We start from the raw sequence: 144179 nt of genomic DNA on the forward strand, positions 1-144179 counted from the left end.
TGGAAGCTTCTGCTAGTTTTTGTGAGCCCATGAGCTAAGTGGCTATTCCGCTCTTATTGTGCCGGATTAGCATTGGAAGCATTGGAACTGATGTGTCCAAGCAACAAGACCTATCTTAATTTATCAGACATTATTTCATTTAATTTCAATTCACAGCTATTTCAGTGGCATGACTAGCTTCCGTCCTACCAGTCCTGAACAGAAACAAGTCAGCCTCGCACCTAAGCCAGGCTGGACCTGGCCTGGTTCTCTGCTAAAAGCATTTGTGCAGCTAAAACTGTATGCATTGTCAGTCATTTTTAAACAAATTTCACCAAAATATTTGACAATAAACCCAAAACAAGGATGTGTGATTTTTTTCAAAATGTTATCTCCAACATTTTGATTGTTATAATGATTTTAATTTTAAAAAGAGAAATAACCCAGTTTTGTACACGTAATATCATTACCTCAAGTTTGTGCTGTGTGTAAACCCTGTGCTCTCGGTGGCGCAGTGGTAATTCACCTTCTCTGCAGATTCAGAGGTTAACAGTTCAAATCCCCAGGTTGCCACAACCCATTCCAAAGCGCTTGGTCCCAAATCATTGCCGCTTGCAGCTATTTTGCACTGTATTTTGTAGTTGCACTGTTTATTGTATTGCATTTGCACTGTCATGTCTTTGCACTGTCCTGTCCTGCACCCTGTCCTATGCCGTCTTCATCAGCGTATTACCCCAGTCAAATTCCTAGTACTGTATGTGTATACCATAGTGAATAAACGGAATAATCTTGAAACTAAATCGAGAGAGACTCAATCAATGGCATGTCCAAACAAATGAATTGCAATGGCCTATAATTCAAGACAACAAACAAACATCAATAACATCCACATATGTCTGTGCTTTACAAAGTATTAAAACCTGAATGTTTAGGCTTGACTCACTACTGGAAATGTCATACTACTGACTTAGTCACAGAAAGGTAATAGTTATTATATAGGGACACATAAGACATTGTCTGAGCAGGACTTTGTTTCAACATAAAAGGGAAAATGTAAGAGGATTTTTATGAACATTCAATTTATTTCTGACTTTGTGTGGAATGACTCAAAGCAAGTTATGATACAGTACATTCCTTCCCCTGCCTAAAAAAGATTGGATCTCCAGTTCATTTAACAGGCAGAAAATGTGGGAATGTCATTTTGGCTGGTAATGAGTAATCTGCCCCATGTCCTGCCTCAGGAAGTGGAATCACTATGACGGTGTACAGAGGTTAATTCAAGCACCTCTACAGGTGTTGGAGAAAACCATAGCTCTGCCGCTGTAATACAATAGTTACTTTCCTCATATCAGACACATCTGCTGGGAGATTGGATGCACAGCCTCCTCCTCTTCAATAGACTGACACCTAACCATGCTTGGTGCAATTGCCGTGCCTATTATTAATGCATGAGAAGCTGTGCCCATTCAAAGTGCAGGGTGACCACTCAAATGCTGTGCCCATTCTAATCACACAGGCTGGGTGACCATTCAAACCCAAAGAGGTAGCAACAATTTCCCCCTGGGGATCAATAAAGTATCTTATCTATCTATCTATCTATCTATCTATCTATCTATCTATCTATCTATCTATCTATCTATCTATCTATCTATCTATCTATCTATCTATCTATCTATCTATCTATCTATCTATCTATCTATCTATCTATCTATCTATCTATGTTTGTGGCCGGGGAACACAGCTATTATATCTATCTTAGTCTGTGGGCGGGGTACAGCTATTACGTAGGCTATATATGTAGTCAGATTGATTTCCAACCAACAGTCATGTCCAGATATGGCTAGACACACGCAGACAGTTGTGGGTCTACAACCCAGAGCTTCTGAAATTAATAACACTAAATATTAGGGGTGTAACGATACACTAATCTCACGGCGATACGATACACTAAGGGCAGGTGTGAAGCGTTGCAGTAGTGCTGCTGTTCACACCAATAGTGCATTTCTCCACATTTCTACTCCACTACACTTTGTGAATTTAGAGCTTAACTGTTGTAATATCATGGATAGGCCTAGACAAAAGACATGTTTGTTACCAGCGTTGTGTAGCCAGCATTCACTGATATACAATAAACATATCACGATATTGTTTTCACCTTGACGATACGTATTGTGACATTTCTGTATCGCGATATATTGTAGCACGATATATTGTTACACCCCTACTAAATATGCATTTTAAAAAAATGGGTAGAAAGAAAAATACAGGGCATACAATATCATATTGGATTGCATTGTAACAATAGTATGCAGTTCTATAGCATTCAGTATAAGACATGTTTAAGAAGTACAATGAAACTACATTACAGTCATTTAGCAGACGCTTTTATCCAAAGTGACTAACTAATTGCATTTAACGTAGGAAACGCCAATGTAGCCTACTACTACTTGCCAGAACTCACAAGTGCATCTTCTTTCTAAAACAAGCGACTAGAGCATAATCTAGTGCTGAAGGCAAAGTGCAAGAATAGCAATCTAAAGTAGGCCTACAGTGCAAAACAATACAATAAGTGCTTAGGAGGGATGATTGTTGTAGTACTTCTTAAAGAGATGAATTTTGAGCCTGCGACGAAAGATGGGCAGCGACTCTGCTGTCCTGACATCAGTGGGCAGTTCATTCCACAACTGCGGGGCCAGGACAAAGAAGAGCCGTGACCGTGTCGATCGACCGCAGGGGCCTCGGAGTGACGGGGCAACCAGTCGCCCCGAGGTAGCAGAGCGTAGCGGTCGGGAGGGGGTGTAGGGTTAGACCATGGCCTGGAGGTAGGAGGGGGCTGTTCGTTTCATTGCCCTGTAGGTTAGCGCTAGAGTTTTAAACTGGATGCGAGCTGCTTACAAAGAGATCCCTGTATTGGACATATTTTAGTTATGTTTTGGTGTCAATAGGTTTGTATAAGATAGGCTACGCACAGATCTCATAATTTGTTCAACGGTGTGTGAACTATACATTGCCCCTCTCGTAGCAGCCTAATGATGCGCATAATCACATATACAAACAATATTCATCAACAAGTTGAGACTTAAAATGGCGGCAATTTACTTCCTGTTGTTGACTTTTTCGTGAGTGATGAGGTGATTTGGGAAAAACAAGGTCAGCCTGAGTCTGGAGCATGCCTTGCACAGAGCACTGCAGAGCAGACGGAGAGGATACACATTGATCATTAGCATTATTTTACTAATGCCACAAGATATAATTAACATTTTAGCAGATTTGGAGCACAGCTCTGTCACAAGGTTCATCGCTCATAACCTGACTGGCAGCCAACAGGCTGTAAGAAATGTCTTGGGCAAGAGCCAAGATCTGCCAGCCTTCTCTTGGCCCGGACAAGTGAAGCCATTATCAGGGAATTGTCAGAGGGTGTTTAGTGACCAGACAGAGTCAGGGGCATCATGGTAGCCTCATAGAGATGCAACTCTCTAATGTCACTTGACTGGTTCACACATACACATACTACTTAATGTCTACAGCATCCTAGCACTCCGATAATGTAAATAATGCAATTAATGTGTCTATAATCCTTTTACTTAAGCGAAAAAATGACATAAATTCATAATACATAACTCACCATTCATCACCATTGAGTTCACCGTGAACATGTGCTGATCAGTTTGTGATGTCATGAAGCAAATAAAAATCCTTGCCCGACACAAAGTAGAGTAGGCCAACATGGGAGTTTTGCAAAACATTATTTTTCCAGCTTTACTGTCAGTTAATTTTCGAATATCCTACTCTTGTTTGGAATATACATAGGCCTATGTATGTTCCAACACTAGTCATCTACTTTATGACAGCGTTAGATCGCCCTCATGTGGATATTCGGTGCAGTTCCATGTCAATAAATAAGGCCAGGAGAAGCATTTTATTTTGACATGACGTTATTTTGTTGACTATAGTCGTGTCTAACTGTCGTGTCACACTTTTGAATTCGGACGGCTTCCTTCTCTCTTATAAATAATTTCTTATTAAATTTAAGTTCCCTGTCACTCCTAGAGAGTATGCGATGGTTTTTGATGCTATTCCGTCAGGTGCTTTAATGTTATTAAAAGGAGCCTCTCCTGTGGTACAGGTTCCTTCTATGAATCCTGCTCTATCTTCCATGGGGAAGATTTGTTTTTCACTGCTTCCTAAGAATAATAGAGCAGTTCGCTCCTTATTTCAGAGAGATACTGTTTCGATACCATCTGTTTGCTCTTACTGGAATAATTTAATCTCTGATAGTTGCTGGTCTGAAGTTTCGTCTCTCCCGCATAGATTTCTACTAACCAATAAGGTTAGAGAAGTATCTTACCGTATTATTCATATATATTATCCGACTAACTGCTATCTGAGTAAATTTGTTCCTGACATTGATGTTAACTGTTCGTTTTGTAAAGATCAACCAGAAAATGTTCTCCATTTGTTTTGGTATTGTCCCCATACAAACATGCTGTGGAAGGACCTCTCTAGATACATAATTGATCATATCTATAGCAACTTTTCACTCTTATTTGAAAATGTTTTGTTTGGCTTCATGGTCATAGATTTTAACTATAAAAGTGAATTCTATATTATTAATCTTATTCTTCTCCTTGCAAAATTTCATATTCACAAATGTAAGTTCACTGGAAGAACTTTTTCTTGTGTTTATAAAAGAAGTGTCCTTGTACTTTGATTCGATTGAATTCTCCATGAACAAAAAGTCCTTGTATCTCCGTAATGCTTTTGAGGTCTTTATGTAATGAGCTTTTCCCCTGGTGTATTGTGTTTTGTTCATGTGTATGTATGTAGGCTATGTATGTATGTGTATGTATATATATATATATATATATTGTTATATTTTGTATACATTGCTTTGTATATTTCTGCATCTTTGAATTAAAAAAAAAAAATGTGTCACGTGCTGCCTAGATGTTGTACCATCATGGTTTGTAATCTAGTACCGAAGTTTTTTAAATGGGAAAATTCGCGTAGGCTAGCCTACTGTAGTGTCACATTTGGCTTTTGTTTTAATAACACTGACTCAAATCAAATCAAACTTTTTTTATTTCGCGCATTTCATACGGCAATGCGCTTCACAGAAAGGGGGAATACATATTAGACCTACTGAACCAAGACATAAAAAACTAAAGCAAAGTACATCCATCATTTTTTGTTTGAACAACACTACAACAGATAAGCCTAAAATCAAATCGTAGGTAAGAAGAGCTCTATCTGTGCAAACTAAGCAATGGTTTACAAGGTGCGTACTGTAACATAATGTCGAACACAGAATTGCCAAATGCAAAAATAGAGAAGACAAAGGAAGGTATTTTTTTCACCATGCCAACAAACAAGATACAGCTCTGGTGGTGAAGGATACATTTTTGAGCCATGCCTTGCTGTAGTAGGTCTGGTGGAAAAGGCTCATTCTATGTGATGCTACAGTTGCAATGTAACAGTATACCTTTCACTATACAAACCCAAATACATGTACCCTCTGATGACGGCAGGCATTTGATTTCACTTCACTGCGGTATGATAAAACCACTCACACCCGGAGCTGTATAAAACAACCATCTAAACATCTTGAGACACACAGTAGCATGTTCAATTTCAAAGTGCATTAAACGATTGCAAAAAGAGTATTACAAAATGTCTTAAAAAATTAGAGAAGCCACTCACTTCCACAAGTAACAACAGCAATTGAATTTTTTGTTTCCCATGTTTGTGATTAATACTGCTTTTTTAAAATGTTTGACCAAATCTTTGCTTGATCTGAGACCTCGATGCAGGATTCCGATGGAAGCTTGATTACGCAAGCATTTCTCCAGCTTAACTGAGCCAGGTGAGGGCTTTGCAACTTTCATGATAGCTTCAGGCTCTGGATTTCTTTTCTTTGCGTCCTGCTTCTGAGGATGCGTCTGCTTTCCTTTTATGAGCCTGAGAAAAAAAATAAAAAATAAACATTCTTAAATGCAAGACTGTCAGAGTTAACATTCTGATATCAGAAGAAGTCAGAATCTGTTCCCCAGTAAGAACCAAGACCAAGGCAAAGAGGAATAAAGAACATTCATCCTTCTAGATCACTGTTTCAAAAATGGAACGATTAATTACTGTTTGGCTTTTTGGAGCTCTCTTCTTCTTCTCGGCACGTTCCTTCTCCTCAATCTCCATGTTCTCTTTCTCAATGAGAGAGATGAGAGTGTTACAGCGCCGCTGGAGTTCCTGAGAGACGCCAGAACATTTAGAAAAACAGACGATATCTATATCACTTTTTGTATATTCATCCATATATTATCAAACAGTCATCAGTTGCATGTTATACCATGGCTGTTCGGGACTTGATGAACCAGTCAAATCTGAACTGGGGAGCGTTTCTGACACACTGGCGCAGTTCCTCGTAAACGTTCTCCTTGTCGAAGCCCATCTTGTGGAGCATGCATATGAGGAAGCGGTCCTCCTCCTCCGTGTAGTTCTTCCCCTTGTTGGTCCCGTACTGAATCCTCAGCTGGTGAAACGGAGCCTTATATCTCCCGATCTGGAATCACACCACAACACCTGTCACTTGATCTAACTAACCAGCACAGCAAACACAGAACAGTCTACGGATCCTAAAGACCGGAACTCCACGTCAAGTGCAGTCGGGGAACCTTGGCGTCCAACGCCTTCTTGATGCTGATCCTCCTCTGGATACGGGCTTCGCCGCGCTCGATCTGAGCCATGATCTTCTCAATGTCCTGGAGTTCATTGCACCGCTCCCAGAAAATGGCTGGAATGTAAAACATCGTATGCAAAGACTGGCACGGTGTGTTTTCATCAATAGTGTTGTTTAAAATAGTAAGAAACTGAAGAAAAAACGTATTCTCTGAAATGGATGATGATGATTTAATTCTTACCAGAGTATTCGATGACCTCTTCAGGGCTTTTACCCTCGACCTCACGTGCTATGTTATCGATGTCATCTCGGCCATATTTCTCATTTGCTTTGATGAACTGATTGAAATCTCGCTTGTTCCAGCTTGTGAAGCCCTGAAAAACAAGAATTTACAAAACAGAATGCTTACAAAATGTGGCTCGTAGATAAAACTATCCTCTGCCTTAAAGGAGAATACACCAACATGCTGCTTCTACAGGGGTCTTTATAGAGTGATAAAAAAAACAACTTTATTTCCTTATCAAGTTTCAACACAGTGTAACTTCAAAAACCAAACAATGTGGAGGGGTTCGGGCGTGTCCTCCTGTACCTGTGTGAGCAGCTTCTCCTTCTCCTCCGTCTCCTCAGGAGTCAGGGGGTCTGCCTCGTCTATCTTTCTCTGCTCCTCCTTCTGCACCTGGGCAGAGTTGGGAATGTCAGGGCTCCTGGGCACCTGAGGACACAAAGACACCCTGGTGAGCACCCACAGACGCACACCCACAGACGCACACCCACAGACGCACACCCACAGACGCACACCCACAGACGCACCCCCACAGACGCACACCCACAGACGCACACCCACAGACGCACACTCACAGACACACACTCACAGACGGGACACCCACAGACGCACACCCACAGACGCACACCCACAGACGCACACCCACAGACGCACACCCACAGACGCACGCACACCCACAGACGCACTCCCACAGACGCACACTCACAGACGCACTCACAGACGCACACCCACAGACGCACACTCACAGACGCACACCCACAGACGCACACCCACAGACGCACCCCCACAGACGCACACCCACAGACACACACTCACAGACGCACACACAGACGCACACCCACAGACACCCACAGACACACACCCACAGACGCACTCACAGACGCACACCCACAGACGCACTCACACAGACGCACACTCACAGACGCACACCCACAGACGCACACTCACAGACGCACCCCACAGACGCACACCCATAGGCGCACACCCACAGACGCACTCACAGACACACACTCACAGACGCACACCCACAGACGCACTCACAGACACACACTCACAGACGCACACCCACAGACGCACCCCCACATACGCACACCCACAGACACACACTCACAGACGCACACCCACAGACGCACACCCACAGACGCACACCCATAGACACACACTCACAGACGCACACCCACAGACGCACACCCACAGACGCACACCCACAGACGCACACCCACAGACGCACACCCACAGACACACACTCACAGACACACACTCAGACGCACACCCACAGACGCACCCACAGACGCACACCGACAGACGCACACCCACAGACGCACACCCAGACGCACACCCACAGACGCACACCCACAGACACACACTCACAGACGCACACCCACAGACGCACACCCATAGGCGCACACCCACAGACGCACACTCACAGACGCACACCCACAGACACACACTCACAGACACACACTCACAGACGCACCCCCACAGACGCACACCCACAGACACACACTCACAGACGCACTCACAGACGCACACCCACAGACGCACACCCACAGACGCACACCCACAGACGCACACCCACAGACACACACTCACAGACGCACACCCACAGACACACACTCACAGACGCACACCCACAGACGCACACCCACAGACGCACACCCACAGACACACACTCACAGACGCACACCCACAGACGCACACTCACAGACGCACACCCACAGACGCACCCCCACAGACGCACACCCACAGACACACACTCACAGACGCACACCCACAGACGCACCCCCACAGACGCACACTCACAGACGCACACCCACAGACGCACACCCACAGACGCACTCACAGACGCACACTCACAGACGCACACTCACAGACGCACACCCACAGACACCCACCCGCAGACGCACACCCACAGACGCACTCACAGACACACCCCCACAGACGCACACCCACAGACGCACCCCACAGACGCACACCCACAGACGCACACCCACAGACGCACACTCACAGACGCACCCCACAGACGCACACCCATAGGCGCACACCCGCAGACGCACACCCACAGACGCACACCCACAGACGCACACTCACAGACACCCACCCACAGACGCACACTCACAGACGCACCCCACAGACGCACACCCACAGACGCACACTCACAGACGCACTCCCACAGACGCACACTCACAGACGCACTCACAGACGCACACCCACAGACGCACACTCACAGACGCACTCCCACAGACGCACACTCACAGACACACTCACAGACGCACACCCACAGACGCACACTCACAGACGCACTCCCACAGACGCACACTCACAGACACACTCACAGACGCACACCCACAGACGCACACTCACAGACGCACTCCCACAGACGCACACTCACAGACACACTCACAGACGCACACCCACAGACGCACACTCACAGACGCACACCCATAGACGCACCCCACAGACGCACACCCACAGACGCACACCCACAGACGCACTCACAGACGCACACCCACAGACGCACACCCACAGACGCACTCACAGACGCACACCCACAGACGCACTTACAGACGCACACTCACAGACGCACACCCACAGACGCGAACCCACAGACGCACACTCACAGACGCACACTCACAGACGCACACCCACAGGCGCACACCCACAGACGCACACTCACACAGCCTCTCTCTGAGAAGGAGTGCTAGGAGACAGGTGGGGATCCAGGCTGATCGTAAAGCCCTGCAGATGTACACTGGGCTGGGATCAGATGGCATGGAGGGGGAATGTGTGTGTGTGTGTGTGTGTGTGTGGCCTTGGCACCGTAACACAAGCTCCAATCTGTCACAGTTCAGTTGTCTGCTTTGGCAGCTGCTGTTTTGGCACGGTGGAGAACTTGGGATGAGCACAAATGTCAGCCGAGACACGCTTCCATGGACTCCACCGTCTCACCGACAAGTAATGAGCTTCAGTTAAAGCCAAAGCCGATTCAAAATGTCGTTTTTAAATATTCCATTTCTCTAATACTGTGGCCTTCTTAAATACCACATGCAAGCAGTGACATAACAGCACGTGCAATACCAAGTTTTCAAACCACCATTATTCATCTGAGGATGAATGACATAAATCCCACCTTGTAGCCGATTGTTTTCCTGTAGTGAAGGATCTCCATTTCCAGGAGCTCAAACAGGCGAGGGGGGAAGAACTGGAAGTCCTGGATATTGGGCTGCTTTGGGGGGCGCGGCGCCTGAAATCCAGTCACTACTCATCAATCATGACCGTGTGGGCAAGATGAACATTTTCACCAGGTCAGTGAACATCATTTGAACTTCCTGACCTTACTCACCGGCATCGTGCTTAGAAAAACAATGAATAAGACAAATCACTGCCCCCCCCCCCTGAACATGTAGGCAGCAGTCGAATAGCAAAGCCATCTTCTCTTAAACATGGATGCTGGGTAAGGCCGGCCCTTCCAATTTCTGGGTGATGGATCTGTGATGGGTGTTACCTTGGGGGCCCTGGGTTCACTGACTCGTAAGGCTTCTCTGAAGTAGGCGTCCACGGCGTAGTTGGCTTTCCTCTCTCTCTTAGGAGGCTCGATCCACTCCATCATACTCATCTGTAAGGAGGCCACCGCGTCACCACCTGAGCAGCAGGCTGAAGGCAACTCACATCCTAATATGCGCCTGTGTCAGAACTCTGTGGTTTCAAATAGGGCTGCACGATTACGACAAAATATAATAATTGCGATTATTTGCTTCAAAATGGCCATTGCGATTAATAATTGCGATTAATATTTCAAAGTAATAGCTTTAGCTCTGCACAGTTTGCATATGACCTGCTGGGCTTGAGCGACATTATCTTTTTCGTAACCAAAATGCTCCCAAATCACGGACGTTGATCCCTTTCTTGCTACTAACTCACTGACCTCGTTTTCGCTCATTTTGTCACTACTCACGGCTGCAGGTACTCTTGTGACACTTGTCTTGACCTACTGCTATCTGTCTTCTCAGTGAAATTGCTGCGCACAGCGCACTCAGCGGGAACGCATGTGATTGGTCAGACAGCATAAGCGCCTGTGATTCGTCCGTGTAGTCCTAGCACACTCAATTCAAAGCAAAATTATTAATCACATTAATTGCGGCCTTTTGCGATTAGTTAATTGCGGAGGTCATAATCACGATTTCGATTAATTCACGATTAATTGTGCAGCCCTAGTTTCAAAATGGCTAAGGAACGGAAATATAACAATAAATAGGAAGCATAAATTTCACAAGCTTAAACAATGTCAGATATCGGGTGAGTGGTCCTAAATACAGAGTTCATGACTGGGAGCATGGCCGGGTGAACGACAGTTGGTTTCAAAATACTTTTTGCTTTTCTCTGTAGTCCTCCCCTTCAAAGTTGTAGAGGCTGGTCTCAGCTGCTCCCGTGTCCACAGTGAAGTTCCTCAGGGAGCCCTCTCCCAGTTTCTCCATCCTCTCGTTCATCTCAGCTGTCTAAGATCAAAAAATCAGACTGGTTAGACAGGGTGGGTACCAAGCAAAACACCTGCAACAGACTAAAGCCAGGTCCACATACAGCAGCCATGAGGAGAGGCTAGTTTTAGGACGTCCGTCTTGTGAGCCTTTCCATAACATTTTATAGGAAGTTTTACTTTCAACGTTCTAAACTGGCAGCCACAAACGATGACATTTGGTTCCGACACTGCTTAAACCCAGCGAGTGAATCCCACTTAAGGCGCCGCTCCTTCACGTTAGCCCCTTCAGCCCATCCTGATCTCACAAGCTCACATTCTGTTTCTCTCGCAAATCAGTCTGGATACTCTCCATGGAGATCCATTTGTGCCAGACCGGAAAACGATCAAGCCAATCAGCGTTCTAAGGGGAAATACAAACAGCTACAGACGTGTGACGATAGCGAGGAGCGGTTGAAGTAAGCGAGCGATAGACCGTAATAGACAGATGGTTCATCCAATCACCTTCCAAGTATTTTTCGAAAGTGCCCGCCCTTTTCCAAACAGTTTCCAACGGAGAGTTCCCAGATGGCTGCGGGACGCAAACCGTCAGGTAACCTTCCTGTGGCCCTCACCTTCTTGGCCCCCCTCTCCAGGAGGGTGTTGATGTCTTCATCGGTGAGCTCGCTGTCTTTGGAGGCGAACACATGGGTGGCCCCATGCCTGATCATCTGCAGCATCTCGTCCTTCCCCAATTTGGTGGACTGCTGGTCAATCAACCTCCCTAGGAAGGGACGCGATGTCATGAGCAGCTTTAAGAGTAAATATCGTACAAACAGTCCGATTGTGACTCAATTCCCGACAAGTCCTTTCTTGCCTGGCCGAGGGTTTTTAAGAGAGAGAATGTTAACGCAGAGTCTGCAGTTTGCATTATTTTCTTGGGTTGTATGTAATTAAACTCAAAGGTTTCAAAAAATAATATTGTTCGTGAAATATTTATAATCGAAAGCCATGCAGAATACCTTGTTGAATAACAATGGAGTCTAGCCTCAACTTCATCTCAGCTCTCTCTACAATCCTCTCTTCGACTGTGTTATCAGTGATGAGGCGAAACACGCGCACTGGTTTCTTCTGACCGATTCTATGGGCCCTGTCCTAGAGAGTCAAAAACAAAGACATTGATTGCCTTTTTCAGAGTCTGCATTTAGAGAAAAAGAAAAGATATATACAGTGTTTTTTGTTTTTTTTTCAACCATGCAGTATAGATCAGTTTCATCTGTCATTTTATGTGTCATTTTAAGTGGCTGAAATAAGTCTGGTGAGTACAGATTTCATACTTGAGACAAACTAGTAATATCCATTATTTGACATATATGTAACATAAACAGGACTGGAGGGTTTCTAACCATGGCTTGCAGGTCTACTTGAGGGTTCCAGTCAGAGTCATACAGAATGACCACGTCTGCAGTAGCCAGGTTTATGCCCAGACCGCCGGCTCTGGTGCTCAACATGAAAATGAACTTGCTACTGTTTGGTGCATTGTAGGCATCTATGGCTTGCTGTAAACACATTCATGAAGGAGACAAAAAAAAAACATGACGTGTGATATCTATGTAGGACATCATTTTCATAGTTAAATACAGAAAATGGTCACTGAACCTGTAACTTTGATACGCTCTGACGAAGGCTGATTTCCGAAACGCGCTAGCGATTCTTTGTGTGATGTGAGCCAAGAATAAACATGTGTAAAGTGAGTATTTTGTCCTCTATGAATTGAATAACTGAGATGTGCTAACATTGCAATGTTTGCAAGCTTTTTTCAATCATATTACGAGTTTGGTTTTAGCACTCTAACTTGAAGAGCTATTTTGTTGAAGCGCAACCTCTTTTTGGAAACAGAAAGCCCTTTGTTAATCAGAGAGGAGCTCTGTGTAGCTAGATTGGGCGGCCTGAGGGGCGGTACCTCTCGGGCTTCGTGTGGAGTGTTTCCGTCCAGACGACAGTACTCGTAGCCTCTCCACATGCAGTAGTCCTCCAGAATGTCCAGGACTCTGGTCATCTGGCTGAAGATGAGGACTCGAGACCCTGCCGGACAATGAGACACAAAGCAGTCACGCTGTTCAGGAGCGGGAGACACTGTCAGGTCAGTAGGTTACGATTCGATGGCTCGGTTTTCATAGAGAGGGGAGAAAAAACAATTTATTCATGAGGCTCCTTGCAAGGCAGGAAGGGTTGATTAATGTCATTTCAAATGAGCAGTGCTGATTTGACCGGCAAATTAACTTCCCGCATGAAAAAAAAACCCTCCCTCAGCAAATGACAAATTCAACATAAATTAATCATGATATTTTTAACAGTATGCAACCACTGGAGCCTTACTTCTTCCATATTCCCCAGGTTATTATCAATAAGCATACCGGCTGGCACAGACAATACCTCTTCAGAATTCTATCAACTCCAAATGTAATTTTTCCAATTACTAACACGCAGAAGAAAAGAGGTACTCATGGGTAAACACCTTGCTCCTGGACTTTGGGCAGTAGCTTGTCCAGGGCCACCATCTTGCCACTGTTGGTGACCAGGTGCATGTCGGTGGTGTAGGGTGGCCCTGGCTCCGCCCCGTCGAACAGGTACGGGTGGTTGCAGCACTTCCTCAACTGCATGAGGATGTTCAACAGACGCATCTTGTCCATCTTCCCCGCAGAGTTCAGGATGTCAATGTCCTTCATCAGGATCCGAGTGTACCTAGCACACATGACGGGGTGACAAAACACATGCTATAGGGACCACCGGGTTGGATAAATACCTACATTGAAAAAAAAGAGTCATTAATTAATCAAATAAATGAGCAAAGTCTCAAAAGCAAATGCGTACCATTCTCTCTGCATCTTACTCAGCCCAAGGTAAATCTTCACCTCTTTCTTTGGAGGCAAGCTTTTTTCCACCTCAGCTTTTATGCGACGTAGAAGGAAAGGCCGCAGCACCTGAGCAAACATCACACCACGGCGCAACAGCACTATATATACAGCCCACCATAGGACTCCAACATTTTCAACGTGCATTCAGTTCATTGCAAGCAGTATACTGTTATAAAGTCTGGTACAAACTAACTAGCTAAAGTGAATAGGAGGTGAGTTTTAGAGTGAACTCTGTGAGGATGGTGAATCTGTAAACGCCAAACTTACCGCATGTAGGCGCTCCACCAGTTTCTGGTCCCCAAGACAGTTGTTTGTGTCGAACCAAGAATCAAAGTCCTGTGAATGAAAAAGAAACTTTGCTTTGCTCTCAAGACTTCCATTAACGTGATCAGTTTTCAGAAAACGAGCGACTGATCCTGCTGTGGAATCAGAGAGGCAGAGAGGAGTGGTTTTGAGGAGGAGAGACGCCCTCGGGGGTACAGGCAGCGATACAGAGATGTGCTCGGGGCGAGCTTCCCCTATCTGACACTTCCTCGAAAAGGTAAGAGGCTTGTCACATGGCGCTGAGATGTTCAGTGATTGACTGAGACTCAGTGAGTCTGGGTACTGTATGATCACAGAACAGAAAAAAATAGGGTATTTCAACACAAAACTAGAAATGGTGTTCAGAGAGCACAGACCTCCACCCACGAATACATTTGGTGGCTCTGTGTGCGAGCACGTGCATGTGAGCAGGATAAGTTTGATATTGCTGCATTCGTTAGGCCGAGAACTTTATGCCCCGCCATGTTTGTGCAGCTCGTGGACCCACCCCGTGATTCGGATCTACTCCAAAATTTAATGGGTTCTAAATTGGACCATGCTACACCCCTCCACCGAGTTTCATGAAATGCAGCCAGGTAGTTTTTGCGTAATCCTAGTCCAAAAAACGAATGGAGGTCATCAAATATCAAGGGCATCAAATATTAGTGTTAATCTCTAAGACAGGCGTAGTATCACCATAGAAACAGAGAGAGGAAAAAATGGTAAATGGACTGCACTTATATAGCGCTTTTCCACCTTAGCGGCACTCAAAGCGCTTTCCAATGGCCTCTCATTCACCCATTCACACACACATTCACACACCAATGGCGGTAGCTGCCATGCAGGGTGCTAACCTGCTCATTGGGAGCAATTTGGGGTTAGGTGTCTTGCTCAAGGACACTTCGACATGTGGACAGTCGGAGCTGGGATTCGAACCACTGACCCTTCGATCACTGAACGACCCGCTCTACCAACTGAGCTACAGCCGCCCCGAGGAGACGACTCACGTTGGCAGAGTTGAAGACGTCTGGTAGGAGGAAGTTGAGCAGTGACCACAGCTCGTGAAGGTTGTTCTGCAGGGGCGTGCCGGTCAGCAGGAGCCGGTTGGTGGTTTTAAACTCCCGAACGATCTCCGAGAGCTGAGCAGGACACACGGAAGAAAACAGTTTGAAATTATTCTGCTGAATGAATCCCATTAGAATGTCAAAATACTGTACTGATGAAAATACACATGGCAGGCACCAACGAGAAATCAATTGCATTTTTTTCAATTACTTTGGATTTCTCGTTTTTGATCCTGTGAGCTTCATCAATGACAAGGTATCGCCAGTTGAACTTCTTGAAGACAGATTTCTCCCTGATGACCATTTCATAGGATGTAACACAGACGTCCCATTCTCCTGGCATCATGACATCACGGACGAACGCCGCCTGGACAAGCAGGAATACATTGTGGGGGTCCTTTCTCATTTGTAGTTTTTGGTACTCATAAATAAATGTGTCATGAGAGGAAACGGTTCAAGATGTGCAGACCTCAATAGAATGACTAGCATTTTCTTACTCTTGCATCCTTATCACCAATAAGGCAGACAGCCTTCAGGGTTGGGACCCATCTCTTGAACTCATTCATCCAGTTGTGTAGTGTTGACTTGGGAACTAGCACCATGTGAGGGCCTGGGATGTTCCTGTAGTGCTTCAGGTATCCCAACAAGGCAATAGTCTGGAGGGTCTTCCCCAACCCCTGGGGTTAGAACATACAAATTCATTATCAGCTGTGACAATCTCCTATGGTACATTATACAGGGCGTAAGGATAACACACTTTAAGGTGCTACGGGTAATATTTGGTAAATTTGCAGGGTTGGCAAGTGAATACACCAGTAAAAATACATACATACACATGTATACGAAATCCCACCTTTAACCAAAAATCAGTCGCTATGTTTTAAGTTAAATGGTATGTTTTTATGTTAATTATCATAAATTATTCATCCTTAATTGTTGTAATGTTTTAGTACCATTTCATCTGCCAGAATTCCGTTGATGCCATTCTCATAGAGAGAGATCATCCAGTTCAGTCCTCTGACTTGGTAGTCTCTCAGGGTTCCATTCTTCACATCTGAAAACAAATAAATAATACAGGCACGTTATGTTAAAAGTCAACTCCAGTGATTCGGATGTGTGGAATCTGAGCGAAAGCCAGAGCATGTGCAGAGGCGGTGAAAACATCATACAGGAAGGGGACTCCTCAAACCGAACCAAGACATTGGCAGCCTTCCTGCTCTCCGACAACAACTCCTCATCCTCTTCTTGTTCTGTCCTTCGATGGCGGTTACTGAAATAGATCCGTAGTTGAGAGTAAGAAGAGTGCATGTTTTTGATTATATCATGTATGGAAACAGTCACAAAATAGACTGCATTGGGGCGAGGTGCCAACTTGCGCCTTATAGCTGCCGACTAAGTACTATTTTGTTGAGAAAACAAACATGTGGGTGTAGGTAAAAGGTCAAAGGTGAACAGTTGGAAGCATTAATAACTCCTATACACTCATAGCAAATGAGAAAAATAATTTGTGGATCCGCTCCCAAATCTAATCAGCTCCAGGGCGGAATATATGTACAGTACCGGGTATGAACGTCATAGGGTTATTTGTTTTCAAGTTATGGTGTGAACATATATACCCACACACCCATCCACCCACATGACCCACAGACAGCAGCAGCGGTGCAAGTAATAAGGTTTACTTGGCTGTCTCTTACTTATGGGTTATTCACAGGGCTGAAAATTAACTTTTTGGCTCACCTGCCAAGGGGACTGGTAGATGAAAAAATCCACCGGCCAAGTATATTTTTTACCGGCCAAAATAATAAATTGCCTTTTTTGTCACATTACATCTGTTTCAGTACTTTTCATTCAGATAATAGTATTATGTTGAATACATGCTTAAGGAAGAGGCCAAAGTAAAATTTCAAATAAATTAGTTTAATTCGATGCCTAGAAACATTGCAATTCATAGAAATTCAATTATTAATTTCCATTCACTTCCACGGTGTAGAATTATCCATAACCTACCTAACCCTACACAAATATGAGATATAAATGATCCAAGCCTTAACCTCATGGTCTTTATGTGTTTATGAACAAAATACATATACTGTAACATATTCATAGCCTGTCATGATGTAAAGTTAAACCTGAGCTGGATGACCAGTGAAGTCAGTCAAGGAGGAAGCAGTACCGTCTTCAGAGCTTATAAGCTACATGACAAGCGATCAAAGACATCCCTTCTGAGAAACAGTGGCTTGGTATGCTATGGAAGCCCAGAGACAGGATGGTACACATCTACTGTAGGTGTCGACTGTAGTAGCGCGCGTCTTCTGAGGTAAATGGGAACGATTTTCTGTGCGTGAGTAGCCTCGCGTCACCAGTCTCTCCTAGTGCGCGAGGCTCCACAACAGTCATGTGACTGAAAACTTTATTTGGTGCAGCGGGGGAGCTATTTAAGTGCATAATTTATTACATGACTCTATTGGTACAAACATTTACCCGCCAGCATGGCGGATAGCCTCCGAAATTTAGTCGCCAAATGGAAATTTTACCCACCATTGGCGGGTGGCGGGTGTTAATTTTCAGCCCTGGTTATTCATCATACAGCACAATCATTTAAAGAAAAACCAGGACTCGGGAGACATGAGAACTTACTCTCCAACAGAGAGAAGGTTTTGTTTCTCATCCTGTTTGATGCGCGGCCGTCCAAGCTTCACTTTCAGAGGTGAAGTGGGCGATTTCTGGGACGTGGGTTGGATGAAATGAGCAAATAGTTCTGTTTGCTTCAACAGGAACTCAAACCGATTCGCCCTGTCTGTTTTCTATTCAAGAAAACAGAAAAAAAGGACATAGACACATTAATATTTTGTTAGGTTCATTTCATTTAGGTCAGGTAAGGTTAATTGTTTCTGCTGTGCTTTTAATCACTCTCTCCCTATTGTATGTAGGCCTACATCACAGTCCATGACATTCTGCACTACCCCAGTACCAACACTAGGTGGGGACAATGGCAGTAACCTACTGAAGTTGTTTTTCTCAGTCTGACTGACAGTTGCTATCACAGTTATTCCATAATGTAATGCTGTAACAATAAATGCAAAATATATCTTTGATATAGTATCTATATAATGCTATTTTGCAATCTTGGGGTGCTGTCCTGGTATTCATCTGGTATTATTTAGGAAATCATGCTGAAGCCTATTATAAATTACTAGCCTAGTTCTTAAAATAACTCAGCTAGAGACCGACCGTTCAAGTCCCACAAAGTAAGTGCCAGGTCTGATATCTGTAACATGAAAACAACCCAATTATGATGAGTCAAAAATCCCTCACTCGTTTCTCCTCGTACTCTGGGTCCACATCTCCCTCCACTCTGGATGCTGCCTTCGGGGGAGGCTTCAGCAGGAATGGGGGGTCCTTCTCGGCCTGCATACAATGAAGTAGGTTTGGGTTATACTCAACGTTTACATTTTAGTCATTTAGCACACAGGTTTACAATAAATACATCCGTCTAGATTAACTGTACATCCTTGTCATCCTCAGTAATGCCTTCAATAAGAACAAGCGAGTGCCAGTAGTCACACACAGATACAGTGTTAGAGAAAGGAAGTCTTCAACACTGCCAACATTCATTAGCACATTCTGGAAGTTTTGTCCAAAATGGAATGCAAAATAAATGGGAAACATGGCAACTGTTTTTGAAAATATGCCAAGTAACGTTAAGGTTAAGTCCTTATGCCAGCAGTCATTGCCATTGTCAGATATTGTAATTGATTCCTAGCTGGCTAGATCAAATGAGCTTAGGGCTGTATCCAAAAAGTGGACTGCAATCAAAAATCTGTCTATAACTTGTTAATTAAATTAGCTACGTCTACGTGGTGGTGCATTTGTGTAATATTTAATATCGTATTATGCTACAGCTAACGTTAGCTACCCCTTGATCAAATACATACCGTCTATATCTGACAGTAACGTTACCCAGTGCGCAACAAGCAGACAGTTCATCCAACATGCTTCGGGCGGGCTGTTCATGCACAGACTGACCAAGCGAGCCCTGCCTGAGCCCTGCCTGCCTTCTGTCTAGACTAGACACGACACTGACAGTAACGTAGTTGTGGGACTGTCTGGGAGGCACTGGCACGCTATATCTGGTAGCTTTGAAAGTCCACATGGCTGTAAATTATTACAGAGCTATACATTAATGTCGACAAGCACAGCAATGCATATTGGCCTGCTTGCATGGGGGCCAAGAAGCTAGCTAGCTAGCTAACATCTGTAAGGCTTGCTACCGTTAGCTGCAGACTGGGCAGATGTGCAAAGCCTTCGCGCCATGTTCCCCCCAACCCCGGCTCCCCCAAATGAACAATACAGCAAACTTCTACACTGTATCTCAAATGGCTGCAACATGACATGTCCGTCCACATAGCTACCCACCTCTTCCGCTTCTGGTCCAGGCTCTTTGGAAGTTGACGGAATCTCTTCATCTGACATTGTGTCGAACTGTTATTTATTATCTGTTAGCTATTTTATTTCAGGCACTGTAAGTTCGACATGGCTAAAAAACCACCTACGTCACTGTGCAGGCAGCTAGCGTACACAGATGGCACACGCCCCCTTGTTGCCAACATCTCGCGAATGAAATACCGCGATAGTATAGTCTAATGACAAGGGACTAATATGAATTTAGAAATAAATAGCTCTTCATAAAAGAGTAATGCAAAACCCCGAGACGCCGCCTGGCAAGCTTTTCTAAACCAAGATTTTTGGGTAACTTCCTTTGACGTAATCTTCATGTTTGTAAACGTATGATGAAGCGCCACAAGAGGGCGATCAGTGATAGTTTACCTCTGTCTCCAAGCAAGCCTGCAGGCAACTGTATTCATGATTCGTCCATCATGCACAAAGGCCTACTACGTTTAGCCTCTGAGAGACAGCCTTGTCCACCAGCTATAGGCTACCAATCTCCTACAAATCATATCTTTAATGAAAATGCTTTCAAACATTTTCCAAGTCCCAATTTTCATTTAAAGCCATCACCCTGAGCCAAAATGATTGAAATAGGCTATACTGACTTTGTTCAATCACACTGAGATCAAATTATATCGGCTCAAATGCTATCTTCTAATGCTATCTAGCTATATATAATCTTAGTGTCACCTGCAGGGAGTAGGCCTGTTTCTCTTAGTCCTTGGGCCAAAGGTAATTTGTCTTGCATACAGCAAGTAGCATCAAAACATACATACAGGTAGCAGCAGCGTGTAACATATAACATGACAATATGTGAGTTTATAAATATCATAAAACAAATTGCACAATTCAATTTAAATTTTTATTTGAATTGATAGTAGTCCATACAGCAGGCTATTATTAAACTGCCAACAAAAATGTCCAAAAAGGTCTATCGCATTAAAAGATCATCTAGGGATGTATAGAAATTAATTACTGGCTTCATCCAATCTGTGGACCAATGCAAATTAATAATATAACATATGCAAATTAATAATATTTTATGTATATGATGCATTATTTGCATATTTAAACATAACATTTCTGAAAACTTTTTATACAAAACATAATTGTCTCAATGTGAGTAATCAATTGGGGAAGTTTCGTGGAGGTATCTATTAGGTAAAATGTTTAAGTCTGTTCAACTTTTCTGGTGGAGCGAAAAAAGGCACCTGCTATATTTTGCTCCCCTTCGCGTAATTCGCTCATAGTTCGGGCTGAGGTTGTGATAGAGACATGATCGTGGATGGGTTTTAATGAGCTGAGTCTCCCGAACACGTAGAGACAACCACCGAGTCGATCAGAGCTCCCTACGCTGAGCTGTGGTAACTTTCGCGCACCTACCGCACAATACCTCCGGAAAACCGCAAAAATTAGGCATTCACTGTTAGAGGGTAGGTTCGGAAAAGTGACAATAACTCAGCGGAGGAAGGTCTGATCGATTCGCGGTTGATCTCTCCGTGTTCAGGAGACGCGGGCGCATCAAAACGCTATAGGGATCATGTCTCTAGCATTCCCACAGCCCGATCTGCGAGTGAATCTTGCGAAGGGGAGCAAAATATGGCAAGAGACTTATTTTGCGAAAACTCCGGTTTTTAACAAAAGCACTCCATACCTTTAGGAGGTGATAACCACTAACAAGCTACTAAACCAAAAGGTCTATCATATCAAAACATAATGTAGGGATGTATAGGTATAAAAAACACATCTAGAATTTGCCCATCCGGATGGTACCAACTCGTCCAATTATGGGGTTTGGCCCAAGGACTATCTCTTCCTATGCTGTAGGGAATAAATGTAGTTACATGGCATTAAGCGTCCCCAGCAGGACGTTTCAAGACAGCTTATCTACTACTCATCCATTTGCCTGCTATCATGTTTATAATATAATATTAGTTATAGTTGTTGTAAAAGTGTAGTGCTGGTTCACTCCTTCTGTAGGCTACACCCCTCTCTCTCTCTCTCTCTCTCTCTCTCTCTCTCTCTCTCTCTCTCCAAGCATCCCCTTATATTCCCTCACCATATGAAAATCAATGATACACGTCTCTCTCTCGCTCTCTCTCGTTCTCTCGCTCTGTATTTGGCACTCATGCTTACTCACCCTTACTCACACTGCCCCCCCCCCTCTCTCTCTCTCTCACACTCACTCACTCACTCACTCTGTCAGGCACACACGCTTACTCACACAGCCCCCCCCCCCCCTCTCTCTCTCTCTCTCTCTCTCTCTCTCTCTCTCTCTCTCTCTCTCACTCTCACTCTCTCTCCTTGTCTGTCAGTGTGATCAATGGCTTGACTTCCTCCTTCTGTAGGCTGTATACAAGAACACAGGATTCGCCTGGTGCTGCTCTCAGTACAGCAGCAGTAGCGGTGCCTGGAGACAATTCTACCTAGAAAACACAACAGATTCCCTGTGCAGTCAAGATGAGTGCAGGCGATGTGGTCTTCACCGGCTGGCTCATCAAATCCCCCCCAGAGAAGAAACTAAAGAGATTCGTGAGTAGGGGAGCGGGTGGGTGTTTTAAGTGCCATTGTGATGCTATGCATTCTACTCATGCAATAGCGGCACCAGTTCCTGCTGCAGAGCAGGGTGTGTGTGTGTGTGTGTGTGTGTGTGTGTGTGTGTGTGTGTGTGTGTGTGTGTGTGTGTGTGTGTGTGTGTGTGTGTGTGAGAGAGAGAGAGTGTGTGTGAGATTCCCATCAACACCACAGCACAGCTAGTTACTGTAATACGATATTGTTCAGATGATGCTTGCTGTGACATGTAGAATCAAGACTAGTGAATGGTTTTCTTTCTGCAACCTGTTCTGTGTCATCTTCCTTATATTTATGGCAGTGGCTTTGGACCTGCTGTTGTTAGTGCTGTGATGCTGACAAGCATCGTTGCTGCATTGTAAAAACAACATGTAGATGTCCTCTCGGCAGATATAGCTCATCTTCGTCTTGAGCACCTGTCAGCAAACCATTATGTCTATTTGTTTTTAAAATAATTCACATTTGGAAGCTGGGTCTGTCTATTTCAAGAACACTGTATTACGGTTATGGGAGTGTTTGATGAGCCTGTGTTTCTGTTGGGGTCATGTGAGAGTGTTGTTGTGTAGGGAGGAAAAGGCAAGGCCACCCATTACAGGCTGAGAGTTGAGAGTGTTGGCCTCTCGTTCTGTGAAATTTGGGTGTGTATTGCGAAACATGGGAAGTACTGTCTCAGCCAAGCACTTCAAAATGACCCGACAGGCAGAAATGACCAGGCGTTAAGATGGCTGTTTGCACTTCCTCTACAGGAGCAAGATGAAAACTAGCACAGAGAAAGGGGGCCAGAGGTAATTCACTTGAGGGAGAGTAACTTCAGAGATAGTTTTTGGTGGAAAATAGTTCAAGGGCTCTGTGGAGAACACAGACAAACAGGAAGGAGGTGGTTTCCCATTGTAAGGACAGGCCATACACAATGCTAATGTGTGGGCACAGCACTATGAAAGTTCAGTTCACCCAACACCCAGAAACAGTTACAATAGACAGACAACACAGAGAGAGAGATCAAGACAACGGATCCATATTAATGAGTGTCTGTTCTCTACAAGGTAGAGACAACAATAGAGTATTGCAGCCAAAGTGCAGTGGTTGTAACCAACATCAAAGCACAAAGTCATACCATCGTGAGACTCTTGTGTGACTCTTATTTATATAAGAGTTAACAAAATTAAATAAAAATATTACGTTTATATAATTCTGAATGCAATATAACATTTGCATAGAGCTACTGTGAAAAAATAATATTTTGCGACAATGTTTGCATGCACTGGAATCATTGATTTACATCTTCATCCTTCATCTGTACAATATCACAAAATCTATGGTTTGTTTTTCTATTGAATCAAAGTTAGATTATGGTGAGAAAAAATATCAGTATACAGTGTCAAGAGACTTGACAGGGTCACAAGGAAGTGATATAATGCATGGGCCTAGGAAAAAATTCTGATATGACCTTCTCATAAGTGGACAGCTTTATGTTAATTTCTCTCTCTCGCTATGCAGACAGAGTGGTTTGACATACATGACATACAGACAGCACAACCCAGACTCAAAGTTATCTCCGCTCACCTGTGCAATGATGCAGCTGTGGATGTAGGAGTTTGCCGGTGTTTATGGTAGGTCTGAAAGGGAATCTGGGCACAACAAGGCAAAGTTTTGGTTTGAAACAAAGACAATTAACAAGATCACGTTCACAACATTCAAGACACCACTGCCAAGTGCTGTAAGACTTCCTGAGACAAGCAGCTGGCAGAGTAGCAGGCCAGGCTGTCAAGTCTACACAGATGGGATTACAATAACATTGACCTCACAGGGTTGTTGACCATATCTTACACCTTTCGTATTTTCAAACTCAACTACCTGGCAGCTGTTTTCTTGCCTCAATAAATCTTCTGAAATCCTTGTCAGCTTGTTTTTAAGAATACCTACTGTTTTTAAAAGAAATCATGCCACCCAGAATGCCATGCTTACAGTCTCTTGACAGGATAAATAATACATGACTCACCTGAATCCTGAATTTATGGGGCAGTGGTACAAAAATATACTGTACAGCCCCAAATGTAGCCTACCATTAGAAATGGCACTAAATAATATATTATTGAATTTTAAAAACACAGAAGGAATGAAGGTCATTCATGCATTATTGACTGGGGCATTTACTCTAATGTTAATATTAGTCAGTGACTGTTCTATATGACCACAAAGTCATCACAACCAAAATAGTGATGTATCTAACTACATTTGAATCAGTTCACCTGTTTACATGTTTCAAAATCAAGACCAAGTCAAGAGTTAAAGAACAAGACTGACAGTTAATTCTGCCAATACACAATAATATTGTAATGCACTTGTCCTGGTGTTCAAATAGGAGATTGAAAGGAATGTTACTAATAATTGGCTTTTTTGGTTTTGTTAAAATGTTTTGTTAGATTATTTTACTGAATCACCCAAAAACCCCAGTCATATGAACATTTTCTAATATGGTGGTGATCAAAGCCTACAAATAGCTTTTTGTTCATGACAGACATTCTCTTTTACACAGAATGAACTTCCCCTTCTTAGCACTTCTGGGAAACGTTGCTCTTAGTTCCTCACAACAACCATAGAAAAGCCAGAGTTTTTTCTATACTTGAGGTATTGTAAATTAAGATGAGGTTGCTAAATTTGCCATTGGACATGGTCAAAGAAACTGTGTGATACTTTTTCCATGACTAAGTCTGTCTGCTCCATGATGAATTACATTTGAAAGAAACGGACACAGGTCACAACGTAGGGAGAGGACAGCAAGAGAATGATACAAACCATTACAATGATCTCCAGTCACTGTCAGCTGTTACACAGAAAGGGATTAGAAAATAATACATTTTGTGGGATGATATTTCAACTATACAACATACAACATGTGTTTTGATAAAACTCAATTTTCTGACAAATGAGCTGAGGCCTGAAATCACCCTGAAAAAGCAAACCAAACCAAATTGCTGTCCCAACCTCTAAAACTAAACCTAACCAATATTGTTACCACAAATGTTACCACATTCACAAACAGCATATGTGCATTATTAAATTACAATTAAATAGTTCCATTATATATGTCTCTATGCCACATAGCCAAGCTGCCCGTGGCTGGTCGTAAAGCATGAGACTCACAACTAAGCATTTCAGACATCAAATCAAATCAAATCAAATCAAACTGTATTTGTATAGCGCATTTCATACAAAAAGGCAACACAATGCGCTTTACAGAGAGCAATGGGGGGCATAGGTCCCACCCCTACATATTCCAGAGGGAAGCAAAAAAACAGTTTCACCTGGGGGCCAGAAAAGTGAGCTGTAAAAATTATTCCCTGACCTCTCTCAACGAGACGATCGAGCAAGCTCCTGGGAAATGTTTGTCTATTGGCTAAGAACATATACAGAGCAGTAAACATGGGCTAAATACTTCATAAGAGAGACATGACTAACAGTAGAGTGCACAAATAGTTACAGAGAAGTTGCCTACATGATAATATGCAAGCTGTATTGTTCCCCCTGTTCCTCAGGCCTGGAGGAAGCGCTGGTTTGTGCTTCGAAGAGGACGCATGTGCGGGAACCCTGATGTGCTGGAGTACTACAGGAACAAGACCTCCAAGAAGCCCATCCGCACCATCGACCTGAAGGAGAGCGAGGTCCAGATGCAGACGGAGCAGCGGCTGGTCAAGCGTGAGTTTCAGAACCAGCATCTCTTCGTGGTGAAGACCTCGTCTCGCGTTTTCTACCTGGTGGCCAAGACTGAGGAGGAGATGAACACATGGGTGTACAGCATCAGTCAGATCTGCCACTTTGCGTCTCTGGATGATGGAACAGGTAGGAACTCACCAATCCAACTGACACAGAGCAGAATTATATAACAGGTCTCACTGCTAAAGTGGCAATCCAAGTGTATGGAAACCAATTACTTGGTCAACTATCTAAATAACTTTTCCTTCTCTGTGTGTATGCTCCTGTGTGTGTGTGTGTGTGTTTGTGTGTGTGTGTGTGTGTGTGTGTGTGTGTGTGTGTGTGTGTGTGTGTGTTTGTGTGTGAGTGTGGAGGGCATATTATGGAGTTGACAAATTTCTCAAGAACTGATACAATGGTAGGCTTAAGCTACTTCCTTCAACTCGCAGACCCTTGGGTCCTTTAGCTTGAATGTATTTCTGATGAACTATAATGACGTTCCTATTGTGGTAACAAGATGAATCTCCAGTAAGGCATTTGAAGCCACACAAAACTAAACCTGTGTTCTATAATCTTAACGGGGAAATTTAACACATGATTTTCCAGTGCACATTCACTTTATTTGAAGTATATACGGTGCTTTTAATTGAAAGCATTTGAAAAGTACAAGGTCTTTTCAAAACGTGCAGTTGTCTTCGGTGCTGCAGTGAAAGGGTGCATGCTTTTTTTCAGTCAATGCAGTCAGCATATTATTCCTTTCACCTCGTGTTCCAGCCCACCAGAGACACACAAATTCAGCTCGGCTGGTTCCACTACTACAACGCTCACACAACACACTCCGTTGCCCTCACATCTTGTGTGTGGCAGGACAGGGGCTCTCGATAAGAGTTGGTAGTTGGAACATTTAGTAAAACATTATCATCTGTATGGAGCTGATAGAGGACGAAAGTGAGGAGATCCAACACAGGAACAGCTCTACGTTTCAGGCTTACACATTACTGGAAAAGATAACACCGTGTGAGTGAATGAAACATCCAGCCCTCCCTGGGTGACTCCCCAACACAACAGAAATCACATCAGTAGAAAAAGACATAGAATCCATGATAGTCCAATTCTATCTTTTTTTAGATTATACTGTAACTTCATTGAGGTTTAATCTACATTTATTTTATTTAATAATTAATCATGTAAATGGTAAATGGACTGCACTTATATTGTACTTTTATCCAAAGCGCTTTACAATGGCCTCTCATTCACCCATTCACACACACATTCACACACCAATGGCGGCAGCTTCCATGCAAGGTGCTAGCCTGCCACAGCTCATTAGGAGCAATTTGAGTCTTGCCCAAAGACACTTTTCCGTGTGGACAGGAGGAGGTGGGATTCAAACCGCCGACCCTGCGGTCACTGGACGACCCGCTCTACCTCCTGAGCCACAGCCACCCCACAGGGCATGGCCCTGTCCGGTACAGAGGGCCCATAGTCCCTGTCCTGTACAGAGGGCCCATAGTCCCTGTCCTGTACAGAGGGCCCATAGTCCCTGTCCTGTACAGAGGGCCCATAGTCCCTGTCCTGTACAGAAGGCCCATAGTCCCTGTCCTGTACAGAGGGCCCATAGTCCCTGTCCTGTACAGAAGGCCCATAGTCCCTGTCCTGTACAGAGGGCCCATAGTCCCTGTCCTGTACAGAGGGCCCATAGTCCCTGTCCTGTACAGAGGGCCCATAGTCCCTGTCCTGTACAGAGGGCCCATAGTCCCTGTCCTGTCCTGAGGGCCCATAGTCCCTGTCCTGTACAGAAGGCCCATATTCGAGAGATGTCTGAGTCTTATTACAGCATCATTCATGGATTACATGGCTTTGGAATGATTGGAAAACACCTAGAATCTCCAGAGTCACACTACATGGTCATTTCGACACACTACAAATCACACATTCATTTTCAGTGGCAAGATCATGTTTATAGTATGCTGCACATGTATGTTTATGCAACATGGAACTTGTTTATACAACACATGTAGTGGATATGCTGTGCCATACTGTACTGCATGTTTTGTTTGGCAGATTTCAGGATTTTCAGTTTAGATAGCTGTTTTAAGTAGCTTAGCTTCAAGGTAAGGGCTTAGTTTGAGGTGAGCTCACACCCACTGCCCCCTACTGGGCATCTCCTACTATTAAGTTTCTGACACGTTACTGGTCCGAAATGTTGCCTCGCTCCAGCCTGATGCCCCTCAATAACCTCAACGCTACATCACTCAGAGCTTCTAATCATCTTTCTTTCTCTCCCCCCCCCCCCCCCCCTCTTCTCCCTCTCTCCCCCCATCTCTCTCTCTTCATGAATCAGAGGAGCAGCTCTCTAACACCCCTGCCTCTGAGCAACCCTCACCTGCTTTGTCCTTCACCAGCAGCCATGACAGGGTAGGGATGCAGAGCCAATCAGAGAGCTTCCATCCTCCAGACTACCTCTTCCTGTCACAGTGTGAAACAGGAGAGAGAGTGAGCATCAGCCGGTACGTCTTCCTCTTAATGCTTAGGATGTATATGGACCAATAAGAAACACATAATGTTGTTCAGGATATGATCAACATATAGTGTGCTTTGATTTTTGCAGATGTGACAGTTTTTCGAACTCGGAAAGATCGCTCGAGCAGAACTACTCAGACAACACGATAGACTCCTTCTCTTCGCCCCTGTGCACCGATCTCTCTACGTCTCCCTTCGCCCATACGGGACCCTGCCCCTCCCCCTTCCCCCATATGAGAGTGACGGACCCCCCTTTCAGCGCCCCGTGCGCACCCACCTCCTTTGAAAGACCGTGCGATTTCTCGTCGTCTTCCTCCTCTCCACGAATTCTCCATCGCACGCCGGACGTTTTTCAGTTTGACAAACCGTACCCCTCCGCTGATGGACTGACACCCCCTCCACTGCCCCCCAAGCCTGGTCACCTCTCAGAGCAGCTGGCTGAGGAGGGGCCCCTGGGGGCCCTGGCGCTAGGGGGCCAACCTGCCCTGTTTCCCCGGCGGATATCCGTGTCAAGCCTGGACCATTTTAGAAGAGGTACAGTGTATCAGCAGCACAGTCCCTCAGTGTGGACACGTAGCATAACAGTACAATACTTCAACTGGAATAGTTGTCCACTTTGTTTTCATGTAACATTTAGATATGTTTGTTACATAAAAACAAATACAAGGTGATTTTTAGACGATTATTTCAGTTTGTGATTTGCGTGACCCGCACAGATAGGCAATTGGCTGGCACCTGGAGAGATAGGCAACTGGCTGGCATATGGCAACTGACAAACACATTTATCAGTGATATATGTTTTGTTTTTAGGAGATGTTGAGGGCTGTGCAGTGAGGACCTGGAACAAAAGGCTAAGTCTTAATTTGGTGAGAAAAAGTTATTTACACACAATGAACTGATTGTCATTTTGTCAGACTAACTTTTATCAGGGCTCTCGCCAGACGCTGTTTCCACCTTGCACGTCTAACAGCACTTATGATGTGTTTGGAGGCCGAGGTCTATTCTGCGTACCCCTACTGTATGTTGTCCTGATCTTGTTGCACACTGTCCTTGTCCAGACTACTGTCATAGCCATTCCAAGCCCGAACATCCAGGAGGACTCCTACGTACCCATGGCCTCCCCTTCTCTCTCTGCGGGAGACGATGTGTCAGATGGCTACATCCCCATGAGCCCTACCTGCATCGCCTTCCCCGGCTCCGGCAGTAGTACAGAGCCCCACCCACCCCTAGGACTGCCCGGAGAGCTGGCCCCGCCCCCCGTTAACCGGAGTCTCAAGCCTCGCAGGAGGAGTAAGGACCAGGCCTTGAAAAGGCCTTCCTATTCATGCCAAAACAATACATATTTCAAGACTGGGAAATCAATAGGGGAAGCATTAAAAGTTGCTTTTGTAAGCATTTATTTTTCAGATAGGCTTTTCACGTCGTATTGAATCTTGTGACACCCACGGGACTCGATATAGCACACAGCTATGCTGGAAAAGGCCTCTGTTTTCCCACAAGTACTTCCTGACTCATCATTTGCTGGCGTGGTTTTTAACAAATGCACATGCTGTTTGTTTGGGGAGACTTCAACCTGGTTGTCTTTGAACTGTGAGTTCCAGTGTGAGATGAGCCCCAGGTCCAGTCGGTTGAACCGCATGTGTTTTTCTGGTCCTCAGCGCGGCCCCCGCCCCTCGACCTGAGAGAGCTGTCCACAATCAGAGAATACCCCACACACCAGCCTCTGAACAGGACAATGACAGAGCCAAGGTAAGGAGAAACTTCAAAACCATGATTTAAATATGAAAAATGAACACTACTTATAAACATTTTTGTTTTCTCCATTACCTACAAAGACGGTTTCCTGTACTGGACAATCAGTCAGTTGCTTTGTCTCATGTGATGTAATGATCATGTGATTATGTATTACCTACTATAATATCTATCATGTTTTTCATCACATTTCATTGTTGTGCTGAGCTCATATCTCTGTTTGTGTTTATGTTTGTTTGTGTTGTTCCTAGCAATTCAATAGGTTTCCTTCTGGAAAGAAGACAAGGGAAAGGGGGAAATAAAGACCAAGAAGCCAGCAGCATCCCAATAGTAATGTTCCCTCACTCAGACTGAAAATGCAAATAGTTTAACAGAACAAATACCCACATCGCTGCATAGACACAGACTGTAGCATTTGAATACTTCACAACTTCTCTCAACTAGAGGCTTTTAAAACCTGGAACCAAAACAAGCGAGTAGTAATTATGGGTGATTATGGGTGAATCTTCCTAAATGTACTCTAAGCATCCTCTTGCTGGTTTGAGCACCAGACATGACTTAGGGCTTCATTTTAATGGAAACAAGAGACGAGTGGCCTTCGGACCCCACAATCTCAGGCTATAATGGGTTTGATGGGAAATCATGAAGTACTTCTCACAGTAATTGAATTTCCTTTCACAGCAGGAGTCAAGACTGTTCTTCCCTACCACTGAGGGAGCAGCCCAGCCCTGGGCAAGGAGATCGAACCTTGACTACCTTTCACTGGATTTCAATTCTGCGTCTCCCTCTCCTGTGCAGAAGGTAAGCTTGATGAAAGAGGCAGAGGTCACATGATGTGAATGGACTGTGTCCACCCTCTGACAGGAAATCAATTCAACCTCTTAGCAGCAAGGCCTGCCCATCCATTTGATCAAACAATTCCAGCTGTAAGGACATCTATTGGAAATGACACAGTAATACTTGTCGACTGCCACTCCCGTACCCTTCCATTCACCTCTGTGATTCCAAGACCAGGTTATCATTAGTCTGTCTGCTGGGAAATCCCCACAAAGTCAATAAGCACTTTTCCTTCGCATGTGATTTGAAAACATGGTAGCATAACAATTTTATAGTACTCCTACTCATTTGCACTTTGTACTCCTCCAACCAATCTCTAGAAAGCATCTTCTCTCTTATTTGCATTATTCAATCTCCAACTGAATCTTCAATTCTGCTGTATCTAGGCAACAAGTCCTTGAGTGTCCATAGGCAGCTGTATTCTCTAGCATGTTCTTGAAGTACAGTAGTAGTCTACATATGCTATTTCTCCTGTGGGGTGTATGGAGGTATTAATAGAATAGGGTGAACCGAGCTCCCTTATTGACACATCTAACAACAGGATGTCATCTAAACCAGATGTCATCTGAACAGGAAGGCTTACTTGTGTGGTTGTTCACCGTGTGCTTGAACCTACACTTCAAGCTAAATTGCACTGTTCTAAAATACCTGGATTTGCTTTAAAAAAAGAAAGAAAAAGAAATTGTGTTTGTAGGGTGTAGATTTGGCCATCTCCATGGTAATAAGTCAGTGACTCACTGTTTTTGTGACACCGGCAGATGAAGTACAGAGTGCAGAGAATACTAATGCTCTCTCACAGGCAGAGCCATGGGGAGATATGAGAAGCATCTGTATTAGAATGAGTTGCACCCTCCCAGTAACTGAACCTGACAAGCAGCAGTCGTCCCTGTAGAGTCCTCTGCTGGACTGTTTTGGGCTGTAGGTTTTAGACTGAGCAGGATCTGTAGCCCATTTGTTCACCAGCTCTCCCCCTTCTGTCTCCCAGAAGCCCCTGCTGGCTGATGAGCACAGGGTGGACTATGTGAAGGTGGATGAGAAGAAGACCCAGGCCTTACAGAACACTAAGATGGAGTGGAAGGATGTCAGGCAGTCCAAAGTGTAAATCACGCAGTACGGTGGGGAAGAGTGGCCAATCCTAACAGCACACTGAGAGATCAACGTCTCCTCCCCAGATCAAGAGCACTGTCATTGTCCCATGAAGAAATGCACTTTTAAAACATCCGTTCAAATATAAACTATCAGGATGGAAAGCAGCATTGTTAAAGAGAATACCTCGTCTGTTCATAAATCACTGTAAACAAAGAAAAGAAAAAAGAGAGACATAAAAAAGACATAAAGGATATCACTGTGAATGTCATCTCACCATGCACTGTGTCTCAAAGCATTTTTGTATATAATTCTTTTACTTGGTGAGAAGGACACTGCAAGGCTTCGGTTCATTCTTAACTGAAATGTGTTTTATGGATTGTAAATGAAGGAATGCTGGAGATTATATCTAGATTAACAATCTACGTATAGCGACTGAAACCAAATGTACTAAAGTCTACATATGAGTAGAACCGAGCTCCTGTCAACAAAGATGCATTAATAGTTCTACACAGAACATTGCAGGTTTTTATGTTTTGAGGCTATGGTGCCATGGTTTGGCAGCAAGCTGGAACACGGCCATGCACAGGGCTGTATGTAATGGTACAATACTGAGGGCAAATAAACGCCCACTAATCTGAAAGACAGACCTGTTACTGTGTTACCCAGTCCCTCCACAATATTGTGTATCATCTTGGTGGATGAATGTACCGTATATAGAGAAGCACACCTCATTCAGCATGCCTGTCCACATCTATTGAGATGAAGAATGGATGAATGAATGAACAGTCTGATAATGCCAGAAAAGCCATAGTCATTAAGTAAATGATTCAAGAGATTATATGGAAATATCTTAGCACAAGCATTACTGTCTTCAGGCTCTCCTGTTAATTTCTACAAATGAATACTTGTTATGTATGCTAAAATTCACATCCGAGAATGTTTTCATGCTTCAATAAACCACTTTGAGAGACACTGAATCTGTTTACTTAGCCACCCACGGCATCTGAATGCTGCAGTCAGTTTTTTTTATTTTTATCCAGTGTCTATTACTCTCCTCATTGGCCTAATGGGGGCGCTGTGGTGCAGTCGTATACTGTAACTCCATGTTATTTAGAGCCTAATGAAAATGTGATGAGATTCCATTAACAGAGGAAATCTGCAAGAACAGAATGAAACAAGCAAGGTGATGAATTTAAATTTATTCCAAGCCATAGTCACAGAATAAATAATAGATCATCCATAATAACTGAGAAAACAAAACAAAAATAATAAATAAACAACTTAACAATTCCGATACAGTACTTAAGCATTTATTTCCATTGTTACAATGCATTTATTATAAATTAACGAAGTTCATACATCAGTTCAAGATACTTTTACTTAATAATCAAAGCTCTTTGTCCTTCAATATTACTGCACACATTCATTCTGCACTTCCACAGTCTATCCAGTGCAATCTAATATCTTATATCATGTTTGAGGCGGCATATAAATATCCTTTTAAAAATCATTTCCCACTTGAATATAAATATAGATAACAGTAACCAGCTTGTTGCTCTTCAACTGCATTTTCCATGTGAAATTCTGTTAAAACCTTGAAATAGTCGGCCTTATGTCTAGCATACAGGAGTCTCCCTTCAACCCTCACATGTCCCTTCATCATTTCAACCCTGTGGCGAACGTCAAGGTGAAGGCCTTAACCTGCTATGACAGGCATAATATCAGTAATGTCATAACATTTAGCTGGCACTATATCAGCGATCCCTGGAAAAGGACAACTGAAATGTCGTACTTTTTTTGTTAATTTTATTTTTTTGAATAAAAGTATTTGTTTTTTATGATTACCAACGACACACTTTCAAGATTGGATGAATTTCACATAAAAATATAGCTCCTAGACAATGAGCTTGTTCGACCATTTAGGCCCATTATACATTTTAATCATTTTTTCCACGCAACCCTTAAAACATAAGTATCTGTGTTGAATGACATACTGGATGGCTTGAGTGTATTATAGCCATATAGTCCCCCTATGAAACCAGAGGAGCAGAAGTGCAACTATATCCACATGACTGTGAGAAGCCAACAAAAAGGACAAAGAGGTTTTTTTTCCTGACCATGGATGTGACCAGGAAAATCTCTTGGCCAATAGTCATGAAAGCAATATGTCATTTCTGGAAGATGGATGAATAATGTTTACACAAACTGCAGAAACTATCTCTATTGTCTTGGTGATGTGATCCATGAGGGTCAGACGGTGTTTCCATCAGACTGAAATCGTTGCATGTCATCAAAATATACACTACAACATGAATACCCTGTCAACAGTATAAGATGTATGAATGAGTATATTTGTAGTCGAAGATGCTGATTCTCTTTCCTTTGACCCGTAAGAATACAATAGCACAAAGAATACCAGCAATGGACTTTGTCATGCATTGTAAATAAAAAGCTGATTCCGGAAAGGAAAAAAAAAGTAATATTTACAGAAACAATATGAAAATGATGAATCTGACCAGCATTTTCCATGCTAACCTCTACAAGAAAAATTCAAATCAAAGATAACTAAAAAAAAGAAAATGCCCATTAAGGTCACAGTGTACTGTAAGGACAAAACCAGTTTTGGCATAACGATCAGTGTATGATGAGTGCTTCCTCATTTTTACATGTGGACACTAATGTTCTGTATTCCTTCTTGAAACAACACTCTTCCCCATTCACTTCCAATGGAGAGACGTCACTCCCAGAACTCGCAGAACAGGACGGTGTTTTGGTTTCTGTCAGTTTCCAAAGGTTCGATCGTTGCGGTAGTCTTTACTTGCAGTCATATGGATAAAGTGAGCAAAACAGTACAGTCATCAACGAGATGTTCACAAGCTAAATATTTGACAATCCAGATGCTTCCGGTCCATCCTTTTGTCTTCGGTTTCAATTACAATGGTACAATGGTACTTCTTAAAAATAAGGTGCTCGTGCTAAAACGTCTCTATTTCCTAAAGGGGGTTAACCTGCTGAAGTTTTGCCAGAAGGGGGACTGGCTCCTTTTGGGTTCATTGAATTCAAAGACATCTGATTGTGCCATGCCGTCTGCTACCAGGTACTGTCCAGGGTTCATTGGGTCCATGGGTGGGGGGTAGGCAGGGGGCACCGATCTCTGGCCTACGAAGGGGAGAGATCCAGCCAGAAAGAGATTGTGAGAGATATAATGCGGGCGCACTGAAGATAGACAACAAGAGCATACCAATGAGCTGGTTAAGACATGGGTTTACCTTTCTGCTTTGTCATTCTTCGCACTGTCATGGCAGCCTGCTTCTTCTGATACTGCGAGATCTCAAACCCTGAGGGAGCAGACAGAAACACAGTTCGCGAAAAAACACTGACAGAATCAAACATGCATTGTTTCGATGTTGACCGACACGTTTCTTTGACAGGAAAGACATTTATACATCTACATGTGATTCCACAATGACATTTCTTTCACAAGCACACCTATTTTCTCATCCTCGTGCACCATTTTGCGTTCCTCGTGGAAGGCTCTGAGCCAGCGGACTTTCTCCTCCAGCTTCTTGGCCAGGAAGATGTGGATCTCGTCCGAGTCCTTATTACTCAGCTTGAAGGCGTTCTTCACGCTCACGTTGAAGTCGTCGTCTCGCCCGTCAATGGCGTCAACCACATTGTATCTGTCCATGTCTATACGACCTTTGTAGTACAAAATGTCTCTTCGTATCAAATCCTGAGGGACAAGAAGAAAGGTGGGAGTTACGTTTACAGGGAGCGCTCAGAGAGACAGAGGGGAACAGACTCTAATGATCAAATGCGTCCACGCTTTGGATGTTGGAAAGGTAGTGTAAAACACAAGTATGACGGGCAAGTGAAGAAATAACTAGAACCAAGTGCATTTGGCTAATTGTGGCCTTGTGACAGGGGTCCATGCAACTAGCCCTGCAGTATGAATATTGCACTTTGCTGTCAGCAGCTGCTCCAGATTCCTGCCGTCCCCATTAATACGGCCTACAGAATCCGCTCTCCCTCCGCGGGCCACACGTGGCCCAGCTGCTAGAGGTACATTCACGACAGACAGAGAGAGAGAGAGAGAAAGAGAGAGAGAGAGAGAGAGAGAGAAAGAGAGCGAGAGAGAGAGAGAGAGAGAGAAAGAGAGAGAGAGAGAGAGAGAGTGAGAGAGAGAGAGAGAGAGAGAGAGAGAGAGGGAGAGAGAGAGAGAGAGAGAGAGAGAGAAAGAGAGACTGCTGCACTGTGCTCACAGGTCCCCTCAGACATAACAGCTCTTATATAACATTGCTGTAGTCATCCACCTCAGGAGCAGAAATCAAGCACAGGGCTCAGACCTCACAGATACAGGGTGGTACAGTAGGCCACATCATCACTATCAAATCCAGGGCAAATAACACTCTCTCTGTTGGTCTGCATTAAGAGATGGTGTCAATAAGGGATTGGGGGGGTGGGGCAGTGATATTGAATTAACGAACTCGCTGTTCTCTCTTTCACTCTTTAAAGAGACAAGTTAAATTGTCGCTAGTAATTCAAAATAACAACCCAATCATTAGTTACATTTTAATGTGACAAACCTACTGTATTAGACAAAAATGAAAATTCTAACAGATTAAAAAAAAACTAAACTAAGCAAACTCTTAATGCCATGTTTTAATGGCAATAGGCAGAGCTACGGTATCAGTCTGGCTCTTGTTTGATGGTAAAAAAGCAGCCAGTCTTCCCATCTGAAAAGCCTCTGCCACTCTGCCACACTGCTGAGGCTCGCTGTTTTCTCCTGCATCCCTGTGACTTTGTGTTAAGCACAATAAATCATTAGCTGGATTCAGGCCCTCCGGCAAGCTGAGCTGTAGACGTGACTTTGTTTCTCACTGTTGACCTTCATTTGTCTCGATCCAGGGAGAGTAACTAGCACCTCCTCATTTTGCTGCCATGTTTTTTATGAGCTACAACCAATTTATCATGTACAAGAACGTTCACGACACCCACAAAAGTGTGGACTGCGTCAGAAGGGGGGAGGGGGGGGGGGAGTAGCAGCTATACTTAGGTTTACAAATACAGGTTGGCACCGTGAAATAGGACAGTGTGTGTGACGCAGATGTCCTCACCTTTTTACACATGACCATCTGATGGTCAAACAGGAAGAACACCCTGGACTGACTCCTCCCATAGGGCTGGTAGATCCACGACAGCTCCCCTGTGCACACCAGCTCTGAGCTCCTGTCTAAGATGTCCTCTCCCTACACAGAGAAACACAAGAACGCCATTGTACATATACCAGTGTCTTATGAAACACCTTGGATCTTGAACAACAGAGCTCCCACGACCGAATCAGCATCCGGCATCTTATCAGCATGACCCCATTTCAGATAATGACATTTTAGATGATGCAGAAAAGTTATTTGTGGGGAGGGGAGGGGGGGCTGGGCCTTCAGTCTGGTGGTGGACCACATACACCCGGTCCAATCAGCACTACAAGGTGAATCCACTGCAGACAGTAGATGATAGATGGCAAAGAAATGAAAGTGGATGCGGAAAGAAATTGGAAAAAAAAACTCTCTTGAACTGGGTCAGAGTGACCTGCTAATGCTTTCCTCACTTTGGAATCAGATACAGCCCCTCGCAGCACAGATCATTTCAGAATTCGTTTGTGAGTAGCTTTATCTTGATGAAACGGGGAGCTTCAAAAAGCACTTCCACTGCCAGTCTGTTTCTCATTTGAACAAAGGGCAGTTGCTGAGAAAGAAAGGCTATTGATATATTTTCCCTTTGGAAGGGGAAGAAAAACATAGCAACTTTCCTCTTACTCTTTTCAAAGGCGTGCGTGACAGCTTATCAACCATGCAAAAAAATCTAAGTGTTTGGTCCATGTTTCCCAGCAGCTGTTGTTTGGTGTTCTGTGGTGTCACCCTATCAGAGCCTTACCTCCCAGTCAAGCACAGACGCCTGCCACTGTGCTATCTTGTCGATGTTCTCCAGACGGCGCTTCCTCTCGTTAATCTGCTGTGTGACATTCCGCATGACAGCGAGCGCAGCAGCCACGTAACGGTAGTCACTACGAGAGAGGGCGGGAGGGGATGAGGGATGCGACATATACCACAGTACAGCTGTGCATCAGCACTACGCCCGACGTAACGGCGCTCTCGTCCGAGTTGTGTTTCTGGTTTGACCCATGTTAAGGGATTGTCCAGGGCGGGACGCCAACCTGCAACCTTGCGCTTGCCGGTCAGATGTGCCAACAACTATGCCAAGAGAGATGTCCCCATCGGCAGGGTCTTTGGCACTAGGGGAGTGAGTTTCACCCACTACTCGCTACCACAACCTCGGAGGACACACTCACTCCACCAGGGTTTACGAGGACTCGCCATTCACTCGGTTACACTGACACCAACTGAAATATTGAAATTGTCTAACAGTTAGACAAGCCTGAGAGAAAATCTACAGAATATATCACTAGAAACATGCAGGGACGTGCTGGGACGAAAAAACGGCCCTGGAGTCTGAGGCGGCCGATTCAGTATATATAATATATATAAGTATATATAAATGTTTTCATTTTGTTGACGGGGGGGGTCCTAGCAGCCCACCTGGTGGCCGACGGCCATTCTGTGATTCTCCAGAACCTACAGATGGCCAGCACGGCCCTGGAAACATGTGGCTCTAACCTGTGCTCCTGGACCGTGTACTTTAGCAGCTCGGCCAGCTGCAGCGGGTACTTGCAGATCTTCTGGACAGGGGTGAGCAGGAAGCCGTCGATGGCGATGTCGATCATCTGCTGCACCAGACGACAGGCCTCGAAGAAGTGCTGGTAGCGTCCGTCTCTCATCAGGCGAGTCAGCTCCATGCAGGCGTCCACGTGGTTGTTGCAGTACTCTGAGTAGATCCAGAAGCCATCTTGCTGTAAGACAAACACAGATGTGTAAAAAAACTGCAATGACCAGTCTGTCCCCAATCACAAAATCTGTCCCCAATCACGTCAGAGGGATATGACAAATATGACAGTGTGGGAATTGAACTGAATCTTAAGTGCAGCTTTTAAAGGCTTCATTAAGTCTTCATGAAAGCTATATACACACCACAATATGTGCAAAACATCTACAGATGCATGTTTTATAAATGCTTCAAGGTTGATCTCACATTCAATGTTGCGTCACATTTGACACTGGTAGTTATGTCACATATTTATAAACCTTTTACAAAGCCTGACATATAGTTTGGATGCTTTGTGGCACATTTATGTAGTGCTTATGGAGGCTTTATGGAGTGTAATGAAGCCTTTATGAGCAGCACTTCATCTACAGTAGAACCCAATCTTATTTCCAGTAGAACACATGACAGTAGAACCCAATCTTATTTCCAGTAGAACACATGACAGTAGAACCCAATCTTATTTCCAGTAGAACACATGACAGTAGAACCCAATCTTATTTCCAGTAGAACACATGCAGCTTACATGTTCCAGGAAGCAGGGACCAATTTCACTGAGGTGAGGTTCTTCAGTGTTGTACTGTTTCTCCAGATCTCTAACAAACCCAATTTGAAATCTGTAGATATCCTCAATATTCCCAAATATGACTTTCAACTGGTCATCATTGAACATGTCTCTTCTTTTCTTGCATTGCCGTAAGTAACCCTGGAAGAACAAAGGGACAGAGAGTAGGGTGAGAGAAAGGGGGTTAGTTTTCCAACAAATTGAAATTTAAGGTTTAATGATGCCTTTGTGAACCGTTTAAAATGCAAATATTAATTTACATTTCTATATATATTGAATATATTTCACTTAATATAAGGCCCAATCCCAATACCCCCCCTTAGCCCTACCCCTACATTTTGCACGTTCACACGTAGGGTAGTGTGTCCCATTCCTTTTAGCTTCTAGGGCTAGAGGGTATATAGTGGGCTAGTGGACGTTCAAAGCAGCCCTCCAAAATGAGGGTTTTCAGATGCTCCAGATGAAAACTCACACAATGCTTTGCGAACCGAGGCAGTGATATGAACCATAGCTGCCGGTGCCATGAAAAAACATGGGGAAAAAGCCCAACATCTTCGCAAATAATCATTCAAAATTTGTAAAATACGTGGAAAAGCTTAGTTTAATGTACATGCAAAGGAACAAACAAGGAAAAAAATAGCTATTTACGATGTCAACGGCATTTCATTGCGTTTTGATGTTCCAGTAAGTTACTTGTAGGCTACGGTGCAATGTTGAATCTAATCTAATCAATAGAACTTTGTGTAAACAACGATTTTTGAGTGACAGTTGATTCCATGTCCTGTGTACAGTATGAAGTCCGAAAAATAATCCAGTAGGCTATGATTTTTCTGCACTTCCCTGCTCATCTGATATCAGTGCATTTCTATGGGCAGGACTAACGTTAACAGCCGATGTGTAAACATGCTTCCTGGCTGAGCAAGTGATTAATCTGTCTTGTTCTGTCCTGAAATTTGGTCAGATGTGTCACTATAATAATAGTAATCATACTGTAACATCCCAGGGACTCTACAGAAAATCAGGCAACTAATAAAATTCCGACTGAAGACGTAGCGAGTGGTGTCCCATTTCTTAGGTAAAGATTTCAACCCCTACCCCTTGTGGCTCCGTTCTGAAGGGCCACTACCCAGTCGAGGGCACTCCAAAACTAGGGGCTAGGGCTAAGGGGGGGGGGGGGGGGGGGGTATGGGATGTCCCCCAAATTTAGACCTGCCAGAGGATACTTTACAAAACCACAGGATTGTAAGGACATTCCTATCCATGGGAGCGACAACAGCTTGATATGCAAGAGTTGCCCTTACATAACAGCCCATTGCCTAATGTGAGCTCAACTCTACGACAACATTTGAAGTCATTCATGAAAAATCGTATCCTTTCACACTTAAGAGACCAGTTATGCTCCATTTACCATTCATTTCCAGTCACCTAGACATTATGAGCCCTAATTTGAACAAATAATGGCCTTGCTACTGTAAGTGCAATGTCAACATAATTTCAAATAGACAGGCAAACACACATTAATTCCAAAAATAAACAAACAAAAAATAAATTGAATAATAATAATTCTAAACAATTTCTGAATTCTACTTGTCCTGGGTACATCGTACATAGAGCATCATATACTCACATCACAACTTTGCTCTTTGTCTGAGACTCAGGAAATCTCACCCTATCATTTGCTGTGACTTATACATGTGATTATGTAATATCTCTGTGATAAAAGAAAAGCTGATAGAAGAAAGTTATAGATTGGGATAAGAGCTTTCTGAGTACTTTTTCATGTCCTCTCTTGGGTGTGTTGTTTGCCGGAGACCGGCGGAGCGTGAGGAGAGCTTGTTACTATATCTGTGTTGGGGAGAGTGCAGTGAGATGGGAAGGCTGCAATTGCTGCATGGAGCCTCAGTCAGCACTCATGGGTCAGTGTTCATTGGTTCTCAACTCTCAGTAGGACACCGTAGCTGTGTCACTTCTGTTTAGAACAACACTGATTGAAGTTTGCCTTTAAGGGACACATTCTTGTCTTGGTTCGTGAGCTAGTGTGGTTTTGCGCAGTCCCTGCTGTGAGCAAGCATGGCCGATAAGTACAACAGCAGATCTTGGAATAGAAGCAAAAGAAAAAATGCAGCAGAACTGTCTCATTTTTCTGTGATCTTGTGTTGTCTGATCATCTCTGGGCATACCATAAATAATGCCTGGATGATCACCTGATATACATAGCATGATCCTGAGTACAGTACATAGATTTTTACACACATCAACTGTGGCCTAGTGGTTAGATTATTTACATTCTTGCATTATGTATATATCCCTTTAGTGGTCATCAAACATACTGCATGTCCTGTGACAGACACTGTAACATACCTCACACATGTCCTGTAACATGCCTCACACATGTCCTGTAACATGCCTCACACATGTCCTGTAACATACCTCACACATGTCCTGTAACATGCCTCACACATGTCCTGTAACATACCTCACACATGTCCTGTAACATGCCTCACACATGTCCTGTAACATACCTCACACATGTCCTGTAACATACCTCACACATGTCCTGTAACATGCCTCACACATGTCCTGTAACATACCTCACACATGTCCTGTAACATACCTCACACATGTCCTGTAACTTACCTCACATATGTCCTTCAGGTGTTTGATGTAGTGGCGTTCTGTGCTCATGATCTCGTTGATGACGTTGGCCCTCATCTGGTCCCGGTTCTGGATCGGCTGGCCCAGGCACAGGCAGTCACTGCTGGGGCTGGCCTCCACATGACCATTCTGGACCTCACTGGGCCCTTCTATGGGCTCCACCGACGTGCTGTCCTCCTGGTTCACCCACAGCTGAGAAGAGGAGACCAGCCAGTAAGTCTGGGCACATACAGTACAGCAGCTAGAACCGCAGTTGAGTTGAATGACAATGTTAATAAGAATTATGAATACGCAAATTCTAAAATGTATAATCAATGTGAATTGTGTTGTCTTGCATCAACCACTGTGTATGATAAACAGAATGATTATTGTTGCAAAGTAACAGGATTTAGGAACACTTTATCTGTGTAGTAACACTGCCATTATTATGGTAACATTGTATTACTGTATGTAACGGTAACGGTGTACTGACAATTCTGGAATCGGGCAGCTAATAAAAAAAGTAGTCCCAGGAGACACCACACACAGGACTAAAAGACTGACTATCTAGACATCTTTTCCATAAAATATTATTAGTTATATGGTTGTGCATGTGCATTTGTGTGACTGTTTTAGGTTGCCAGCCAGAGGAGAATTCCCAACATTTGAACACTAAGGACAATCTAATTTAATATAACATAACATACTGTATGGAACTTGTAGCAGTTCTCCCCACTCACTCTACCACTGGGTTAACACTGCTCTGCAACCACAAAGCTCTTACTTTGTCATTTTGTAACAAGTACAATTACAGCCTTATAGGACAATAGAGAACTGAATGTGTAACATAGCATAGGGATCTCCTCTACTGCATCTGCAAAAGAACATGCTCTGTTAGACACCCGTGAAAATGTTACCAATCATATGAATTCTAATAAACACATTACAGTACACTTGTCTTGAGGTAAAGTAGGTTGTGCTATAGATGATGAGTATTTTAAATTATGTAGTTCAGCATCAGCAATAAACAAGCATGAAATTGAGGTTAGACAGAGTAAATCACTGCAAAATAAATATTGAAGCATGAGTGGTCACGGGATGTGAGGCAGAGACAAGGGGACCCCTGAGCAGTCAGGATGATCAGTAGAACAGTAGACCATGGATGGAGGCGCTGCGCATCCTTGTGCGTTCAAACAGGGGCTCACGAGTGGCTCCCAAGACGCCACTGACCATTAGATCATATTGTAAAAATGGACAAGAAGGTTCTCATTTCAACCCCAACAACATGAGGACTGCAGCCTGCCCTACAAAGCCAAAGTGCAGTATCTGCAAAAATGTCAAACTGAAAAAAAAACAGCTTTTTGTGTTTTTCTTTTGCCAAGTGTAAGCACCAAATTATAATTGATTGTCAAGTGTATGATTGATTCAATGAAAGTTAAGTGAATTTCGTGCATATGTAGGTTTTACCTTCAGGCTCACCTTGGTAGCTTTACAGCAGATTCCCGCACCTGGCTTTTGTTTTACTGCAGTATAGTTATATGGCCACACATGCAGTAAGTGAGCATTTGTAGGAGCAATTTCACTTAAGCCTTGGATACACGAGAAGACTTTCACAATCTTATCAGATTATGAAATGACGGAGTATACACTAGACGACTGGCTTCTGATGATTTTTGTATGACAACTGAAAAACTGGGTATCGCACATTTAACGACTGGACTGGGTGGTGACGAGTTTACACTACACGATTGCGTCCAGAATCTGCTCAAAAATATCAAACATGTTTGTTTGATATGCTCCAACTCGCTCCGACTCGGATCGGGATAAGTCTGTTCTCATCATACACCGATTTAAATCTGTACCGCTCATACACTTACTGATTTTTGTGCCAAATTGCCACTCCGACTACCCCCAACTAGTGCAGACTGCTGCCGACTAGGAGAGACTCGGCAGGATTGTGAATCATGTATAAAATCAGGCATCATATCTTGTAGTATATCCTCAGCTTTAGCCAGACCACCAGTCTCTACAGCATGACAGCCTGTATAGAGGTCATCAGGATAAGGTCTGCGGCCCCCTTCTGGTGAGAAACTGAACTGTATACATAGTTTTTGGGCAGTAGCGCAAAGGCAATGTTTTCTGCCTAACAGAAATACAAGCCACATATCAATGTCTACTTATAATTAACACTTTAAACAACAAACATTTGTTGCTTAATGTATTTATTTGTGGAATTATTCAACATCTTATATAATTTCTCTCTCACAGTTATGTCTCTCTCGCAGTTACACTTGTATATATCCCACGGTTTTATGCAAGTTCTACTAACTTTCAGTCACAGGAAAGTGCCAAATTTGAGAAATGTTCATGTATTCAGAGATTTTCAGCATCAATGAATGACTGCATTAAGATGCAGTAACTACTGAAGCAGCCCCGTTTTCAAAGTTGGTCCTAAGGCAAAGGCAAACTGCAGTATCTGACATTCTCTGTGATGAAACCAAGGCAAACTGCATAAGTGCAGATACTGCACTCAGTTACTGCACTTTGCCTTGGTTTCACCGTGTACTTTTGAGATACTGCAAAATAAAATAAAAACTGACAACTCCGGGACATGCAGCAGTACAACGAAACTCTAACAGATTGAAGAGAATATAATTGCACTTTTGATTGGTGCAAAAAAGTGCATTTAGCACCAAAAAAATGCATACGGCACTTTTTTTACTGACTTTGCAGTGCAGGTCAGTGAGCAGTGTGCACGCATCCACATACTGCACCTATGGGAAACTGGGCCATTTCAGTATCAGGAGCCATCATAATGATGTAAGCAAAAATCTGACAGAACGAATCGACCATATTGGATTTCAAGCTGACAGTGGTTCAGCTGCGCATTGCTGCATATCTGCCCATGGCCATTATGTAAAGCATAAAATATGTCTTCCTGCTTTTTGTTGTCATAATCTGTTATCCTGGTTGGAGGAGTTTCAGGAGTTGTGAGCACATTAGCACACTGCCTGCTAGAAGGCATCTCGAGGAATGAACTGTCACTTTAGTTAATCCTCAAAGGGAACCAATTTTAGAATTTTTGCCTGAGGACACTGAGCAGGTACAGTAGCTGACAACTAACCTAATACAAATCCACCGGAATCATGTTTTTCAGGAAAACACACATTAAAAAGCCGGCAATGCTGCAACTTCCATTGTTAATTGGTAAATTCCACGCTAGGACATGATAAAACCATGTAACTAGAGACGTATCTGATCATGTCGTCCCTCGCAGTCGGCTATAAAGACAAGACATGCATGATGGTCACCATGTAAACTGAGATGATGAAGAGATAAGGTGCCTGGGGAAGTGTACGGTGAAGCATTCACTCTAGACAGTGTGAGTTCATTGACACACCTGAGTTCCTATCTGCAGACTGGTGTATAATGACTAGTACCATGACTCCCAAAGAGACGGCGGTATGGAGTGGGACACTCCTAAAGCAAACGCAAACCCAATACTGACCCCCATCGCACAGGGAAGCACATTCTCATTTGTTCATCCACAGAGAGTTGCCAAGCACCTATGGCTTATCTAACATTGGAACCAAAATAATATGTGCGACTTCTGAGTTAGATTTAAAATATGCATTTGTCCATATGGGAAACATGAGAGCTCTTCAGACATCTGGGCGGCGTCCTGGATGGCCCTCTGTTACTGAATCTCAGCCTGTGTCACCTCAGCCACGCATGTCTATTTAGGGCCCACTTTCCGCTGCTGTGGTTCACTGGACAAAAGCTATATGGCAAATTCATTGGCTACTACAAAAAAGCTCTTAAGGTTTTAGAGAACGTATAAAACCTCAAATGTCTTTTAACCAACAAATGCTGTTACGTAAAAGTACCATTTATAGCTTTTCTAAATGCTCTTCCTTTCTTTTAGCTCTGTATGAATCCCCATCATTTTGGGTGCACCTGTTTGATATGCTCCGTGCTTTGCTAAAAGAGTAGCCATACATGTTTCATTGTTGATGACGTAAATCAGTGCCTTAGTAGTCCTTGTTGAGTGAGTGGAAGAGTGTGAGTTATTACAGCACAGCAGAGAACACACCCACTCTGAGCAAACAACATTGGACAACTGAGATGACTTTCTATAGTACAGTGATATTCATCATTAGTTCAGAGAAAGCAAATTACTTACAGCATGTCAAAAACAATCTTTTAAAAATGCTTCTTGTTCCATGGAAACTCAAGCGAGCCTATTGCATTTACAAGTGATAACAGATATTACAGAATTCCTAAATCACACCCCTGTAGGACTTTTGGACTCGATGAAATGTAAACAACTTCACATATATCATTGCAATTTCAACAACTACACACATATCAAAACAATATTTCTGAATATCTTGTTAAATCCAAATTTGAATTATGAGCCGGAATGCCATACCAGTATACTCAATAATAGATTTACAAATATGACTTTGTCTGGTGGGCAAATCCTGTGGTAATACTGACATGATATCAAATCAAATTAAGTTTAAATCAACACGCTATTAGAAATGTTGATTCCATACTTGTGAATTTGGTGAACTTCGAAGAGTCCTACAGTGGAAACGGTTTGCTTTCCCCCATGTGAGCATGACCTTCGACCTCCACACCGTTCCTACGGTATACTAATACTAATACACTTGTAGTGGCCACAGAAAATTAGTCCCTAATCAAGTAATCATGTCAGCGAGGGAAGAGACAGAGCGAGTGAGGTAGATTATGTTTCCCTACAAGGATTTGGGGGAGTACAATGCTGAATTCCTCACAGGCTCTGGAACTGCAACATGGTGATGTCAGTCAATGGAAGCAGCTGCATACAAGCGACAGGATGTCAGATATGGGGTGGTCCAATGTGGAGTGAGATGCTAATTCAACAGTTGCGTTTTATTGTTGTTGTTGTTGTTTATTTAGAAACGCTATTAGACGCACCTTGGTAGTTGTGTTTTGGAACCTCGAAGCTGCTATAGGGTTGATATAGAAAACCTGTTTTCTTTGAGGTTGGGGTGGGTGGGATTCAACCTTCGAAAAGAAACACATGACATACAGTACCTGGTTCACATTCTGTCAAGCACTTCAATCTTACGGGCACCATATAGAGATAACTACCAATGAGACCCCTGATTTTCTCACTTCCAGCTTCTTTGTTTTTAATAGGACATACATGTGTCTTTTAACCAATCAACTGTCGATGTTATCAATATGAAGAGTATCCCATTGATATCATTCAGGTTAACATTGCCATACAGTATCATTCCAGCCATTTTATGCCTCTACGAAAATATAACACGATTTTTTTAAGTACCATTATTTAAAGCAATACATAGCGTTTTCTCCGGTTTTCTCGGAACTGCGCCCCCACAGGCTCTGCGAGTAAGTGCACTGTCGTACTGTCGTAACGTTATCAGATTGTCTTTTTCTTTTTCTGGCTTCCTCCGTGATGTTTCACTTCGGTTTTCTCACCTCCGCCATCACTGAGCTAAAAAAACCGCATGATATCCATAGACGCCGGAATAGTTAGCTACTACTGTGTTGTTTAAGCACAACGTTGCGCATGCGCACTTCGACTGAATGCTGCGTCTCGGGGGGTTTTAAAAGGTAGGCTAATAAATGTCAATGTATTATCTTTCTGAGTAGACTGTTTGGACGATTCAGCTTACTTTTAGTACATCTAATTGGAGAATTAGCACCAGACATGTTTGTAAAGGTCCAAATATCGCAATGTATTGCTTTAAAGTACCATTTTCAATAAACATGTGCTATTTCACTGTAGAGAACAAAACTACAAGAAATGTCAATTTAGTCAACCAAATTTAAAACCATGACAAATAATAATCAGTGATCACTGAGATATTGCTACAGTAAACCTCTAGGCCTTTTAGGGGCAAGAGATGCAACAAGGAGTGAGAAATCATCCATCTTACCCTCACAAAGCTGGCTGGAAACCAGCCCTCCTCATCCTCAATCTGTCCCCACCACCAGTCTTTATTGGAGGCATCGAGGACCTTGATGACATCTCCAGCCTTAAATGCCAACTCCCTGTCGGCCATGGTGACATGATCCCATACTGCCTCTGCACTGACGATGGATCCTCCACTGATCAACTGTTGGGAAAGAGAGGGGAGAGGAGAGAGGGGAGGAGAGAGGGGTGAGGAGAGAGGGGAGAGGGGAGGAGAGAGGGGTGAGGAGAGAGCGGTGAGGAGAGAGGGGAGGAGAGAGGGGTGAGGAGAGAGGGGAGAGGAGAGAGGGGAGGAGAGAGGGGAGAGTGGAGGAGAGGGGGGAGGAGAGAGGGGAGGAGAGAGGTGAAGAGAGAGGGGAAGAGAGAGGGGAGAGAGAGGGGGGAGGAGTGAGGGGAGGATAGAGAAGTGAGGAGAGAGGGGAAAGGAGAGAGGAGAGAGGGGGAGAGAGGGGTGAGGAGAGAGAGGAGAGGAGAGAGGGGGGAGAGAGGGGTGAGGAGAGGAGAGAGGGGAGAGGAGAGACGGGAGGAGAGAGGGGAGAGGAGAGAGGTGAGGAGAGAGGGGAGGAGAGAGGGGTGAGGAGAGAATGGAGGATAGAGGAGAGAGGTGAGGAGAGAGGGGAGGAGAGAGGGGTGAGGAGAGAAGGTAGGATAGAGGGGTGAGGAGAGAGGGGGGCGAGAGGGGTGAGGAGTGAGGGGTGAAGGGAGAGGAGAGAGGTGAGAGGGGAGGAGAGAGAAGGGAGAGGGGTGAGAAAAGAGAGGTGAAGGGAAAGGAGAAATGGATAATGGTGAGGGGTGAAGAGAGAAGGCAGAGAGAGAAGGAAGAGGGGTGAGGAGAAATGGAGAGAGAGGAGGAAGAGGGGTGAGGGGAGATGAAGAGAGGTGAGGGGTGAGGAGAGAGGGAGAGAGAGAAGGAATAGGGGTGAAGAGAGAGGGAGAGAGAGAAGGAATAGGGGTGAAGAGAGAGGGAGAGAGAAGGAATAGGGGTGAAGAGAGAGGGAGAGGTGAGAGAGAAGACAGGAAGTGATAAGAGTTAAATGGGAAAGAGCAAATTCAGAAATCAGAATCTCATTCAGAAATCAGAATCTCATTTCTGGCTTAAAGAAAGTGGCGTCAAACTGATAACTTAAAGGACTAGTAAAGGGAAAATGCATGTTTAGCCCTGTTTTAAGGTTACTTATGATCATATACAATGGTTCAGATAAAAACGTTGACAAAGCTAGCATTTTCGAGAAAGTTGATAATTGCTATACCACCGTTTTGGCCATACAATGGATGTGGATGGGCATCTTGAAAAATCATTCAAAAACATGTTAAACTCTCGATTTCAAAGACAAGAAGCTTTGTATATGATCATAAGTAACCTTAAACTAAACCTAACCTACTAACCTAAAACTCCTTTAACTTTCATATAGCACGTCACAGCTATTTGGAACGACCGTGGGTGGACAGAAAATGTCAGCGGAGACACCTGTGCCAGGAGCCGTGGATAACGATGTCCCATGGGCAGAGAGGGCAGAGACCTACTTCTGATCAGACTCATCACTCAGCCTCACAGCTCTCCCCATCACAGACAGGTCAAACTAAATGGGTTCACAGCTTCACAACCCTATTTATTGCATCTTCCACTGGGACTTAAGTATTTCATAGCACCTGTGCTACTTTCTTCCCTACTCTTCCCTCTCACCAAACTGCCCTAGGCCACAATCAGTAATTGACCTTATTCTGTCTGTTGATGGAGATTCATCATTATACACAAAACACTTTCCTCCTAGAATGTTATGTAAGATGATGAAGAGTTCACACGGTAGTAAGAGATGCAGCTAATGTAACGAATGTCATTTTCTCAGCACGCTTGTTGGGGTCTTCTTAGGCGTATTCTCAGGCCATTGATAAAACATACAAACATTTTTGGGGGGTTGAAAATAGTGCAGAGCAGACAGGTAATTAGTTCATCTAAAACATCCATCCAAACAGCTGGTTGTGACAGTTTACAAACATGTTCAGTTTGAGCTAATGTACCCCTACTGTATGTGAACAGAGGATATGAAGGCAATATTCAGGAGCCTACATACAGTACATGGTCAACCCATGAGAAATCAAACACGGATATCCTGATAAGAAAAAAGGTTTGATAACAGCACAGTGGGGGTAAAATGAATGGCATTATAGCTCATACATGTATAATAATAGCTATCAAAGGATAACCAGAGATGTACAAGCTAAATCAAAGAAGTCAATAACAAATATGTGTCGAAGTTCAAACCTGGCTATAACTCTCTGGCTGAAGAACAGAGAGAAGTATTTTTAGCTCCACATGCATCTCCATGTGAATGCATCTTGACTGTATTAAATATGCACATTCCTGTCTTCAGCCTGTTATTAGCATTTTTTTCACAACTTCCCTCACGAATGTGTGCCTCTTAAGATAATTTACACTTTACCAAAGCTGTGCTGCTAATCATGCGATCATACCCCTCAAGCGTTTTGTTTGCAACACCTACCTCTTTGCTGGAACTCTATATGGCACTTAAAACGACCTGCTCTGGGACTACATCCTAACAAGCAATTTAGGCAACTGGAACCCCGCAAATACAGCAGGCCTACCCTACACTAGCCAAGCACTGACGTCCACCAGGTTGGGCCATAAATACCCAGATGAAATCAAAACTCCAAATTAAACCTAACCTTATCAATGCTGATTATCTACCCTTGTTCAAACCAGTGACACGTCTCGCTTTGGTATAATTAGTTTTAGTCCTTTTTTACATTATGAGAAAACGCGTATCGCCACATCGGTCATAGCTTCAAGATTTATTATCAACAAATTATGCTTACACAGGCTATTGCTCAATCGCGTTTAAGGCTATCATCCTCCGGCCCGTCGCATCCTTCGCCTGAAACATGCGACAAGGACGCATTTTCTCTACACCACTGTGAAACGTATGAAATGCTAAAAAAATATTGGTTCAATGCAATTTCACAATATGCTCTAGCCCACATCACGCCGATAAAATAGAACGCAGGTCTGAGAAAAGCCATAGGCCCATTCCTTCAAATCCTAACGCAGTCTCGAGTAGCCTAACTGTCAGCCGTATGTATTGATGGTCGACATAGATTAGGCTATTGCAGACGAAGAGTTAAACCACAACAAAATCGCAATAGGTGAGACGGGATAATACCAGCGCCATTCACAACGCGACGATCGGCCTTCAGTGTCCCTCCAATGAACGCGCATTCGCTTCCACTCGCATCGCCTCCCCTCAGCTCCGCCGTGCGTATGCACTTGAGTGCGAACTATAAAATCCAGATTGCGCGCAATGATGCAGGCTACACAACATAAGCAAACACACATATCAACTTGCCAGCACTGTCTTATTTTCAATTGAAGGTCGTAGCCAAATGGTCTGGAGGCGGTTGCAAAAATGTATGATACAATTTATTGCTTCTGATTTCTGCAGCGCATGCCTAAGAATGATTACAGAATCATCTCACCATCATCATCCTCATCATCGTCAGGGTCTAAAACGTTAGATCCCCTTCCACTCCGGCACCTCACGGTAATCTCCTGAATTGCCGAACCGAGAGCAGTTCTGTTTGCCGTTAAGCGCATACACTATATGTGATGATAACCTAGCACTGTAAAATGATGCTGCAACTCTCTGTGCCTAGCGGAGAGGCAAACCTGGGCGGTGCTTCTTCCCCAGGATTCAAACTCAGGCAAGCAATGCATGGCCAATGCCTCACCTCATGATGCTGGTGATTAATAATAGGCTAAGATGCACAATCAAAATCAACTACGTTTTCATGGACGTGGGGACATTTTATCAGCAGATGGGCTCTTTCGATATTGGACAATAATTGCACCTTTCTTCACAAATAAAGCAATGAATAAAGCAAGCCCAGGTGTGTGAAATAACCTATTCACTAACAATATGTAACCATAATGTTATCTTTCTCATATAACCTTTTTAGTTTGACCAGATTGTACATGCTGAGAACATAAGAACCACAGGCTTAAGCGTAATCTATATATAGAAAAATACAATTAGATCAGAGAAGACCTACTGTGAGCTTGTGTATTGGATACCCTAAAAACTTCCTATATTTACTATCATGATCTTATGCCTCAAGACAAACATACTGACACAAGCAGTCATCAGATTTAAAGGTAAGAGAGTATACGCCCAATACATTTAAAGCATTCCAAGGAACTTTCAAATTAGAGAAACTCATTATCTGGAACCAGAAACTAGATTGTTTTCAATGACCACATATAAATACTAATCTTACTGCCCCAAAACACACAAAACATACAGTTTGAATATTTAAACTTTCAATTAAACATAACAGGACGGTTTGGAAATAGGCTACTGTGGGAATCCTGTGAAATCTCACAGGGAGACTGCAGCACATGAGCAGGCTGAAGCACTGCGGTGGAAAATCTACATACTTCTACAGTGCAACTCTGTAGATCCACTGCGCTGCAGTGACCCAGTCTGGGCCCTCCACTCCACTCCTCACCTCTGAACGTCTAATGCAGCGTTTCATTTCATTCACTTCGTGTGGATCCTTCAAATGTTGTATCCAAGTATTGCATTGTTTATAGCAAAGAAAGATAGAGGATATACAGTGAGGAGATTACAACTGCATATTACAGGAAACATTGCATATTACATCTCCATAACAGGAGAGCAGGTACGAACAGTTCATTGCTGTGCTGCAAACACTGAAGACTGGAAGAGTATACACATAGTGGTTGTTGGTTTAAAAAAGAAAAAAAAAAGAAAAAGAGAAAAGGTTTAGGATGAAGGTCAGGTTCCCTTTTGAGCAGCATTTCCTCTCATCTCAATGCCTTTACAGTTCAGGGAGCAGGGAGAATTACATAACTTGGTAAATTGCTCTTTAGTCTTGCCTCATATACTGTTGAGACTAGAGGTGTGATAGAATAGATGAAGTCAGTCCCTAGTACTCCCTACTGAAAATCAAAGCATCAAGGGTACTGTTTATGTTAGTGTTCAAGCACTTCGCCAATCCATCTAGTTAAATTCATTACAGACAAATACCTATTGTAAATCCCCCAAACACCCATTGTGCTAAAATGTGTTCAATGCCACGAGTCAATTTGCCCTCTCACACTGCAGCTGCTGTATGGAATAATGCCACTGTACATAATCCAGCCTGTAGGCTTCCAGGGCCATTAGAGGGCTCCCCCACCTGACCACAGATCAGGTTGATTTCACGCTGCTCTGTTTCAGCTGGTTTCAGTAGTGGCCGGCTACAAAACAAATATGAGCTCATGGTCAAGAGTGCCATGGTCCAACATTGCATGACCATGGATTGCAAATCTCACAGTCATGACTCCTTTGACCACTGTCTGTTTCACCGAGTGCAAGTTGAAACTGAAGCGATGGGGACCCAATATAAAACCTCCATGTGGACAGATGCATACAGAGCATGGTTGAAACAGTTTGGCCTGGTTTGTCCCTGACGGTCTAGGATCGGGGACCGTAATCACAAAACATCTCAGAGTAGGAAGGCTGGTCCAGGATCAGGTTCACCTTTCTATCCTCATTGGGATTTAAAAAGCAAAACTGATCATAGAGCATCACTTCCATTCTGAGATGCTTTGGGAATTCACTGCAATCTCTGAAATACAGCAGACATCTTTTTGCTCCTATTCTAAATGTTAAATACATTTCTCTTGTTGCATGTTTGTTTGCTTATTTTGGATCTCATTTACCCCAGTATTTAAGATAATCTTTCAGCTTGAACTATTCTTTCACACACAAATAGTTGTGGTAGAGTGTAAACTATATGAATAGGTACAGTAAGCCTAAACACCCAAGTATATTTTACAATGTGACAAAAGATAAATGGAATAACTATTTTATTATTCAAAGAATAACAACACTTCCTTGGCTTTTTGATGACATTCCATAGACAGATACTCAAGAAGTTATTCTTAGGCTAAATATTGCTGGGCACAGATAAAATTCCATATGTACTCTTTGTCATATTCCCATTACCGTTATACCAAGTGTGGAAACTGAACACTGAACTGGGCTCCACATAATTCCGTACCAAATTATAGTTGAATAGCAGTAGCAAAACTGAAACATATAACTAAAACAACCCTCTTAAGAATAATAGTCACGTTATACAGTTTAATAGTTACATCTGTAGCTGTGTGCTGCTTGAATAACGCATGGGTGATGCCAAAGTGTAACACAGCAGAGCCAATCGCCTTTCTCCAAAGGCCAAATAAAACCCCAGAAGCAGATGAGTTTAGTCTATTCATTACAGAAGTGGCTAAAGATTACTGCAGTACCACTGCTGTCAATGATTACAGTGGAACAATAAGGAGTAGACTGAAGTATATGATTGTTTCACTGACTGATCTCAGAAAAATTGAGTCTCTGAAAAATAAATCAAGTCTCCTAATAGCCATTCCATTAGTCTACAAAGAAAACCATTTTATTTATGTTTCATGACAAACATCTGATGGTATATCCCGTAACGCCAGCACATATGAACATTACAAAACATAACCTACAAACTTTGATGTCATTTTGATAAAACATGATGCATTCACAGATAATTCACTGCTTGTGAATACACTGCAAATTCAATTACACTTTCAAAGAATATAGTACTACTAGCAGTATACACATCTAAAGTACAAAAGCATGGCCTTAAAATAGACAAGCAGGTCTAAAATTCCATATGAATGATAATCTGACAGGACAGTCACGTGAAATGATGGAAGATTAACTTGATTCCAAGTGTAAACACTAGGCCAAAGCCTATATTGAAACATACAGGCAGGCTCAGAAAGAGAGCCTTTATGAGCCTGAAGCATGCTCTTCTTAACAAGAGATGGTATCTCAAAACCCATCTGATCAAGTTGCACAGCCATCAAGATCTTTACATTGTGGCTACATTTTACAAATGCATTAGTGTCCTGAAATCAAAAGACAGCATGTGTCTATAATGAAACTAAAAAGACAAATAGTTACTTTTTAAAAATACAAACGTTTACAGGGTGATATTGGGCCCTGTATCTCGACAGGTATGTAACAATCTTTGCCTAAATGCAAGGCGACATGAGGGCCACCTCCTCGGTGTGAAAGATAGCAAGGGAGAGCCTGTATTGAGACAATAGTGTTCAGAAAAAAGCATGGTATTACAGCTCAGGCTTCCTAATTCTCTACAGCAAGATCCACTCTAAGGCGTGTGCATCACAGTGAAAGACAATAGCTTATACTGTAAATGAAAAGTAAAATGTAAAAGTAAATTTGCAACATGATAAAAATGTAACAATCATTCTATTTTCGGTGAAATAAACACACTAGATGGTGTCTTTGGTGGCACATAGTATGCAAATGTCGGCGGTAGGCCTACATTAAGTATTATGTAGAGGCATCAGCCTATAGGTCAGATTAGGGGTTTGCCCCGGCTGTGTGTTTGAGAGGAGGGTACACTGTGTCCACTGGTTTTCGCACTCTACCGATGAAACCCATATCCCCCTCTGAGACGCCTGGGTTTGAAAGGGCGCCAGAGTGAGGCATCCCCTGAGTGATCCCAACAGGTCTCATCTTGCAGCACTGGCTGTAAGACTGGGAGTTAACTGATGTAGAGTAAAAAAGGCCCTCACCCCCACCATCTGATGCCAAATCTGATCTCATGAACGAGTCTTCCCTTTTAACTCCGGAAAAAGCGCAGGGGACTTGGGGCACACTAGCCTCTGACTGCAAGGGAAGATGGCACGGCCTATTCATAAGCCCTGTATTCTGAGAGTTAAAATGACAGGACATTCTCTCCGCCATCATGTTTGCCGTGAGCTGCTGTGCTTTACAACTAGAAGGTTGACTAACAGCCTGACTGGACGGTGATGTGTGCCTGATTTGGGTTTGACAGAGACCGTGTGCTTTGTCTGTTCTTTTCCCATCAGACAGAGCAGGAATCGGGGTCCTCTCTGCATCCTGTTGCCATGACAGACACATGAAGCCGGTACTGTCTTTCATATCTGAAGTAGTGGATGTGTGTCCATTCTTCTTGCGGTGTAGTGAAGACACTCTGTTTGAGCCCCTTTCAGTTCTATGGTAAGACAGCGGTGTAGCCCCACCACCCACGTATATATCAGTAATATCTAACTCTAGGCTGTCTGTATCCAGCGATCTGCTCCTCCTGTTTAAAGCCAAAGGACTAGGCATTGACTGATTCACTCGTGTAAGGCTCAGGTGACGTGGGAGACTAGCGATAGCCCAGGTGTTACATAAGAGACTCTGTTCATAGAGGTCAAACATTCGATCGTCACATTCAGCAAACGCATCCTTCTGCAGGTAGCTTTCTTCAAATACTTCATAAGGCGACGTGATGTCCTCCTCTTCAATTGTCACATCAATTTGCTGGTCATATTCCCCTTCATTGTCCATGTCCACGACGTCAAATGTGACAATAGCAGGGAGGGCCTGCATATTTTGGGCAAAGGGAGAACTTGACTCCGAGCCTCCCATACCTTCTGTAGAATGTTTTGTAAAGTCAACAAGGGCTTGAGAGAAGCAAACTGTCAGGTCATCCTCAAGGTCATGTGTTGTTTCTTTTGAAATGTCTTTGTTGTTTTTTGATTGTGAGACCATCAGCTTGTTTTTCTTTGGGTGATGTTCTTGTGATTGACTAAACGTGGTGTTACCAAACTTGCCACTGTTACTGTGTTTTAAACTTTTCTCGTTGAAGGCGTGGGATGCGTGTGGCATATTTCCTTTTTGACTGAAAGCTTCTGCAGTAAGCAGGTCATCGTTAACAGAGGCGTGGGTTTTAGAATTCAGCAAAGACATGCTTTCATCCAAGCCTTGATTGTGGAGGCCTTTGGTGAACAAAGACAGCTCTTTGGATTCTTGACACATGCTTTGTTTAGTTAAACCGGCCTTTTCAAGCTCTAATAATGATTCGGCTTCGTGACCAAACGCAGGACACTCTTTTACATCAACTGGCACGTCTAAAAATCGATGTGCATCAGGGCTGGACAGCTTAAATTGGTTTTCAAAAGCTGGACTGATTAGACTGTCATCAGGCCCAAACAGCTCATACAACGCATCGCCACTGTAGCTGTCCCTCGGTAGTCTGTCTCTCTTCATTCTGTAAGACTTGTCATGTCCTTCTTCATCTGGTCCGGGGGTGGTCGAGTCATAGTAGCCCTCGTCACTGTTGGGAACTGACTCCTGATGGTCACTCTGAGGACTCAGGAGATCTCCAGACGTAACGGTGTTCTCGGTGAGTCCGAGCGCGCCGATACTGTTGCTGCTGATGTCCGTGCGGTGAGAGCTTGACGGCTCCTCGGGTGTCAGCCTTAGACTGTCGGTGTGTTCCGCGAAGCTTTGATTTTGGTCGTGGGTGAAGTCGTCTGCGGCCTCGCTTTCCCAGAGGTCTTGGAGATAGTCCCTGTCCACCTCATCAGGGGTAGCCATATCTTCACCTCCGCCCTGGTAAGTAACATAACATGAACTCCTCTTGCCTGCATTCCTGCTCCTTTCCCCTGAAACTGTGCTGTCTGCAATACTGTCGTCGTCTTGATCTGCAATGATGTCGCCACAGCCTGTGAGTGAGTCAAAGCTCTTCAGAGAGGCCACGTCTCCGAAAATCATGCTGATTTGATCTGATGAGCCGACAGACGGCTGGCTGTTCACTGCAACGGTGGCCTCAGTGTCCATGTTAGGGAGACAGGCTAACTTTGCAACTGGATTCCGGTCAGACCTAGTTGGGTTAGTAGTCTTCGCCAGCCTATCTCCTTCCTCCATTTCACCCTCGGATCCTGATTTCAGACTCTGTTTTGTCATGTCGTTTTCAGACACTATCACGGCAACATCAATACATTCCGGAGCAGTTGTCACACCGCCTTCTGCATTTGTTGAGTCAGGCACATAGGGTTCAGATACACTGCCCAGGCACTCTGTGATATTTTGGTGAATTTTAACATGGGCAACAGGCACCTCTTTGTTTTCAACATAATACATAGGAACCATTTCATTCTTTTTTTCGCTCTTTTTATGACGCCTTATACTGCTAAATAGTCCCCTTAAACCTTTTTTCTGCCGGGGGAGGGACAGCGACTTCTGATCACCGACAGGATGACCAAATTCACTAGAACAGCTGTTAGGTGTCTTTACAGTAGTGTCTTTCTGGCCGTGGTACTCAAAGTCTCCAGCTGGTACATATACACTTCCGGGACTGTCTTCCCAGCTTGCCTTGCTAAGTCCATCATGTGTTTTGCTCTTGCTGACTCCCTTTTTAGAAGACCACTTGTTCTGATTTTTGCTCCTCCCACCAAAAAAGCTTGGCAGAACACAAATGCTTTTCCTTCCTCCAAAAAATCGAAGGGCAGTCCTCCTTAGTTTCCCCGATGGTGGTGGCTCAAGGGGCACCTCATCTACTGAATCAGATGGCAGCTTCACAACAGCGTTGGCACATGACTGCTCACTGTCAGCAGACAAAGGCTTTGACTCACTTTGTTGCTCATTTCCCCTGTGTGTCTCCATAGCATACCAATCTAGAGAAGGCTTGAGTAAACAGATACCATGATGAGTATGCTGTCAGGTCGAGAGAATGTTGCTGCCAAGCGGTCCTCCAAAAGCATCTACTGCCATCTGAAAATCAAAATAAACAAATCATTAGAGTTCATCCACCCAGCTTGCTGTTTCGAGATTTGTTAAAATATCAATACATCTGTTATTCTGACAGATGTATTGATAATGAAACATATCAAAATTGTTAACATTAGCAAATTGGCTGGATTGACAAGTGAAGCTTGTTGCTGTGAATGTGAAGGCTGTCTTTGTTTAGCTAGGCTAGTTAACGTTAGCCACATAAAATGCTAGCATGCATTTGCAAGCAAGCTAGCGAAATCGACTAAATGAAGAAGAGTTAGCTAGCCAACTACGCTAGCTTTAATGGTTAGACAAACCCACCAATGCGTCTCGCATGATACCAAGTTAACAATTGTTGGTGGTGAATGTAACGCTAATAACATAGCAAGCTACAGGTAGCTAGCACAAATGCTTTAGCGAGTACATCGTACAGCTACTGGCTAACGCTAGCTAGCTAGCAAGCCGAATACAATGTCATCGTCACAACGTTACGCTCTGCTAATATTCTCACGCGTTCCAATACCATCAATGTACTTTTGATTTGTCGGTTAATACATAAACTTACGGATTTTACCGCAGTTCCAGTTCTCCCTGGCTAACTATATAACGTTAGCGTGCTAGCGTTCATCCCAGAATAATAAACAAGTCCAGGCTGTAGACAGGAAGGTGGCGTGGAGATCCATCCTCAGCAGCGAAGCGGTACCTCTAGCTGCGATTGGTCCGTTGGTTGTGTTACCATGGTACCCGGTAGACGCTGTCTGGCGTGCAGAGGACAGGGGGGCCTCATCAGGGCGTGCAGAGGACAGGGTCTCATCAGGGGCGTGCAGAGGACAGGGTCTCATCAGGGCGTGCAGAGGACAGGGTCTCATCAGGGGCGTGCAGAGGACAGGGGGGCCTCATCAGGGGCGTGCAGAGGACAGGGCCTCATCAGGGCGTGCAGAGGACAGGGCCTCATCAGGGCGTGCAGAGGACAGGGCATGGAGGTATAAGGGACAGGGCCTCATCAGGGCCCGGTTTCAGAACAGGAGTTTTTCCTTGACCGAGAAAATGATATAGGCCAAGTGAAGGCTCTTCGTCCAGAGAACAGCCGACGACCGCACCTTTCCGTGCAAGGCAAGCAAGCAAGCGTGTCGTCCTCTGGATTGATGGGAGTTGTCGGAGTCAGCAGCAGTAATAATTTATTTGGCTTCCTATTATTAGACAGCTTGGCCTTTTAATTTGTCAGTTGGTTAATGAAGCAACAACTCACTAGAGGCCGGGTGTGGTAGCCTATATCCAACTACTCGTTGTACTGTATATGGCAGTTTAAACAAAATCATATGCATGGACAGACACAAGGGCATTATTTTTAATTAGGTAAGTACGCCTAAACATGATATTTCATTAACCTCTGTGTGTTAAAACAGTTAACATGCTTTTTAAACCATTAAGTGAAGAAAATAAGGTAGCCTACTGCATCTCTATGATGGTATGATTTCAAAGTTTTGTGATCAGAGTTGCATAGTAGTTGGTTTGTATTGCAAGAAGTGAATCAGTCTAGCTGGCATTTCCAGGTCCTCAATGGAATGGATTTTGTTGATCTTCTTGAGGTGCCCTCGGATGGCAAGTCGGCACTGAGATAAGAGAGGTTTGGGACATCCTTGAAGAAAGAAAAAAAAACAGACATTCAGACAAAATCTCAATGAGGCATTTTAGAAATCAACATAACATCGCTAATACCATTATACCTAAGACAATCATTGGTAAAAGGCCAGGTATATTTGCATTGTGACTTATTCATCACCTCTTTCTTGTAGAAGGAGCTCCACAGCTTCATTCTGCTTTGTGGATTTCTCTATGATGAGTGTTGGGAGGTAAACGTTTGCACCAAAGTCAATCAAGAGCTGGATGTATTCCACCCTACAACCATGACGGAGGCACATTTCAAGCACCGTTTTAGGCTGTTTGATTTTACTAAGAAGCTTCATGTCTGTGCAGTTATAATTTGGATCGGCCCCATAGAGAAGCAAGACTCTGAAGCAGTCCAGATGTCCATACACTGCAGAGAGATAGAGAGGGCCACTTGAAACACTTGCAGTAGAGGTCCACAGCAAGACTTTAGATCTGGAATTCACCTCTGCACCGTGCTTTAGTAGTTCTTTAAGGATATCAACATTCCCTTCTCTGGCTGCAGTAAGGACAGGTGAGCAGTTGTTGTACAAGCTGCCATTTGGGTTAGCACCAGCTCTGAGGAGTGCCAAAACACAGTTCAAGTATTTCCCACAGACTGCAGTGAAGAGCGGAGTCTGAGCTTTTACGTCAAGGCAGTCGACCTCAGCTCCATGGGTCAGCAGGACCTGCAGACACTCGAGATGACCTCGGGATGCAGCCATCCGTAACGGTGTGCCTGGGATTCCCCAACCACTTCGACAGTTGATGAACTTCTTATATTCTTCTTGCGAGAGTAGCTCATCAAGGTGTTTATCATCATTGTTTGACACGGCTTGATTGAGTAGTTGACTTTCAACGCTATACGCAACTTCGTCTCCAACAGCTTTTAAATGGAGCATAGAAATCTGTTTCAAAATCAAAGGAAATGAGGAAATCAAGGAAAGGACAAACAAGGAAATGAGCAGTCAGTGTCTGGAAGTGATCGATCAAGCTATATTTACTAGCCAACGTATCGCATATTGATTTCATCTGATCCTGTTTGTTGGCTTGCTCTTATAGCTAAGCTAGCGAATATTAGTTATTAGCTAGCTAGTTCTTTAACTTAGTCGTACTGCAAACAGTGACTGGGAACTCGGCATTCTAACGTAGATAGCGTAACGTTACAGTAAAGTTATACTTGAAAACACAACATAAGGAGCATTATTATTCTAGCTAACGTTAGCTTCTGCTAGGGAAGACCACTGATCAAGCTTCCTCGGCTTCAAAGCTGTTGCCCGTTAGCTAACGTTAGCTACATGGATCGATATTACTACGAGCTAATTCTATCATCTCAAACAATTCTGAGTGAATCTACAACCATAAAGGGGCCCGCACGTCGCAAGTATTATTTTTACCTATGTATGATGATTCTTTAAGCTTGCCTACCTCCTTAGTTCAACATTGATGTTTTGGTGGAGCCGTGCGATTACGTCAGCGACGACAGCTCAACGCATGCGCGAATGTACATTTCCAGAGAATTTCCTCCCCCCAACTTCTCGTCCAAATGAATGAATACATTAATCTCAAGGTTCAGTACTGAATCTCTTTATTTGAAAAGTTTAAAAATAAAAAAGGCTGCAGTTAATCATTGATTGCATTACGAAGGAAGGATATTACAATAGGCCAGCTTTGAACCTTAGACAATACTGCTCAGAGCAGATTTTGGAGTTGTCTTTTTGCTAACACTATAATACATCCTTTATTAGCCATTTATAAAACATTTGTAGATAATGGTTTGTTAACAGGTATGTACATTATTACTAAGTGATCAGAAAACATACACAGAACCAATGTATGAGGTTCAGGTAGAAACCAAACCCACAACTGGGGCCCGAGTATTAGAGATACATAATATAGAGAGTTTTGGGATTGATTCTACCATCAACCTAATTTGCCTACTAATCCTCTACTTATCATGTACAGCTGTTTACAAACCATTTGTAAATAGTTAATAAACTATCAAGTATAAATAGCGTATAAGTTTGATTCAAAAAAGGGCCTTATGGAAATATGTGGCACTGTCTGTGCTATACTTTGTAAATAAACTTTTACAGACACAAGTTCCCTTTCACAAATACATCTTAAGTAAATTACAGTATATAATTCACAGAAAAGTGTTCTCTCAAACTATGATAGGTCATTTAGATCTAGCGAGGTAACGTAGCATATTATTAATGGCAGTGTAAAAAAGACAATGATAGTAATATCTACAATATAAATGTCAACATTTGGTCTATGGACCGTGCATTCCCTTTGTGGCAGGACAGTCGTTTTTCAGCTGCCTGAGTTCATCAAGACACTCAAATCACTGTTCTGTCATCAATTCATGCCATGTCAATCAATCCCCTATGCATTATTCTTTGGTTAATTTTCTAATCAGTCCTAAATAGATCTAGATCTTTTTTTAATATATATATATCATATCCCTTTGTTTTTCCTGATGCACAATATCTCAAGATGATCTACAGTAGGCAGCATCAAGAAAAAGGTCTGCCAAGTTGGATTTGAACTCGTCAGTGAGTGACATGCTAGTTAAACATCTAAATTATATCTTAATTATATCCCTTTTTAGAAATGCAGCAACAAGGTCAACTGCTATTGTATGCCGCCTCTGAGAACACCTTAGAGGAACCTTATACATCCTCTTTGTCATCTTGGTTCTCCATCGCAACACCATCTTCTGCAACACTAACACTATCTTCTATAGATGATGGTCCCTCCGTCATTGGTTCTGCATGTTTAGGTGCGTTGGCGTTGCAAGTGGATTCTGGAGATTGAGGGCTCTGTTCATCTGATGTGCCCGTTGGACTGGCCTGATCTGACAAAACCCCATCAATGACTGCCAACTGCTTCAGTGAAAAACAACATGGAAAAGTTAATAGTCACCCCAGACAGCTGCATTTATCATTAAAGGCACAATCCTTAATTTCACTTGACAGCCCCATATTTGTATTTGGGTAGGCAGGAGGATGGGGTAACTGCACTACAACATCTCAGCCATGAATGTTCACCAACTTCAAAACTACAAACATATATAATACTGTAAAAACCAATCAGTTGTGTTGACTGTTGAGACTAAGGATTGGGCCCTTGACAACGATCTATATCCACTTACTCTCTGGAGATCCGTCATCTTCTTCTCTTCCTCAACCTTTTTCTCTGCTATGTCTAGCAGGTAGCTCAGGATGGATTGCTTTGGTTGCATGCCCTTATCATACTGATTATACATGGCACACCAGAACCTGCAAAATTATAGATGTTGAGCTACACAACTGAAGAAAACGTCCTTTGGGCTTGGAGTGATATTGCTGATGAGCCGCAAAAATAGTGAACAGTGACCAGTGACCACTTACTTGAAATTCAGTGGCAGTGTGTTTGGCCTGAGAACATCTCTCCGTGGGGAGCGCTTGTACAGAGGGTTTCGGTACTGCTGACCGTTCTCCCAAAGAAAGGGCCAAACAGAGAAGGTCCTCTCCTGCAGTCTGAAAATTAAAGGAAAAAACTTTCAGTCCCCTTTATGCAAAGCTGTCTCACGTCTGATGAAACTCTTTAAAATCAACTGGAACTCTCAATGAGGGAGCACACAAGAGGAATGAAGTGCATACGGAATAAGGGCCGCCTACCGCATGTCCTCGCGCTCTTTCTGGCAGTTGCCAATGAAGTTTCCAAACTGGCAGGAGTACACATGGTTGTGGATTTCAAGGATGTACCTCTCGTTGTACTCAAAAGAACAAGGATATTGCTCCATGAGATGCCAAAGGCTCTCAATAAACTGGGTAAACACCGGTGACACCTCCTTGGGATCGCCTTCCACAAGTCCACACCTGAAGAGAATAAAACATTTTTGCATAACCATAGCCATGAAGATCAATTAGGAAATAATTAACCCTGGTACAGCTAAAAACTGGAAAACAGAACTTTGTTTGAGAAAGGACATACTGTACCCACACACACCCATGCCATGTTTTCCACAGTTTACTTTAAAGCAGTATGAATATTTTTTGGCTTATCTTATTAAGACACAGATCATTGCTGGTCCAATTGAGTACAGTAGGCAATTATCTCCGAGATTAAATTTTAAGTGGAACAAACTGGACATTGATTGAGTCTTACAACTTCAAAAGAATAACTTGTTAATGATGTTAATACCTTTGTGTGAATTTATGACCCATAGATATCCATTCCCTTTCGATCAGAACCTTAGAAAAAACAGGTGCTGTAAGTGCAATGTATTTCACACTGTGAAAATAAAAATCACTGTAAACCATAAAGCCATAACCCATTTGCAACCTCTTTTACGGGTAATAAAAAGCAGTAGTTGACATGACACTGTTCTCACCATAAGTCCCTTGATGGTTCGATAGTAGGGGTCCAGCAGAATTCCAGCCAGAGAGCAGACTTGGGCGGTGCGATCCCAGCCATCTGAGCAGTGAACCAGCACACTCGCCTTCTCCTCGGCTACAGCCTGGACAGAAGAAATGGACCCTTCAGAACTAGATCAGCACACAATAACTACACATATAGAGAGCAAGCTGTGCAGGCTAATGTCAGTTTTCAAAGTAAAAACAAAAAAAATGCACACATGAAACTATAATCATTGAGTAATCATAGCATGTGTTTTGTGTGCCTTTTAACATTGGGGAGGGTTAAATATAATACTAGGAACCTTGGCCAGAAACAGTCCAGCATCCATCACAGACTTGATGTGTCGAAGCCATCCTGAATTCTCAAGCCCCGTCAAATAGTCGCTCATTGTAGGAGACTTCATGGTGCACACTGGAAAGATGACAGATTAACAGTATAAAGAGTAAAAATGTAAATGGTAATGGTACCATTTACCATAAAAATGTTTGAGATGGTTCGATGTTGCCATCTGCTTGCATTTTTATTGAGCATGAACTTTGTCTTGCATTCATTCCAGCAACATTTACACACAAGTTATTTATGATCACTACCCCCCAGGATCATCTTTTTCTGAGTGAGAGCAATGACACTGACCTTCCACAAGCTTCTGCAAACTATTCCTCATGACATGGATGTTCTCGATCCCCACAAACTGGAAACGAATGTTGGAGTAATTGTCTTCATTCTCATAGCCCTTCCCTGCAGCTCTGTTAGCCATGGCGTTCAACTGTTTGTAAACCAAGAGAAAAACTATTCAGATTTGGGAGGAGTGAATGCATCACTCAGATCCAAGTACAGTACATAGGAAATTTGCAAATAATTGAAGTTAAGGTTTACCTTAGGTCTGGTATCCACTACATACATGAAAGGGCTGTTGGGATTGGCCTGACTGATTGCTTGAAGCATATGTTCATCTTCCACACTTCGTGCACTAAGTCCAGATAGAGGCTGGCTACAACGGCAAATTGCAGCCTGACCGGTAAAGGAAGGATAAAACAATGCTGAAAGAATAATGTCATCAAACAAGTTTATACATTTCCACAGGAAAAACATTCAGCAAGGACTTACATTTGTTTCCTTGTGAAAGTAGGAGAGAGTTGGAATTCGTCCCCTGCTCCTAAATTTTGCACTCCCAAAGACAGTATCCTTGCTTGCAGTTTTCGGAATACCAAGTTCTTTAGGATATGTGCTACAAATCTGAAGGAGAAAAAGCATAGAGTATGCAGTACACACACACACACACACACACACACACACACACACACACGGGATGTTACACATACAGTATCCTATTTTACACAAATAATGTTCAATTTGCACAGGAGCTATATAGCATGAAATATTGTGTTGGTAAACACAAACAAGACTTCACTGGTATAAACCATGACTGTCAAACTATAGACTAACTGACCTCGTAGTTTTGATTGAAGTCTGTAACTTCCCAAAAATCATTGGGCAATCCCATTCTTTTGAAATCCATGGCCATGGTGACCATGCTCCAGCCAGTTCTTCTGTCCTCCTCCAGTTGTTTTGGATTGTAAAGAAAGGCATAAAGCTCCTCTACTGTCTCTGTATAAGAGTGTAGAAGTGTATAGATTGAAAATGTATATGCTTGTTGAAATCAAGTTAATCAGTCAGATTTTTGTTTTTATAATTAGTTGTTTTCTATCTGTGACTCAATCCATGCACAATCCACATCTTGTCCTGAGAAATATGTCCTTTAGACGACCCTTATCTGCCTTTTGATAACTGCAGTAAACCTGTGACACTTGTTTGTGCAACTGTATTGATGTAATCTGAAGGGGAAAAGCTCTTCACAGAGATTTAGCATTGACTCATGCATTGTCTATCTCCATGCTGCATGCAAAAAAAATACCTGAAGCCACAAAGAGTGAAGACTGAGTTTTCTTCCACAAGAGATAAGCATTAGTCTGTGAAGCAGTGTGTACCCATGTCACTCCTGAATGGCTTACCATAACCACATTTTGCTGATACCTAAAAGGATATGTTTAACTTTTCACACAGGGAAAGCTCAAATAAGTACTACTACTTACTACTAAGGGTTTCAAATGCATGACTGTAGGGCACTGATGAAGGATCCATTCCATACCTGGTTGGGAAAGTCGGAACAGCGACTGATACACATCCTGACAGTCCCTCTCACTGGGAATCACAAAATGAAGCACTTGGAAGTTCTTGCAGTGAATGAGGAGGGGGCATCCTGTAGCTGTGAGAGGGAGCTTCTCTACTGTTGCAATGAGATGATGAACAAGCTGGTGGAAGAGATGAAAGAAGAGTTACTAAACTAATTGAATTGCTGTCTTGATTTTGGCCATCCACACAGGGTACATTAATCATACTGTATATATAATCTATCTCCTCTTCTTCTTGCAGTAGACTCCAGATTGCCAACATATAAATGCCTAAAGTTATTCAATGTATTCGGGTGTTTTGTATAGCCTCCAGCTCCTACCCATGTTTCCTTGCGAGTGTTGGAAGATGTGTCAACATAGATTAAATGAGTTGCTGTCAGATAGAGAGTGCCCACACTTGGCTTCTTGGCTGTGTGCCTGTCCAACAATTTAACTTGTTCCACCTGTCATGAGATGATGGAACAAATAAGTCAACACAGGTCAGCAACATACTGGAATCTCATAGGTGGCCATCATGCAGTTGCATTTATTTTGTAATAAAAATGTTTACACATTTCTTGACAACAAATCATTATCAATACAAAAACTAGCCAGTACAAATGGATTTTCTTCCAATGACACAAGAAGAATTACTATAAGGATCTTGATAATAGCTAAGGCATGAGTGGCAGTATCTAACTTGCTAGGGAAGTTAGCTGGTGTCTCCAGCATTTCTTTCCTGCACATTTACTTACCTTCGGTGTTAAAATGTGCTCCATTGTCCAATCTCAAGAAATGTATACTGTCTAGCTACCAAGTCCGAATCATCTTGTTCCAATGACAGTTTTTACACTAGTTTCTTGCCATTTCCAAAGGAAACTAATTTGCACATTGTGCAGATTTACCTTCCTTCCTAGCTAGCTGAGGGTTGCCAGGTTCTTGAAGTATCCCCCCTTAAGGTGCCTACGAGACCTTTTTCACCGATAATACCTTATGTGTCACACTATTAATGAGCCTGCAATAGTCCAGGCTCATTTTGTCGTCATCCTATAAAATTCTAGACCAGTGGTCAATGTATCCACTGAATGAAGAATGAAGATCAACATTAAATGCTGACCTGATTCCTCATCTGTAACACCATTAACTGAGTGAATCAATCCACTTCATATAACTTCGTCCATCAAAAAACTTTCAACAAAAAATGACATGGATGCTATCGCCAACCAATCCTTTCCTCCATCACTCCTGATTCACTTAAAAAAAAAACATGTAAATGTTTTCTCCAACCTGGCAACTACAGGATCTGGTCCACCAGACCTAAGGTCAACCAGCAATTTGACTACATAGACATTTTTATATGAAAAACTATGGGCAAAATGATTACCTCTGCATTTTCAGTTGTGTTAAAGCCTCTATATTTCTATAAATGTCAATAATGATTAACATGCTGTTTCTCCAATCTCTGCCATGACACAAATGCCATGGATACTTACCCTGTTGACAATAGGTTACACTGTTGTACCAATATTAAGCGATAATTATTATTGAATTATCCTATAGCCTAATTTATTTGATTGGTGCCTTTCAAGACACTCAAAGTTGGCCTTAGATCAGTGGATAACAATAAATGTTTTAATTCAAGCCATTTTAAATAAAGGGCACTGTCATATTGGGAAGAGAGCACAATCAGACAGACTTGCTTTAAAAACTAAGGTAGACGAGGGGTTTCCTGAAAGCAGATAGGGTGCCAGAAAGTCTGGTGTGTTAATGAATGGATGTGGTTGATTCATTAGGTTATCTTAGACCTTCAGACCTGTTTGAAAGGTTTCTACAAAGTTCAGCAGTGGTTATTTGTGTCACTCATTTTCCAAATGATCATGATAATATTGATGGGCGACAAAATGCCTGTTACCCTAAGTTTTTGTGTGTGACAGTTTTGGTAACATTTGTTTGTGTGCTGCAGAAAGACCATATTCACTGTAGTCATCGAAGAAATGGTCCAAGGCACTCTTCCAAAATATAAAAAGCTTTAATCTACAGGATAGTTCATCTCAGAACAACAGATAAATAACATGTTTCAGCCAGCAGTGGCCTTCATCAGGTCATATCCAAAGAGTACCTTCCTTTGACCTGCTTCACTAGCCAAGAACGCTCTAGCCCTCCTATCCTTTTACACTGTAGTCTACTCAACTCTGTGTGCTGTTAAAATGTGTTACTCTTATCATGTGCAGTACATAATGGAATGGAAAATTATTAAGTCATTTAGGTGTCATGGATTTTAAACAAGGCTACTCAAAACTGAAAACCATCAAAACCTTTTCACTGGTATCAAGACTTTGGGATGAGGGACTGGAGGCCATGCAGCCCATGAAGATTTGCCTAATTACCTGGGAGGACCCCTGCTGATAACCTAATTCTCATGTGAAAGACTCTTATTTACCAACCCATTTAAAATCTGATAACAGAGAAAATGCAATTCCTTAGCGAAGAACCTGTTTAATTCCACAGACCCTCTGTAGATGTGTTGTTGCATGTCACCAGATAAAGCCTAACTGGCTAAGTAGGCCTTCCAACCTCAGTGCTAGTGGTGGTGGGTTTCACCCTACCCATTTGTCTAATGTAAAATAGCTTCAGATAAGATATTTAAACAACATAATTCCTTTGAACACAGTTTTTCCACAATCATTATGTTTCCTGTATTCACCAGTTTACATGTATCATAATTACCTAGTCCTAATACTCTTAGCCTGACCAGCAGGAGTTGTCTGGTCATGTCATCATGGCATTTGCATAGATTAGGCACAGCACAAAGAGAGTAAACTGCCATTGTCTGAAGCCCCTTACATTAGCATTCAGCAAACAATGCCAGACAGCATAACATCTGTCATGTTAATTGTGTGCTTGCTACAGCAAAAAAGAGATGTTTCTCAATTTCTTCTTATCCCTGTGCTTGCTTCAGCCAGAGCCTTCATTATAACTAGGCTATTTGTCAGTATTATCCCTATGTGCACTGTGCTTACTAGGCTATCCCTTCTTGACTGTATCTTAAAATATATTATGATTGTTTGTTGATTATTGTTTTAGAGGATTTCATGGATGTTACGTGTCTGTCCTGTTTTTAAGACATCAGGGACCATGTTGGAAACACGTGTCTACTCTTTTACATGTTATCCCTTGGATTTTTAATGTCTGCATGTCTATAAAATCAATAAATAAATCAAACAATCAATCAATCAATTACCAAATAGAACAAACAGTACATTGATGATTTCGTGTCAAATTTGCTCTAAATACTATTTTCACCCATCACCCTCAGTGGGCCTGGACCTCAGGTGGCAATGCTAATTAGGCCTTATAGCCTTGTCAGTATGTCCACACCAGCCCCACACCCCTCCCACCTAGATCACTGTCGGGGGCAGAGAATAAATAGCCGCCCAATAGCCGCCCTCGTCGAAAGTTTGAGTGGCCTGATTAACTTGAGAGAGAAACAACTCTTCACTCGATCTTTACAGTGAGAGGGGCTGTCTGTTTCACCATTGGTACTATGGAGTCACATAAGCTGTATAAAATGCGTTTTTTGGTTGGGTTGTATTTTTTAACTTTCATGCACGGATATGTGGACGGCTCTGGGGAGTATTGCCATGGATGGACAGATTCACATAACATTTGGCACATCGGTTTTCAGTGCCCGGAGCAGTACGACGGTCACGACGCAAAGTATTGCTGTGGTACTTGTGAGCTTCGGTACTGCTGCACGGCAGCTGAGGCGAGATTGGACCAGAGCTCCTGTGTCCAAGAAAACGTTTTTGAACTAGAAAATAATGATCACATCGACAACATTGCACCAACAGGTAAGAAATGCTGCAACATATTTTAGCTGTTACAGATGGCAAGCCGATCTGGGCCATATATGGCCCAGATCGGTTGCAGGCACAGGATTTTACTGTACGATATTTCAATATTTAACATGTACAAGTCTTTATTGGAATTAATTGTTTTAATCTGACTAATTGTGTTTCACGTTTTGTTTTCTTTCAGTGCCTACATATCTCCCCTTTGTGATAGTTGTGGGCACATTTTTATCCTTTGTGCTAATTGGCATCATCGTATCCCTATGTTGCTGCCATTGTCTGAAGCCAAAGGAACAAAATCATCAGCATGGTTCGCCACCTTTCCAGACCAGCCTGTTGGACTCTGCCAGACTGTCCCCGGAGAGCATGACTCCATCCCGAGAGTCCAGTTCTAGCTCCAGCTCAACTGCTAGGTCTACCACGATGCCAAGACAACCCTGCACATTTGGCACTGAGGTCAACATGAATATGTTTGGGCCTTTGAGTGATGGATACCATGCCACAGGCTCAACATCTCAATATGTGCCTCATTCACAGCTGCATGGTCCATTTTATCAGCCATACCTGAACTATGGGATTCCTCCAGAGCACACAGTGCTGATGGCTCCAACATTTGTAGATCAGCCGGGGTATGGACCGTCACTAATCTGCCCCATTCCTCAGCCCCCTATGCACACAGAACAGTTACACTGCGGTGTGACAATATGAAGCGATCCCCCTGCTGCTGCCACTATGGACACTACCTCACCACTAAATAGAAGCAGTGGATAGTGGATATCATGTTGATATAATGCCCAACTTATGTGCTTGCTCTGAACAGGCCATCTTTTAAAATGTGCCTACTCTTAGTACGTTTATTAACATTTTTGTAAAATGTTTATGACCACTGATTTGTATATTTTAAGAGGGAAAATAAACATATTTTCCACATTGTACTGAGAACCTTACTTGTCATATATTTAAAATCGGATTGAAAAGTGCAGCATGACAAGCAGGCATCAACATCTTTAGTCCAAAGCACATTATTTTGAAGGTGGTTGCTAATAGGACACAAAAGATATACAAGTCGATTTCATCCAATGCCACTGCACCAAATCAAGAACAATAGAATGTTTTGTGCTGCAAACTAGCTGTCCTCAGTGTGGCCAGGAGATCTGGATATGAAGTCCTTTGTGATGTATTGTACTGTAGATGCTTACAAAAGAGAAACATTACTAGAGCAAGAGGGAGCCAGCAGGTGAAGAGAACAATAGAGGGTAGTTGAAATCTTTTCACACTTGCAGGAAGTGTTGAATAAACCCAGGTAGAGAGAGAGGATTGTGCTAATCTCTTGAAAATTAGTTTTGGATAGGGGCGGGGGGTGGGTAAGTAAGTGCACAGCTGGGTAGCCAACAAGGGGTTGTAATTGTTACAGCTACAATAGTCTAAATGAGTAGATAGATAGATAGGCCAAGATAGATCGACAGACAGACATGATCCTGTGTTGACTAGGTTTGGTTTGTGTTAGCCTTGGGGGGCGGCTGTGGCTCAAAAGCTAGAGCGGTTTGTCCAAGGGTCGGCGGTTCGACTCATGGCCCCTCCTGTCTACATGTCTTTGGGAAAGACACTAAACCCCAAATTGCTCCAAACAGCCAAACAGGCTGGCACATTGAATATGAGTGTAAATGAGAGGCCATCATAAAACGCTTTGGATAAAAGTGCTATATAAGTGCAGGCCATTTACATTATTTGTGCAAATGTAATTGGATGTATTTGTTCTTTGAAATAATTCAAATTTGTAACATGTAGCTTCTACAACTCCAGCATCCGCAAAGACAACAGTTAGTTGAACATTTGTATGGATTCTAGAGAAATAAACTTCCCAGTGTCTTTTGATTTACCACTTGCTATTTGAATAGCCTATAATAGTACTGATTAATAGGCTATCTTTAATTTAGACGTATCAGCCATCATCACAGGGTAGGGCTGTGCTCTGGCTAGATAGGATCTAGACTCTTTGGTTCCTTCCCACGTTCACTGCCAACGGTCTGCGACAGAGGGCGTCCTACTTGTTGCTAAGAGACAGCCTGTGGGAGGCAGTCAGAGATGATGAAGGGAGGGGATGATGAGTGATATTATCGCTAGCTAGCTAGCTGTTTGTTTGTTATAATGTACGCGATCATCATAGTAGCTACCATAAATGTATTCTTTTTCCACAGTAGTCCTTTGACTTGGCAAGATATATACGAAGCAAATAAGTTGAGTGTGCGTTGTATTCGTGGGTCGTTGATTCACTAAAATAAATGGTTTTGGAGCTCACAGTGCCCGCTAGTGCAGGCCCTTTGCTTCACTGCTACATTTCGTACATTGAGCGTGTTTTCCGGGTGAGGGTTAACCACAGATCCGCTGAGTCAAGCTGCGACAGCGCAAATGCTAACACCAGCAACATCTTAGTCCGTGTCGAAGAGGGCGAGGAACATGACTGCACCAAGGCAAAGGTAACAACGACAGCTACGAGCTAGTTAGTTACCTATTTAATATGAAGTCATCTGTTGGCTGGCTAACGACCGGTCCATAGCAAGCCTGCCTAACGAACTACAGCTAACGTTGGCATAGTGGCTAGCTAGGACGTGATCTAGCTAGCCAGCTAGCGTTAGCCGGTTTGGCTAGCCTAATGTTAGCTAACTTGTAGCTAGCATCTTGCTAGTGTTGCTATGGTGTTAACCTTAGCATCACGTATTATCCAATAGCTTAGTTAGCTAACGTTATAGCTAGCTGGATGTGCTAATCTCACTTAGGTTGAAGTGAGGTAAGTTAGCTCACGTTACCTATATTAGCCAGTTAACCAAAAACGAACCTTCCAAATTCACCTTGGAAGAAAGTGTCTGGATACCCACATTAGTTAACTTAAATACCTTTCTGTGCCTTATTTGAGCTAACGTTAGCTAGCCATAGAGGCGATGCTAACAATAGTGATGTAACGTTATCCAAGTTAAGGGATAGTGACAATGAACGAACGTTATCTAGCGGAGTAGAAGTAAGTTAACGTTAGCTAACAGCGTATGCAAAATGTGTGGACAGCTAGCTCTTGTCTTTAGCTAGCACGAATCACTTTTTTTGTGTTAATTTCCAACACGAAGCACTCTTTCAAAGTTGACATTAGACAACAAGGTGTTACTTTCATTGTAACAGTTGGCTTGCTAACATTGTAAGTGGAATGACAAACCAAGACAGTAATAAGTAATCTAGCTAAAAAGTTGTGTAACGTTACTTGGTTGCCACAGTAGTACACTGTGTTCCCTTCTGTCACATCTAGCCATAGAGTGGAGCTCCTAGTTTGCAGGCTCGCTGTTTTAGGGCATCTGTTCGGTGAGACACGGCTTCTAAACAACATGCTGCACTTGTTGCTATGAAACAGAGCTGTAAAAGCCTGCATGTGTAGTCTGTTGGCCTTGGTGTGTCTGTATGATGTGGAGGTGGAGAGAAAAGGGAAAGGATGGAGCTCCTCTACTGCTGTAGGCTCCTGTTCTTCGACATTACTATGTAATGGACATCAGTAGTCTATTTTCTATTGGGTACTAGGTTAAGCCCCTCTGAGTTTAGATGTTGAAAGGCAACATGAATAGAGACATTGGGAGTTTTATTCCATTGTCTTACATATGAGTCATCACTAACCTTATTTGTGTTTATGTGGTGTATTGTTCAATTATTCCTAACTCAATTATTTGTAAAGGTTGAAAATTATCAAATTGTTGCTCTCTATGATTAAATGACATAATTGGAGTAAGAAGGATTGGAAATTGTGTAGGACATGTTAAATAACCTTTTTGGATAATTTGTCTATCATGGTATGGATGATGGCCTTTTTTTGATCAGAACATGGTATTTCATGGTAGACATGTTTGTGTTTTACATGTGCAGTGTTTTCCAGTCTGCCTGGAGAAAGAGGGGCTGTGTTTCGTGTTAGTCGTGACTGCTAAAAACCAGTTAGCTGATGACACGGCTGCGTTGCTAGGCAACATATGTCATGGGCAGAGCCTCTCCAGGCTACAATGGCAGCATCTTACTGTTTGGAAGACCTGGGGAAGCCATGTCTTTTATGTACGTGTATTGAATTATGCATCAACCTTCCTATTGGTAAAAAGCACCTGCTGTTTTTTCTATGCTACTATGAACTACTATTTGATGTACTACTATGAATTTATTTGATGAGTAGCCACATTTTAAAATCCAAGCGACAATATATCTTTGCCACAAGGCTTGGCAGGAGGTCATCTCAAACAACAACTGATTTAAACGATTCCTTGACTATTAGCACAATCTAAATGTATATTTATTCGTTTTAATCAAGTGTTATTGTAATTAACGATGATAAGCCTACTCAAGACTTAAGCCCGTACGCATAGTTAAAAGCAAGCATGTGTCTCCTGCGTGGCACCACACATGTCCTGCGTGCCTTTGGAGTGTTGGCTGCGGTTGTCTTTGCAGGTCCTCGGAAATGAACACACCAAAAAATATGTGCATGTCTATGCATACACATCATTAAATTAAGTTATAAACCACGAGAGGCTGTGGGTTACAGTGATTTTAGAACAGCTAGGGGGCGTTGTTAGGCACAACTTCAGTCTGGGACAGTTGAAAGTAGAATTCGGGACAGTTGGGAGACACGGGAAAAAGTCTGCAACTGCAATGCTGCACTGCTTCGACTAAACATTATTTATGCGGAGTGACAGAAGACAGCATTACCATGAGTGAGGAGGTGGGGCTCTGTGGCCACTGCAGTGTGTTCGTTTAGCTCGTATCGATAGTGAAAAGGAGTATTGAATTGATTGGTTTCGAATTTGAACATCTAACAATTAAAAGGATTCCATGATGCTTAAACGTAATAATTTCATTTGTAACGACAGGCTTCTCTAATGTCCCAGAATTGTCCCAGGCACTATATCTTTGTGTCCCAGGTGCTATTTTTACTGTCCCCGGGACAACAGAACATCCTTAACTTTGAGTGCTGGATGTAATGAGATTTTTTTCATTTATTTTTTTTAAATATAACAAAGTGCTACTCAGTCAAACTGCATACGGAACCTTTAACGTGGGTGTAACTCTGTTGTTTTGGAGCCTCTTAATGTTTATAAGAGGGGAACCAATGAGTTAAAAAAATAAATAATTAAATCCTGTGTTCTGTTTTAGGATTACATAGTATCTCTGACTACACCGGCTTACAGCAAGAGGGAGCATCTGTCATTGGCGCTACGCGAACAGCTGCTGCCGCTTAAGTCAGCCATTGAATATGACTCGCAGGCTGTGGTGGAGGTGAAGGAGCATGTGGTGGATATCTCAGGCGGAGAGGCTAACGTGATGACGGCGTGGTCCATGGTGGAGAGGCTCAAAATGGAGAGATGCTCATGCAGCACGGAGGCCGGCGAGGCCCAGCATGCCAGCGGCGAGTCGGGGGAGGGCAGCAGCTCAGAGAGCGAGTCAGAGCAGCAGCAACTGCAGGTGAACAGCGGCGGCTGTAAGAGGAGGGAGCCCTTCATCGCTAATAAGCCTCACCGGCAGCTCTGCCGCTCTCCCTGCCTGGACCGGCCCAGCTTCTCCCAGAGCAGCACTCTGCAGGAACCCCGCGCTGACGACGCCAAGGCAGGAGCGGTGTTGAAGCACGCCAGTGACCGGGAGTACCAAACCAAGATGGAATTTGCCTTGAAGCTGGGATACGCAGGAGAACAGGTGGAGACGGTATTGAACAAGTTGGGCGCTGCCGCCCTCATCAATGATGTTTTGGCTGAGCTGGTCAGGCTTGGTAATAAAGGAGAGCAGGAGATTCAAGTCAGCAGCAGTACAACCACGTCAGTATCTCGGGGAGGCCCCAGCGCCAAAGAGGCCGTTAGTCCTGAGGTGTCGCTAGAAGAGGAGTCAGTGGACACTTATGATAATCTCAGACCCATCGTCATAGATGGCTCGAATGTGGCAATGAGGTAAGCAAGTAACAAACATTGTCAAACCAGATCCATTTGTATAATATAATGTCATGTAGAACAGAATGTTCTAAACCATTTGCCTTTAATGCATTTAAGTGTCACAGGTTTCACTGCGTCGCTCGTCAGTACTGCTTCAACCCTTAGTTGCCCGTGCTGGGTTTGATCCCGTTGTGTCCTTTATGAGAGGTGGTCCAACACATGACCACCTCTCATAAACACCGCTTTAGCCAGCGATTCGATGGTGCGGATGGGCGGCATTTATACCGAGGAGTGAGTTTAACCAGTTCAATACTAGCACGCCTTATTTACAAGATGGCGTTGTTTTGTTTTGCAGCCATGGCAACAAAGAGGTTTTCTCTTGCCTCGGCATCCATTTGGCTGTTGAATGGTTCCTGGAGAAAGGACACAAAGACATCACCGTGTTTGTTCCAGCCTGGAGGAAAGAGCAGTCGAGGCCCGATGCCCCCATTACAGGTATTGAAGCTGTAAGCTGTAAGTGAGTGACACACGGGTGTCTAACCTATATGGTTTTAATATTTGTGTGAATGTGTTTTGGAAAATGATAAAACAAAAGCTTTTCTTTATTAAAGGCAATGCAATTTCAGTAGCTGTCTATGTTCAATTTACTGTTTGAGCTATTACCTCAGAGCAGTTCACAGTTAGAAAGACCATAAGAGGATAAATGATTCAGATCAACTATTGTACTGTATAATTATCATATACAGATTATGAAATTGAAAAAAAAGAGGACTTGAAGCGCCAAACTCTAAAGACTTCTTGAAGTAGCATATTGGGATAGGCCTGGGACTTAACTAGTCTTGAATGTTTTGGGGTTTCTTTCCTAGATCAAGAAATTTTGCGGAAGCTGGAGAAAGAGAAGATCCTGGTGTTCACTCCGTCGCGGCGCGTCCAGGGAAGAAGAGTGGTGTGCTACGACGATCGCTTCATAGTGAAGCTGGCCTGCGACTCGGATGGAATCATCGTGTCGAACGACAACTACAGGGACTTGCAGAACGAGAAGCCAGAGTGGAAGAAGTTCATAGAGGAGCGGCTGCTGATGTACTCGTTTGTCAACGATAAGTAAGTCCTCCGGAAGCGTCACAATGATGACGTGAGCTGTGGGAAGCATTAGCCGCACCATTATCTAACGGATAACATGATTATTTCCTGTTTTGTTAAGATTCATGCCACCCGATGATCCGTTGGGAAGGCATGGTCCAAGTTTAGAGAATTTCCTCCGAAAGCGTCCTGTTGTACCAGAGCACAAAAAGCAACCCTGCCCATATGGTAGGTTATCTTCATATCATATATCTTCATATAATATCACTGCGCATCCTACTTTAACCTTTATTTAATGAGGCTTGACTGAGAAGGTGTTCTCTTTTGCAGAAAATGCTCATATCATCTGTGTTCTGACACCCAATTTATTCAAACAGGGAAAAAATGCACTTATGGACATAAGTGCAAGTACTACCACCCAGAGCGTGCAAACCAGCCCCTGCGGTCAGTGGCTGATGAACTGAGGGCATTTGCTAAGCTGTCTGCCGTTAAGACGATGAGCGAAGGGGCCCTAGCCAAGTGTGGCACTGGCCCTGCCGCGGCTAAGGGGGACAGTGGCTTCGAGGCCAAACGCGTGGCCCCCAAACGCCAGTCGGACCCCAGCATCCGTTTGGTGGCCTGCGAACCAGACGAGAGGCTCTCCGCTGTCCGTAAGCCCGAGGCGAACTCCGTGCCTTCTCTCGTGTCTGCCCTCAGCGTGCCCACGATGCCTGCCAAGAGCCACGCGGCCGGCGCCTTGAACACCCGATCAGCCAGCAGCCCAGTGCCAGGCTCGCTCCAGTTCACCCACAGCTCCCTGGAGCACATGTCCAGCGTACACTACCCCCCCATCCTAGTCACCAACAGCCACGGCGCCTCTGTCACCTACAGTGAACAGTTTCCCAAGTATGACTCTGTGAGCGACCACGGCTACTACTCTATGCTTAGTGATTTTTCTACCATGAGCATGAGCAGCATGCACAACGTCGATAGCTTCTGTAGCATGGAGCACGAGCACGGGGTGTTCCAGAGGAACCCCAGCCATCGCCCCGAGGCCTGCCTCAGTCAGTCCAACAGCGACTCCTTCTCCTCCTACGGGGACCCGTACATGAGCTCGATGGACAGCAGCCTTGACGAGAGCATGAAGGGGCAGCAGCAGTCCCCCGCACAGAGCCGACTCCAGGCCTTCTCCCACGGGTTCCACCACGAGGCCCTGACCAGGGTGCAGAGCTACGGGCCCGAGGAGCCCAAGCAGGGCCCCCGGAAGCAGTCGGTGTCTCACCTGGTGCCCCATATCCAGCACCCCGTGGTAGGAGCCAGGTCCAGCTGCCCGGGGGACTACCCCTTACCTCAGAACGTCCTCCCGTCCTCCCCGGCGCAGCCCAGCCGGTCCCTGGGCATGACGCGCATGGACAGCATCTCCGACTCCAGGCTGTACGAGAGCAACCCCATGAGGCAGAGGAGGCCCCCGCTGTGCCGCGAGCAGCACGCCAGCTGGGACCCCCTGCCCTGCGGTGGCGAATCCTACGGGTACCACTCGTACCCCCTGAGCAACAGCCTGATGCAGCCGTGCTGCGAGAGGGTCATGGTCCGTAGTATGCCCGACAAAATGGAGCAGATCTGGCGGTCGCCGTGGGAGGCCCCGTCCGCCCACGAGCACCAGGAGCGGCGCGTCATCCCCGAGCATCAGTACCAAACATACCGCAACCTCTGTAACATCTTCCCTGCTTACGTGGTTCTCGCCGTCATGGAGAAGAACCCCCATTTGACAGACCCCCAGCAGCTTGCCGCCATCATTGTCACTAAGCTGAGGTCTTGCCATTGAGTGTTTGGTTTCAGATCGTTTCAATAGCGTTTTAATCTACTGTAACAGGAGTCGACAAGTAAGGAATCTGATAGCCCATTTAAATAATCTGCCATTATTAAAGACAGGAACCCTATTTCAAGGTTGTAGGGCATCACAAAAGTAAGTGAAAGCTGGCTTATTTCCTACAGAACATGGTGTGTTGGATACAGAGAGGAACAATTTCACTATGTGCAAGTAGTTCATTTTCTGTATGTCCGCCACTTTTGTAAATATCACATGGCTTTGTTGGGTCTATTGTGCAATGATTTGTGGGGTTTGACAGTGGGAGGTGAGTGCAGCATACCTCAGAGCATGAACTTTGACATTGAATTGCCTTATATCTGAATGACCTCACTGCTTGTTTTAACGGGTTTCAATGAATCTTGATGTGGTTGAGGTCTCCTTCGCTTATAAGATGTAAAGCACTAAGTATTTAGAATGATATACATATATATTTTCTCAATCTCACTTTGCAAAGCTATTTTGGTGCAAGCAAACTACTACAAAAAAATATTTGACTTAAAACACCTGTGCACACATTTATGTAGTATATATAACACATGGAAAGCCATCTCAGACACTTTTAAGCTGCTGAAATAATGCCAAAAAAGAGAATTTACCTTTTGTCATTATTAAAGTAATTGACTAGTTTTGATGCAGACAATATATCGGATTGAGGGAGAAATGAAGATCAGTGTTTTGAGTATATTCTTATGGTATATTGTATAGCTGAGTGACTGCTGATAAGATTGATTCTAATGCAAGTGTTATTTTCACATGATATTGGAAAACTTTGTGTGTGTGTGTGTGTGTGTGTATGTGTGTGTGTGTGTGTATGTGTATATATATATGTATATATATATACATGTATATATGTATGTATATATATATATGTATATATATATATATATATATATGTGTATGTATATATATATGTATATATATGTATATGTATATATATGTATATATATATATATATATATATATATATATATATATCCTTGTCTTGCACCTTGGGACCTGGCACATGATTTAATGGCGCACAGGACAGCACTTCCAGTGCGTTAAATGTGACTTATTATTACTTATGAACTCATCAGCAAAATGCTTAAAAAAAATAAAATAAGAAGAAGCATAGATTTCCTTATTAATGCTGAGAGAACTCCAATGTAAATGAACACGTAAAGAAATACTGTATCTTTGAATGTGATTTGCCCAAATAAATTTCGGGCTTTGTTGATGACTTTGTTTTTTCATGAAATAAGAGAAGGCCATGTTGGGCCTCTTGTCTCTTCATGAGAAGGTGTGATAAACCGCCTAAATGTTTCTTCCTGTGAAACACTCAGAATGCGAGGCAGCCGTCAGGGTTATTTCTGGCATTTGGCTTAAGAGTTTGCGTGCCAACCTTTTTAGAACTACTCTCCCTCAACTTTGAAAGGCTTCATAAAGTAGAATTATGATATATTTTAATAATGCAGGAAAAGTAAAATACAGTAGAAGCTCGCAGGTATGAGAGAGAGCAGTAATGAGTCCCCTCTCTACCCTTTGAAGTGCCGCAAACGACAAAGCCACAAATGTCTAGAAATGACCTTTGTTTGTTGATACAAATTGTATCTATTTCTTGATTGTAAAATATATTTATGAAATGTATAGTATCATCAAAAGGTTTTATTCAAAGAAAAAAAAATACAATGCCATAATGTTTGTGACACTGTGTGTCACTGGGAGTAGCCCATTGGTATGTACTATTTCTTGCTGGGAACAGTAGTTTACTGACAGGGACTTTTACGTGCTACATGAAAGTGCACAGATACCCTGTGTACAACTGTAAGCATTGTGTCCTCACTGTACATAGACTGTATGTGTGTGTACACTGAAAGTTATCTTTAAAATGAAAAGTTACAGTGCATTATCAGAATTGTTGCATTGTATATTTATTGCCCATACAGTATGCCAACATTTGAGAGGTTGTTAGACAATTGCTTGGGTTACAAGAGGATTATTTATCTTATAAAATATTAATGTCCTAACAGAGACACAAACAACTATCGCCTACACAATTTTTAGGATGTATCATTTGGTCAGTACATTTCTGTGGCACAGAAGCTATTTGGTTACACTTCTGATTGCACATTTTGTATCTATGGAAATAGTTTATTTGATTAACCCTCTTGTCATCAGTTGATATTTCTGATGAATGATTTACCTATTAGAGTGGTTTTCATTCAGTATCAACTGGAAATATTAGTCAGTTTGTGGGTTTGAGCATTTGTAATGTATTCCTGTACATGTTTTTGTGATGAACAATTTCAGTGATATTTTAAAGAACTCTTCATTAACCTGTTAAAGGTGAAGCCTTCTTTAAGTAATCCTATACCAGCAAAGCTTGTGGTTGATTTTGTTGTTGGAATCCACAACTGATGAACAGGTAGATCAGCGAACTAGCTATTTTCATTATGTAGTACAATATCATGTATATGCCAGCTTACATTAACTTCACTGAAATTCTCTCACACACTCAAACTAGCCACTCTCAGGTACTATGAGATGTATTACAGATTTCAACTTAACAGACAATATTCTTAATATTTACTATTATAAAATGATCAATGCGCTTACAAAGTCAGATGTGAATTAGTGCTGGTCTCATGTCCAAAATGATAAGTTGAACTGTCTTGTATTGTGATTTTTGCAACATTAAAGCGTTATAAGAGTGAGGTGATTTAGGTTGTGTCGTTATGAGCTGCAGTAATGTTAGTCGATAGTAATCCATGTTGAATGCAAAGCATTGCTTTTAAATTGTTTTAAGTGACGAAACAAGAACCAAAAGACAAAAAACAACCTATGATCTATTTGGGTCTGTTGACTCAAAGAAAATGTAAGTCTTAATGACAAAATGTGTTTGTTCCCTCCAGTGGTGTAGTGGTGACTGAAGAAGTGGGTATACTATAACAGCAAATATTGTGAAATGGTTCAGTTCTTACATAGGAATGGGTATACTGTGTGTCTGTGGATAAAGAAGTGGATATACTGTGTGTCTGTGGATAAAGAAGTGGATATACTGTGTCTGAAGAAGTGGGTATACTGTGTGTCTGTGGATAAAGAAGTGGGTATACTGTGTGTCTGTGGATAAAGAAGTGGATATACTGTGTGGATAAAGAAGTGGATATACTGTGTCTGAAGAAGTGGGTATACTGTGTGTCTGTGGATAAAGAAGTGGGTATACTGTGTGTCTGGATAAAGAAGTGGGTATACTGTGTGTCTGTGGATAAAGAAGTGGATATACTGTCTGTGGATAAAGAAAGCTGGTAAACTCTGTATACCCTCAACTACACTACTGGTTCCCTCTAATAAAGCTGTACTATGTTGATTATTTAGTGTTTTTTCTTCCATTTTGTTTCACATTCCAGTTGTTACTGGTTGCTTACATGAGGCGTCATGGTGGGAGCATCATTGTCATTGCTTTGTGGACATGTTTTTAAAGTTAGCTTATCTTATTGATCTTGCTCTTTGAATTAACTTGATTGATCATGTGGAGGATATTTATTTTGCCTGTCAGTGTCCTATGTGAAGAGAGGGGGTTTCCTAGTCCTCTGCTGAAGGTTGTCTGGAAGGTTCCTACAGCAGAAGATCATTTGACACTGATGTCACACAACCATTATGTTTGAGGCAGGTGATGTTTAAGTTACTACAAGAGTAATGTGTTTAATAACAGACTAGTCTAGGAATGGGATAAAGGCCCAAACAAAGTTTTTTGTGGAATTCAAGGTTTAATAAAAACAAACTTTGATACAATGTCTCCCATAGTGCCTTTAATTAACAAATGAATTGCGTAAAATGACTGTACAATGGCAAAACAACAGGACTGCAGACGAAGATGAAGGACAGGAGGTCTTCGTTTTACAGTACAGACATATTGGTCTAAAACAGTTGCAGTCCAGTTTTCAGTTTAGTGACCTCGCTGTGTGTCCACATGGGCCCGCCAGCAGCCGCTCTGAGGGAGACTCTAGATGAGTAAACAAACAAACATTACATTAAATAACATTGCATACTTTCTATTTTAATGGCATCAAGAGATTTTTTAAAAATCAACTGTATTCAAGTAATAATAAAAGACTAAATACTAAAAGAAAAAAACAAAACACAATTAATTCATATAATTAGACTTGGACCCCTAACAAAATGAGACCATGCATGGATGTATAACCCAAAAGTTAAGCTTCATGTCCTTCCTTACCCTGCGTGCACATTGTGATGAGAAGCGTTCTCCATCTCCACCTGCTGGTCAAACACTGTCATGGTGGAGTAGTTCTCTACCATGAGGCAGGAGGGATCCTCTGACTGCCCTGGGACCTTTCCAAGAGGGTAATTCTTCCACTGGACCTTGTCTAAACAGGTGAGATATCAAAACCACGCTTTGTTAAGAGGCTTTACACTGAGTGACCGCATTATGACAATGATTCTGTTCAGAATCAGATGTATTTAGCCAGGTAAGTTTTCACCAAGAATTTGTTTTGGACTGTTGATGCATGACACTAAATAAGCAACAACAAGGTGAAAGTGTGACGGTACTTCATTAAGCTCAGTGTTGTGTTTTCTGCGTCACTCGTTCGTTCAACCCATGTCAAGGGATTGTCCAGGGTGGGACCATCCTTGACGCGAACATGTGACGTTGCGCTTGCAAGTTGGATGTGTTAACAACTATGCCAAGAGAGATATCCCTATCGGCAGGGTCGTTAGCATGTCCTTTACACTAGGGGAGTGACTTTCACTACTCGACGACTGCTCTACTTTAGCCTCCTTGTTACACTAGAACAAGACAGGTTGGTGCAAAAAATATATATAATAACGCAAGAATGGGGTAAGTACAATATGATCCTATACACGCAAAGTAGTCCTATATACAATACAATCAATTCCTTAACGTGCAGAATTCACATGTTACTTGAAAGTAATGATGGCAGGATGTGTGTACAACAATGGTGGATGAAATTCAGCATATTGAATGACTGATAGAACGTGGTATAATAAGCCTGGTTTATGGGCACAAACTTGGCTGCCATGAACTCCTCACCTGTGCAAACCTGCCAGGGAGACCCTCGGAGATCCCGTGCCCTTTCGGCCAGCACATCTGCATCCAGGTGCTCCTGGAAGTCCTCCATCCTCCTCTCTGCGCTCAGCAGGTCAGGTGCTGTCCCCGGACGCAGGGCGGGCCCCGGGTGTCTGGACAGCAGCAGCCTCTCGTGTAAACTCTCCAGGGTGTAGATGGGCTGTCCCGTGCGCCCGAGGGAGGGGTCGCACCCAGAGTCAGCCCCCTGCGTGTAGATAGAGCACAGCCTCAGTAGCTTCTGCTGGGTGTCCAAAGGCAATGGATGCTCCATGTCCTCCAGGATCCTAAAACACCAAAATGTAACATTGGTTAAGTGTCAAACAGAAAATGAATGGCTTTCAAGTTATTTTTTACACACATCACAATCCAGCATTATATTTTCCTCTCAATTTAAGAATCTCTACTTTTTGATTGAGTGGGTGGACTGGTGCGTCCGAGGCTGCTTACTTCTTAAGCAGGTGAGGTGAGGCTGTGCAGGGTGCCTCCAGACAGGCAGAGAGAAGCTGCTGCCATTTCAGCTGGATTCGATTCATAAAAATTCTGTCCTTTATTCTACTTTTTGATTCAAAATGGTATTCACTTTCTGTGGAAAGGATGACAAAATGTTTTAACAGTTGTGGTATAGCATTAGGAAAGAGAACAAGCTCACATACAATGTCGCGTGCGTGTGTGTGTGTGTGTGGTGGAGGGAGGGGGGGGGTGAGAAAGTTTAAGCATGCAATGATATCTGTATGGACAGGCAGACTTCTAATGGAACAAAGATTTGATAACTTTAGTAGTAGTAAAAACACAAAAAAGATAGTAACGACCGTCGTACTTTTGATATTGCAGAGGATGACCTCAGAGATCCAGGCAGCCACATAGAAGGATCTATGCTTGCTGGCCTCTCCAGAGAGCTGCTGCAACTCTGCAAAAAGCTTCTCCAGGAGGAGGTGCATGATGAGTGGAGAGGTGAGCATCTTCAGGAGGGGCAGCCAGAAACGCAGGAAGACTCGAGGGAGGCAGGGAGAGGTGGGGTTTCCATCTTGTAAAATTAAATAGACACCCTGATTACTGTCAATCTGCTCGACCTTAGCTTTACTATTAGCAAGGTGGAACCAGCCTTGATTTGGGTAGTAGTATGTTACACAATGATCCTTCCTGGATACTTTATTGCAGGCATCTCCCATAACAAATGATTTATGCTAAATGCTGATTATGCTCAACTCCAAGATTACCTGAAGGATCAACATCTAGTGATTCCAGCTGTTCAATAGTTGGAACCAAAAATCCGTCTTCCATCAACACATCTATTAGTGTTTCACTGTTGGGGGGACACAAAAACAATAACCACCAGATGCTGTCTATTTTAACAAATTCAATGCTATACAATAAATGTTAGATATTCACCGACCTCGACTCGAGGGCAAAGTGCTTGATTTGAGCGAGGACCCAGCTTAGGTCTTCAGTGGGTGATGGCCACACGCTCTTCTGCTTGTCTTCCTCTGGGAATCTTTCAAATGTCTATACAACAAAAATAGGCAGTGTTAACTCTGACAAGTCAAGATTGTGTTGACTGTAGACAGTGCGATTGACAGAAAATGGCAATGTATTCATAAATAAGTCAAGAATCCAGAATATTCTGATTCATAGACGATTGACGTGCTGTTATTCCAAACTGTTGGTCTGCACCAACTTGAGATATCTCAGGCTTCTCAGCCGTTCAACTCCCCCACATACTGTAGAGAGATGCTGAGATGAGCAGACCAAGAGACTGATAGTAGACAAATAAATAGAGAGGCGGTTGAGAGAAACAGATTTAAGTTCAACCACTCAATGATGAAATGTCCGGTTAGAAAATAAAGGTATGTATGATGATAAACAAGAAATGGGCAGAGCAAAATTAAACTGTAGGCTACTGTATAACAAAAAAAATGGCAGAAATATTCGCAAAACAACAAATATGATTTCAATTTACACAAACTGTAAAAAGAACAATGTGTACAAAAAAGACAAATACCTGAAACTGCTCCACTTCAAACGATATCAAGAGTTCCCGCGCTCTCTCTGGAATGAGACGCCATCAAGGAAAATGTGACAACTCCAACACCATGCATTTATTTTTTATAGTTTAAGGTAACAACCAATTGAGACAGATAATCAGATCTTTCTAACTCACTGTAAGATTCTAATTCTTTTTGTCTTGCAATGAGCTCATTTTCTTGTCGTTGCAGCTCTTCTTCCCCATCCTCTCCTTCTGACTGTGAATCCCAGTTCTCATTCAGGCCACTGCCCAGCTGCCGGGACCAGTACTCCTGCTGGAGCCATTCCAGCACAACCTTGCAACCTGCAGTACAGAAAATCACCAGCTATAACCTCTATGCAAGCAGTAGCATCGTTTTACTATTAGTGAATTATGTTTTAAAGCAACCACTGTTGTCTTTGATTTCAACAACTCTACTAGCAGTTGTTCACAAGCCAGTACACTGAAATTCTAAAATTAAAATAATAAATCCACAGGGTCTCCTGCGGTCCCATGTCACGAAAATGTTTTTTTTGGGGTCTTGCTAAGGCCAATTCATAAACTATTAGCAAAAAACCCTTTGCTGCTTTAATATCCAATTTCTAGAGCAAATCAAACAGGATGAGGTTAGGACCACCATGCTCACCCTTGCGACACCATTTCAAGGTTGGGAGTTTGCGGTGAGTTATTTCATGTCTGAGGTCCACAATCCACTCAGGGATCCTCAACTGGAAAACAAGCAACAAATTGTTATTGTTGTCCCATTCATCAACAAATCTACATTACATTGCGGCACAGGGTAACAGTCATTTAGTTCCATACAAAACCTTAAGGCCAAACAAATCCTTCCCAGATATATGTTAGACATTGCAATGAGACATTAACTTGAATGCTGCCCATACATGGTACTTCCAAAATGATTATGTTTGTTTTACATACCTGGCTTGCTAACCTTCTTAGAGGTCGAGCAACTTTCTTCTGCAGACGCTCAGTCATTGAATTGACAAACCTATTGGTAGACCAAAAAACAAGCTGTCAGCTCAATGGCGTTTACCTAGCTAAAAGATGAGACAAGGCAATAGCAAACATTTTTGGTGGAAAACTTGACAAAACGATTTGTAATACAGATTTGACAATCGAATCATACATTAAGTAAGTTCGCATTTGAAGATCAAGATGTTATTACTGATTAGTAGATACTCGATGAGAGTCAGCCTACCGGGTGACTGAATGAATAGTCTCACCTCACCAGCGCCGTTCCGTACAAAAGCACTAGATCATCCGCTTCAAGCTTTCCAGAGCTGTCCAGAATCTGACACCGCACCAGGTCTGCTGTGCTCTCCACAGCCACAGGAGTGTTATGACCCAACCTTCAAAAACAACACGAATACAACAATAGGAAAAACACTGTCAAAATGCTAACAACCATAACCTATCCCAGGAAAAAGCTAGTGGTAAAAGTAGCACTAGCTAGCTAGTGGGCTAGCTAACTGTTAGCTAGCTGGCCGATTAGTATGCATTTATGGACAGTAACGTTAGTCAGAACACACTTTTCGATATTTATAGCACAAAAGAGGCTAACTTTAGTTTGTTTTGTTTATCTTTTTCTTACCTGCTTTTCCACGCAGATATTCTGTGCAATGCATACTTTTGCAGGGTATAATCTTTTGAATACAGGTATTCAAGAACCTGGTCCCATTCTGCTTTGTTGATCCATGCAACAACGTGGCGCTTCTTTTCCGTCTGTTTTTTCTTCATATTGTACAAACTGTAATTAATGGGTATTGAGAAATGATAGCGCGAGATTGCTAGCTAGCTACTGTTAACAACACAATATCGTTTGCTAGATTTTATCTAAACCATGGATGTATAAACCAGCGTAGAAAGTGTGATTCCAAGCTTCATCTGTCTCGTCTAGATCCACTCTACCCAGAGGACGTGGCGCGGTCCTTTTTCTACCACCCTTCTCCATCAACACATTAGTATTCGCGTAGAAGAACCAGGTTCAAATCTTGTTTGGTTGGAATATGTGGTCAGATCCTAATATAACCTCCTTGGGTCTGATCGAGATGACAGTTTTTACTTCATTCGGGACGATCTGTTGGTGGGGAACCGTTCTGGAACCGTCACCCTATTGGATCTAGATGGGGGTATTCGACATCCGGTTCTTTCCTGATTTATGAATACAATGCAACACATTCCACGAAGAAAGGTTCCTGCCATGTGGGGCTACTGAGACAAACGTCTCCGATGTGGTTTAACGTGCGCGCGTGTAACTACTCGCCTCAAATACAGTAGGCTATGACCTAGGCCCTTTATCATTATGTTTATGGGCCATTATGAAGGTATTGTAGCCTCAGCTATATTTCAAGATGTAACAAATCATGTGGTAAGAGTAGCCTTATAGTAGGCTACAAACAGTTAAATCAGAGCTCTATATTTGATTGTTAAAATCACTAGCCTATTAATTGTAGCATTTCCATCGCCCCTGGCTCAAAGAAAACATATGTTATTGGTTTGGATATTACGTAGCCTAGGCTGGGCCTTTAGACTGATTTTTTTTTGTCAAACCATGAAATAAAGCCATCAGTGAAAAATTACGTCAGCAGCTTCTGTGGGATATCCCCGTGTATCCATCGACAGGAATCACGCCAGCAGCTCACGTTCTAGCTGGAATTTTGACAAAGGCTGCGGGTCAAATACAGGCGGAGCCTGAAAACTCATTTTGTCTTCATTGGCCTGGGTGTGGTTTTTCAGTCTCAGTACCGTTAGCAGGAAATCAAGCTCTAGAATACTAGTTTGAGGCAAAACAAAGAAAAGGCAAGAAGGATACATCAATTCTCTAGGCTGGGATAAAGGAATAAAAGCAAGTTTACTGAGCGAGCCGACGTTCTTTTTTTAATTGCGCGCGTTCTCTAATGGACAAAAGTTTTTGCTGACTGCATTGTTGATATCGTCCAATTCTCATCTGTGAAACAGACACAAACCCGAAAAAATGCCGAAAACGGTGAGTAGCCTATTTCTTCTCATGAGAAGATTTCCCCCTTCTAACTTTCTTATCTTTTCCTGTTATTCGGAATTCTCATCACTTCATCTAGCCTAGCTATTGCGCAGGCTATAGTTAAACTGAAGAAATTGGTGGACTAGCAACACGTAGGAGCCTAATTTTTTTCCATTTGGTGTAATATGGTAGAAGTTCTGGGCCCTAGGCCTATATGACAATTTTCATTACATTGGATCACTTTCAAATGTACCTACGACACGTAGGCACATAGGATTTGGCTGAGAAAACTTTTGTCCACCCATCAAATGAATGAAGTGTAGTCTGCTCATGTTTTGAAGAGATTCATCTGTTTTCCCACACTGGAATGTTTTTATGCTTTTCTATTGTCCGGGGTACGCTATCTGTCAATCCCCAAAACCGTTATTTTGTGTCATTGCCCCCCCCCCCCCTCCCCTCCATCCTTCTAAAACGTGATTGGCTTCTGAATGAACTGCATAAGAAAATAGGCTAGGTTACTTTAGTGTCCCTTTATGCCTCACTTCACGTCATGGAAGATATGCGACATACGAATTCATTTTCCTTACTCAACAAAAAAGTTGAAGATTCTGTATTCAACTGAAGACAGCGACTAGAAGAGTTAATTATTGGCCTATGTGTACTGCACCGGAAAATTGTAGCGCTTTCCATTGCATTGTGAAGGCGTGGTTTCCTATGGCCTATAGTAGCTAAACTAAACTATTGCATCCTAGAAAGTAAAATTAAGCAATTTAAGTCAAGCTTGGAAAATGTTCTATCAAAATAATCCGAGTTCATGTAGGCCTATTGGCAATTAGGCCATAGGTTCGTCAATAGTTTCCCAAAACCCTAAATCTGTTGCCTATACTTTCCTACTTATACGACATACTTATAGGCCTTGCAGGCCTATTAATTAATCAATAATTTAATTTACTTATTTATTAAAATAAATTCATTGAAATAAATCTGCAGTAGCCTACTTCCACTCTCACCCTTTATCATACAGTTTAACGCATAATAATGCACATGCCAGCACGTCATTTTAAAAACGATGAATTCATTAATTAACGAATTAATTTGTCTGCCTCAAGAGCTTCTGGAATTATGTTGAACTAGGTTAATAGCAGCATTTCTCTTGCTGAAATAATGTAGCGATTCATTGCTGAACTCAATAATTACTTATTTTAGGACCATTGCATTCGATTTCTTTTGTGTTAATTTATTACATTCAATGTCAATGTGAAGTCTGTAAGCATGGCTATATTAATCAATCATCAATGTGTGTCTCACAGCTATAATGACTTTAATTTGGAATTAGACTTTAGCTGGGCTACGTTTGGCATTGTTTTAGCTTCCCAAGGAACGGCAATGTAGTGACTCAAGGTTTCTGAGAATACGTCAGTTCCTTTCTGGCCATTTCCTGGCCCCAGTGTCTTGACGCTGCCACTGAAAGCCTTATTTGGTGTTTCACAGCACAGACTCCCCCCTCTGTTCTCTGCATAACTCCAGCATGGCTTGCAGCTATCACTGCTGCTCTTGAGATTGTAAACTATTCTGCTGTGCAGATTATTTCATAACAAACTCAATGTCCTTTATGGCATTAACAAATGGTCAGGATGATAATGAATCAGAGAGCACAATCGTGATTCATTTCTTTGACACTACAGGAGCATCACATTAAAATCTCCTTAACCTTGTTTATTATCATTCGGCCAATATTATTCACACATTATGCCCTACAGATTTCGCATTCATTCGTAACTATGATATTATATTAGACTAAACTATTAGTCAGATTGCAGTTGGCAGACTGTCAAAGTTTTGTTTAAGATTACTTTACAAGGCACATTTGGCACACTGTTTTATGGGTGTCACAGGGGCCTGGAGTTTGAAGAGTCTCAGAGTTTGATTTGTGGCTTGTCTGTTGAGGGCTGTTGACTGACACTGAAGGTGATAAAGGTGTAAAACAGTACCATAATGGTGCGGTAACTACCACAGGGATATTGGTTAGAATGTGAATTCAGCAAGCAAATAATACTGTATATCCACAAAAAAAACAATTTATTGGATGGAGCCTTAACATGTATGAAGTTACAGATATCGCTACAGTTGTTGGTCATTGGCTATTGTCTTCACCTCTACAGAGTACTGTCTGAGCTGTCTGAATGGATCAGATTGTACAGATGTGAATCAGTGGATCCCTTTATACCTATATGTGCTTAGAATTATATTAGTAATTAGTAGTTGTGAACTGTGTCCCATTATATGGGAAAAGACAGGGACGTTAAGGACTTTATGTTGAAAAGTTTTGAACAAGCAAGCAATAAAAGAAAGTGAAGTGGAGAGGCAAGTGGTATGTACAGTAAGTAGGGGATTAGAGCCCTCTGTTGTGCACATAGCACAGCCCCGATTAACAATCTGTAATAAACTAAGCTACAGGCGGTAGAGAGTGTGTGAGGGAAACATAATGCAAACCTTTGGGGGCTTTAGCCCGTAAATGGATGTTATTTTTGCAACAGGTCCATACAATATCTCCAGCCTTGGCTCCAACCAGTAAGTTCTGTTCATCTTTGGGTTGTGAGTAAATTTGCGCTAAAGAGTGTTTGATTGAAAGGTTTTTATTACAAGCAAAGGAGTCGCGTGCATTTACAAAAAGGTCTGTCTGCAGTATGTATTTCATGGAAAAGAGGTCACTTCAATATATTTAAAGAGATTACTAAGCTTGTTTTCATAAGAGATTATTACTTGAATCTGTAGTTCAATGTGACTCACGGATATAGCAGACCATTCCTCAAAAGTTGATCATAAAGGAGGTTTACCTAATTCTCTGGATTTCTCTCTGAATTTGAAATAATTAAACATTTAGATTTTCATGTTGTGAAGCTGAAGATGAAGATGTTGTGTTGTCTTCTGATTCTTAACCTTTCATTTTGATACGGTATTGTTCTGATCTACCATATAAGACGAATACATAGGCTAGTGGAAGACAGTTTAACAACTTTAACAAAGCACAGCTTTTGTTTTACTTCTACAGAGAGAGAGAGAGAGAGAGAACAAATGAGCAATACTACTTAATTTTGTTGTGGCTGATTTCAGTTCACTTGTAGAGGAATATATACTAGTGTTGGATCCTCTGTGTGGGGAGTTTCCTAACCAGTATAACAAGACTGGGAGAATGGAAATATTGAAATATCACTGGCCCTGGTCCTGAGAGTGTTCTAATAATAGACTGTGAGAAGTAGTAGCTCTTGTGAGGAGAGACCCACCCTTACCAGGCAGAACATTCACATTCAGTTCCTTTTTCGTTTGAGATGAACTATTTTTACCCAAGAAAGCAACATAATTTCTCCCCCAGACTGGTGTCTAAAGGCCTGTTGGTTCCAAAGTTCTGTTAAAACGGTCTAATCTGTGCCATATTAAGCAGCCAGTCTGGTTAAAACATTAACCCATGTTAATGTTCCATTGTCAGGATGTGTAGTATCTCATTTTGTATTGCCTGTTAACAAATACAGTATTTTGCTCACGAAGTGGATGAATCTTGAGAGATATTTCATGCCACTTTTATAATGCAAGGTAAATATTGCGAATCATAATTGTCATGTATTGTAGACATCATGGGATAGGGGAAGTTGTGACATATGGTTGAGACAACCACTCCCTAAAAATCCTGCCATCTTTACTGTAGGTTTTTGCTCACTAATCCAAAAAGTAGGTCGATTAGAAGTGAAACATGCTTACTTATAGTATTGTCTGTCCCATATGCAGGCACAGTTATAAAGAAGAGGTGCTTCATATTCTTTAATGAATATAGTACAACACTATTAAGTCATTTGTTGTCACAGTACATAATTCATGCTATGAAAACAAACCATCATTAGTTTTATTTTACCCTTGTTTCTGGCCCAGTCTATCCAGCCCCTTGTAAGGCCTACATGAGGTTTAGGCCCAGAGCGGGACCAGGGCGCTCTCTCTGGTGGACTAGCCTTCTCTGCTGGTATCTCCAGCAGGCCTCCCCCACCTCCCGCTCAGCTCTCCACAGACCTGTGTGGGGCGCTGTTGATGACAGGAAGTGGCAGCGTGACAAGTGGCCTGAGCAGCGAATGGGGGGCCTGCTGACACAAAGGGGAAAGAACGCAGCCCTAATCAGCCACACAGCTGGGAAATAATGCATGCCATTGTGGCTCAGTGCAGGCGTGGGCCTCTGCCCTGCTCAGTTATTCTGCCCTAGACAGGCCGGTTGATTCTGTCATCTCTGAGAGGACAGAAAAGGTTATATCGCAGCATAAGATGAAGCGCTATTAAGAGGGACTGATGAAATAAAATATTATAATTAAATGACTGTGTCTGTGTGCATGTGCGTGCATGTCTGTGTGTATGCGGAAATGGAAAAATGTGGTGCAATGAATTGAGCTTAAGTGGGTTCAGAGAGGCAGCGTGATACATGACAGGATGTTCGGCTCCGCCTGGCGAGGCCTCGCCACCAGAGGATGTGGTTACTTCCTGTTGAGAAGAGGAGAGAGACAGAGAGAGAGAGAGAGAACTGGGGGAAACATGTGCCTTAGTACAGTAGGCTAATGCAAGATAAACCTCTGTTCAACCTCTGTGTTCAACCTCTGTTGAACTCAAAGAGCCATAATCATTCATTCAAATGCTTTCCTCGTCACAGTTGATCTAACTAGGGCTACAGTTTTCACAATTACCACAACTGGAGAGATTGACAATTTCCATTAAAATACTGTCAAAGAACAGTTTAATTCTTTTGAAAGTAAATGGTCTATGAGATAATGAACAACAGACCAAATATTCTCTTTTGGTTTGCTATGAAGTCAGGGGGATTTTTACTGTGTTTCCAATAAGCTAATAATAACTGTACAGGGTAGGAACTGGTGCAGTGTCAAACTCTGTGTGCTTCCTACAATTGTTTTTTTTTTCTTTCTGAAACTTAGGGCTGATCATGCTTGCGTTTGTCGTCCACCTCCTCCTTGCACAATCGTCAGTACAAGGCATGATAAAGAGCCGTCCTGTACGCCATGACTCTTAAGGCGTCGCTCCTGTCTGTCCTCCTCTTATGAGTATTCAGTTCATGCTTCAAGGCTCCAGTGAGTGCACATGACGTGTAGACCTGTAACCTTTATCTCATATGAAGATACAGTATAAAGATGTTCTTTGAATAGCCATTTTAAAGGAAAATCATATTTTCACCACAATCTCTCTGCTCAATCCTTTTTGGTTAACCGGGCCTACTATTGGCTTTGTCTACTTAGCTGTATTTTTTTCTTTTTTTTAATTTAAACCGTCGTGACCTTTGAGTGAAAAAGGCAGAGCCCATACAAAGCCATTCTGGAGTGACGAGCCTATCCCCACATAGTGTGCATTTCTCAAGAGAGATGTTCCCATCACAAGCCTGACAGAACGTTTCATCAAATGACGATGATGATGATGATTCATGATATGATGTAGATCCTGCTCATGTTGAGATTCTCTGCCTGGGGATTGTGTCCCACTTTGAATACTGATACAAATTATGCTGCAATGCATGAACACATCACTAATACAGGCAGTTCCCTAAGCTTACTCTGTCTTTCATTTTGCACTCCTGAACAGATAAGCGTGCGAGTAACCACGATGGATGCTGAATTGGAGTTTGCCATCCAGCCCAATACAACAGGAAAGCAGCTGTTCGACCAGGTACATATATTTTCAGTTTAACATGCACATTTTCAGTCATTTTTCCTCAGAGCCAATCAGTGTGAATTGGAAGCAAGGAAATCAAAACCCAGTGAGTGGGAGGGGACTGGACGGCCTATTTTTAGGAAACTTTCACTCTCTGTGCTGTTCATTGACTCAAGCTGGGCTCCTCTCGGCAGTAAACAGAATGCTGGTCATGGAATCTACTGGCAGCACAAAGGAAATCCATTTCCAGGACAATAAAGGCGCTTTGTTCGGCAACCTTTTCATTAGCTTTCTTTTTCCAAGCGGGTGGAATACATTCCCTCCTGCCAACATTTGCACCCTTGTTACCATCTCGTTATAGTGTCATGCTATGATTTGACAAGAGATGTTAGGCAACACAGTTTTACATTTCAAGCAATCTCAAAATATAATCAGAATCAATCCACCCGGAATATTTTGTCTGAAATTGTTGAATACCGAGGTTGATTGAAAGGTTGATGTCTGAAGAGACTGAGAAATGTGTAATTAAGTGATGATGATGTAATAGTGTATGTAGGCACAGCGGTATGTCCGCCTCAACAAGGAACACCCCCCAGACCTGTTTATACAGCCAACGTAAACACAGTCCATTTGCCCTCCAGGAAATGTAGTTTTTATCCATGGGGAACCATTCTGTTCTGCCTGTGGGGGACAGTCATACCGTTACCCCTTCCTGGTTATTGTATCTGGTATCAGACGCAGGTATATATACAGGTATACAGTGCCATATATACAAAAACGCACTGCATTGTTTCAAATATCTCTAATTTTATATTATGGTGACGCTGACTATAATATGAAGTCAGGAAAACTTATATTTACAAGTGTTGTTTAATGTAGTAGACAATCTGAGCAAAAGACTTGGTGATTCCATCCTCTAGTCATTGATCATACCATAAGATTAGGTATCCACTATACTGTTAGTCTTCAGGGGCATGCTTAATATGCTATACAGGTGCCAATCAGAAAATTTGAATATTGTGGAAAGTTCATTATTTTCATACAGTTCACATTTCATAATTGAATTCAAAAAGTGAAACTCTCACATATTATAGATTCATTACACATGTAGTGAAATATTTCCATGCTACGCTCCATGTTGATGCAGTAATTTGTGCAAAAGGAGCCCCCACCAAGTATTGAGTGTATAAATGAAGATACTGAACATACTGTACAATAAATCAAAAAAGGCTTGAAATATTTCACTTTGTGTAATGGACTTTTTCACAATATTACATTTTTTATTTTTATTTATTTTTATTTAAAATTTTCACCTGTATGTCATACAGTATCTGCGCTGTGAAACGCTCTAATTTTCCACATAATTGACTACAGGGTGTGAAATAGAAACTTCGACTGCTGAGATGAGAATGCCACCGGTACCATTTTTACACCTTACTGGACACAATTGACTTCGGTTAAGAACGCTAAATGCATTCTTTTGTCCCCCAAGGTTGTGAAGACGATCGGACTGCGGGAGGTGTGGTTCTTTGGACTACAGTACCAGGATACAAAGGGCTTCTCTACATGGCTCAAGCTCAATAAGAAGGTGAGATCCTGTCTTATCTGTGCCATGTAGAGGTGTCCGGACCAGAACATCTGTCATGCCACGCCGGGTAAAAGAAAGAGCTACTTTTACCAAGTCACGCCCCCACTACTCATCTCTCTGACCCCCCCCCCTCACTCGCCCCAGGTGACGGCCCAGGATGTGAGGAAGGAGAGCCCCCTGCTGTTCAAGTTCCGGGCCAAGTTCTTCCCCGAGGACGTGTCTGAGGAGCTGATCCAGGAGGCCACCCAGCGCCTGTTCTTCCTGCAGGTGAAGGAGGGCATCCTCAACGACGACATCTACTGCCCCGCGGAGACCGCCGTGCTGCTGGCGTCCTACGCCGTGCAGGCCAAGTACGCCGACTACAACAAGGACAACCACGCTACCGGATACCTGTCCAGCGACAAGCTGCTCCCTCAGAGGTGAACCCCTCGCTGAAGGCTTCAGATCACAACAACTAAATCAGATGAATGATACTGCGTCATGACTCCAGGCAGAGACAGTACATGAGCAAACGTTTGTGTTGGGCCGTCGGTGTCTGGGGTAAAGTTACACAATTGGGGCAAAGGACACCCGTACGCCAAAAAGTATTTGGAGCTAACAAGCCATCCCAAAAAACTTTATGAGGCTGAGATCTAGCAAAGAAAACGGTCCCTTTATTCAGGACAAAAAGCAGTGCAGTGCAAAAGTTAAAAAAGTGAAAACGTTTTTTAGGATGGCTTGTTAGTTCCAAATAAATACTTTTTGAGGTGCGGGTTTCCTTTGCCCTAATCGGATCATAACAACACGTACAAAGGATGTTTTAGTAGACAACAATCCAATAACAAAAAAGAAACATTAATACACTGGTATTGTTGTAATCGGTAATGAGAGTCATATCAATATCATTATTGATAAATGAATCATCACACAGTGTTCAGGGTTTGGTGCGGTGTTGTGCTGGTTTGACGTGGTCTCTGTGCTTGTAGAGTCCTGGATCAGCACAAGCTGAACAAGGAGCAGTGGGAGGAGAGGATCCAGGTGTGGCATGAGGAACATAAGGGCATGCTCAGGTACTGACACACACACACACACTTACTTTTACTTTTTGTTACTTAACTTGCTTACACACACACACACACACACACACACACACACACACACACACATGCACTTACGCATGTACATGCACACATACACGCGCACACACAGACACGCACACACACACACACATGCACGCATGTACATGCACACACACCTGCTATGCAAGCAGCTGAAAGAGGTTACAAAGGATACTCACTGATCACATGGTATCGTTTTGATGGACTAAGAGGGCTCGCTTACAGTGATGTGCAGGATGAGCGACAAGATCTCCTGTCAAGCTGTATTTTAAACATTTGACCTCTGACCTATGCACAGGGAGGACTCCATGATGGAGTACCTGAAGATCGCTCAGGACCTGGAGATGTACGGGGTCAACTACTTCAGCATCAAGAACAAGAAAGGCTCAGAGCTGTGGCTAGGAGTGGACGCCCTGGGACTCAACATCTACGAACAGAATGACAAGTGAGCAGAGGAACCAGCACGGCATTTCTCTTTTCTGATGATTTTGTATTGCTTTTCCAAAAAACAATACAAAACAAAACAATGTTTTGCCACAACAAATGGGTGGAAAACAGACATGCCACAGAAGATACAATATGTGACAACTCAGTCAAACGGGGGAACATATTACACACACACAATTATCTTGCAGTCAAAAGTAGAGTAGAAATATCAGATGATAAAGACTTCCAAGCATCAACTGTAGCGGGCTTCGCTTTGTTTAGTTGGCGGTGGTGCATTCAAGGTTTACAGTCCTCCTCTGTAGAGAGCATATCCAAAATCTATCACACAAATATCAGGTGTTAAGAGCAAAATCGCCGGATGGCTCTAATCATCGTCCAGTAATGTTCATATTTAGTTGGGTGCTCTTGGACAAAGGGAACTTAGGTTACCAAACAGACAAGGATAAAACCAGGCACTCCAAATAGTAAAAAAACGAGGGAAAGGATATATTAAAAAGACTTTATTAAATCATGTCTGCTCAAAAAATTGAAAAAGCCAGCATGTTTCGGTCAACACAGGACCTTCTTCAGGGCTAACAGGCAATAAAGATCAGTAGGGTTTGACAGCTTGAAATAGCATATCCTAGCCAATAGGAGGACGCCAACACATCCATAGGTGAGATGTAAAATCAAGGCACCTGTGGTCAAAGGTTCAAAGGTTCACCCTATGACAGCCACTTGTGGGTCTCCATGGGTCCCTCTACAGGCCAAATGGAATAAATGTGCCCAAAATCATCACTGATCACAACAGAATAAGCATATCAGGCGTTGTTGAAGAGTCGTCTTTTCTGCAGACATGAAACCAGCAAATAACATTTTCCGCTGAGCAACCCTTAGATCAAGATCAGCCAAGATCACACAAACGTAGTGAATCTTGAACTGCTCAGACGGCACAGAATTGACATGGCTACAACTGGACACTCCCAGAACATATGGCCAGCAGAGCATTTCTGATTGACCTTCAGGGACAGTCAGTCATATGGGACTAAACGCTTTCCTTTCAATAAATGTTAAAAGTGTCTATTGCTATATCTTGCCGAAAATCTAACCTGCTAATCCGCTGCTCATTTTTAAAACATGATCCAAAGCTTCCATTGTTGTGTGTTTTCCCTGCAGAATGACACCCAAAATTGGATTCCCATGGAGTGAAATCAGGAATATTTCCTTTAATGACAAGAAGTTTGTCATTAAACCCATTGACAAGAAAGCACCAGTATGTAACCTGTACCACCCACACTCATTATAATGCATACTAATATCTTTTGTCTGAACAGTATTGTCTGAGAAGAATTAACCCTACATTGCGCATTTTCTTTTAGGATTTTGTATTTTATGCGCCAAGGCTGCGCATCAACAAGCGAATCCTGGCACTCTGCATGGGCAACCACGAGCTGTACATGCGACGTCGCAAACCTGACACCATCGAGGTGCAGCAGATGAAGGCCCAGGCTCGGGAGGAGAAGAATCACAAGAAGATGGAGAGGTAACGGCCAGGATGTCCACACTGTCCATTCATTGATTGATTATGTATCTACCTTGTCTGATTTCTAGCTTACATCTCTCGGCACCTCTACAGACCATCAGTTGTTAGCTAGTATATAGAACCATGATAGGCCTGGTGAAAATGTGGGCGCTGTTCTAGAGTCTCTAGATGGTGTGATGAAGACCGGTGGGCGATGGCAGGAAGCTGTCTCTTTCTCTCTCTCTTATGTCTTGCTCCCTTGCACGCCCCTCGTCAGGGCACTCCTGGAGAACGAGAAGAAGAAGAGAGAAATTGCTGAAAAAGAAAAGGAGAAGATTGAAAAGGAGAAGGAGGAACTGATAGAGAGGTTAAAACAGATTGAAGAGCAGACCAAAAAAGCTCAACAAGGTATTATTACTACGGTATTACAATTACTACTATTACTTCTATTACTACTGTATTACTGCTATTACTACTGTATTACTGCTCAATGAATACACATTAGAAAAACCTTTTCTCTGTGGTCGTAGCTGGATGTAGAGTAATAGGAGGTTATGTTTATGAACAGTCACTGCACATGTTATCTAAATGCAAACTACTGTGTCTGTGTTTATCAGCCAGTACAATGTAAAGGGTTTGGAGACTTAGTGGAAAGGTAATGCTTGGACAAAATGATCGTTTACTTCACATTTCTAAAATGTGTTTGTATATGTGCATGCGTCCGTGTTTGTGTGTGTGTGTGTGTGTGTGCGCAGAGCTGGAGGAGCAGACGCGGAGGGCCCTGGAGCTGGAGCAGGAGCGGAAGCGTGCCCAGGAGGAGGCTGAGCGCCTGGAGAAGGAGCGCCGGGCCGCTGAGGAGGCCAAGACGGCGCTGCTCCAGCAGTCCGAGAACCAGATGAAGAACCAGGAGCACCTGGTCAGTTACTCTCAGTCACCAGCAGCACTAAGACCTCATTTATTGAGCTCACAGTCAGTGTCGTTTCCTGTGTCGTCATTTAAATTATTTTTATTACACTAATGTTGGGGAAAGAAACATAAAAGAAAACCTTCTTCCCCCCAGGCCACAGAACTGGCGGAGCTCACCTCGAAGATTTCCTTACTGGAGGACGCAAAGCAGAAGAAGGAGGATGAGGCAACACAGTGGCAACAGAAGGTGTGGCTCTCTGCTTTCTACTTTGACATTAAAAGGGTAGTGTGCCATTTTGGACATTTAGCCCTATTTGTGGTCTGTCTACCATGAACCTGAAACATGGAGACCATCATTTCACTGATTGTTCCAGGATTGAGCTAGCTGCAGATTTTATGCAGGCTCTCACTGGGCTACAACGGAAGTCACTGGGGAATACGTACACACTACCCCTTTAACTACACCACAGTCAACGATGTGCAGTCCAACAGAGCACAGTTGACTACTGTATTAATATGACCAAGCAGAGCTTAACACATGTGTGAGTGACTGGGAGTATGTTTGTAGCTTTGGAGTAACATACTGTAGCTGCTGGACCTTATTTTGATTGGTTAGGCTTGAACATCTTGGAGCCCCATTTTAAACATTGAATGTCGACACACTAGTTGAAATAGATGAGCAGACATACTAGCTGAAATAGATGAGCAGACATATATTTCTTCTTAATAATATTAGAAATCTTCATGTTTCAGGGGCGCAGTGGTGCATAACTCATTTTACACAATTTCCTTGAAATGTGCAAACAATTATTGCTACCTACTCATGGATATTGCAACCCAGACCGCATCCCGCTGCCCACATCTTCTTTTACCGTACTTTCCTTAAGAGCTCCCAAAATATCCCCCAGGGTCTCTCTGGTGAAGGGCATGTCTGGTCTGCAGTCCCTCCCTCCCTCTCTGAGGGCCGTCATAGTGACCGCTAGCCTGGCTCTGTGGACTGGCAGCTCCATAGGGAAATCCTGTTGGCTGGAGATGATATATCTCACCCCATTGTGATACATTCCCTATTTTAGCATTTTGAAAGAATGCAACACTAAATGGTCATAGCTCCCACATGTCCTGTGATTGTGCCTTGTAGAATCATAAACAACATAAAATAGATTGCAGTTCCCTGTATTCATGTGCTTGAATGTCATTGGTTGTGTTTTTGCCATTCCGTGCATAACAGGAGTTAAGTATAGAGTTGTATATTACACATTCAGTTGAATGTTTAGTTGAATGTTTGGACCCAGGTCTGTTGGATTCCTTCCTCTGGTTTGACTTACATGAGTGGGGGGGGGGGGGGTGCTGAGAAGTACAACAGGTGTGCATTCTCTAGTTTAGTAGTTGACAACCTTTTTTGAGATCCTGGCATATTTTGAAAAATTCTGAACTACTCCCCACCCCTAGCCTGGGTCCAGACTTTTAAATATGCCCACTCCACCGAAGGTGACTGATTCTTGAAGATTTCAATGGAGTCTAACGAGCTGACATTCTGTCTGATATCAGGCTACCCCACACCTCCCCCCAGCAATATATATTATTTAGTAGCATGGCCGTCGCTATGGGCGGGCTTTAGGGGGCCTGGCCACCCCAAAAGTGCTAGTGTCCCATCCACTGGCGCGCATAGTTTAATTAATTAATACATTTTTTTTATTAGTCATAGCATTTTTCTGTTAAATTAAAAATACTAACTTAAGATTCCTAGACATTAAGAAACAATGGTATGTTTTTTGTTTGATGGCCGTCGTACTGGAATATGAAGTTACGCCAATGTAGTGTGATTTGAGTTGAGAGTGGAGCTGAGCTGTGCACTCCAGGCCATGCTGACTGTCATCACAGCTTATAGGCTCTACCCTCACCCTTACTTTGAGGACATCTACCGTAACATGGGAAAACTCCTTTTCAAAACTTAGAAACGTTTTCTCTGGGCATCAGCATAATGTTGCACAAACACAAGTTCAACATACTATCAGTCAGTAGGAGAACGAGAGAGCTCAGTATAATTAGTTTGTGTCAGTGCTGCACAAATGCAATAGCATATCGTATTATCAAAAATAGTTAATAATTGTAGCTCCCTCATGCAGTTCATATGCCCCCCTTCAGACTGAGCCCTAGCGACAGGTCTGTTTAGTAGGCCTATATAAGAAGCCATAACAGTCATTTCTATTGTATTCATATAAAAAAAAAAATGTTTTTAACATAGGCCAGTTTCATGCTTTTCCCCCACCCTTTTTTTTTTCGCACCACAAAAAGTGAAAATATTAAAAATTTTATAGCTTCTTTGACACTTAATTTGCTATCAGTTTGAATCATTTGTGAATCATTATATTTCACGAATGAGCAAGTTAGCTCCGCTATTGGTTCATTTTAAAGCAGCATTATTTTTTGTTAAATATGATGGGCTTATTCAATATTATTTACACATTTCAACCAAAAATATTTTAGGGGCGCCCCGGTAGCTCGATGGGCTGGGGCGCTTACCATGTAAAGGCTAGTAAGGCTAATAAAGTAGAAATGACCTAAAAATATATGTATATATTTTAAACACCTTCCCAAGGATCCCCTGTAATTATGCCAGGGGCCACAAGGGGTCTGTGGGTCCCTGGTTGAGAAGGACTGCTCCAGTTGCCTTCTGAGGCTGTGGGTGCTCTGCTATAGGAATACAGCACTTATAAATAAACACTCACCAGGGGGGATAACGGCACTCCAAAGATAATAAAAGTGCACGTTTACAGGAGTGTGTGTGTGTCTCCCTCCTCAGGCCACCATGGTGCAGGAGGACCTTGAGAAGACCAAAGAGGAGCTGAAGAACAAAGTGATGGCCGCCCACATACAGGAGCCCATCCAGGCCGAGAACGAGGACGACGAGAACGACGAGAGCAGCGCCGAGGCCAGCGCCGACTTCGTCTCCGAGTCGACCTACAAGGACCGCAGCGAGGAAGAGCGCATGACCGAGGCAGACAAGAACGAGCGCGTGCAGCAACATCTACTGGTGAGTGGCGGCCATTGGTCACGTCCATCTGATTCTGATTCACATAAGGGATGACACTAGCTGGTAATACAGGTGTGGGATGTGGCTAGGTTATGGCAGTAAGGCCCATGAAGCTCCGCTGGTCAGCCTGTGTTGTTGCGGGGGGGGGGGCTGTGAGAGGCTTTTCGGCGTGAGCCTCCAGGAGACTGGCGTTAACGTTGGGTTTGCTCTGCCACCAGGCTTTGAGCTCAGAGTTGGCCAACGCCCGGGACGAGACCAAGAAAACCCAGAACGACATCATCCACGCAGACAATGTGCGAGCGGGAAGAGACAAGTACAAGACCCTCAGGCAGATCCGATCAGGCAACACCAAGCAGCGCATCGATGAGTTTGAGTGTATGTGATGTGTTCATAGCTAGAGTCCCAACAGAAACAGCGAACCTGTGCTCGCTCCATTCATTCTAGACTGTAGACCTGCCATACACGAGCTACAGTGCCTTATACTTAAACAAGACAAGTCAATATTATTGGAGAGAGAAAAAAAACAGCACATTGTACAGTAATAATGATGCAAACACTGTCATCATAAATAGGAATTTGGTGGATGCATCTGTTCATAAGGGAGGGGTTTAGCAATATAAGAACAGTTTGAAGGAATGGAATTTGATTTACTTTTTTCAAGCTTTTGAATTTGGAACCATTGTTGAATTTAATTGATTCATCCCACACCCACCTTTTTCTTTTTTTAAACTCAAAGGATGGAGGCAAGTTGTACTATGTTATGGTTGGTCACATTTTAGGTGTCATCGTTGAAGATAATTTTTTGGTTGGATCTACTGTAATCATTTTTTTTCAGCAAAGAAACCTATACTGTATCTGGATGTTATTTTTTTAAATGCTATTCTGATTTTAAACATTTTAAGATGTTGGTCTTCTTAAGAGAAGGTCACATGTTTGGAAAACCTTATGCAGTATTATTATCATTACAAATGTGCATGACCACATGACATCAGCGCTGGAATACCATGTTTCAAAGAGAGTACTCCTGACTGACTTGTAATACATGATCTGCTATTATAGCCATGCACATTAGTAGCTACAGTAATTAGGAGATTCTTTTTGTATACCAATCTTTTGCTAAACCTTTTATTATACAGTATGTGGCATTTGAAGCTCAATGATTCCAAGGCCTGCCTTTAAATATTTTTTTGTAATTTGGATTTTTCATTGTAACAAGTTGTGATAATGTGTAAAAGATGGATATCTTTAGAGATTGTAGATGCACCTATAGCTTTTTGTTAATTAAATTATATGAATGACTGGAGGTCACCAGTTAAACCGAAACAGGATACATATTCTTACAATATCAGGCAGTGCCTTATCTTTTGCAGAATATTTCAGAAGTTCTTTGCTGCTTGAAAAGTCTTCATCTGTCAATAAAAGAAAGAGAAAACCTCAGTTCATTCTTTCGTTTCACTTTCAATTATTTTAGTTTTTCCATTGTACTGTACATACAAACATTTGATACAGTAGTGACAACAGGAACATGGGACCTACAGTATGTTTAGAAGCTTCTGAAATGGGTGCAATATTCTTCAAGGACACTAGAGGGCCTTGATGAAACACGTTTCAAATAAGGATTGTATCCTTATAAGAAAAATCCAAGAAATACATTATTGTGAATAACAGTTGTACATGTACATTTTTTTCAGATGTATTTGAAACCCCTTTTAATATAGATAGATAGATAGATAGATAGATAGATAGATAGATAGATAGATAGATATAGATGTGTGTATGTCTAGATACACTATATGGACAAATGTATTGGGGCACTTACACATTACACCTACAGGAGCTTTTATGACATCCCATTCTAAATTCATAGGGTTTAATATGGATTTGCCCCCGCCCCCCTTTGCAGCTATATCAGCTTCCACTCTTCTGGGAAGGCATTCTAAGGTTTTGGAGTGTCTGGGGGAAGTTTTGGCCATTCATCCAAAAGAGCATTTGTGAGGTCAGACCTTACAAAGAGGGCCTTACATCACCAAGCATCACCAATACTTTTGTCCATAAAGTGTATGTCTAGGAATACACATATATACATATATACATGCACACCTACAAAACACTCGGAACTCTCAGGTGGGGTAGCATATGGGGAACATATTTGATGCTATAACATATTTAGGCCTATGTAAGACTTCAGGGGCTGCATATTTCTCTCTCAAGGTTGTCCTCGGACGAGCCCTCCATCGGCATTTCCAGTCCTCCCAATCCTCCATGCATCTGGCTGGTGTGCCAGTACATTCTGCCCCTGCATCTTTCTTAAGTACATCCATGTACGTTAATGTGGGACGCTCTCGTGATCGATGCCCGTGTGTTGGCTCCCGCAGCACCAGTTTGCTGGCTGGAAGCTCCTGGTGTCTCTGGCAGTGACCAGCGCTCATTCTCCTGGGTGCTATTTTCTCACTCATGAATAGTGAATGAACAGTGAATGAATTGTAATATAAATAGTTCATTTGACTAAATAATTGTATATTACACCACTACTCACTCCACGTTGTAAGAATATGGGGGAGCATATTTTGACACTCTTATATCACTGCTATCGATTTGCGCTATGGTAGCATTTTTTGACAAGGCAGGTCTATTTTACTGACTACTAGATCAACAAGATGACTAGTTTCATTAAGTAACTGTACATGATCCTAGATCAAAGAGAAGAAGACCAATTTCACCAAACTGTGCATGATGACAACAGGCATAGTGGGTGGGGGACGACACTGATTTTTGTATATTATAAAATAATCCCTGAAAGGAAAACGACTTTATTTATTAATTAATAATCTGATATCTCTGCCAAATATAAAGGTATAAATTATATAAAGGTAATGTTGATCACACTGAGCATGAAGTTGCCACATGCGTCACTGTCACAGAGATCCCCAGTGGCCTTCATCGTGAAGGACAGCAAGTTGCATAGCAACTAGGTCAATGGCTAAACAAAGAAGATGGATAGCAGTTCGTCTAAATTCTAGTGTAATAGCACAGTGTTATAGCACGGCATCTGCATTTCATTCATTGTCAATTATCATCTAGTACACCCTAAAGAGGGCTATACAGAACCCTATTGAGTCATATAGAACCTTTTTCACGTTGGTAAGGCTTCATATACAACAGGACTCTTTACTGGACAGAGAGAACCCTTTAGGGTTTCAAAAATGTCACCTTATGGAGCTGAAAAGGTTCTATCTAGAACCTTTTTTCAAAGGGTTCTACTATTATTACAAATGGCTCTATATACTGTAGCACCTTTTTTATTACACTGAAGATAGCTTATTCTGTTCTCCTCAGTACTTTCAACATCCCACACTAGACATAATCAATCAGGTGGGAGAATAGCTGGACAACATTCTCATCCACATACAGAACACCAGGCTGTGCACATCCACGTACAGAACATCAACCCATTCACACCCACGTACAGAACATCAACCCATTCACACCCACGTACAGAACATCAACCCATTCACACCCACGTACAGAACATCAACCCATTCACACCCACGTACCAAACATCAACCCATTCACACCCACGTACAGAACATCAACCCATTCACACCCACGTACAGAACATCAACCCATTCACACCCACGTACAGAACTAGGTCAACCCTTTCATGTCCTTTAGTCTATTATTCTCATACCTCTGACTCGTTGAGATACTTTCTATTTGAAAGTGTTTCAATATGTATGCTGTGCTGGTAGAGGTGCAGTCTGACCGTAAGTCACTTGAAAGCATCTTGACCAAGACACTTCTCAGTGCGCTAAAAGACTGCAGCGCCTGCTGATGAGTCTGGAGGGATATGATGTTTAGCTCCGACTGTCAAGCATATATTGTTACTGAAAGTCTCTCACCTTTATGAGTGGATCCAAATTCTCATTTATATGGTAATTGGTGAATGGACTGCACTTACTGTATAGAGCGCTTTTATCCAAAGCGCTTTACAATGGCCTTTCATTTACCCATTCACACATACATTCAAACACCAATGCTGGCAGCTGCCATGCAAGGTGCTAGCCTTGGGAGCCATTTGGGGTTCAGTGTCTCGCCCAAGGACACTTTGACGTGTGGACAGGAGAAGCCAGGATTCAAACCGCCGACCCTGCGGTCATTGGACGACCTGCTCTACCTCCTGAGCCACAGCCACAGAATCTGAAGATGCCTGCCAGGCATTGGATGTCATACTGTAGTAATAATAATAATAATAATAATAATAATAATAATAATAATAATTATTAGTATTATTATTATTATTATTTAATAATAATAATAAAAATAACAATAACAATTATTATTATTATTATTTGGTAATAATAATTATTATTGTTGTTATTATTATTATTATCATTACTGTTATTATTATTATTATTATTATTATTATACACTTTATTTGTATAGAACCTTTCATACAAATAAATGTAGCTCAAAGTGCTACACATAAAAATAGACATAAAATAAACCAAAAACATGTACAATAAAAGATAAAGATAAGAATTCAAGTATAATACAGTGTAAGAATGACAGGAAAATAAGATGGAAGATAAAACACAAAGTACTGTATACTGTAAAGTTTGCAAACACGTAGATATTGGTTGAGTGTGGATATACAAGCTTACCAATACAACTAAACATTCCACAATATCCTGTAGAATATGTTACTACTGAATTGCAGGAACCAGGCATATGCTTTCACCACAGTAGGAGGTTGATGCACTCCTCTTGAAAATAACTACTCATGGAAAACTCATTAAGGGGACTGAGCTTCAGTGCCCTTCCAGCCTCTGTGGGTCTGATGAATCATTGGTCTGTACCACTTCCCTTCCCTTCTCAGCTATCTGCTTAAGCCATGACCCTTCATGTGAACTGAGCTGTACTCAAGGTTGTGCATCAAGGTTCCTGGTGCCTCTTGTCATGCACCATCCTCAGTCAGACTCACTACAAGCAACATGGCAACGTGTTTGCACCTCAGCCCCCTTCTCCTCACTAGAATGGCTGTTCTGCCACACATTTCTGCAATCCACAGGATCCGCATGTATACTTCAGCCTGCAAGAACCAAGGCAGAGAAATCAACACCCACTCTGTGTCATACTCTGAGTCACAGAATAACAGGTACAGTATGCTATTTATGTTATTTGCCTTACTGCTGGGGACCAATTTGTTCCACAGCTGGTAGCCTGTAGCCGATGTGCCTGTAGCCTATTATTACAGTTAGGAATGACATTTTCCTACACAATTTGACTAAATCAAACCTTTGATGAATCCTTTTGAGTGGGGTCAGGTGACTACATAGTTAACATTTTAAATACAGCAATTTTCAGTTTCGCCTGAGAAAAAAATCTGACTTTTACAGCTTGCCAGGAGAAAAAATCACAGTTCACTTTGTTAACCAAGATGGCATCAAGACCACCACAGCTGTCACTGAAGGAGAATCGTTGTTGGACGTTGTCATCAACAAAAACTTGGACATCAGTGGCTTCGGTATGTAAGCACAGGAAAATATTAGGCCTCTTGTACACATGCAAATATATGATCTAATCAAAGATGTTTGTATAATTTTAATACAAAATAAATACAGTTGGCCTGTTCTTTCTGTTTAGACAGCTGTGCAAAGCATGAACCAGTATGCAGGAATGGTCCCATGTTCTTTATCAACTGAAATAATCAATATATGAAGTGAAAATGTAGTGTGTCTTTGTGACCTCAGGGGCGTGTGAAGGCACTTTAGCTTGTTCGACCTGTCACCTGATCTTTGACAAGAATATTTATGAGAAGATGGAACCAAAGGCGGATGAGGAGGTGGATATGCTGGATTTAGCCTATGGGCTCACCGAGACGTACGTTGAATTATTATATGTTGAGAGAGTTTTAAACACTGGGCCAGTTTGGGTGTGTTGACTACGCTTGGTTCTTTGGGGAAATACTGGTGGTTGTGCTCCCTGTATGGTAGTGTTAAAGACTGTTCCTCTTCTCTTCGATTTTGGTCATGCAAGAGGTCCAGCAAGCAGTCCTCCTTATAACTAGAAACTTTTGAAAATCTACAAAGCACAAAATGGCCAACAAAAAAGTTTTTAACAAATTTCCTGTACACAAACCTGACATCATAATTTGCATAATATCATTTAGCTGTTGAAATCCTCTTTAACAGACCTCTTTAATTCTGAAAAGAAGTAGAAGCTGTTAAGTGTGGAGTCACAGAGCATGCACTATCAATACTGAAGAGAGGCCCAGTACAGTGGCATTGTGCTAGGGGTTGAAAGTGTGTTTCATACGTTGGCATGGCAGCATTCAAACTGTTCTACATCTGTCTGGCAGGTCCCGTCTTGGATGTCAGGTGACAGTGCAAAAATGGATGGATGGCATGACTGTCCATGTGCCACAAGAAGTGAGACACGCAGTGGGATCAAAAGGCAGCTTGTGATGCATCACAAACAGGGGCCCCACCTGGTATTTTGGGCCCCATGCATGCAAAAGATATTCCACTGGGTCCCTTATAACGTATGTTGTTAAGTGGCGGCTGGTTTTCTGGGCCCCTTCCAAGGCCCCCTGAATCCTCACAACACTTTCTTTTATCTCACAGCACAATACTTTTTATTAGAATTTTTTTTTCTGGACAGTATCATAGTAATAATGACAATATGATTCTATGTCTTCACTAGAGAAGCCAGCACAGGCGTGAAAGTGTGGTCAGTTTTAATCAGTTGCTTGACAGAGTGGAATTGAAAGCGTATGTTAAGTCACCATCATCAAGGCAGCAGAGCTGGGGGACTTGAATGGCCTGATACCAGACAGAATGTCAACTTGTTACAGTTCATTGAGAAGAATCAGTCAACTTCGGTGGAGTGAGCGGATTTGAATGTCTGCTCTGGACCCAGGCTAGAACTTGAATACACTGCAATTATAGCATCTCAGTGACACAAGAACAATGAGATTTAAGAAAGGGGGTATGATGCTGTGCATGATGTTCTACATCAGTACACGTTTCAGTATTATGGTAAATGTTGTAATAGATGCCAGCTTTGTTGAATTATACATTGTACCTGGTGTTCGTGTATCCAAACATTGCTGTTGTTGAGCTCTTTTATATTGTAATCATATTATCGTACAACAGTACCTCATCATATTCATGTATTCATATTCATCCAATTAGAAATAAGTAAAATGGTTTGCAGATGAGGATTTAATCATGAAATGAATGATGTTGACATCTTTGTCATTCAAAACTTTGTCTGGGTAAACAATTAAAATGACTCCAATCAGGTTCAAGATGATTCACTCTTGAAGCGTGTAGCATTATACAGTACATAGAGGATAAAAACATTTAAAAACTTGAAATACTTAAAAATGGATCTATAACTACTTACAGTAAAGCTACCCATAGTTAAGTTAATATGAGGGTTCATCATTTAAATTGAAATACAACATGCTTGAAAATATACAAAGCATGAACTGTATAAATAAGGGTACTCTACAAAAATGAAAAACTAAGGCAAAAGTGGGCAAGCTTTAAACAGATTTCCTGTACACAAACCCTACATCATAATTTGTAGCTGTATATAAGCTGTATATATACCTATGCAATGTGTAGAATGTAGAATGGCATCTAGCAGAACAGACTTGGCAGAAATGGAATATAACATACGTTATAGTATATCATACGTATGTTATTTATATCATGTTTTTATTAGTGTACAATCCCATGAAAATAAGAATTGTTGTGTTTTTGGTACCTTAGAATGAGCCTTTTATATCTACATAGGGAGTGGGTCCTTCCAAGGATGCTGCCATGTTGTATTCAGCTGGTTGTTATCTACAACCTCACCACTAGATGCCACCAAAAACCGCACACTGCACCTTTAGGTAAGAAATGGGTTTACTGTGCAATAGCTAACCTTTTTCCAGACTGACACTCATTTTCTTGCATTGACATATAGTATTGACATTTCCTGGCATGTTTGTAGCTTGGAAGAGTGGGGTGGCTGTTTTTACACTTTACACTTTTACACTGGGGAACAGAGGGAAATTATATTTTGTTGCTGTCCATCTCCAATGGAAGGAGTTTCACTACGTATGTATGACATGGGACCCTATTAGATCCATCCAGAAAAGGCAAATACACAGTCATACTTGCACGGTTAATTTAATGCTCCATCTGCCATCTGGTAACAATACAACATAACACATTAAGCCTGTTGTCTGATCAAATGACTCCTCTCCTTAACACATTAAGCCTGTTGTCTGTCTCCTTGTGCCAGTTTGGCAGGTTTCTCCTTATGTCCTTATGACCATCCAATTTACTTTGACATTGCATTTTACTCATAAGGAGCTCTTTCCCCATTGCTTTGTATCTGCACTGCTCTTGCTGTCAGTGGAACCAAAGTATTCTCTGACTGTGTTTCTGACTGTTGCTGGCAGTTTTATTCTGATAGTGTGACTGATCGAGCTAGAAGCCTTGCAATGCTTTTTAGAGGGCGTCTGGGCTGGGAGGTTGGGTTCATCCAGCTGTGATGGGTCTATAGTGCCACAGTGTAAATCGGTTTTGACTTTTGCGCCGTTCTCACTGGCGTTGCCGGCTTGCCTGGTTGAAACAGACTGCAGGAGCAGTGGAGAGTTTTGGCCGTAGAACACTGTCTGGGGAATGTGCACCTTTATGGTTTTACTCAGAAGGTCCACGTTCGGCAGATGCTCCGCCTCACAGTCACTGACCAATTGACCAGAGTGTTTTTTCACCAGCAGTGTATTAGCCGCTGTGTAAAACATGATCTTCGTCCTCTTCAACTCCTCTCTCTTGTCGGCCCCGTCTGTTTCTTTCAGCTGTAAGTGACTGATATAGATTTTCTGGCTCTGGTCTGACTCAGGGGTCTCCAGCACGTTATCCTGTTGATTCTGCTGCACCTGGTCCCCTGAACCACTTCTCTGACTGCCAGCCGTTTGAAATTCGGGGTTTGGACTACACTGTTGTCCTCCTTTAACCACGGACAGGTTTTGGGATCGAAGTTGAGGCTCCTCGCTATTCTGGGTGCATATATGGTACTGCTGCTCTGTGTCATGGACACTTCTGTCTTCCTCTCCTTCGTCATATTCATGGTACCACTCCAAATCCTCGGGGGCCTGGGCCACTGCCATGCTCCAGTCTTTGGGAAACTTATTTGGACTGTCAGGTGTCAGGGGGCGTAGCCGTGCCGACGAGCCAAACAGGAAGGGAAGGGAGTTGGCTTCATTGGGACAAGACGACAAGGAGTCTGAACAGAAAGAGAAGGCACTGTCTATTGAGCTCAGAGAGGAGCCAGAGAGAGAGGTAGCTGTGGAGGACAGACTGGAGAAACTCGACCTGTTAGAGTGAACTAACCGCTGGGCAGGGTGCCAGAACCGGGAGGTGACTTGGGGAGACCTCCGGAAGGTAGATCTGCTTGCTACTACTCTAGGACTGCTGTCTCCCTTCAGGCTCTTAGGAGGGTGCGGGTGACTGTGCTGGCCACACATCATGGCTGCATCACAGCTGGACTGGCGGGCCACAGGGTTATGGAGCTGTCCGTGGGGCAGGGGGGAGCCCGGACACATGCTGGGCTCAGAGGAGCACCGGTCACGGGCTGAGCTGAGGCTCTGAGTCCCCGTCAGTGAGCAGATAGAGCTGCTGGAGGAGGAAGACATTACCTTGATATCTCCACAGCTATATGCACTGTCCTCACTGACATGTATCCTTTTCAAAGAGTCCACCTCATCCATGAAATCAAAGATCTCTTTCTGCTCTTTCAAGACCAATTTTCTCAGAGGCAAAATGAGAGACTCTCTCTCTGAAGAGATATGGGCTTCTTGTCTTTCCACATCCCAGTTATCTAGAGAGTAGAGTTGCTGGCAGGACTCCACTGCAAGATAAAAAAAAAAAGACAAAAGAAAGACATCAGAATCAGAATGAATCATCATAAGAACAAAACAAAAACATTAAGAAAATATCTCTCTTTATAAGTCTCACCAATGACATCCTCCATAGGTCCACGCATCGGCTCATTAAAGATGCTCTCAACATCTTCTCCAAATATGGCGGGGGTATTTTCAATGAAAAGCTGGATAAGAGCTGCAACCTGGGAGACATGAAAACAGGAGGTGAGCGTTCACTCTGAAAGCAGCCAATGGAGACATTTTAAGTGCTTGTCTTGTAATTCACGAGTCCCTGGTTTAATACCAGCTAAACACAGCCCCCCCCCACACACACACACACCTACTAATGCCTTTTCTTCCAGTAACCCTAACCAATCAAATTGAATGCCTAACTTTAAAACATAACCCTCTGGGGATGTTCCAGACCATGAGCACTAAGAGCAGATTCTCTTCATCAGGAATTTTGACACAAGTTGCAATACAAAGTACAATCATGGAGTGATGTTTTGTTTTATGTATTTATTTATTTAGCCAGGTTTGGAATATAATTGAGATTTAAAATATATTTTTCAAGAGTGTCCTGGCCAATGCAGGCTGCAGTAGCCTACAGTTACATGGTTGGAGACATAAAACAAACATATAAAAAATAAAAACAACAAATTACAGAATCGTAATTGCGGCGATGTCTTGCAGATGACGACCACTGATGGATTATGTTCCTGTGATGAAGTGCACCTATAATTCTGTTTCCCGTTGTTCTTCCATGTGTTACTGATTTAATGGTAACTGACAACATTACTAGTGAACAGTAGCTTGAAAAATAAAATAAAAAGTATATCTATAAAACTGTGTGGTCTGCGTGTTGCTAGGTTGTGCCAGTTCTGAGTGCCAGTATCCTCAGGAATATATTTACACATTAATATCCCCATTCATTCATTATTTGTGTATGCATGCATACTCTCTGTTGTAAAGCACTTTGAGTTGCATTTATTTGTATGAATGGTGTTATACAAATAAAGTGTATTATTATTATTATTATTATTATTATTATTATTATTATTATTATTATTATTATTATTACTACAGTATGTCATCCTATGCCTGGCAGGCATTTTCAGATTCTGTGGCTGTGGCTCAGGAGGTAGAGCAGGTCGTCCAATGACCGCAGGGTCGGCGGTTCGAATCCTGGCTTCTCCTGTCCACACGTCAAAGTGTCCTTGGGCGAGACACTGAACCCCAAATGGCTCCCAAGGCTAGCACCTTGCATGGCAGCTGCCGGCATTGCTGTGTGACCATTGTAAAGTGCTTTGGATAAAAGTGAATGAGAGGCCATTGTAAAGTGTTTTGGATAAAAGCGCTCTATACAGTAAGTGCAGTCCATTTACCAATTACCATATAAATGAGAATTTGGATCCACTCATAAAGGTGAGAGACTTTCAGTAACAATATATGCTTGACAGTCGGAGCTAAACATCATATCCCTCCAGACTCATCAGCAGGCGCTGCAGTCTTTTAGGGCACTGAGAAGTGTCTTGGTCAAGATGCTTTCAAGTGGCTTACGGTCAGACTGCACCTCTACCAGCACAGCATACATAAAAACCAAATGTATGTATTACATAATTGTGTATGCTAGAGGACTTTGAGGAGGAGATGTGCATCCGTACCTTCCTGGTGGACTGGCTCTCCTGCTCTGGACCCGTGGGCAGTGGAGGCCACAGCATGTTGGGTGCGATGCAGAGGGCCAGGTTGAACGCGTTCATCTGGTTCCTCTGTGAGTGTTGCTGAATGTGGTAGAGCAGAGCGAAGAGATACCGCAGCAGAGTCACATTGTCAGCTGGGAGCTGCTTCAACAGTCTGTAAAGAGATACAGCAAAACGCAAAAGACACGGGGTGAGGGAAGAGCAGAAGCATTAGATCACACCTTCATTAAAACCAAAACACGTAAACCCTGGTTTGGGTGTTTTTAATCTGTCTTAAATATTGTTTTAAATACAGATCAATGCATTGTGATGCAGAACCCTCATGTTCCTACATGTTCTTAGATTATCTTAATATTACCCCACATAGCAACTATTCGAATTACACACAAGGACAAGAGCATGTGCAAATACCAATCACATCAACAAAATCCTCAACAGATGTCAATCCTCTAAGCGACTGGATGATGATGTTATTTGAGCTACACATAATGAATGGCACAGAGAGTGGAAAATCACAATTTTATTCAGTTTCATCATTACACTGAACATGAACTGCTCAGATTAATTATTATTCTTTCTTTTGGGAACATAATTGCTGGTGCCAAGTATGCAATTAACAGTCCCTTATCAGTGTACTGTATAACACATGGAAGCCAGTTGATATCAAGTAGCCCAAAGATATCCAATCAATAAAATCCAACCTTTCACAAAAATCAAAGATATATTCTTGCTATTTACCTTTGTATCCTCTCAATCTTATCTTCAACAACCATGGCTTCCATCCACTGGCCATACAGAGCAGAGCAGAGTACACTTCCGGGGAGGTTGCGAAGAAAGTCCTGTTGGAACAGCAGGGTGCACAATGTCCTTCCTCAGATCTGCTCTAACATACGGGATCTGTTCATCACAGGCTAAGGAGTAGCTGATTAGAGGGATCGAGCGTACGGAGACTGAACAGGAAGTCAATACTGTAGGTCATAACGATCTAAAGCCAATGTGGCACTACTGTACATGACACTCACGGTGATGACAGCTGCAGCCACAAACACAGACTTGCCCTCCAGCTGAACACTGCCTCCGGAGTTCAGTTTCTCCTTCAACTCCCGGCATGTTTTAGCGTTGGCTGAGCGGCGAAAAATCCCTGTTGTTGTTGCTCCCTCATGGTAGAGCAGATATAGCATATCCTTTCCAAGAGGAGACAACACAATATAGTCAAGAGAGACATTTACCATAACATGCCACCTGTGCAGTAAACACAGATCTCTAGAAAACTGGAAAACAACATTTTCACGCCAAAGTCAGAATAATCTTATATTTGACCTCTCTTTGATTTAATATTTGTGTAATTATACAGTACAGACATATTTTCATTAACACTTATCAAAACCAATCGACCAATCAAGCTCAAATTATGATAAAGACTTTCTCCGACTCTTGAAGTTACTCTTGATTTCAGCTGGGTGATTAATATGTGAGCTTTTTTATGATTGTCTTTGGCTATGAAATGGCAACTGGTTGATTGATCCTTTTCATCTCACCATGATTGGTCTGGGGAGGCTTCCGTGGTGACAGATGGAGGACAGTGAATGACCAAAGAGCTTCTGAGGGGAGGTACAGGAACCAGGAAGTCCACCTGATAAACTGGCATGTCCTCTTCTCAGAGCCCAGTTTATGAGGGACTTCTTTCTCTTGTTGTGTTTTTCAGAGGAATTTACTGAAAAAATGATATGGTGATGAGGAATTTTACAATCTGCTCATTCTTAAAAGAAAGTGTAAAAAAGACGCCATTTGTCTCGAGACACTGAATTAGGTAATTCAAAATCCAGGCTTGTTTCCTCACAAATCATTGTTAGATAGGCCTACTGTACACACAACCAGCTCAGTGGCCTTGTGGTTAGAGTGTCTGCCCTGAGATTGGGAGGTTGGGGGGTTGATCCCTGTCTAGGCCATACCAAAGACTTTATTTTATTTTATTACATTTTTTTTTTTTTTTTTAAAGATGCCCAATGCCTCCCTGCTTGGCACTCAGCATCAAGGGATGAAATGGGGGTAAGTCCCTGCGACATACTAGCATCATGTCCAGGGGGTGTACTTGTACATCAAGCTGCCTCACGCTAAGGAATCAGGAGATAGGGTCCTGCCCTATGGGCCACTAGGCTCCAGAACCATTGGTTCTCAAGGCTACTTACTTACTGTATACACATCTGGATTATGAAACATTAAAAAACTTTCCACAAAGACAAATATCACATAATGTGCATGTTTCAAAACAACAAAAGTAATGGACTGGAGTTTGAAGGATGACAACTCAAGTGTGTCCATGCCCCAGAACTTTGTCTGAAACACTGAGTTTGGCGAATATTATTATTTGTTTAGGAGTGTTGGGAGTTAAGGCTGAATCAAATGAATGCCATGCTGTTGGAGCTTTCTGTAGCAGACTGGGCTAGATTCAATTGTAACATGCCCACCTAGACTAGGCTGGATTCAATTGTAAAAGGCAAACCCTGCCCTTGTGCAATAAATGTATTACCTTTAAGAGATGCATCCATAGCATATACTTTTTATGGAGCGCAAGATTTTCTGATTGAACTTCATTATCCCACCATGCAAATACAAACCAAGAGTCACCAGTCAACAACATTGGTTTCCTGTAATGTTAATAGTGTATGGAAATGAAATAAACTATTAAAAAGAAAAGTTGTGACCGGTGTGATTATGTTAGATGATTTGTTTCATCAACTTACATATAGAAATGAAAGGTAAAAAAAAAAAGATTTCACTCGTTCTCGTGCAACTCTGTACTCTATACTTTCAACAAGTCATGGAACATTTAAACAAAATTACAGGAAGTGGCTTGCGATAACGTCGGTTAAACTCCATCTGCTAGCATGACAGGAAGTTGTTTACTATCTTCATTCTAAATAAACCACTCCCTTACTGAGAACACGGTGCTTCATCTAGAAAACAAGCACGGAACATCCGCTTCTCTACCCTCAACTAGAAAACTAGCACCAGTACATGATCCAATTCTCTACCCTGAACTATGACTGAGTCATGTAGGTGTATGGGGTCGGGACTGCTCTGTCTGTGGAGGTCAAGGGGTACACGTGAATTCACCTCTTCCTCCATGACCGGCGCCGGCAGCCTTGAGCCTGAGGATGAAGCGTGGGTCCGGGGCTTCTCTCAGCAGCTGATCAAGGTGGAGCCGGCCATCCACAGTCCGCAGGTTGCTCCAGACGGGGGAGGCCTGACCAGCGCTTTCCCTCAGGCAGTGAAGGATGATGCTGTAGGGAAGCTCATGACCTATCAGACAGAACAGGCAGGTCAGAGACGGATACATAGAGATAAGAGAATGTGCCTCTTTGGAACAAACCCATGTAATAAACTTGAATCTCTAGTCCCTATGGTTGGCACTATCAATCAATCAATCAATCAAAGCTTTATTTGTATAGCGCATTTCATACCCAGAGGCAACACAATGCGCTTTACAGAGAACAAGGGAGGTGGGCATACGACCCACTCTCTACATATTCCAGAGGGAAGCAAAAAAACAGTAATCACCAGGGGGCCAGATAAGTGAGCTGTAAAAATTCTTCCCTGACCCCTCTCAACAAGGCGATCGAGCAAGCTCCAGGAGTATGTTTGTCTACCGGCTAAGAACATTTATAAAGCAATACATTACATTAAATTACATTTCAGAGTGAGAGAGGCTAAAAGCATCATAGCAGAGAGAATATTCTACGGACATGCTACATCATCCACAGCAGACACGGGGGTATCTATCGGACTTCGGGAGGTCTGCTGGTGACAGTGGGGCACTAGACCCCTATCAATATTACAAAAGGATTTAAATGTCTGTTGAAAAGAAATTTGCTCACACATTTCCAAGGTGTAATTCTCTATGGCTAATATGATTTGTATGGACTCATGGACTCAAATATTTTATACCGGAATTAGGCTAAGGACTTATGTGCTTGATAGACAGAATAACTCTAACTCTGTCTCCAACCTTTATTCCAGACACACAAAGACCCAACTGAATCCCGTGGGTCTGAGAATATGCCCTGGCTGTGTTAAGGTATCCTTTGTTCATATCACTTGATTACAGAGGAAAATCTAAAGCTCTCCACTATAATATGACCCACATACACTACGAATGAGCACCACTACTGTATCTAAAAAGACAAGGTCAAACAAGGTACCACAATGAATCTTACTTTTTGCTTAGTGAATTCTTTGATTAGAGAGACAGTGTGAGAGAAAGAGAGAAAGAGAGAGAGAGAGAGAGAGAGAGAGAGAGAGAGAAAGAGAGAGAGACAGAGACAGAGACATCAAAACGGAACAAGGGTGTGCTTCCGTCCTGATTCTGTTTGCAGGCATGTTTTGCATGGTGATTCAGCCCTATTTCCTCACCGATAAGCGGGAAGGGGGCTTCCTCCTTCCCCGAGACTGCCCAGAGACGGTAGTCAGCCACCCGGCCCTGTGGGACAGGGAGAGGGGCAGAATGCTCAGGGGAGGAAAGGAAACAACGGTATCTACAACTCCAGGCATGGCTCAAGACAGGAAATGCCCCTGGAGAGAATGAAAAAAGTAAAAAAGAAGAAGAAAAAACAACAACAAAAGAGCATATACACACATATTGTATACACAATTGTGTGGTGCACACAATATTGCAGGTTGTATGAGTGTTCAACAAAAAGAAACATTTTGTCATCACATTTCATCAAGGATGAAGACCATGTGGCCAAAATGCTCTATGTCCTTATAAATGATACATGGGAGCCTTAACAGCAGTGTGCTTAGGCGCAATTATGTTTTCCCTTTTGTTTTTGTCAATCATCAGTCATTGGGAAATATTTTTCTTTGAGATACACAGTGGGTCGTTTCTCAGATACTAATGACATTCAAAGGTCGTTCCCTTGTGCAATTACTTACTGGAAGCGCCAACTGTTGACTGAGGATATTAATGACTTTCTCTGCATCATCTTTATTGTCCACATTGACTGCTACCTGCATTCAGAAAGATAAACAAGGATGTGACACACATCAGACAGCTTGTCTGGAAGTAATCCATCATACTTAATCAAACAGCAATACTATCTGATAGGAGAGAAATCTCTAACCATTGCACTGTTTCCGATGTCCATCAGAACAATTTTCATACTGACAGTACAGGGATATTCCTCTTCTTTGGATTTGTTGATTTGCCTGTGGCACAGAGCACAGTAAGAGCCATTGACATAGACAGCGTCTCACTACAGTCTCAAGCTTTATTGGTGCAGGGTTTCACAACGTTATACTTTCACTTGGTCTTATTTAAGGCTTCACTGACCATGACTGGGATTCATTGCACATGAGTGGGCTGGCTTACTCAAGTCATCAGACAAATGTACTAATTGTAAGTCGATTTGGAAAAGATCACCTGCTAAATTAGTGAAACGTGAATGCGAATGTACTTGGGATGGACTGACATTCACGCCATTGGAACTCCTTACCACTGCAAAGCTGAAAGCCACTTCTCTTTTATCTCCGATGAGCTGATGGGGAAGACAAACGTTTTCTTCATCGAATCTGTATGATTTCCTCTGCATGATACACCATCGAGAGGATATACATACATATGCATATACAGTATGATTTAAGGGGGACAAAAATGAGTCTATAACGTATAGGGAAAGCAACAATGCGACACAATGTTCTCCGAAAGGGCAACAGGATTTGGTTGTATGAATTAGGGTCCATTTTGTTGCACTGGACAGGAGGATAGACAGGGGGAGCAGAAAGAGACAGCTGGAGCCTGGATTCAATCCTGCCCTGAGGGGGGCTATATTATTGCTAAGTGCAGAACTTCCCATTGTGCCCTTTCAGAGAACTGTCTTTTAGAAATCTCACCACTGACTGAAGTACCTGAAAGTCACCACGTAACTAGTGACAGGCCACCCGATAACGAAGGAGTGGCTGGAGCTCAGCTTTCTCTCTGCAACCTCGTCCATGCAGGAGGCCAGCCACATCTCACACAGCCTCACCCTCACTTTCAGCTTCAGACTGGATGAGCTTCTGGTCCACAGGGGAAATAGTTCAACAGTTAACAATAAACAGATCCCATTGAGGACCTGTTCCACTACCAACCACTACCAACACTACAACATTTCTATCATCATCATTAAACTGATGAGCAGGAATTTGTTTGAAAATGAACCGCAGAGAGTTGGGAATATGAACGTTTGCTGGAACTCACTTTGATTTAGTGATGATAAGCGTGTCACTGAAAAGGAACAGATGTCTCTCCTGGGTCTGCAGCCCTGTGCTCAGCTGCACGCGCTCTTCCATAACAAACTCCGAACTCTGGGGAACCAGGTTCTGGGCCAGTCCTACTCTGAGTGTGGGAGTCAGGAGGCCATCTCTGCAGACAGAAAACACCCCAGGACCACACATCACATCCCAAAGGTTTAGTCCAATGCGCTTTAGCCAAGTTTTGAATTAAAGGGTTTTGGTGCTCAGCAGTAGAGGGTAATATATATAGGCAAAGCTTATTACTGTACCTGGGCACTTCAAATAGACTACCTGAAGAAAGACACTGGATTTGACAGCTCATGTATACTTGTACATGTATACTTAATTGGAGCCTTATACTCTTTTATGGAAGAGTTTAACGGCTGTGCTGTGGAAACATCATTGAGAGATCTGTGCACCAAATAAAAGTGTTTTTTAAAGATGATCTGCAAGCTCAAGTACTCCTATTGATGCTGTCCTTATCTGAGACCATCGGCCCTCATCTCTATAAGCCAGTTTTAGCGTGTGAATTCTCACAAATTCCTAAACAGTTGTTTAGGTACTGTGATAATCAAAATCTAGAACATGTAAATATGTGTAAATAATGACATGTATTAATCATGTGATGCAGTGTTCCCCATGTTGTACTGTAGATGGGATGTAAGGGCCACTAAAGAAGCATGGTCCCCATGTAATTGTTATAGACCCTAGTCCTTCTATTCTATTGGGTTCAATCCCCGGCTGGGTCATACCAAAGACTATAAAAATGGGACCCATTGCCTCCCTGCTTGGTACTCAGCATCAAGGGTTGGAATTGGGAGGTTAGATCACCAAATGATTCCCGAACGCGGCACCGCTGCTGCTCACCGCTCCCCCAGGGGATGGGTCAAATGCGGAGAACAAATTTCACACACTCAGGTGTGTGCCAATCAGTGGGACTTTAACCTTTAACTTTATTGCTGTAATTTCATTATTTTCCAAATTGGCCGTGAATTAAATAATTATGTGGGAGGATGTACCTCCCCTCTTTCTTTGTTCTGCTGTTGAGGAAAATGTCAGTCACCCTCCTGCAATAAATATGCAGACTTTATGAGTGCTCTGGTGTCTTGCTTTGGGTAGCCTATTTGAAGTCCCCAGGTAATAAGCTTTGCCTGCATAACATCTTTAGTTGCACGGCCATGATCTGAATATTTTTGTATGATCTGAATTCAGGCTGGATATACAGAAGGTTGTAATGTATGCTATTCTTGTGATCCGTTGATTCTGTCTGAATAAAAAGGTTTTATACTGCAGTTATGTACCATCTGTTGTATTCACCTTTATTGGCTTTAACCTAACATTTATGTAGGTACTTTTATTCCTTTGTCTGTGCTTGGCTGTGTTTCTCTGTCCTGTTTTTATCTAGTACACCTGTTATTTCTATTTATTATTATGCATTGTGTTACCTGTTTTCATTGATATTTTCCTCATTCTGTGAATCACTTTGATTTTATCTGTGAAAGGTGCTATACAAATAAAATTTACTTACTTACTTACTTACTTACTTACTTACCTACTTACTTACCTACTTACTTACTTATTTACTTACTTATTTATTTACTGTACATTACTACAGAATATTTGTGGCCAATGGAACATTTTCAACTAAAGCCACCAATTATATGGTATAATGTAGATGTAATGAAAATGATATAGCTGAAAATGTTAATCTGTGACATTTTCTCTCAGTCCTTTCACTGCAATGAATATATTGCTAGTTGCATTCTTATCAAACTATTTTTCATTTCTTCAACACCGTGAGGCGGAAAAAGGTCACAGAGGATATCCAGACATGTGTAATGAAATATGAAAGAATAATCATGGCTTTCAAAACCTAGTATTAAGGAGGATATGCTGAATTCTTTTCATTTTTTTGCTTGGGCTGATCCAAGATGGCAAGAGCCTCACAGACCATATTTAACAGACTTGTTTATTTTACCCCTCTCTGTTTATCTGCTGTTACCATGATAGAGCAGAACTGAGGCCAAATAAAGGCAGGAATTCCTTGGAGATGGCAGGGCTACAGGCCTTGGGACTGTTATGTGCTGTTTTATGCGTCATTGAGACAGTGAGGTTGAGCAGGGCTTGTGAGGAGGAGGGTCAAACTGTCAAATAAGTTATCCCACACCACAGCTCAAGGACAGTACAAACATCACAGTTTAATTGAAGTGACGAAACTGAGAAAATTATTATTTATCAGCATAGATATATATATATATAATATTTTTTCTGGATATGGTTCATCCAAATTGTAGGTCCTCAGTGGACTAATGAACACATGCTTTCGACAAATAAATCCAGTAAGAATTCCGTCCTCCAAGAACTCATGATGTGACTCTGTTGTCAATTTCATTCATGATAGATTCAGCTACATACAGTGGCCTGCACAAAGTTGACACCCGAACAACCATCTTCACTCACTGTCCCACAACAGTTGAAATATTGATTTTCCTGTCAGATAAGGTGGCTTTGGCTAAACACAGAGAAAAAACATGAGAGAAACAAGGCTGCTGACACACGTGGAATAAGCAAAGAAGAAAAACAAGGCCAATGCAATAAGTGCAGACAGACGGATGAGCAAGCAGCACTGTTGAGATCTCTGACCTGTTGTCGCCGCGTTGTTTGCTGAAGGCCTTTGTGATGGCTGACTGACCAGAGGGTCTTCGCTGAAGTGTTGTCTTCATTTTCTGTGACAAAACATTGATTTTTGGGGGGGTCATACTTTGCACATCTTGCATTCAAGGAACCAAGTGTTTTCCTGGAAATACAATTTGTGCACTGGTAACTGTTATAGTAATTTGTCATGATTTTGATTAATTTATCTTTTTAGATCTTAGATCATTAAGTGACATTAGGCTTTGTTTTTAATTTGAGCCCTATTTGGAATCTTACATTAAGGTCATTAAGCCACCCTTTGGAATTTATCACAAAACCGATTTACAATATTCATTTTATGTATTTATTCTTGTGATTTTCACCCTAACTAGTACTCATGCCCACTGTCACTTGATTAAACAGGATAGAGAGGGCACTTCGATTTAAAACCAAGGGAAGACTACAAACAAAACATTTTAATTGTAATTCTAACCACATTTCCCCCACAGGAATTATTAAAGTAACTTATCTTAACTGGCTTGTCAGGAGATTAGTATAATTACAGTATGCTTCATTCATTTTGGATAATATTAAACTATTTCCTAAGTCTTTCAACACAATAACCGACACATTCAAAGTGCTGTAGGAGTTATGGTATGATAGAATAGTGTATGCCCTATAGAGTCCCCATCATTTCTTACATGCTAGTCATTTAGCAGATGCTTTAATCCAAAGCACTTTACAATAAGTACATTTGTCTAGACTCTAGACAATGACTGGAATATACTGTACAGTCGCTTCACTTGCTCTCTAGATTCAGTACAGTGTGCAGTACAGTACATTCCAGAGCCACCAGCAGTCACAGTGCTAGAGATAGGAAGAGAACAAGTCCATTTGCAGATAGAAATGGATTGGCTCTGTATCTCTTTTGATTTTGTTTTGAAAGTCGGTTTGCAATAGGTATAGTGTGTAAATGACACACTAAGAGGATAGTATCAATAAAACATATTTACAGATATTATTTGCCAAATTTTTCTCCCAAAATAATCTTTGCCAGGCACCATCAATAATGTGGATGCATGTTGGCATGTTCTGCATATGGCACAGTCACAGGCATTAATATACAACTGAACCAAGACCACAGTCCCTATTGATCATTATAAACCCTCATAAATTGCTGCAGTACTTGCCTTCTCTTTTTCTTGAATGCTTGACTCATCGCTGTGTACTTTGGTGGAGTGGGGGCCAACACTTTGTTGAGGGGTCATCTTTGACTCAGCAAATGTCAAACAAATTCACATATTGTGCTGAGATGTCCTGCTGTCCTAAGATGCTGCTCTCCGCCAGCACAGATGGAAAATAGTATTTGTTGACTTTGCAAAAAGTTTTCAAGAGAGTAACAGAGAGCAATTAGCCTCAGAACCAAGACAAAGTAATGAGTTTGCCTTGAAAGTCCCTCTTACAGTGACAATGTGAGAGGCAACCTTTTCCTGCCCTCCTCCCAAATCCCATCGCTCACAGGGCTGGACTTCTTCCCTCCTGGCTGACTAAATAAGGATATTACAGGCCTGACTCCTCACACGGTAGCTGCACATTCTAAAACTTATTCTCGGGTTACGGTGCATTCTTCAATCTTCCCCCTGGGGGCACCAATGAGCATGTTATTCCTATAGACATATCCTATAGCCTATTTCACCCGGGATATCACATTGAGACAAGACTTTTACCAGCGTGTGTGCCCAGCATTCTTACAATTATAAAAAAAAGTTTCTACAACAGGCTCTCAAGGTGAGTGATAGAAAGCCCAGAATTCATCACCATTGCAACATCCTCAGATGGCCTCATGGACTCATCTGTGTCTATTCAAGATGCTAAATATGGCTGCTTGACAACCAGTCATGTGTATATCAGTAGCCTTAGTCTTTTGTGTTAATTATGTGTTTGTTTGTGTTGTTTGAGCATGCTCTAGTGTGTCATTTATTGTGCTGTGGTAATTCTGTTTGTTGTTCTCCATGTTTGGTGACTTGTTTTGTAAGTATTTTTTGTTATCTGTCTTCTGAGTTAATTGCCTTCTTTTGTTTTGTTATGTTACCTTTTCCATTTTGTAATTCATGTATTTTAATGAATTTAAATCTAAAATTTTAGGTTGCCTTTTAAAATATGGCCAGGGACCGCAGATGGAAACTAGCCTGTTTCTGGCTCATTTACAGCATGTCTGTTGATCAATGTGCATTGTCCCTTTTTTAAATAAATCAATAAACAATAAACAAATGCCCCCCCCCCCCCCACACACACACACACGCAAACACTGAATGCTTTTATCAAGCAGAAAACAAAAGGCAGCAGATTCAAAAGCACTTCCAGCACAGTTCCAGAGTCTCAGTAGACACATGACACACCAAGGACAAACCATTAGCAGAGCATCTGAAATTCAACAAAGAAAATCAGAATCAGAATTAATTTTAATTGTCATTTGTACTTGACATACATAGGATCTCTCTTTTTTGCGACATTGTGGAGTCAACAACAACACAACAATGGACCAGTGCAAGGACAGGACAGGACAGGACAGGACAGGACAGGACAGGACAGGACAGGACAGGACAGGACAGGACAGGACAGGACAGGACAGGACAGTGATGCAAGCATAGTGCAAAACTAGCAGTGCATTTGACCTACAAAAGAGGGGGCAGGGGAGAGAGTCAGAGGGGAACCTGGTTGATGAGGCAGATGGCCGTGGAGAAAAAGCCATTCCTGTGTCGAACAGTTTTAGTCTGTGAAGACCGCAGCCTCCTGCCAGAGGGGAGTGGTGTGAAGAGGCCATAGCCCGGGTGGGAGGGGCCATGATCTTCCTGGCCTGAAATATACATTTCTGTAGAACTCAGTGTAAACTCAAAGAGAACAATGCTGGAACCACCTGGCATGCAGAGAAGGCCAGCCAACATGTTGTGGCAAAAATACATCTCTCAGGAGGTCTGACTCTGATATTTTATCCCACAATTATTTATTGTGCTCTTCTCAGACCAGCGTTGGATTTATGTTAGGGTTCTGAGTTTAGGATTGTTGTGAAATACCAATTCAATTAATGGAATTGAATTTGAAGCTGTAGAGGCACTCAAGAAATTTTGGGCTGACATTTACTCTTATGTTGTTTGATACAGTATCAACAATACTGTATGTTATACCTCCATAGCTCAGATTCTGCCCCCAGACCTCCATAGCTTTGCCCTCATACCCCTCTGGTGTAGCAATGAGATGACTGGGACTGGGTGTTCAAGCCCTGCCTTTACATTTTGCCTTTTTAAACAATGTATTTATTGTCATATTATTGGGATGTTACTGTATGTATGTATGTATGTATGTATGTATGTATGTATGTATGTATGTATGTACGTATGTATTGTGATATTTATAGTGATTGTGATGTGACTGTATATATTGTTTGTCACTGTTTTGTGATGGACCAGAGCAAAACAATTTTCCATATTAAGGACAATAAAGGAAGTCTTATCAGTAATCCAAATACCTTTTATCTATGTTTAAAAAATCCATTACTTTGTATAAAAAGGGGTCCCATATATTAAGTTAATGCTTATGGCACACTGATTTCTTTATTTCAGCTGAGAGCCTATGTACTGTATATTGAAGTCTGCACATGTTAACAATAATCTCTTTGTTTCTGGCTCATGACTTTCTCATTTGCCGTTATCTCATCCATATTCATTAGGGATCAGTGACATTTGGCGAAGATCATAGAATATTGCATTACAGTGCAATTTGATGAAAACCAACCACCTGTTTCTCAACATCCATTTCCACAGCACAGAGAGGTAGTGGTTTTAACTTCCCCTATGATCTGTAACAGAAACCTGAGGTGATGAAACTAATTGCACACAAAATGGGTAGCTAGTTACCTGGGTCACAGACCAAACAGTCCTTGGATATCATATTTTGCTTACATTGTACAAGCATTTTCATTCCATGTTTGATTCATTGTATCTCAGTGGTACTCCTCTCTTCCCCCTGATTACCCCTCATCAACACCTCTGTGAATAAGAAGTCCAGCTACAAGCCAACAGAGACAGTTTTTTTGTTGTTGTGAATTTAGTATCTCAAGGATTATGACAGGAGAGATTATTATCAAATTAAACATTAAGTAACTGGATTTGTTAATCAATAAGTGGGCTGGGCGATCAAGATGGAGTTGAACTGCTCCACCATGGTGCTGAACCAGCTGGACGCCGCCATGTAGTCATTGTTGGTGAGGTCATTCAGGCATTGACGGTCGTCCTTCTTCTTCACCGAGACGGCCGGAGCTGCCAACGGACTGTTGGAGGGCTCAACCCTCTTTAGCATCTATTGTATTTATATTTTGCTACTCTTGCACTTTGGCTTTAGCACTAGATTATGCTCTTAGTCATTTATTAAGGAGATGCACTTGTGAGTTCTGGCGAGTAGTAGTACACTGACTACCGATGTTAAATGCAATTATTGTCGCTTTGGATAAAAGTGTCTACTAAATTACTGTAATGTAATGTACTGTTGTTGTTTGATGTCACTATATGTTGTTCAAAACTTATTGTGTCTCTCTTGACCAGGGCTCATTCAAAAAAGAGATTTTAATCTCAACAGGACATCCCTGGTTAAATAAATAAATAAATAAAAGATTTATTCAGCTGCAAAAGGCAATAAACATTTGCAACTAAGATTTTTTGCACTTTTGCATTTTGTTCAAATTTTTGTCAGACCAGTGATCAACACCTTTCTTGCTAAAACCACTGTGTTCTGAGAGAGGGAAGTGAGAGGCCTAAGTAAGTACTTTTTTTCTTTTAGGAGTTAACGGACTCTTCACACTTGCACACCCTGTGAAATGAGACCCTCAGTCCATCTTCTCACATATTAGGCCCACTTACTTTTACACTAGAGATTAAATAAGCGTCACTTTTTTTCTTTTTCTTTTTTTTTACTTATACTAACTCTAGTAGAGCAATATAAATGAAGACTTAAAGACAGATAGACATAAACTGTTATTGAAAGAAATTATTCTTTCTATAATTGTACACAGTTTCATACGCCTACTGCATGGCAACATTTCAAATTTGATAAAGGCTTTGGAACACACATTGATTTAGTCCAGTGGATGAGCAAGATAATTGTTCTCTTAGAGACACACTCTAAACAAGCGTTCAGAGGTTCTTTCAACTGGGCCTTGTGGGAGCCTTCAAGTAGGCTACACATCTTTTTATAACTCTACTAGAGGGGCACTCGAGGAGCACAGACCTCTTCCCATGATGCATTTCAGTACGGTGGTGAGAAAGAGCCTAATGAGCAGCTGGGTTTGATTCTTGTGGACCAACCGTACCAACCAACACGAACGGCTACAGAGCTGCTGATTGCAGCTAAAAACTACATACGGGATGAAACTCATACTGGTCTTATTAGCTCTAATTTGGCATGGTTTGTCTTCAACTTGACAAACTCACCAGGGACTTTTGAGTTAAATAAGGCGAAACATTTTGTTTTGCTTCCAAAACAACAGTAGTCTGCCTCGGACAGTTCCAACGGCATGCTGTAGCCTACTAGAGGTAAAGTTGAGTGAAAGCTACAGGTAGCCTATGTAATGACACATTTACTGACAGATTGTTTCATTTGTCATTTACTGTCACAATAAATCCTCAAAATGACAGCTATACAAAGTGGAATCGTTTTATATAGGCTACACAATTAAACACAGATTCTGCCGAGGTCGGTATCCTATGCTGGTTGAAAGACTGTGCTAACGCTAAAGTGAAATAGTGAAATATAACGCCCCCTTGCCATAGTAAATGTTATGATAACATTGCATGTTACATTTTCCTTTTGGTGAATTCAGGAGCTACCATTGACGTTGACATGGGGGGTGTGGTGCCTGAACTTCCTACTCACTGTGGTTGAAAACTGAGTAAAAAAACAAAAGTGAATAGAGTCGAGCAAGTCGAGTCGAGTCAAGTCAAGTTGAGGTGCAGTGGAAAAATGACACAATTTTCAGGAAAATTAGTCTGATAATGTTTTTGTGTGATCCTGCTGACAAACTAACAGACTAACAAACTTACTAACTAACACACGCCACTGAAAACATACAGTAACCTCCTCCTCCATGGGTGGAGGTTATAGACTGGTGTGAGTGTAGCTAGTGCCTATAGGCTAGTGAAAGTAGTACAGAACTTCACTCCAACACACGTGTGCAATGGTACACACACACACACACACACACACATTAGGTTGGCCTGGTGACTGTCCCATCTCATCCCTGCACCCTGTCCAATGTTGTTTCCATCAGGAACCACTCAGGAGCTCAGTGTCTTGCTCAAGGACACTTCGGCACACAGCTGGGATCGAACCGGGGACCTCCTGATCCTCAGCCGGCCGCTCTGCCTCCCGAGCTACAGTACGTGTGGCTAGTGTTGGAAACTAGATCTATTAATAGAGACACACACTGAACAATACCTGCTGCAGGGGCCTTTCAACTGCCTCAGATTCAGATTCAGATCTTACATGTATTTTTCATATGTTTATAGTACAGTGTACAATGTACAGTGAAATGTTGCTGCCGGCTTTGTGATGCACTTATTTTTTTTTTTATTTTTTTTTTTACCAATAACAAATTACACAAATTGGTAGAGATGTCATGGAGGTGAAGGAGTGGCCCCCTTAGAGAGTGGGGAGACTATAATGCTTTTGCTCTCATTGTAGCTATACAATGAGAATTCTCTTATTGGTAACATTATGGTAACATTAAAAGCTAAATGCTGTTTTGAAAGTAGCTCATGGGGCCCCATTAAATCTTGATCCCTACACCTCCTGACAAAATACAAATCCCTTCTGACTCTTAACAACAACTACTTTAATATGCAACTGCCTTGGCTTGAACCTTGGTGTCCCACCCTGCATGGCCCAAACTCTAACCTTACAAGACCTGTTTATGGACAAGTTGTGCATGTGAATCGGGGCATGGCCACAGCGCAGTCCTCATTCATCACATATTGGTTTAAACACGCATCTTGACCAGAAAACTTTCTGGAACATGTAATTCGCCTGCAGACTTCAAACTGCCATCTACAGCATTTCACAACCATATGACATGTTGTCACTTTGGTTCCAGATATTTCCTGCTAGCTTGTCCTTGCAGTTATCTTCCTCATTCGGGCTTCCTCTTTGTAATGCTGCAGCTTATTAATGATCAGGCGGCTGGTGGGATGCACAGTGTCATCAGCTCAGTTTGCTCAGAGAAGACTTGGGTCGACAGCAATCCTTAAAATACAGAAAAGAGAGGAAAAAGAAGAATCCAGTCAAACGGGTACAGTAGGCTACCATTGCAAAAAAAAAAAAAAAATCAAAGAAAGAAGGATGTTCTCACAGCATAAAGGAATCTGTTCATAGATTTTTTTTTTTTGATAACTAGTTATTTTAGAAGGTCAGTTGAAATACATATCTCTGTTGCAGTATTTATATTGTTTTATATAATTGATTGTTTAATACAAATATGATTTATTATACCGTGACACATGTAGCCTACAGTAAATGGCAAGCAAGGCGTCGTTCAATGTGTTGAGGCTTCTGTGCAGTACACTATCACACAAGAGGTAAAGGTGCAGTGCATAGATGAATGTATTGAGATGCTGCAAACCTGGTTGATAATGCCCAAAGGCTCTTGTTCTTTTTTTCTGCAGATGCATCCCTCATGTCTGCAGCTGTGAGAGCAGGCCCCCCACTTAGTGTATTTGACAAGCTGAGTTGGACACTCAGTATGCAGGGTGTCAGTTTGTCAAATACCCCAAGTGAGGTGTCACTTGTCTACTGTTTCTTCATCAAAGTGGCTTCAAACTGGAGTCACTTCACCAACTGGCCAGTGACTTTGATTGCTAGCTGTTTCTGTAGTTACACTGTCAGTGTGAGTTGAAGCTCATCTTGAGTACGTCTGTGTTAGATCCATACTGTATGTGCTGGTGTTGCAAGCCATTGTTCAATGCAATATGAGCTGCAAATAGTTAAGAAATAATATGGCTACACGTAAAACATGTACAATGTGTGTTGAAGAGAGTATTTTTGATCATACAAAATGATACATTTTATTTTTTGATAATGCTAAATGAGACTCATTAGTAATGTCAATCTCAGGTCATTTAATTTATAAGATAAAATTTGTCTTAACCTACTTGTGTGCTATTAAATGTTGATCTAAATCTTGGATTATTCAGGTTTTTATTTTGTATAGAGATCATTATGAGGGACATTTCAACAGCTGGTCGCAACATTTTATTAAACTTGCAAAAGTTCTTATGACTGAGGTAAAATAGCTGTTAGCTATCTTAATTTGTAAGCCATGGAAGCTGAATAAAACATTTACCAACAACAATAGAAAATTAAATCTTGTATCTTTTGATATTATTTTGAATTCTTTGGGTTTAATCATCAGATACAGAATGCTTCAGTAAGATATGTAAGATGAACTAACCCATTATCTGTAAGTATCACATTTCTTCCTGCACTCAAAGGGTGTGAGCAAGAGAGCACGGATGTGTGTGTTATCTTGTGATGAGATAGCAGTGAGTCACCCTCCTTGTCCTGTGCACAGTAATAGCTGGGACTAATAGACTCACATTGCATGGTTATAGCCACCAACATTGTACCAACCAAATACTGTATGTATTTGTTTGTATAGTTTAGCAAGTTAAGATATGTGAAAAATCTTTGATTGTACAGACAATACCCAGGGCTTTAGATTATTGGCTCCAGGACAGACGAGCAGCCTTGTCACGTATAAACTGAGGCCAAAAACGGCTTAAAAGGTTTTCCCTTACGCAGTGACTATTCTTACGACGTCTATTAACCATAAATTTCAAGCATTTTAGCTATAAATACCTTATATTTGGGTTATGGGTTTAGGGTTAGGGCGGTGTAATATAGCAGGCACATCTATTCTTACGGCCACTGTGGCCATGAGGCTGTGTTTATTCTGCATCACCCAGGGCCTGAACTCACAACCTTAGGGCGTATTCACATATGTTAGTGTGCACAATTGATGCACACCAAAAGTGAGAGTGATACATTGTTTTCATTTCTCAGCTACTGCGGTTCGCTTTCACCATGGATGTATTATATAAACTGGATACAGCCACTCCATTCACTGGCCGCTATCAACAATGAAGCCCTATTGAACCGCGCCATCTTGGCAAAATTTGTAGTCATTTGACTATTTCCGGTTACTTTTGACTTGCGCAGTTGTGCTTTTCTGGCCTTCCGGTTACTTTTGACTTGCGCAGTTGAGCTTCTCTGGCCGACGCGCGTCCACGAAAAAGTTCACATTTCTCTGAAATGTAGACGCGCGTTCCCGGCTCTCCCCGCTTTGATTTAGCAATGAAAACCGGCTTGCATATTAACCTGTTTTTGTCAAATATATCAATTGGAGAAATTATTTTTTGATCCTGGCATCTTAGTTTTAACAGGTTAAATATAATTTAACATGTTTTGTTTGCTAGTAGATGGTATTCATTCCGTTCGCGATAACGTTATTGCAGCCAGGCTAAATTCCTCCAGGGAGTCAGTGACCGGCGAGTTGAAGAGCTTCACTCCCCGCCAGCAGGAGCTCTGGCCGCGGCTACCGCATCTCGGATAACCCGCTGAGTTCGTGGCTGCTATTTCACATTCGCCCTTGATCAATCCCAATACCGATCCATGGTAATAATGAATCAATCGTTCAGATCAGATCGGCAGTGCTGCATGCATGTTACAACATCATTGTTAGCTTTATTAACATAACCATAGCCTACATTTATCTCTCTAACGTTAGGCTATCCATCACACCAGTCGGCCATTCGATAGCTGGAAGCGGTCAACGCCAACGTTGACTGAAAACACCCAAACTCAGTGTATCGTTTCATCTTCATGCTACACATCAACTCCTTTACATTGTATGTGAATAAATTCCTGTTATTCTAAAAATATCCCATTTCTGTCCATTCTTGGAAAAGGCTAATAATTGCTGTCAAAAGATCACTCCAGTTTATCACCGTATCCCACTACCATTTCAACTATGCACAGGAGGTTGTCTTGTGGTCATTTTCATTAAAAAATGATTAGCCTGATCAGTTTGTTGTATGTATTAAGCCCTTTTTGAGCGGTATGCTTGTATTAATAGCTTATAGCTTGCCATACTCACCAACCTTGGGACCTCAGAAATAGGGAGCATTTCCAAACCAAATTGCGGGGGGGGGGGGCATTAAAAGCATTACAAATTAGACATTAAAAGCATTAAAACGAAATGTGAAACATTATATATATATATATATGTGTGTATGGAGCAATTGTTTTTAATGTCCGACTTTTGTCTGTGCTGTTCAGTAAATGTGCATCTGTCCTAATTTATTGTAGCCTATCTACTACCTATCGCGTCGGCCAGAGAAGCTCAACTGCGCAAGTCAAAAGTAACCGGAAATAGCCAAGTGACTACAAATCTAGCCAAGATGGCGCGGTTCAATAGGCCTTCACTTTAGATTTCGATTCCTGGGGGCTTGGCTTTCACACGCTTTCGCACTTTCTTTACTCTGGTCCAAATGTAGCACCACAAGTCACATGAAAAGGCTCAGTGCTGTCATTGGTCAATATCTTTCTGGGGGCGGGTGCAAGAGCTTTTTAGGTCAAACATGTGGCGTGCACAAGGTAGTTGTGTCGGTCCGAGGTCGCGCGCTTTCAGTGAACACAGCAATCGCACTCAGGTGTGCACCAAAACAGCTGCACGAGACCCTCCCAACCGAATTCTTGTGCGTACCACTTATAGTGTGAAAGCGCGCGACCTCGGACCGACACAACTACCTTGTGTACGCCACATGTTTGACCTAAAACGTTTTTCATGACGCTCTTGCACCCGCAACTAACTATGTGAATACACCCTTAGACATCGAGAGAAAATCATGATCTTGTTGAGCTGCCTGCCAAGTGAGAAGCTGGCAGTTTGGCTTTTGCTTGGCCTTCTAATAAAACTTAAACTTTGGTTCTACAAAAGAAGGTTCTTAAATGTAATTGGTTGAATGATTGATTGATTGAATGATTTGTTGATTGATTGGTTGATTGATGGATTGATTGGTTGATTTGTTGATTGGTTGATTGGTTGATTGATTGGTTGATTGACTGACTGGTTGATTGAGTGGTTGATTGATTTGCTTATTTTTTTTAGACCAGTAGATTAGCTCCAATAACGTATTGTTGATCTATCTATCTATCTATCTATCTATCTATCTATCTATCTATCTATCTATCTATCTATCTATCTATCTATCTATCTATCTATCTATCTGTCTATAGATCTGTCTGTCTATCTATCTATCTATCTATCTATCTATCTATCTATCTATCTATCTCTTTACCTACCTACCTACCTACCTACCTACCTACCTACCTACCTACCTACCTACCTACCTACCTACCTGTCTGTCTGTCTGTCTGTCTGTCTGTCTGTCTGTCTGTCTGTCTGTGTCTGTCTGTCTGTCTGTCTGTCTGTCTGTCTGTCTGTCTGTCTGTCTGTCTGTCTGTCTGTCTGTCTGTCTGTCTGTCCGTCTGTCTGTCTGTCTATATATCTATCTATATATCTACCTACCTACCTACCTACAAGTTCCCCCTGGAGATCAATAAAGTATCTATCCATCTATCTATCTATCTATCTATCTATCTATCTATCTATCTATCTATCTATCTATCTATCTATCTATCTATCTATCTATCTATCTATCTATCTATCTATCTATATATCTATCTATCTATCTATCTATCTATCTATCTATGTAGTCATCTCCTCCCTAAATGACAAACTGGCTGGGGTTTGAAATCTTTTTTTGGTTGTCTTGCTTGATTGCACATTGAATGCAGTGCTCAATCAGAGACAATGCCAATATCAATTTGGCCGGTTGTAGTCCTAGGGTTGACCATTTGAGGATTTGGGGTGGGGTTGCCAACAGTGACATGTCATGAAACTGTTGTAATTTTTTCATGAATATTGGAAATGTATTGAGCGAGAATGTGCAGTATCTATCTGCATAGAAGCCTACTGTTTACAATAAAACATGTTGATGCACTGTGTGCTCAGTTTTTGGTATTTCAAAAAGTTTGGAGAGTTTGTGGGGGACAGTCTGAATAGAATAATTGATGAATATCTTAATTAGCAAATGTGGTGCCAATCGACCCAAAAATGTGGGAAGAGATTTAATAGGTTTTACAGGTTAAGGTTTACTAGGTTTAATGGGTTTTACAGGTTAAGGTTTAATAGGTTTAATGGGTTTTACAGTTTTTGAGAAAAACAGAGTGATGTACTTGATAATTACTGCCAGCTCGGAGCATATTAATGTTTCTGCCCACTTGGGCCAACAAATTAGTACAGCGGATACTGGGTATCCAACCAGTATCCGCCACCCAGAGGCCAACAATAAGTAGAGTATCTAGATTTCAACTGTTTCCCCGTGTTTTGCAACCGGGACAAAGTTGTTGCTTTTGTAATGGAAATTACTGATCTAGTAAAAAGGATTTACCAAGATTCGCTCAAAAGGTCAAGTCTGGTTTATTGTGAAAACATACGAGCGCAAGGACTTCCTGAACAACGCAACAAGGGTGGTATCCAGCGAAGTGCCGGCTCTGTCTTTTGCTGTGCCTTATATGCAGTCAAAACACAGGTACGGTGCTTCCAGGATGTGATTGGCTACTCCATTGTACGTCATATGAAATGGCAGGCGTGGCCAAGAGTACAGACATGTGACATGAGAAAAAGGCGGCAATTGGGGACAAAGGATGACAAAGGATGGTTATTCTGTTGTAGACAGATTCGGCCATTTTGTATGTTAGCACAGCTATGTGAATATTTGGGGGAGGTGATGAATTACAAAAGGAGTGAGAGGACAAAGGTTTAAGGTGTTTGGATGTAAATTCCACAACACTTTACGTAATGTGGTGTTCTAAACGGCGGTGGTCCGTGGGCTATCTGTAGAAAATTTTAGTAAGGTTTGTAAAGAGGAAACATCTGAAAAAAGGTTCCAAATACCCCTTTCATTTCCATTAGTTGCTATTTTAAAAAACAATGAAGGATTGTGGAACTTAAAGGAGTAGTAAAGGGAAAGTACATGTTTAGCCCTGCTTTAAGGTTACTTATGATCATATACAATGGTTCAGATCAAAACGTTGACAAAACTAGCACTTTTGAGAAAGTCTGATAATTGCTCTACCACCGTTTTGGTCATACAATGGATGTGGGTGGGCACCGTGGAAAATCATTCAAAAAACATGTTAAACGCTCAATTTCAAAGACAAGAAACTCACTGAGGTGTTAGTTGGCATTCTGACATATAATTCGGCATAAAGTAAGATTCTAGTTCATCTGGAAAGGCTTTTTAAAATATTTAGCATATAACTATTTAGTCGCAGCACATACATGTGTAAACTTCCGCAAACTAGGTAGCCTAGCAACATAAACAATAACAATAGGGCTTGGGAAAATGTAGTCCCAGACATGACCATCTTGTTTCTACACAGGTGTATCTATTCGTCTGATTGCATAGGATTCTATGCAGTAGAGCCAATCAGACAAATAGATACACCTGTGTAGAAACAAGATGGTCGTGTCTGGGACTACATTTTCCCAAGCCCTATAGCTACCGTAAGTAGTTCCGCTTCCAGAATCCCCTCTGCGGATTGATCTACATATCTACAAAGGTTGCGTCAATACAAGTCAGTGGATTTCATAAAATGATCAATAAAACCCTACAGGATTCATACTTTGCGGCGAATTTGATGTCAGAACACCAACGGACACCAATTACCCCCTCGGTGAGCTTCTTGTCTTTGAAATCGAGAGTTTAACATGTTTTTGAAAGATTTTTCAAGGTGCCCATCCACATCCATTGTATGACCAAAACGGAGCCCGTAGCTTCAAAGCACCACCACCACCACAGAAGAAGACTACCTCGGAAAAATAATTTCACTCGGAGAGAACGCGTCTAAATAAGTTATTTAATGGTAGCGCCGAGGCTTCAAAACCCAGTATTTGTTTAAACAGACCCTTTTGCTTAGGTAAGTGAAGTTTCATGTTTATCTGACACTTGTATTAAATATGAGAGCCTCTCCTAAATAGGCCGACACCGATTTATTTTGACGGCGAAGTGAATGGAGCGGGAAAGGACTGTTGTCTGGCATGAGCGAGCGTAATGCGACAACAGCAGGGTTGCCAACTCTCACGCATTGGCCTTGAGACACGCAGGATCGAGCCTCGTCACACGCACACACGCCGCAATAGGGCTTGGGAAAATGTTAGTCTGGGGCAGGCCCACAGGATTCGAAATCTAAAGTGAAGCCCTATTGAACCGCGCCATCTTTGAAAAAAACGACGCGTTCTTGTAGTCCACGAACAGATTGCTCTCCCCACTCTGAGTTAGCGATGAAAAGCGGCTTGCTGATTAATCTACTTTCGTCAAATATATCCGTTGGAAAACTCTTTTTTTTTTATCTAGGCATCTTAGTTTTAACAGTATAATTGTGACTGAACATGTTTTATTTACTAATAGGTGGAATTCATTCTGTTTCGAGCTCGGCGGGTTAGCCGCAAACTTCATAGCCGCAATGAGAGATCCCGTCTCTGGGTGGACAGCTGTACAACTCGCCTGGGACCAGGTCCCCTGGAGCTAGTTCGCCTGGCTGCACATCGTGTTGTTGTGAATAGATTGAATAGCAAATAAAACATGTTCAGTCACAATTATACTGTTAAAACTAAGATGCCTGGATAAAAAGATATGTTTTACAATGGATATATTTGACGAAAGTAGATTCATAAGCAAGCCGCTTTTCATCGCTAACTCAGAGCGGAGAGAGCCATTAACGCAATCTGTTCATGGACTACAAGAACGCGTCATTGATGCCTTTGACTGCGCATGTCAAAGGTATCAGTGACGCGTTTTTTTCAAAGATGGCACGGTTCAATAGGGCTTCACCATGGATGTATTAATAGAACTGGATAGGGTTACTCCATTCACTGACTGCTCGAAAGAGTGAAGCCCTATTGAACCGCACTATCTTTGAAAAAAACGCGTCACTGATACCTTTGACATGCGCAGTCAAAGGTATCAATGACACGTTCTTGTCATATTCTGAAAAGGTATTTCTTCACGTTCTTACACAATGTTTGCCTGTGAACCAATTAGAAGCAACCTCAGTATTTCAAAATGCCTGCTGTGCTTGAGGCCTATTGTAGAGTATTTACACAGTTCAATCTTCAAAGGTGACGGGGGTTAGCCAGTTCAAGAGGCTCAGCAGCATCGCAAAGCTGGCCCTGGTTCTGCCCCACTCCAATGCAGACGCAGAGCGAGTGTTTTCCATGGTGGGGCTCAACAAGACCAAGACCAGGAACAGACTGGCCCTAGACACCTAAAAACTCTGGAAATTGACACCAATTGCCAGGCTAAAAACTTAGGTGTCATACTTGACTCAGATCTTAACTTCGAAAACCACATCAAGAATATTACAAAGACATCCTTTTACCACCTAAGGAACATTGCCAAGGTGCAACCCTTTCTCTCTCAGGCTGACACCGAAAGATTAATGCATGCTTTCATCACAAGCAGGCTGGACTACTGCAATGCTCTACTATCAGGCCTACCAAAGAAAGCAATCTCTAAGCTACAAATAATACAGAATGCTGCAGCAAGAGTCCTCACTAAGACTAGACGAAGGGCACACATCACACCAGCGTTAAAATCACTACACTGGTTACCAGTCAACTCTAGAATAGACTTTAAAATACTATTACTAGTTTATAAATCTCTCCACAGTCACTCACCAGAATATATTTCAGACATGCTTGTTAAATACATGCCAAACAGACCACTTAGATCCTCAGGCACTGAACTTTTAACAGTTCCAAAAGCCAGGACCAAGAAACATGGAGAGGCAGCTTTTAGTTTCTATGCCCCCAACCTCTGGAACACCCTACCGGAGTGCCTAAGAAGGGCTGAAACAACGGAGGTCTTCAAGCGAGACCTCAAGACGTACCTTTTCGACCTAGCCTACAATCATTAGCTAAGACCCTGAGATTCAGAAAGGCAGCCTCAAACCTACCTATGAACCCTCTGTATACATTGATACTTGTCCTGCTATGCAATGTATGTATATCAAGTAGTGTACAGAAGCTGGTTATCCTGAAACAGGCTTGTTCTGACTGTTGTGTTGCTTCAATGACTCAGTGTGCTACTAACCGTTTTTCTGTCTCCCCTAGTGTCTCTCTCTCTCCCTCCTATCCTCTAACCAGGTCCAGTGTCAGCTGTGGAGCTGTGGATATCGTAGTATTTAGTACACACACACACATGTACACACAAGACACACATCAGTCCACATCCGGCTTTGGCCTGGACCTGATGCTCTTAGCCTTTCTTGCTCTTAGCCTTTCTTGCTCCGAAATCTTAATTTAAACTTAATTTACTATTATTTATTGTTCTTTAAATGTTCTTAGCCATTAGACAAATATATTCCAGGAGCCTGCCCCAGGTCGCCTGATTCAATATCTGTGTGGTCTGAATGACTCTATGTGCTACTAACCCTGCTCTGCCTTCCCTCTCCCTGGTGCCTCTCTCTCTCCCTCCTATCTTCTAACCAGGTTCAGTGGATGCCCCACTGTCACCAGCAGACCTCACGAAGTCCAATAGATACCCTCTGTGTCTACTGTGGATGATGTAGCATGTCCAGTGGATGCCCCACTGTCACCAGCAGACCTCCCGGAGTCCGATAGATACCCCTGTGTCTGCTGTGGATGTCGTAGCATGTCCGTAGAATGTCCTCTCTCCTATGTTCCTTTTTTAGCCTCTCTTACTCTGAAATGTAATTGAATGTAATGTATTGCTTTATAAATGTTCTTAGCCGGTAGACAAACATACTCCTGGAGCTTGCTCGATCGCCTTGTTGAGAGGGGTCAGGGAAGAATTTTTACAGCTCACTTATCTGGCCCCCGGGTGATTACTGTTTTTTTGCTTCCCTCTGGAATATGTAGAGAGTGGGTCGTATGCCCACCTCCCTTGTTCTCTGTAAAGCGCATTGTGTTGCCTCTGGGTATGAAATGCGCTATATAAATAAAGCTTTGATTGATTGATTGATAGATGGAACCCTGTCCTCAATCATGCCCTCCTCAGCGCTCATCAAGACCTCAAAGAAGGCCACAGGCCAGTACGACAAGGAGCTCTCAGCTCAGTAGACCTATGGCATAGTAAAACAAAAACGGTTACAGTAGCCTATATGTAACATTCTAGTTCTTTAACCCTGAGCAGGATGGTATAATCCCACTACTGCTATTCAGTATTCTAATTTCTTGTTATTCTGTTTATGCCGCGGTGTTGATGAATGTCATCTAGTCTTGTAGTCTTGATTTTTATTGAAATCTGTGATTATTCTTGTGGCATTAAATATATTTGAAAAGTTGTAAAAATTCAAACGTGTTAAAATCTGAACAATACGAGTATGCAAAGACTAATTTATATATATATATATATATATATATATATATATATAAATATATATATATTTATATATATATTTATATATATATATATATATATAATATTGACATGGAAATGTAATTAAAACTGTTTAAAATCTGAACAATACGAGTATGTGAAGACTGTAAATTATTTTTATAATAGTTGACATTTCAATATTGCCAAATAAACCTTCACATATTGAACCATGTCTTGGGTCATGCTAGTGTGTTTACAATGAGGTCTCATCAGATCCCTCTGGTGGCCAAAACTGTTGTAGGTTGAGGGGTTAGAAATGATGAAACTTGGGAAATGTTTAAATGGTCATGTTTACAGTACACTACAAATGGTGCTCAGACCTCTGCCCATTAATTAATTTTGTAGTTCTTTTTGAGCGCTTGAAAGCATCATTCTGAACCCTTCGTCCCTGTGACCTTCCCATCTCCAGGTATGGCGTTATGGCCATGGGCGTGCCGTCATCGGGGCGGAGGTAAAAATGAATATTAAAGATGTGAGGACAGCCGCCCCCCCCGAAAAAATGTCAGTCTCACTCCAAGCTTTTCTGAAAAGTTGGCAACCCTGCAACAGGACTGAGAAGGGCTAACCAAAACGGTGGTAGAGCAATTATAAGACTTGTTTTTGTTTTTTTGACTATTGTTTCGTGGTGTGATTTGTGTCCTTGTGATCTGGGTGACAGCCTCCTGTTTCTCTTTGCCTCATGCCATTTACCAAAAGCTGTTGCACTTTGACCTTGGGTAAGGGTGCTCATTCGATACACACTGCATCACAGATATTTGACTAGGCCCTATCACCTGTATCTCAAGTGAATATTTTCCATCATCTTTTAAGAGTTTAGGTCTACCAAGGTGTAAGTGTGTGTTATGCTATGTACCACTCTACAATGAGTAAGATTTTATTGCTCCTAAAGCCATTGCAACCAAGGATAAACTTCAAATGAAGGTGTTCTCAAATAAAATAAAAAGCAGTAGAACTGTTCTCTCCCAGTCACAGGAATGTCCGGATGGTGTGTCTGCCGAGCTTCCCCCAGCCGTCCGACGTCTTCTGGAAGTACCTGGACCTTGCCACCTTCGGCCTGCTTTACGTGCTCCCGCTGGCCATCATCTCCATCGCCTACGTCATCGTGGCCAAGAAGCTGTGGCAGCGAACGCCATCGGTGATGTGACCATAGCACAATATGCTGCTCACAGACAGAAGAAGAAGATGACTCTGAAGATGTTGATACTGGTGGTGGCTGTGTTTGCTGCTTGCTGGTTCCCACTAAACTGCTACGTCGTTCTGGTCTCCAGCAAGGTTATTGACACTAACAATGCTATTTATTTCAGTTTTCACTGGTTTGCCATGAGCAGCACCTGCTACAACCCGTTCATCTACTGCTGGTTGAATGACAGCTTCAGGGCAGAACTCAAGTCCTTGCTATTTATTTGTCATTCAAAGGTAGAAGCCGTCCCAT

General features: G+C 42.4%; 12 protein-coding genes across 15 annotated transcripts in view; 5 read left to right on the forward strand and 7 right to left on the reverse strand.

The window, feature by feature from the left end:
- Positions 1-5043: 5043 nt before the first annotated feature.
- Positions 5044-20222, reverse strand: smarca1 (SNF2 related chromatin remodeling ATPase 1). Its single transcript, XM_084450054.1, has 24 exons — positions 20090-20222; positions 18989-19081; positions 18311-18477; positions 16843-16943; positions 16627-16727; positions 16171-16350; positions 15885-16040; positions 15617-15748; positions 14574-14642; positions 14263-14372; positions 13907-14133; positions 13352-13473; positions 12795-12947; positions 12411-12543; positions 12024-12172; positions 11303-11431; positions 10441-10551; positions 10066-10179; positions 7242-7364; positions 6894-7026; positions 6648-6766; positions 6323-6535; positions 6112-6222; positions 5044-5937 (listed from the first exon to the last, which is right to left on the reverse strand). The coding sequence occupies exons 1-24, from the start codon at positions 20144-20146 to the stop codon at positions 5872-5874; spliced, it is 3069 nt and encodes a 1022-aa protein (XP_084306180.1). The 5' UTR covers positions 20147-20222; the 3' UTR covers positions 5044-5871.
- A 2360-nt stretch (positions 20223-22582) lies between these two features.
- On the forward strand, positions 22583-32600 carry gab3 (GRB2 associated binding protein 3; the record flags this gene model as incomplete). Its single annotated transcript, XM_084450345.1, has 10 exons — positions 22583-22654; positions 26230-26533; positions 28731-28896; positions 28998-29443; positions 29720-29775; positions 29968-30199; positions 30568-30658; positions 30913-30991; positions 31346-31462; positions 32484-32600. The coding sequence occupies 10 exons, from the start codon at positions 22583-22585 to the stop codon at positions 32598-32600; spliced, it is 1680 nt and encodes a 559-aa protein (XP_084306471.1).
- Positions 32601-35573: 2973 nt separating this feature from the next.
- On the reverse strand, positions 35574-48853 carry LOC311318168 (rho guanine nucleotide exchange factor 9; the record flags this gene model as incomplete). 3 transcript variants are annotated; one of them, XM_084449412.1, is made up of 10 exons in its annotated part: positions 48677-48853; positions 47685-47774; positions 42726-42935; positions 40050-40229; positions 39262-39494; positions 38522-38651; positions 37705-37836; positions 36077-36320; positions 35857-35925; positions 35574-35746 (listed from the first exon to the last, which is right to left on the reverse strand). In XM_084449412.1, the coding sequence occupies exons 1-10, from the start codon at positions 48800-48802 to the stop codon at positions 35574-35576; spliced, it is 1587 nt and encodes a 528-aa protein (XP_084305538.1). In that variant the 5' UTR covers positions 48803-48853. The 3 variants fall into 3 exon arrangements, with proteins under 3 accessions (XP_084305538.1, XP_084305539.1, XP_084305540.1); XM_084449413.1 differs by lacking the exon at positions 47685-47774; XM_084449414.1 differs by lacking the exons at positions 37705-37836; positions 47685-47774.
- Positions 48854-55411: 6558 nt separating this feature from the next.
- On the reverse strand, positions 55412-59987 carry amer1 (APC membrane recruitment protein 1). Its single transcript, XM_084450436.1, has 2 exons — positions 59920-59987; positions 55412-59354 (listed from the first exon to the last, which is right to left on the reverse strand). The coding sequence occupies exon 2, from the start codon at positions 59244-59246 to the stop codon at positions 56151-56153; it is 3096 nt and encodes a 1031-aa protein (XP_084306562.1). The 5' UTR covers positions 59247-59354; positions 59920-59987; the 3' UTR covers positions 55412-56150.
- Positions 59988-60726: 739 nt separating this feature from the next.
- On the reverse strand, positions 60727-62470 carry asb12a (ankyrin repeat and SOCS box-containing 12a). 2 transcript variants are annotated; one of them, XM_084449410.1, is made up of 3 exons: positions 62430-62470; positions 61138-61909; positions 60727-60993 (listed from the first exon to the last, which is right to left on the reverse strand). In XM_084449410.1, the coding sequence occupies exons 2-3, from the start codon at positions 61901-61903 to the stop codon at positions 60845-60847; spliced, it is 915 nt and encodes a 304-aa protein (XP_084305536.1). In that variant the 5' UTR covers positions 61904-61909; positions 62430-62470; the 3' UTR covers positions 60727-60844. The 2 variants fall into 2 exon arrangements, with proteins under 2 accessions (XP_084305536.1, XP_084305537.1); XM_084449411.1 differs by having other exon boundaries at positions 62399-62435.
- A 156-nt stretch (positions 62471-62626) lies between these two features.
- mtmr8 (myotubularin related protein 8) lies at positions 62627-68419 on the reverse strand. The gene is made up of 14 exons (XM_084450570.1): positions 68335-68419; positions 67921-68043; positions 67558-67720; positions 66859-67016; positions 66516-66644; positions 66285-66419; positions 66042-66174; positions 65710-65819; positions 65383-65508; positions 65193-65242; positions 64667-64867; positions 64397-64525; positions 64159-64285; positions 62627-63892 (listed from the first exon to the last, which is right to left on the reverse strand). The coding sequence occupies exons 1-14, from the start codon at positions 68356-68358 to the stop codon at positions 63677-63679; spliced, it is 1824 nt and encodes a 607-aa protein (XP_084306696.1). The 5' UTR covers positions 68359-68419; the 3' UTR covers positions 62627-63676.
- A 2764-nt stretch (positions 68420-71183) lies between these two features.
- Positions 71184-72138, forward strand: shisa2a (shisa family member 2a; the record flags this gene model as incomplete). The annotated part of the gene is made up of 2 exons (XM_084450346.1): positions 71184-71430; positions 71618-72138. 2 exons carry the CDS (start codon positions 71184-71186, stop codon positions 72136-72138), a joined length of 768 nt encoding a protein of 255 aa, XP_084306472.1.
- Positions 72139-73712: 1574 nt separating this feature from the next.
- On the forward strand, positions 73713-80962 carry zc3h12b (zinc finger CCCH-type containing 12B; the record flags this gene model as incomplete). Its single annotated transcript, XM_084449487.1, has 6 exons — positions 73713-73907; positions 76600-77384; positions 77722-77861; positions 78233-78467; positions 78568-78674; positions 78824-80962. The coding sequence occupies 6 exons, from the start codon at positions 73713-73715 to the stop codon at positions 80248-80250; spliced, it is 2889 nt and encodes a 962-aa protein (XP_084305613.1). The 3' UTR covers positions 80251-80962.
- Positions 80963-84077: 3115 nt separating this feature from the next.
- las1l (LAS1 like ribosome biogenesis factor) lies at positions 84078-89244 on the reverse strand. Its single transcript, XM_084450437.1, has 13 exons — positions 88996-89244; positions 88628-88753; positions 88323-88392; positions 88030-88111; positions 87540-87707; positions 87381-87427; positions 86775-86884; positions 86599-86684; positions 86199-86405; positions 85829-85964; positions 85346-85665; positions 84509-84659; positions 84078-84277 (listed from the first exon to the last, which is right to left on the reverse strand). Exons 1-13 carry the CDS (start codon positions 89139-89141, stop codon positions 84193-84195), a joined length of 1734 nt encoding a protein of 577 aa, XP_084306563.1. The 5' UTR covers positions 89142-89244; the 3' UTR covers positions 84078-84192.
- Positions 89245-90203: 959 nt separating this feature from the next.
- Positions 90204-105962, forward strand: msna (moesin a). Its single transcript, XM_084449576.1, has 13 exons — positions 90204-90390; positions 96007-96090; positions 97568-97663; positions 97808-98082; positions 98629-98712; positions 99059-99205; positions 100363-100459; positions 100566-100729; positions 100986-101116; positions 101464-101624; positions 101769-101861; positions 104418-104648; positions 104867-105962. The coding sequence occupies exons 1-13, from the start codon at positions 90379-90381 to the stop codon at positions 105029-105031; spliced, it is 1740 nt and encodes a 579-aa protein (XP_084305702.1). The 5' UTR covers positions 90204-90378; the 3' UTR covers positions 105032-105962.
- Positions 105963-112955: 6993 nt separating this feature from the next.
- On the reverse strand, positions 112956-126445 carry arhgap20b (Rho GTPase activating protein 20b; the record flags this gene model as incomplete). The annotated part of the gene is made up of 15 exons (XM_084450347.1): positions 112956-114557; positions 114665-114773; positions 116235-116424; positions 117009-117109; positions 117293-117454; positions 117809-117984; positions 119388-119573; positions 120684-120750; positions 121206-121280; positions 121394-121478; positions 121766-121807; positions 122178-122327; positions 122509-122673; positions 125187-125269; positions 126368-126445. 15 exons carry the CDS (start codon positions 126443-126445, stop codon positions 113008-113010), a joined length of 3219 nt encoding a protein of 1072 aa, XP_084306473.1. The 3' UTR covers positions 112956-113007.
- Positions 126446-142353: 15908 nt separating this feature from the next.
- Positions 142354-144179, forward strand: part of gpr83 (G protein-coupled receptor 83) — a gene marked incomplete at both ends in the record, with an annotated part of 2298 nt that continues 472 nt past the window's right edge. The window contains 5 exon segments of the mRNA XM_084450349.1: positions 142354-142424; positions 143157-143198; positions 143374-143463; positions 143714-143868; positions 143871-144163. Of these exon segments, the coding sequence (XP_084306475.1) occupies positions 142354-142424; positions 143157-143198; positions 143374-143463; positions 143714-143868; positions 143871-144163 (651 nt within the window).

This window comes from Borostomias antarcticus, assembly GCF_949987555.1.
Source record: "Borostomias antarcticus genome assembly, chromosome: 15".
NCBI lineage: Eukaryota > Metazoa > Chordata > Actinopteri > Stomiiformes > Stomiidae > Borostomias > Borostomias antarcticus.

Excerpts from the sequence above, each read along its gene's own strand:
- smarca1 (XM_084450054.1), bottom strand. The coding sequence starts at position 20,146 with ATGTCAGATGAAGAGATTCCGTCAACTTCCAAAGAGCCTGGACCAGAA. Across the intron at positions 16,351-16,626 it reads GAATTCTGGCAGATGAAATG|GGGTTGGGGAAGACCCTCCA; the intron begins GTACTAAAACAT and ends TTCTAACCCCAG. Across the intron at positions 14,134-14,262 it reads AGTAAGATGCAGAGAGAATG|GTACACTCGGATCCTGATGA; the intron begins GTACGCATTTGC and ends CATGTGTGCTAG.
- amer1 (XM_084450436.1), bottom strand. The coding sequence starts at position 59,246 with ATGGAGACACACAGGGGAAATGAGCAACAAAGTGAGTCAAAGCCTTTG.
- asb12a (XM_084449410.1), bottom strand. The coding sequence starts at position 61,903 with ATGCTCCATTTAAAAGCTGTTGGAGACGAAGTTGCGTATAGCGTTGAA. Across the intron at positions 60,994-61,137 it reads GCTCCTTCTACAAGAAAGAG|GATGTCCCAAACCTCTCTTA; the intron begins GTGATGAATAAG and ends TCTTTCTTCAAG.
- mtmr8 (XM_084450570.1), bottom strand. The coding sequence starts at position 68,358 with ATGGAGCACATTTTAACACCGAAG. Across the intron at positions 68,044-68,334 it reads AGCACATTTTAACACCGAAG|GTGGAACAAGTTAAATTGTT; the intron begins GTAAGTAAATGT and ends ATCTCATGACAG. Across the intron at positions 67,017-67,557 it reads GTTCCGACTTTCCCAACCAG|AGACAGTAGAGGAGCTTTAT; the intron begins GTATGGAATGGA and ends ACTCTTATACAG.
- las1l (XM_084450437.1), bottom strand. The coding sequence starts at position 89,141 with ATGAAGAAAAAACAGACGGAAAAGAAGCGCCACGTTGTTGCATGGATC. Across the intron at positions 88,754-88,995 it reads ATATCTGCGTGGAAAAGCAG|GTTGGGTCATAACACTCCTG; the intron begins GTAAGAAAAAGA and ends TTGTTTTTGAAG. Across the intron at positions 87,708-88,029 it reads CTTGAAATGGTGTCGCAAGG|GTTGCAAGGTTGTGCTGGAA; the intron begins GTGAGCATGGTG and ends TCTGTACTGCAG.
- msna (XM_084449576.1), top strand. Across the intron at positions 99,206-100,362 it reads ATCTACGAACAGAATGACAA|AATGACACCCAAAATTGGAT; the intron begins GTGAGCAGAGGA and ends TTTTCCCTGCAG. Across the intron at positions 101,625-101,768 it reads TGAAGAACCAGGAGCACCTG|GCCACAGAACTGGCGGAGCT; the intron begins GTCAGTTACTCT and ends TCTTCCCCCCAG.